The 139,920-nt window shown below is 55.2% G+C and overlaps 2 protein-coding genes and 1 long non-coding RNA gene across 18 annotated transcripts; 1 reads left to right on the top strand and 2 right to left on the bottom strand.

Annotated features, from left to right (window-relative positions):
• Positions 1-34,587: 34,587 nt before the first annotated feature.
• On the bottom strand, positions 34,588-41,597 carry LOC138923537 (uncharacterized). The gene is made up of 3 exons (XR_011437268.1): positions 41,389-41,597; positions 40,755-40,894; positions 34,588-37,873 (listed from the first exon to the last, which is right to left on the bottom strand). It is a non-coding gene; the product is annotated as an uncharacterized lncRNA (long non-coding RNA).
• Positions 41,598-43,833: 2,236 nt separating this feature from the next.
• Positions 43,834-72,652, bottom strand: TRMT44 (tRNA methyltransferase 44 homolog). 4 transcript variants are annotated; one of them, XM_023638446.2, is made up of 11 exons: positions 72,073-72,651; positions 70,308-70,422; positions 67,329-67,548; positions 65,791-65,859; positions 64,857-64,964; positions 63,494-63,565; positions 57,745-57,851; positions 55,892-56,075; positions 53,218-53,620; positions 50,797-50,921; positions 43,834-44,588 (listed from the first exon to the last, which is right to left on the bottom strand). In XM_023638446.2, exons 1-11 carry the CDS (start codon positions 72,593-72,595, stop codon positions 44,385-44,387), a joined length of 2,130 nt encoding a protein of 709 aa, XP_023494214.2. In that variant the 5' UTR covers positions 72,596-72,651; the 3' UTR covers positions 43,834-44,384. The 4 variants fall into 4 exon arrangements, with proteins under 4 accessions (XP_023494214.2, XP_003364742.3, XP_023494216.2 ...); XM_003364694.5 differs by having other exon boundaries at positions 50,805-50,921; positions 72,073-72,650; XM_023638448.2 differs by having other exon boundaries at positions 50,805-50,921; positions 67,329-67,519; positions 72,073-72,212.
• A 3,785-nt stretch (positions 72,653-76,437) lies between these two features.
• On the top strand, positions 76,438-133,798 carry ACOX3 (acyl-CoA oxidase 3, pristanoyl). 13 transcript variants are annotated; one of them, XM_023638439.2, is made up of 19 exons: positions 76,751-76,916; positions 83,175-83,332; positions 83,738-83,971; positions 85,088-85,162; positions 85,648-85,737; positions 88,550-88,693; positions 91,509-91,597; positions 97,931-98,027; positions 99,958-100,140; positions 102,008-102,130; positions 103,690-103,810; positions 105,883-106,005; positions 106,233-106,346; positions 112,825-112,940; positions 119,082-119,256; positions 120,576-120,643; positions 122,650-122,736; positions 129,615-129,711; positions 130,425-133,798. In XM_023638439.2, the coding sequence occupies exons 2-18, from the start codon at positions 83,189-83,191 to the stop codon at positions 129,669-129,671; spliced, it is 2,040 nt and encodes a 679-aa protein (XP_023494207.2). In that variant the 5' UTR covers positions 76,751-76,916; positions 83,175-83,188; the 3' UTR covers positions 129,672-129,711; positions 130,425-133,798. The 13 variants fall into 13 exon arrangements, with proteins under 13 accessions (XP_023494202.2, XP_023494201.2, XP_023494207.2 ...); XM_070262814.1 differs by having other exon boundaries at positions 76,762-76,959; positions 130,425-133,498; XM_023638434.2 differs by lacking the exons at positions 129,615-129,711; positions 130,425-133,798 and adding an exon at positions 125,590-127,352 and having other exon boundaries at positions 76,438-76,959.
• Positions 133,799-139,920: the final 6,122 nt, after the last annotated feature.

The raw sequence follows: 139,920 nt of genomic DNA, 5'->3' as shown, positions 1-139,920 counted from the left end.
TCCATGAGCTCAGCCTGGGAAGGGGGGAGGCGAGGGGGGAGGGGGGAGGTGCAGGACGTCCTGGGTCATTCTGTCCTGTTGGATTCCGGGTGGGGGAGGGGCCTGAGGACCGCTGGGCAACCTGACAAGGCAGGACCCGGGAGGATGGGCGAATACCCTGCCGAGGGCGTCCTCACCTCTCCTCCTCTCTGGAACGTTCAAGAAAGACCCCCCTCACACACCCCCAAAGTAATTTTTTACTTCAATAATTATTTATTGAGTGCCCCCGATACCCCACGCATGGGTCTCGGGGAGAGAAGCCAGATGCAGCGCCCGCCTCAGGGCTCACAGTCCTGCTGGGGGTGGGGTGGGCTCCAGCAGACACTCCCACAGCCACACGGAAACTGCCCCCCTGACGAGGGCGCCCATGGGGCCGCCAGGAGCGCATCCCACACGGAGAGGCGAGGCTGCGCTGAGCACAGGCAGGCGAAGCAGGTGAGGGGGGCAGGCGGGAGCATTGAGGCCCCACGTCCCCAAGGACAGAGCAGAAACGGAACCCAGGTCTGTGTGACTGCAACCCACAGGGTTCTGTCTCTGAATGAATCTCTCTCCGGGCTCCCCTGGTGGGTCAAGGACAGTGTGAGCCATTGATAACTGCATCCAATTGATTCTTAAACAAGAAAGGAAGGGCAGGTGGAGGGAGGGAGAGAGGAAGAAGCCACCCCCTTCTGCAGACACCTTGCATCAGCAGGAAGCCGTCTTCCCGTTTCTGCCCCACTACGATCTAGGGAGCCGCAGCCTGGCCTGAGAGGAGGAAGCAGCAGGAGGGGTGCAGGGGAGACAGTGACTTCTCTGGAGGTCTGTAGTGGAAAGAGCAAGGAAGGCAGAGTCTGACAGATGGGGCTTGTAGGCCCAGCTCTGCCCATGATGAGCTGTGCAACCTTGGGTAACTTTCTCAGCCTCTCTGGACCTTGGTTTTCTAAGGTTTCTTCCCTTAAAGACTGCAGACTCAAGGGGAGATGGGCATAAAGAAAAACCGGGCTGTGTGTGAGGTGTGGCCATGGCCTGAGTGGGTTGACATGGGGGGCCACATGGCGGGAGGGAACGGGGAGTGAAGGAGGGGAGAGGTTGGAAGGGGAAAAAGGGGAAGGAGGGAAGGAGTAGACAGAGTGGGGGAGCAGGGACTCTCTCTGCCTCTGAAAGAGTCGGGGCGAAGGCCCTGTGGTGGAGCTGAGGCTCAGCCAGTTTCAGAAGCATCTGCCGGCGGCCTGGTGGACAAGATGAAGCCCATGGGTGGGGGGACTTTCGGTGGGGACGGGGGTAGCTCCTGTGGGTGGCACCCGGATGAGGGTGGCTAAGGGAGAAAGCAGCGACTGCACCTGGGGACAGAGCGCAGGGTGTGCAGCCTCCGCCCGTGCTGGCAGGTGGGCTGCGTCCAGAGTCCTCTCAGACCACAGGGGCGGTGCGCTAACCACCACGGCAGCGGGAGCTCACGGGTGCCCAAACCTTCCTCTCCAATCAGAGGAGCTGAAGCCCTGAGGCGAGGACAAGCCCCCTTGCTCTTGTTTCCTGTCCTCTCACTGCTTGGCCCTCGACTCAGGCGTGGTCCCAGGAAATGTGCAGCAAATCAGGATTCTGAAGCCCTAGGCTTTCAGCCAAAAGACTTGAGAGGGGATCCCCGAGAACCGGAAAGTCCCAGAGACATCACACAGAGGAAGGAGCTTGCAACCCAACACCACAACCCCAAGGCTTGCCCCAGGCTGGATGCACTTGCGTGGATCTGATTGTGAATAGCACGCCAAGACACTGAGAAGTCAGCTGAGTGTAGACCACCTCTCAGGCACTGGATCGGCCACTGGGTGGTGCACACACAGGACAAATCTAAATGTTACTGCAAAGACTTTAAAAATGCTACTGACGTTAAAACCACCACCCACAGCAGGCTGGGGGAAACGCGTGAGCTGGACCCAGCTGGATCCATTTCCTGCTACAAGGGAAATACCAACATTTTCCATAGGATTTAAATAAAACCCAGTCTCAAAACATAATATTCTAAATGTCCAGGATACAATCCAGAATTACTTGGCATACAAAGAACCAGGAAAAGCTCAACTTGCATGAGAAAAGACCACCGATGGACTCCAACGCCAAGATGACTCAGACGTCGGAATTATCTGATGAAAACTTTAAAGCAGGTATGATAAAAATAATCCCAGAAGAAAGAGTGAACAAAGGGCGAACACTACTGCAATGAAAGGAAAGACAGAAAGCCTCAGCAAAGAAACACAAGACATAAAGAACCAAAGGAGAAGTTCAGAACTGAACAACACAGTGATCAAAATTACAAACTCACCGTGTGGGCTCGAGAGTAGAATGGAAATGACAGAACAGGGGAGTGAACCTGAGGATGGAGCACTGGAAAGTACCCAATGTGAACAAAGGAGAAAAAAGAGGTTAAAACACGGTCACAAAATCCAACATCCTACCGTGATAAAAACAGTCAATAAACTAGGAGCAGAAGGAGCTTCCTCCCCATGGTGAAGGGCGTCCTCGAAGCACCTGCAGCCCCCATCACTCAGCGGTGAAAGACGTAGGGGTGTCTCCCCTATGACTAGGAACACGGCGAGACGTCTGCTCTCACCACTTCTACTCAGCACTGGCCTAGAGGTTCCAGCCAGGGTGATTAGGCAGGAAAAAGAAATAAAAGGCATCCCAAAAAAGACATGGTGTGTGTATACACACAACGGAAAAATACTACTCAGCCATGAAAAAGGCTAACTCTTGCCATTTGTGACAACATGGATGGACCTTGAGGGTATTGTGCTAAGTGAAATAAGTCAGACAGAGAAAGCCAATTACTGTACGACTTCACTCATATGCGGAGGATAAACAAATAAACACGTAGATAAGGAGAACGGATTGGTGGTTACCAGAAGGGAAGGGGTGGGTAAAGGGCCACATGGGTACGTTGATGGATGGAAACTAGACCATTGGTGGTAAACACAATGCAATCTATGCAGAAGTCAAAATATAAAGATGTACACTTGAAATTTATATAATGTTATAAACCAATGTGACCTCAATAAAATAATAAAAAGTAAAAAAAGAAAGAAAAGTCATCTAGATTGTAAAGGAAGAAGTCAAACTATCTCAATTTGTGTATGACACCATCTTATATACAGAAAACCCCAAGAATCCACAAAAAAACCTATCAGAGCTAATCAACAAGCTGAGCCACGTTGTAGGATACAAGACCAACACACAAAAATGAGTGTATTCTTGTTCACCAGCCGTGGACCATCCAAGAAGATAATTCCACCAACAGCATCAAAAAGAATAACATCCTTAAGAATGAAGGTAACCAAAGAAGTGCAAGACTTGTACACTGAAAACCACAAAACAGAGTTGAAAGAAATTAAAGACGACCAAAGCAAACAGGAAGACATCTTGTGCCCCTGGATGGGAAGGCTGACTATTTCGTTAGGATGGCTACACGCCCCGAACAGATCTACAGCTTCAGTGCAATCCTGATCAAAACTCCAATGCCCTGTTTTGCAGAAATGGATACATTCTCCTAAAACTCATTGAAAGGAGCCCAAACAGCTAAAACAACCTTGAAAAATAACCAAGTTGGAGGATGCACACTTTCTGATTTCGAAACTTCCTACGAAGCTACTGTCATTATGGCACTGTGGGCCTGGCAGAAGGATAAACACATAGATCAATGGACTAGAGCGGAGAGTCCAGAAGTAAACCCACAGAGCTGTGGTCGGCTGATTTTCCCCAAGGGGCTGACCATTCAATGGGGAAAGAAAAGTCTTTGTAACAAATGGTGGTGGAACAATTGGATAGCCACATGCAAAGACAATGAATTGGGACTCCTACCTCACACCATATACAAAAATTAACTCAAAGACCTCAATGTAAGAGCTAAGACTAGAACACTCTTAGAAGGAAACACAGATATAAGACTGTGTGACCTTGGATTTGGCGATAGTTTCTTGATATGAAACCAAAGGCACAAGCAATAAAAGAAACAATAGCTAGATTGGACTTCACCAAAGTTAAAACCTTTTGCTACAAATAACATTCTCAAGAAAGTGAAAAGACAACACACAGAATAGGATGAAATATTTGCAAATCATATATCTGATAAAGATCTAGTGTCTAGAATATAACAATTAAAAGACAAATAATCCAATTTAAAAAATGAGCAGAGTACCTGAATACGTTAGCAGTCGAGCTCCCCCAGCCGGGCAGAGACCCGAGGAAGGGGCTCTGGCTCTTCCTCTTGGGGTGCTTCCTCTGTTCCGTGCCACAACTTGGAAACAAGATGGAAGCTGAGCGTTCAGCAGCACAAGCTTTATTCAATGGCCAAAGAATGGAGAAGTGGGAACTACGTTCACAAACCAACTCCTCAGCTCTTAGGACGATTGAGCACCTGTTGTAAGGGGTCAACGTAACGAAGGGAGGAATATTCACAGGTACTCGGGGAACTGGGCAGGCTTTTTAGGGGAACAAGGGTGCCACCTCTTTTGTTTCCTCATGTGGTTATATCGTGCCGTTGCCATGGCAGCTGTAAACTGTCACGGTGTCGATGGGGTTGTTCTATAATATGGTGATGTATTACAACGAGCGTAGAGTGAGCTGAGGGTCTATGTCAGCTCAAGTCAGGCGGCCATGTTTCCCTTCAACCGGTTTTAACTGGTTTTGGTTACATGTCTCAGCCATCTCCTCCTTCCTCTCTGCGGTTTCCTAAAGGCTAAAAAGAACGCGTTAGGCTTGTTCTGAGCATGGTTGTGGTTAATGTCTTATGGTGTCAGTGGGCTGGGTGACAAATAGACATCTCTCCAAGAAGCTATACTAATGGCCAATAGCACATGAAAAGATGCTCAACATCATTAGCCATCAGGGAAACGCAAATCAAAACCACAAGGAGACACCACTTCCCCACCAGGAGGGCGGCTAGAATCAAAACCAGCAATGACAGGTGCTGGCGAGGACAGGAAGACATTGGAGCCCTCGGGAACTGCCGGTGGGAACGTGACACGGTGCAGCCGCGGTGGAAAACAGTTCGGCAGTTTCTCAAAAAGTTAAAAATAGAGTTGCCATGCAATCCAGAAATTCCGTTCAAGAGACTCAGAAACATATGTTGTTCACACAAAACTTGTACACAAACGTTCAAAGCAGCATTATTCACGATAGTCCAAAAGCGGGAACAACTCAAACGCCCATCAACTGTTGAATGGACTTTTTAAATGTGGTCCATCCATACAATGGAATATCATCCAGCCATCGAAAGGAGTGACGCACTGACACACCCTACAACACGGACCCATCTTGAAAACCAGGCTGAGTGCAAGAAGCCAGACACAAAAGGCCACATGTTATACTATTTCACTTCTACGAAGTGCCCAGAATAGGCAAACCCATAGAGACAGAAAGCAGACAAGGGGCAGCCTGGGGATGAGCGGGAGGGGGAGCGGGGGGTGACTGCTAACAGGTGTGGGGTTTCCTTCAGGGAGGGTGGGAATGTTATGGAATTGGATAGTGGTGACGGTCGCACAGCATTATGAATATAGTAAAAACCACCGAAGTGTACACTTAAAATGGGAACCTTTTTTTGTTATGTGAATTATATCTCAATAAAAAATGCAATTAAAAAATGGAAAAAAGTGAACAAAGCTTCACAGACCCTGGGGAAATAATAAACGGTCTACGTTCGTGTCGTGGGAGTCCCAGAAGGAGAGGAGGAAGAAGGCAGAGCAGAAAAAACACCTGAAGAAATGATGGCTGAAAACTTCCCAAACTTGGCATAAGACAGAGGCCTGAAACAACCCCAGTGCCCTCCAGGGGGTGAAGAAGGAAGGAGGCTGCCTGCGTAGGGCGGAATGCCACCCCGCCATAAAAAGGGTGGCCCTTGGCCTGGGCAATGACTGGCCTGGGCCCCAAGGGCACCGAGCGAGCTGTGGAGGAGCGGGGCTGCCGGCTCCCTGTCCGCTCGTGTCGCTCTAAAGCCTTCGTCAGCGAAGTCCAATGTCTTGTTCCATTCAGACGACGTTCTGGAAAAGACAGGACGTGGTGATGGCAGCAGGCCGCTGGTCGCCAGGGGCTGGGGGTCAAGGGCAGCAGGAGGGGTTTCCTCAGGGGCTGACTTGCCCTGCCCTGACTGTGCTGTGCTTGCACAACCCGACACCCGCGTTAGAACTCACAACGCTGCACGCCCCAAAGGGCAAGGGGCTTGAACGGCAGTGTTTAAAATAAAATATGTGAATTTGAAAACAAGACTTTTTCAAAACCTGGGCTCAGAGGAAAGACATCTGGGGGCCCCAGACTGAGAGAAGGTGAAGACCACCATTGTTAGTATTTTGTCTGAGTAAAAACCATTTACACACGGGCAGGGCTCTCCGGTTCACAAAGCCCAGTTCGCCATTTCGCCGCCTGCCCTCGTCTCTGCCGGGTCGAGCAGGAGCCAGCACTGGCTCCCGGGCCCAGAGTCCCTGACAGTCGGCGGGCATGCTTGTCCTGCACGCCTCGCCTGCCGGGGCCACCTCGCTTCACAGTGCATCCTGACTGTGGAAGGGCCTCGCACAGGTTGGATGGGAAGGCGCTGGGAGGGAGCATTCCTGTCCCCAAGGAGGCGGGATCTCTCCACACACTTGCTGGGCGCCAAGCAAGGTCCCAGGAGGGAAGTCCTCAGAGGGCACGGGGCAGCCAGCCCTGGATCCACCCCCACAAGCCACGGGCTCTCTCTGTCCTCAGTGTCCTTAGCTATAAAACTGGAAACAGGGGCTGGCCCGGTGGCGCAGCGGTTAAGTTCGCACGTTCGCTTCTCAGAGGCCCGGGGTTCACTGGTGTGGATCCCGGGTGCGGACATGGCACCACTTGGCAAGCTATGCTGTGGTAGGTGTCCCACATACAAAGCAGAGGAAGATGGGCATGGATGTTAGCTCAGGGCCAGTCTTCCTCAGCAAAAAGAGGAGGACTGGCAGTAGTTAGCTCAGGGCTAATCTTCCTCAAAAAAAAAAAAACAAAACTGAAACAGAGCACGAAGATGCAGACATAGGAGGTGTCAGATTCCAGTGCCCAGGGACTGAGATCACCATATTCATTGCAATTCCCCACGGTTGGACGCACCCCACCCTCACACTGGGCCAGCGGCAGGCCTGACACGACTCGTGGCACTGAGTCATGGTTCAGTGCCAGTGAACGTGTCCTCAGCAACATGACGACGTGGCAGGGAGGCCATGTTGGCACTTCACGGCAGCAGTCTTTCTCTTCTCGGCGTGTCGGGGAGGAAGCATCCTGCAGCGACGTGTCTGCAGTCAGCGGGATGTGGAGTTCATCTACTCACACAGCAGACTGCGCAGTGCACCTGCTGGGTGTCACCCATGGCCCGGCCTGGGCCACTGAAGAGTGAAGCCGCATCCCGGGGCCGCCACGCGGACGACGCCGGTCCGCAAGGGCGGGGGTGAGCGAGGGGCAGAGTGTGGCGCCCCCAGTGCTTTCCACTTTGACCTCGGCTCCCCCTGACTCTGGCGCAGACCCTCCCTGACCCCCACCCCACGCACCTCCTCCGTTGCCGACCCCGCCCCGCCCTGGAGCCAGCAGCCTCGCCTGTGAACCCAGAACTCCAGGGCCCCCTGGCCTCCGCCCCAGGAGCACAAACCTTCCTTCCTCTTAAACTGGGAATAGTTGAGATTCCACAGGCGGCCCCATTGAACTTTCCCAGAAATATTTCCTGAGCAGCAAATTCTTGAGCCTCCTTTGAAATGCATCTTCCTTCTGTCCTGCTTTCTCTGTTGCCCGTGGCCTCTCCCTCGGCCCAGAAACGTCTCTGGCTCACAGGGAGGCCTGTGTCCTTTTGAGCTGGGTTCCCTGAGGGGGCCTCAACGAGAGGCTGTGAGTCTTCAACCTCCATCCGTCTCATGGGCCTCCATGGAGGTGGATTCTGAAGCTCATGTCACCCTGGGAAGCGCCTCCCCCAGGAAGCCCTCCTGACCACCGCCCCACCCCGGGGGCAGCATCCAGTCACGCTGTCTGTGGGGAGGCATCAAACCCTCCAGGATGAAACGTGGTCCTACTGTGTGTGACTATGTGCAGCCGGGCCACAGGGGCTCACCCCGTGGACTGGTGCACCTGCATGTTGTGAGATGACGTCAGATGGTGACGTGCTCCAGTGATGCAGCAAAGTCAGGCTGCTGTGCAGTCTCCCCCCAGTGGCACTAACAAACACCCGTGGACAGGCCCCGGGTGTGAACTGCGCTGAATAGCACTGACTGGGGCCTCTCCACTCAGTGTGTCCGGGACCCCAGGTGAGCCCCGAGCCACACAGGCGCCACAGCTCCATTGCCCCGTTGGCCCAGTGCCTGCAGAGGGCCTGGGGCAGAGAGGCCGCGTGGAAGGAACAAATGTCTGGGGGTGTGTGAGGGGGAAAGAGAAGGAGGAGAGCACACGGGGCCGGGAGTCCCTGAGACGTCACCGTTGTTCCGCGGGCCATCTCCAGCAGCGCCCTCTGTGGGGGGCGCGTCACAAACGTCCTCCTGCTTTGAGCCCCTCGCGTCACACGGCATACGCAACTGTCGTCCTCTATGGCTTGGATTTGCATGTCCTGGTGAAGAACCATTCTCTGACCCAAGATCGGAGACGTTCTGCTGTTTGTTCTTCTCAGCATCGCGGAGTTTGCTTTTCACGTCCAGGTCTTCACTCAGAATTTGCTTTTGCGCAGTGTAAAATAGGGCCCTAGCGTTTTCACTATCCATAGAGATAAGCAATTATTCCAGCCCCATCTGTCAATGTGTCTGCTCTTTCCACACTGATCACAGAGGGAGCCAAGGCCACTTATCTGGCCAGGGACCTGCTTGCCCTCCCCCCCTCCACTTGACCAACTCCTATCCATCCCTCAACAGCCAGCTGTGCGCTCACTGCTCCCAGGCAGACTTCTCTGATGCCTGACCTGGCTTTGGTGCCTCCTCTGGGCCCCCACAGCCTCTCTGCCCACCTCTGCCACAGCAGAAAACACACAGAAAGACAATCAGACAAACTCAGGTCAGTCATCACAGGGGATGAAATCCTGCTTCTCTGGCAGCTGTGTGACCTTGGGCAGGTTCCTGAACCTCTCCTAGTTCAGTTCCCTTGTCTATAAAACAAGGGCAGTAATATATGCCTCAGTTCGTCCCAGTTGTTAAATCAGATAATCTTTATAAGCTTTAGGCATGTTAGAGGACTCCATAGTGATCGTGGATGTTGTAACCATCTCTCTCGGTGTCTGCTTCCCCAGGAGACTGAGCGCTCCCCGGGGAGCAGGAACTGAGTCGGCCCGTGGGGGTGCCTGTGTTTGCTGAGTGGAATGTAGCTTCGCAGCCAAGAACAATGAGAGGACATGACGATGGCCGTCATTCAGGGAGGAGGACTGTTCAAGGGCAGGGCAGCTGGGCTTGGCGGGGAAGCGGGGCTCCAGTCCACGTGGCCACCCAGCCCTTCCAGAGCGTTTCTTTTCACAGTGGAAAATCGGCCCTGGCAGCCGCCCTGCTGGAGGCACAAACGCTGGCGCGCTCTGCGAGGACTTCTCCAGATGGCCCCGGGAGCGTCCCGGCTGCATTCCGGGTGAGAACGCTCTCCAGGCCGCCGTGGCAGCCCTGAGCCCGGCGCAGATGCTGGGATTGCCCAGTGCAGGTTGTGGGGACGCAAGGCCTGTCACCCCACAAGGGACACAGCCGAGCAGGTTTGGCATGGGCATCCAGGCCTTCGACTTCCTCTCCTGCGCGAAAAGTCAAATCGGGAAAGTTGAAATGCTCAACACCCACATTTCTTTCGACAAGACTTCTTTGGCCCTGTCTGCGTCCAGCCCTGTGACAGAAGCAGGGGGCAGGAGAGGATGGAGACCTGGCCTCTGCCCTCCACGCTGCAATGCCACTCACGTCCCGGGCCACCACCCCAGCGCTGAGAGGAGCTGAGGGACCCGGGGGGGCCATACCCAGCCAGCCACAGCAACAGGGCACAGGGCAGTCACTGTCCAGCCCCCAGAGGGTCTGTCCTCACCACTCAGTGTGTCCAGAACCAAGCCAGCCACAGCCCCATCCACCTCTCTTTGGCCAAACCCAGCTCTTCATGTCTAAGGCAGGGTAGTTAGGGGCAAAGCCCAGGCTTTGGAGGGAAATTGTCCTTTCATCCATTCATTCATTCATCTCCCTGGGCCTCAGTTATCCGGCTGCAGAATGAGGATAATAAGAGTACCCACCCCATAGGGATGTTGCGTGGGTTACCTCCACAGTGAAGAAGTACTCATTAACGGCATGGGAGCCAAGAGGGACACAGGGAAATCAGGCAGATGAGAATGGAAATAAAGTATCAGCTTTGTTACTTAAAACAAACAAACAAGGCTGGCTTCAGAGGAATGGGCTCCGATGTGCGGCAATAATGGCTTCCTAATGCTGACCACCAGGGTCAAACAGAACTGACCACCGCCGGCCTCCCCAAGGGGTGGCCCCGAAACCTGGACCAGGGAGGAGCTGACCACACTGTGCACTTGGAGCGGACAGCGAGTGGAGAAGCTACACATGTGTGCACGCACAGCACGCTCCTCCAGCGGGTGACCGATGCCCTCCTCCTGGAGGGCATGGAGTGAGGGGTGAGGCCGGAGCCCAGGAGGGTTTAGGGGAGATCCCTCTGTAAGGGCAGCAGGCGAGGGAAGATGCATTTTACCACGCCCACGCCATGCAAACAGGGCTGATGTAGAAAGTGCTCACACAGAGCCAGCACGGGAAAGCACACAGTGACTGTCAGCTACCAGGATTCTGATAAACTGTTGTTTATCAAGCCTCTGCGAGGTGCCAGGCAGGGATGCCCGAAGCTGAGGATGCAGAACTGAGCAGAGCGGGCACGGTCCTGCCCACCTGAGCCTCTGGCACTCCCACTCACTGCTGTGGGATACCGGCCAAGGCAGTTTCTTCATCTGTAAAATCGCAACCCCTCCCAGGGTCACTGAGAGGACGCCAGGCGACAACACACGCTGTGTGGGCCTCCCTTCTTCCAGTGGTGGGAATGCTGTGACTTTGTTCTTTGTCAACTTGCTTTGGATACATTAGGTCCTTTGCACTTCTGTTCAAACTTCAGAATCGGTTTGTCAACGCTACAAAAAAGCCCGCCGAGACACGCCTGGGATGGCGTGGAATCTATAGACGCACTCGGGGAGAAGAGGCGGCCCGCCCTCTTTCGGCGGCTTCAGCTCTTTCGTTTCTTTCCGCGACGTTTTGCAGTTTTAGTGCACCCGTCTCACATCCTTTTGTCAGATGTATTCCTAAGTATTTCATAGTTTTGATGTTATTGTAAATGGTCATTGTAAACTTCAATTTCCAATTGTTCATTGCTAGTATATCAAAGAATTGATCTGCATATATTGATCTTGTATCCTGCAACCTCGCTAAACTCCATTGTTAGTTCCAGTAGCTTTTTTGTAGATTCCATCAGATTTTCTGCAGAGGTGACCATGTTGTAAGTGAATAAAGAGTTTTTCTTCATTTCCAATGTGCATGCCATTTATCTCTTTTTATTGCCTTATTGCTCTGGCCACAAGCTCCAGGATAATGCTGAACAGAAGTGGGACGAGCATATGTCCTTGTCTGCCCCTGTTCTTAGAGGCCTCAGTCTTTCTCCACTAAGTATGACATGAACGGTGGGCCTCGCAGGTGTCCTTGATCAGGCGGAGAGAGTTCCGTTCTATTCCTAGTGGGCTGAGAGTTTTCATCAAGAATAGATGTTGGGGTCGGCCCTGTGGCCTAGGGGTTAAGTTCAGTGTGCTCTTCTCTGGTGGACCAGGTTCTGTTCCCACGCACAGACCTACACACTTGTCGGCAGCCAAGCTGAGGCGACAATCCACATACAAAATAGAGGAAGACTGGCACAAGCATTAACTCAGGGTGAATCTTCCTCAGAAAAAAAAAAGCGAAAAAAATAGATGTTGGATTTTGTCAAAGCTGTTTTTGCCTCTCTTGAGACAATCATGCGTTTTTTCATTTTTAGCTTGTTAATGTGGTCAATTACACTGATTTCTTTTTAAATGTTAAACCAACCTTGCATTCCTGGGATAAATCTGCCTTGGTCATAATATGTTATCCTATTTACATTTACATTTAATATGTTATCCTAATATGTTATCCTATTGTTGGATTCAATTTGCTAAAATTTTGTTTAAAATTTTTGCACCTATGTCTGTAAGAGAGGTTAGTTTGTAGTTTTCTTTTCTTTCAACGTCTTTGTCTGGTTTTGGTATCAGGGTGATGCTGGCCTCATAGAATGAGTTGAGAAATATTCCTTCCTCTTCTATTTTCCAGAGGAATTTGGAATCAATTGGTGTTATTTCTTCCTTAGATTTTTGGTAGAATTTTCCAGTGAAACCACCTGGGCCTGCATTTTCTTTATGGGGAGGTTTTCAACTATGAATTCAACTTCTCCATCAGATGAAGGGCTGTTCAGGTTGTCTTTTACTTCTTGAGTGAGCTTTGGTATTTGGGATCTTTCAAGGAATTTGTCCATTATCGCTAAGGTCTTGAACTTATTGGCATGAAGTTGTCCATACCATTCCCCTATTTTCCTTTTAATCAGTGGAATCCATACGGCGTCATCTCTCTCATTCCTGATGTTGGTAATATTGTCAGGCTTTGCCCAAACAGGATCTCCTACAAAACAGCAAGACCTTTCCATCAGACGTGCTGAGTCAGCTTCTCCGGTAGTTACCTCACACGCTTTCCAGAACCCCCTCACACCCTCCCTTCCTTCCCTCCCCAGCACCATCGGGTCCTGCACCCAGTCGGGCCCCGGGATGGCCGAGCGAGGTGGGACCAGGACGGCTGCACACGGCAGGAAGCAGAATAGGGTGGCTTAAACAGACGGCGGCTTACTCTCTCAGATAAAAGGTGTTGGGAGGGCTGAGGTCAGCAGGGACCCCAGAGCCTTCTCTCTTTCTGCTCCAACATGCTTGGTGTGTGGGGCCTATCTTCCAGGTACAAGCTGGCTGTTGGAGCTCCAAGAAGCACATCTGCATTCCAGCCAAGAAGAAGGAAAGAGCAGGGGCCAAAAGGGGTGAGCACCTGCTGTCTGTGCCCCTTGAAGGAACACTGCTGAGGTCCCACTCAGACACTTCCAGTTCCACGTCACTGGCCCATGCCAGCCGCTCTTTCCTTGACCTGTCTCCTGGGGTCTCGCCAAGCCCACTCCATCACTAGCACAGCTCCACACCAGACTTCTGTACCCACCTCCTTCCACCAGAGGAAGCTGAGCCCCTTTCCCACCAAGGCTCAGAGGCTGGTCCTCAACACCTCTCACTCTACAGATGGGGAAACTGAGACCTGGAGAGGAGGGGCCCACCCAGGGTCACTCACAAAGTTGCTGACCCAGCGGGGTGACCACGTCAGCTTCTATTCCCAGCCAGAGCTCTTGCTGGCACATTCCATCTGGTTCTCTGAAGACGATGCTCAGAGAGGTTGACTGGAGCATCCAGGACCACCCAGGAAGCAGCTGCATGAGTCATCTCACAGCACGTATGGCAGGCCCCCCGGAGGCCCCCAGAAACGTGGCTGCTGCCCTCCGTATCCCGAGTAATCTCCCAGTCACTCTTCACATGCTCACTCAGCCCTGACACAGGCCAGTGGTGGTGCCGAGCCCAGGCTCAGTGAAGGTTCCCTCCACCTTCCTAGAACAGGGCTTCAGCACCTGACGCTACTCGCTCGCCTTCCCATCTCCCAGGGTGAGAGCACAGCTGACCCCAGGGAGGGCAGCCAGGCTGCCAGCATCCTCGGCTGGGCGACATAGGGACAGAAAATGGGATTCAGGGGCAAATGACACGAGAGCCTGGGCAGGGTCCCGCCCTATACTCAGGTCATCAGGGTTGGAAAGAACTGGAGAAAACGTGAGTTAAATCTACAGCAGCCCCCGGCTCCTGCCACCCCCTGCCCATCTGCCGGGCGGGCAGTCTGAGGTTCCCAGAAACCCTTGTCCAGGCTGGTGCAGCCATAAGAGTCAGAACCTGGCCACGAGGGGGCTGCATCGTGAGGGTCCCTTTCTCATTTTGCAGTTAAATGGCCTAAAGTCACTTCAGACCCTGCGCCAGGCCGTACTGCTCCATGCCCTCACTGCCCGACCCCGTGCCTTCCCCACCTCCCATCCTGGGTCAGGAGGACCCCGATGGCAGCCTGCCCCTGCTGCCCTAACACCCCGCTGAAGCCAGGCGGGCAGAGTCGGTGCCCTTTTCGAGTCCAGCACAGAGAAAGGGTGCTTTCAAGGCAAAAAGATTCCTGAATGCAGCTCAGTTCTTGGAAGTCAGTTTTTCCTTCTCTGCCCAAGGAGAGGAAGGCAGCTCCCAGGCCTCCACCCGTCCTGCATCCTGCCAGAAATCTATGCCTCGTGGAAACCCTCAGAGGATGGGGCCGCCTCCCAGCCATGGGCCTGCTGCTGACGTGGCCTCAAGCCTGGGCTACCACGGGGAGGACGAGGACGCCCCTGCAGGGAAGAAGCCATTAATGCCAAGTTGTCTAGGCCCCTCCCCGGCCGGAGGGTCTCGCCCCCAGCAGGCATGTCTTCGGGGGGCTCTCTGGGCAAGGGGGCTGGAGAGGAAGCAGAGAGGACCCCCTCAGCAGGGGCTGGGCTCCCTCCAGCTGTCATGTGGCCCCAGGGGTACAGACCCTGAGGGCCTCCACCCCCAGCAGCCCCGCCATACCCTGCCTCCTTCCCTGCAAAGCCAGGACGTGCCGCCCAGGGCCCCACCCTGTGCAGGTGAGGGCGGAAGAGTCCAAAGTCCCTCAGAGTGCAGGGCAAGGCCAGGGCTATCTGAGCCCAGAGCCTGTGCTCTCTCACTGCTTGCCTCTCCCTTCCGGGCCCTGGCCTCATGAGGCTGAAGACAGACTTCTTGAAGGGGACACAACCCCAGCAGATTGCCAACATCAGGGGACCAGAGCAGCTGAGCTGAAAGGACCCTAGAGCCACGTGGGCTGTGTGCAGTTCTCAGAGGAGGACTCGGAAGCCCAGAGAGGATGGGGCCTCCTCAACCTCACACAGCAGCTTGGTGACAGGGCTGGGACATGCCTGCCACCGCCTCTTAAACCCAGGACCCCCCCACTTCCCTTCCAAAGGGCCTACCCTGTCCTCCAGCTCCCTCCCTCTCTTCTGCTCCCTGGCACTGGAGGCGGTGAGAGAACCTCCCCAGGGTCTGGTCTGCCCTGGTCACCACTGGATAGAAATGAATTTTAAAATAAATTTCCGGGTGAATCATCACACCAGGAATCCTCGAAAACTGCCTGTGTCTGCTGGAGGCCTCTGTCCTCTGTCCCAGCCATCACACTGCTTCCTGCAGTCTCCCTTTCTAAAACTTGTAAATAGTTCATTGGAAACAGGCGTTTGGCACCAGTGCTGTGCCTGCCACAACGCTGGGCCGCAGGACTGCAGCCTGCAGACCCTGCAGGCTGCCTGTGACCGGGCCCACCCAGTGCTCAGCACCATCTGCACCTGCTTTTCCTTTGAAATTCATTCTCTTCCAGATGGTCAGGAAGTGGGTGATACAGCACAGCATCAAGAAGCGGCTCCATCTGCACACTGATCCCTCGTTCAATGTATAAGATTAGCTCGGAGACGGGACCAGCCCCATGGCCGAGTGGTTAAGTTTGCGCGCTCTGCTTTGGCAGCCTGGGGTTTTGCTGGTTCAGATCCTGGGAGTGGCCATGGCACCGCTCATCAGGTCATGCTGAGGCAGTGTCCCACATGCCACAACTAGAAGGATCCACAAGTAAAATATACAACTATGCACTGGGGGGATTTGGCGGGGGGGAAGCAGACAAAAAAGATCAGCTCAGAGAGATGCAGGGCTTCTCAAGAAATCGTCAGCTGGATAGAGCAGGTGACACTGTTATAAGGTTACGGTGCTGCAAAAGTCCCTAGGGACCCCCACCCAGGATAACACAGTGCCTAGCACACTGGATGTCTCTGGTTCAGTAACCTCAAAGAAGGGAGGGAGGGAGAATGACTGAATGGGTGAGTGTGTGGATGACAGATGGATAAAAGGGTGGGTGGATGGATGATGTATGGATGAATAACAGGGAGGATAGACAATATCTCCCACAGGTGCAGTCATTCATTCACTCCACAAACATTTATTGAGCACTTGCTATGCAGCAAACCCATCCCAGACATGGGGGATTCAGTGGTAAGCAAGAAAGACACAGTCTCTCTCTCCTGGAGTCCACAGCCAGGAGCTGGGAGGGAAACAAAAAGTCAGGCTCCCTTCCAAAGCAGGAATGCAGAAGGCAGTTTTCCTGTTGCACACACAATTCAACCTTGGCCACATTGGCATTTGTGTCATGAACTCAGTTGTCATAAAGGTAGGGCAGTGCAGTAGTAGGAGCCTGCGCTCTGGAGTCTGATGGACCAGGTCAAAGCAACACTTTGATGCTTACCTGCCATGGAACATGGACAGGTCAGCTCACTTCTCTTGGTCTGTTTCTTCATCTGTACAATGAAGGTGCTGTCATGAGCACTGAATGAGAGAATGTAATACTCCCAATAAGTGGTAGCCACTATGAATGTGCCTCAAGTGTCGGCTTTGCCCTCCCCCTTGAGTATTGCAAACATAAGGGGGTTACTGATAGGATCCATCCTTCCCTTTGAACCTCTGCTCCCTTCCTGAAGTTGGGGGTCTCTCTCCAGTGCCTCCACGACCCTGTGAATCTCCCCAGGCAGCCCACAGACATTCCATTCAAGGCTGGGGGACCCCAAGTGGCCATCCAACCCCTGCCTCAATTTCCTGTTGATGCTACCAGGCTGCCCTGGGCTATCAGAGGGGCAAGGGGCAAACCCCAGCCCCCTTTACCTCCCCACCCCTCCTTCAGCCCTCCTGCCAAAGTTGTAAAGAATCAGGAAACTTCCTCAGAAGGTTCAGAAACTAAAAGACATGAAAGTGCAAAAGGGAGAGGATTTAAACCTGTCTGCTTGGTCTGACTTTCTACACGGCCCAGTGGAAACACCCTCCCCCACCCCAAGATAAGCCTTCCTTCCCAGGGACCCCCAACTCCCAATCATTCTCCTTGTCTTCAGAGGCAGCACGTCCTCCCGCAAACCTCTGCCCGCATTGCCCACCATCTCTCAGGGCTCCCACTGGCCTCAGCACCAACTGCCCCCCAGGCACTGTGTGAGAGGCCCGAGCTGGACCTGCAGCTCCAGCGGGATCCCAGCCCCAGGGCACTCCGGCCCTCTCAGCTCCTGGCAACTCCCCTTCCCCAGCCAGGGACAAACCTTCCTGAGGTTGAGCCAGAGGGGCCAGTGGGACCCCAGGGGTGGCCACAGCCCAGAGCCATCTGCAGACCACTGTTACTGGTCAGGGAAAAGATAGGTGCAGAAATCGAGAGTAAACAGCAACTTTTATGGCAATCTGACAGAGTAATTTATATCTGTTGTTAAATCTTACAATAATTTTTAAATGGGCCTGTCTTTTGAATGAATATCTTTTTATTCCCTTTTCTAACAGTTTATTTTTATGATATTTTACAAAAGTATTGGTCTGCCACAGTTTGGAAATTTTAAAAAATGATCCTCGTCCCGGCCTGGTGGCATGGTAGTTAAGTTTGCATGCTTCACCTTGGCGGCCTGGGGTTCACAGGTTCGGCTCCTGGGTCCAGGCCTACATGCTGCTTGTCAAGCCACACTGTGGCAGCACCCCACATAAAATGTAGAGGAAGATGGGCATGGATGTTAGCTCAGGGCCAGTCTTCCTCAGCAAAAAAAAACAAAATGCAACAAAATGGTCCTTGCCCATCGATCATTTGAGAAGAACAGCTCTGAACGTGAAGGAAGAGCGTCGCTTTCCCCGAGGGTCCTGCCATTGGGGGCCCTCCCCGGACGTGGGAACTCAGGGGCTCTCCTTGCAGAGCCAGGTTCCTTCCACTGAGCCCGAACCTCCAAACCTCCCTGGCTCGGGGACCTACTGGGAATAAACCCAGCTTATTGGAGAGCCCCTCTGAACAGCTGCTCCCTTGGCCTCGGGACCCCCAGCGAACCTCACAAGGCCCCAGTGAAGTCAGAGGAGTGGGAGACCAACCAGTGGGGACAGAGGCCGGGAGGGGGTCTGTCGTACCTGCAGAGAGAGACTGGGCTGAGCGCCACCAGCTAAGTTTCTCGCCGCGGTCTCTTGCCGTCAGCAGAAGGAAAGCAGACAGTTCGTTCACAGAGAGAAGGAAGAAGACAGCAGTGCAGCTGCTGGAGCGAGCGGGGGCACAGACAGCAGGGGCCGTGTTCCTGGTCAGAGATCGTCCACGCAAAGGGTCGCGCAGGCTGCGAGGTCAGCGTATCACTCCAGACGCACTCGTTCGCTGGCAGCAGGGGCCGCGGCCTTGACCCACTTGTCTCTGAGACATGGCCAGTCCCTGTCCTGCCAGTAACATCACCTTGCACAGAATGGTAATGATCGCTGCGCCTCCTGAGCGCCTGCTGCATGTGGGCCCTGACCAGAGGCGGGGAGCAGGACACAGGAGGGAAACTGAGGCTCAGAGGGGAGGCATGTTTTGACCAAGGTCACAGAGCACTTAAGGGTGAATGCCGAGATAGAGACCTAGGAGTGCCGACCTAAAATCTCAGGTATTTGGAGCCAAAGCCTGATCCCACGAGTCCGGTAAAGCGGACCCAGAGCGTGGGGGCCTGCCGCTGCGTCAGCCAGCCAATCAAGTGTCAGCTGGACCACAGTGTCCTGCCGGGACAGGACGCCCCAGGCCCCAGGCTGGACTCCTGTGGTACAGCCGGGCAGAACACAGGTCCCTGCTTCCAGAGGCAAGAGTGGGCGCAGCCCTGCACAGCCCTAGACCACCCTGCGCAGGGGAGGGGACATTCGACCCAAGGCTGAGGCAGCACGCCCTGAGCAGCGGGAGCACCTTGGGAAAAGATATTGCAGGCAGAGGGACACCTGCTCCCTGGGCCGGAGCAACTCCAACCCCCAGCCCATCCCCAGCCTCCTGCACGTTCTTTAGACTCATCCTAGAGGTCACCTCCCCAGGAAGCCTTCCCTGATTCAGCCCTCCCCAGGCCGGGTCAGACACTCCTCTGGGCTCCCACAGCCCTGGTTCTGCCCCTGGTGACATCTGTGTCATCGTCTCTCCATGTCCCCACAGGACTGGGGCAGCATGCGGGAAGGGGCTGGATCATAGCAGGTGCTGCAAGTGCACACATCGGGTCAGAGGCCTGGGGTGGAGGGAGGACCCAGCAGCCAGGCGCCCTTCGCTGGACGGCGAGCTCCCGTGATCAGCCTGGATTCTGCACGGTCATTGCTTCTGGGGCTAGAACAGCACCCAGCCCGAAGCCAGCATCCCTGAGCACTCGTTACATAAAGGAGCTGCGAGTCTCAGTGCACGCGGGCCCGGCTCAGCACTCACCCACTATCTCCCTCCAACCTATTCTCCTCCCACCAACTACATACTGGGGGTGCTTATTCTTATTCCTACTGCACAGGCCCAAGTTTGGGGGCATTTGGGGTAAATTTGTTAAGGATGGAGAAAATACCAAAACCGGACAGCTGGATGAACATTCGTAAAGCAGACATGCCACGTAGGTCAGAGATGTAGACCGTCCCCTGCTCTGAGGCCGCCCCACCTCCCAGCACAGCGCCCCGGGAGTCACGGCCGTCCTCCCTCCCCGCAGACCCCGCCCGTGGGAACTTCACAGGGGAGGCGGCCTCGGGCGGGCGGGTCTTCTCCTGTGGTTCTGCTTGGCCCCACGTGCAGGACACGCCCAGCACCATGCGCGGTGGGGGCAGCCGCGCTCACTGGGGGATTGCCTTCAGAGCGTGTCAGCCGCGCTTTACTCATCCGTCCGCTGTTGGCGGCACGTAAGTGGTCTCCCGTGGGCTGTTCCTGTGCTTTGGGGCACGTACGTGTGCGTTTCTGTCGCGTGTCCACCCAGGGGTAGAACTGCTGAGTCATGTGCAGCAGACGCTGCCCCACAGTGTGGGTCAGACCTCGGTCCAAAGTGCCTGGACCAACGTCCACCCCACCAGCGCCGACGAGTGCCCCGCTGCGCGGCACTTGCGACGTCTGCGGCACATTGCTGCGTCCTGGTGGGTGTTCAGTGAAGTTGCGCTGTGGTTCAGTTTGCATTTCCTCGAGGACCGACAAAGCTGAGCGCCCTCACGGTCGGGGTCCAGAGGGGCAGAATTTCATCCTGCTCAGGTGGGCGGGGCGAAGGGCAAAGGTTTCAGAGAGGGGTAGATGCTGACTGAGCATCTGAAGGGAGGCCGGGCCTGGGGCAGGAAGAGTGGAACAGTGTTTTAAGAGGAGGGACTGGCATATCCAGAGGTCGGGGGGTGGGGAGAAATCGCAGTCTACTCCGAGGCCCACAGGTGCCCAGAGCGTGGGAGAGGGGCAGAAATAAGCCTGTCCAAGAACTCTGGCGGTGGCCCAGGGGGCCGGTGGGACCCCACGGGGAGGAGACAGGCCTGAGCGCCATCCTGTGCCCACACTTACCTGCCCCCAGCAAGGTCCACCCCTGTGTCTCCTCTCAGGACAGGCCTGTCCCTCTGTCCAAGGCCCACGGTGCCTCGGGCCATCTGGAGCTGTGTGCTGGCTTTGTGAGGTGTCAGCCAACCAGGCTGGACGACATTTCTGAGTCCCTTTCCCACAGAGGGGCCCTCGTGGGAGACTTGGAGGGTGGGAGGGAGGCAGTGGATGCTCTGTGGCTCGCCTTCTTGGGTGAGGCAGTGGCCGCTGCAACTGCTGGACCCTTGTCCCTGGGTCCTTCTCTGCTTCTCCCCGCAGCGGGCAGGTGAGAGGGGGCCCGGCTCCTGCAGGACACCCTCGTCACCCCCACGGTGGAGGCAACAGGACCTGAGCTGACACGGGTCTCAGTGGTCCTCCTGAGGTTCCAGCTCCTGCTGTGGCTTCCAGATTGTCTGGCTCCCCTTCCACACTCATCTTCCCTTCCCCACTGCTGCCCTGACCTCAAGCTCCAGCATCAGATGAGAGCCTGACAGAGACCACTTAACCCACCGGCTACTGCGTGGGGCTGGTAACCTATCCCTTTACAGACAGACAGACAGACACATAGATGCGTATGTGGGATGGTATATATCATCCTGCATTCAAACATACAAATTTACATACGTATGTAGGTACACACATTTACATATTTAAATGTATTGATGTAATTTAATAAAATTATTTTAAAATTTTATGATAATTCAAATCATATTGAAAATAAAAATATATTCATTATTTACTTCTAAAGGAATGTGATCATATACAGTCCTTTACCTAAGTCTATAACCTTATTATAGACTTACATACGTGTGCGCGCACGCCCACAGGCCCGCTGGGAGACACAGCCGTTCTCTAGAGCCCAGCACTTCTGGCTCCCTGACGGAACCCTGGCCAGGGGCCACTCTGTGAATAAGTGTTTTTTAATCTTTATCTATAAAATAAAAGATAACAGTAAGTGATGCCGAATCCCCTGTAATTCACGCAGCAGCTCACGCACCATACACAAAGCAAGTGAGAAACGCCGTGCTCAGCTGTTTCCAACAAGATGTAAGTGTCTGTGTGATAATTATTATCAAAACTAATTGTCAATATGCTTACATTGTTTTGATCAATTGGGTTCTGACAACAAATGTAGGGATAACTAAATCCAGAAGAAAATTTAAAGTCTTAGAATGTGAATAGTGATCACAGAAATATTTAAAAATCTCTTTCAGCTTGTATGATTGTGTTTGTAAGGGATAGGAGGGATTTGGAAGACCGTAGGGCACAAAGGAGGTGCACTGTCCGGTCCAGCAGCTGGAACCTGAACACCGTGCGAGCTGATGTCCACCATCTTAGGAGGCATCATTTCCTGCATTTTAAAATTTAATTTAATTAATTTATTTTTTGTGAGGAAGATTGTCACTGAGCTAACATCTGTGCCAGTCCTCCTCTAGTTTTATGTGGGATGCTGCCACAGCATGGCTTGATGAACGGTGTGTAGGTCCGTGCCTGGGATCCACACCTGCAAACCTCGGGCTGCCGAAGTTGAGTGCATGAACTTAACCGCTGTGCCATGGGGCTAGCCCCCCCTGCATTTTTTTAAATGCCAACATTTTAACATAAAACTATTACATCGCCTTTTGTCACCATTTAAACTTCAGATGAAAAGTTTAGAGATGAACCATAAGAGGGGTGAGGCCGCATGCTCTCCTCAAAGTTCCTGTGGGGATATAAAGAGAGTTTGGGGACCCTGCCCTGGACCCAGGCTGGGCGACCCTTTGGGCTGCCCCAGCCCTGTCGCTTTCCTGTGGGTGCACCCACATTCCAAAGTGTCCAGCACTGTGTGGTCTCGTTCTGGAGGGAATACAGAGAGGAGAGGGGGCCGTCCCCCTAGGACCTCCCACAGGCCCCAAATCTGGCCTTGCGAGCCTGCTCAGTCCTGGGACATGAAGCTGGGAGCATTGGAGGTGGCTGGCCTGCTCGCTCCAGGCACACAGAGTTTGTGCTCAGGGGATGGAGGGGGTGCCCAAGGCTCTAAAAGCCCCCTTTTGGAGCTGAAGGAGCCCAGAGCCTTCGCACTGTCATCTGTCTGGCTGTAGGATGACCTTCTCTCTGAATGGCAGGGAAGGGTGTCCGGAAAGTGGAACCACAAGGCAGCCCCTTCAGAGCCGGCCCTCGAGGGAGCCCACCTGGATGTAGATCCCAGCCTTCCAGTAAGATCTGCCAGCAAGCCCCAGCCCATGGCCCGCACAGCATCCACATTAACTGCCCTTCTCACCAACCTGAGCCCCGAGCTGTGGTGTTACCTTGGAGCTTCTGTCCCATAAGAGTGCTTCTCTTTCTGTCTCATCGTTGATGGCTTAGTCATTTCCCTCACAGTGACGACAGGACTGCCATTGCCCAGCATCTTCGGGCCAGAGGCAGGTGCCTGGACATGCATGTGTGCATGTGTGCCCACACGCGCACCTTTCTGGGCCCAGCTCCAAGCGTTCCCTACATTCCAAGAGGGGCCTTGGCTGCAGACCCTCTTCAAAGGCCCTGCAGGCAGACACTCCCGCATTATCAGATGCAGAAAGGTTTCTAGGGCCAATTTCCTCTCCGTTCGCTGGTGTCTGGCTCCTGCCCACAAAATATTCTATCGGGTCAAGTCATCAGCGTGACCCCTCGGGGGCAGACGGAAGGTCTGCTGAGCAGGCTCCTTAGGGTGCAGTCAGGGGGACAGCCTGAGAGCGAGGGGCCCATAGACACACACTCAGCGTGGGCAGACATCCCAGGAAGGACTCTCTCACACGCACATGCGTTCAGCAAAGGCAGCAGGTTGGGGTCCATTTGCACTGCCCCGGCCGGGTCCTCCTCACCCCTGTCCAAGATGAGAGCTCCACGGCATGAGCATCCCCATGCCCGTGCTCCAGGCACTGCTGTTGCTGTTCCACTTGTCCGTCAATTCCAGCCTGACAGGCTCTGTCCAAAGGAAGTGGGGCCTCCCCAGGGACACCTTGGCATTCTGCTCATGCCTCTTTCCAGCAGGGTTAGCTGCACCCCATAAAATCGTTGGATAGACCTAGTGTGTGCCAGGCACATAATAAGTCCTCAGTAAAGTGAACTACCATCATCATTACTGTTTCTTCCCCACGAGAACAAGTGAGCTTCTTGAGGACAAAGAACCATGCCGTATGCGTCTTATATCTCCTTTACCCAACATAACACTTGGAACACAAAGTGGGCATTCAGGAAACAGTGGCTGGATGAATAAACAGAAGGATGGATGAACAGATGGACGGGTGGGTGAGTGGATGGATGGACAGATGGATGGATGGGAGATGGATGGGGGAAGGATTCTTGGGGGATGGGAAGACGGATGGAGGCGTGGGTGGGTGGGTGGATGGAAGGAAGAGTAGATGGATGGATAGAGGATGCATGAATGGAAGGAAGAAAGGATGGATGGTTGGATGGATGGATGAACAACCAAACAAACCAACCAGCTGTGGAGGTAGACACATAGCAGGAAGGATGGAGAAGCTGGAGCAGGGTAACGAATATGATGGTGCATGCATTATCTTTATACGAAACAAACCGATCACTGAGAGGCACACGCTGCATTTCCTAACTGGTGGAAAACAGCTATAGCCATAACAGGGAAACAGGTTTGACAGTGGAGTCGTCCCCATGGGATGGGGACTTGTTTGGAGCCCACTACACAGAAACAAGGATCTGGAAGAGTCTGAACGTGGGACGTTATGAAGACCACAGAGTCTCTGGGAAACACTAAATCCACATGGCATGGTAACCATCTCCATCAGCTCTCAGGAAGGGGTTCTGAGAGCTACTGTGGGTCCACCATTTGAGGGGACGCTCTTGTCCCACCAGGCCCAGCCTGGTGGCTCCCCTGTTCTGATCGTTGTCCACGGGGATCTTCAAACCACCCACATGGCACCCTCTGCCTCCTGCTCCTGCTCCTGGTCTGTGAATAGGCCTTTCCACCTGCTTTTCCAGCAAGGGTCAACGGGCATCCCACCTCGACCTGGCCATGAGGAACTCTCCATTCTCCCCCCGTGCCCCAATCTCCCCCTGTGTCTCTATATCCACAAATGACACCAGAGACTCAGGGGCTCCAGGCCAAAACCTCGCAGGGCCCTAGGGGGCTTCCTCCAAGACCTACCCCATGTCCCCCTCCACCACCACCACCACAGACCTGCACAGGATCTGCAGACATCCCTGGTGGGCTGGAGCGAGTGGGAAGCCAGAGGGCCAGGTTCTCGTCCTGGCTCTGCTGCTGATCTCCTCTGAGGCCCTGAACGTGGCACTGCTCGTCCTGGGGCTCAGTCCCTCCACCTGTAGAATTGGGACACTGAGGCCTGTATCAGAGGGTTGCTGTGACAACCAGATGAGGTGGTGTGTGAGGGCCTCACAGGAGGCAGGGAAAATAAGACACATGCACCAGAGCAATGGCACTCCTTCCAGAAGCTCAGAGCTCCTCACAAGCTGTGAGCCTCCCTCCCCACTGAACCAGGAGCAGCCTGACTTCCAGAGTGGGGAGACTTTCTCAGATCCCCCACTGGCCAGTGGTTGGTGGCAGGCCAAGGCAGGCAGCCATCTCTGGACCCCGGGCCCCCGGGTCTTCCTACTAACCCGGCCAGCCCTCCGGGGCCTGCCTGCTGGACCTGCCCAGTTTCTGGGACTGCAGCTGACCCAGCTGAGAGAAGAAGGGGTTCTCTGGGCAGGGCCAAGTGCCCTCCAGGGAGGCCCGGCCCCTCATCCAGCGCCAGCCCCAGGGAGGGGACGCCGTGGCTATGCTTCCTCCTCCACAGCCCCTCACAGGTTACACTGAGTGTTATCTGGGCCATGAGAGCGGCTTCTAGCAGTGGCTCAGGGCACACGGGCTCACCAGGGTACCTGGGGTCGACGGGCTGTTCTTCCAACTTGAGCAATTCCCTGCATCAAAGCCAGGTGCACACCTTCTCGTGTGGCCGGATCCTTGAGTGAAATGATGACACCATGCGAAGGCTGATAAGTCCCAGTCTCCCAGAAGAGGAATTTGTCTCCTCCTGTTGGGAGCTCAGATGTTGGGCAAGCATGCACCCCAAGTGCATCCAGAATATGCACGTTTAGCCGTCAGGCACTGGGATCCACTGTCCTCTCACCCTATCCTTCTGAAATCCCATGGGGAAGGGCTGGTGGCCCTCCCTACAGATGAGGAGACTGAGGCTCGGGCAGTTGAGTAAGCTGCCCAAAATCACACTCAGTAAGTGGCCCAGCTGAGACCCCAGGCGGGTCCGCCTGGCTTCTCGTCTGCCCTCCCAAATGTGAGCGGTCCGCCCCCCCAGTCCGGGTCCCAACAGGTGTCTTCTGGGCAGGAGTCAGGAGATATGTCACTGGGGGTAGCAAGGCATTATGGAGCTAGAGAAGGAGGCTCGAGCCAGATGCCTGGATCCAGCTCTGTCCTTGCCAAGGGACCATCCTAGGAAGCTTCCCGAGCTTTCTGAGCATCCTCGTCCTCGTCTGTCATGGGAAGAACACGACAGCCTCCCCCAGAGGGCCTGCCCCTGGAATGCACCCAGCACTGGCCCCTCAGTGACTGCCCACCCAAGCCCCAGTGCAGCTCCTTCCCTCGACGGCAGCCTGGAGCAGGGGCCAGGACACAAGACAGCATGGTCCAGGGTGGAGATGGAGAAACACACAGCCTCTGGCCAGACGGAGGCCTGTCAGCAACTGTGAGCACAGTAGAGGGTACCCCGAGGATGCAGCCCACCCCGGACACCCCTGTCCTCCAGTGCTCTTAGCACTTTCACCTCGGATGTCCCTGGGCCAACTCACATGGTCACTCACCAGGGTCGGTCTCTCCATCGGAAGCAGAGTGCAGTGCCGCCTGGCTCATCCACACAACTGAGCTCTCCAGGGGGGACACCCCCACCAAGGTCAGGGATGGTCAGGTGAAGAGGGCAGCTGGCTTCCGTGTCGACATAAGGCGGGACATCTTTGAGGGGGGTTATTCTGACTACCACAGTCCATGAAACTGCAAATACAGACCAGCATGAAGGGGAAACCAGCGGCCCTGATCAATACCTGCTTTTGACATTTTCCTGCCCATCCTCAGGACTCTTCTGAGTGTGAGCACTTTCAGGGATGGATCCGTGCTCGTCTGCAACTCGCTGTGACCAGAGCCTCATGCAGTCGGGGCACTTGCCGCGTCGCTCAGCACAGACCCCACGTGGCTGCCTGGGGTTCCAGCGGGCAGATGAAGCAATGAGCTGTGACCAGTCTCCCATGTGGGACATGCAGGCTGTTCCCGATTTTTGCCATTTATACAACGACAGGGACACATCCTTTCAGTTTTATCTCCACCCTCACCCTTGTAAGCGAGATCCTGGGCTCGAGCTCATTCCCCGGGCGTCTCAGGCCAAGGCCACCTTCTTTCTGCTCTCTCCAGGTAACCAATGGTCACTGGTGGGGGGGGGGGGGGCGGGCAGAGGAAGAAGGCTGGGGAGCAGCACGGACTCTGAGGCAGACCTACACCTGTAGGGCTGGCCTGCAGGTGGAAGAAGGGCCCAGGAGCTGAGGGACACGGGCCCCTCTAGAAGCCAGAGAAGGCCAGGAGTGGCTCCTACCTAAAGCCTCCGGAGGGAGGTGGCCCTGATGATGCCCTGACTCCAGCCCAGCGAGACCCCATAACAAGCCTAGGCTGTGGAAGCCGCTGAACCGGTGATAACGTGTGACAGGGGCAAGAGAAAACCAACACACCGTCTCTACCTGGACAGCTCCCAGTGCCGTCTCCAGCCAGGGCCTGCCCCCAGGTCCAGACACGTGACCCATCGCCTCTGTGCTACACGGTCAGCTCAAACCCAGCACGTCCACAGCTCGAGTCCCCACCCCACCCCACCCCACCGTGCCACCCTCTCACATCCCAACTAAGTGACAGGTGGCCACCTGCAGGCCTGGGTTAAACCGCTGTGTGGCCAGCAGCCATGCCAGCTAGGCTTTGACATCGGGGCACATCTCAAAGCTGCTCTGGTTCCCCGGTGAGACCTTCCTCGTGGGGCCCAAGGGCCTGGCTGCCATCTCTGCACCGTAACATGGAGACAGTCCGACCAGCCTCTGAGGCGCATGGCTGGGGCTCAGTGAACGACAGCCTCCTCCTCACAGGGACAGTGGTGTGAGGTGGCCAGGCCCGGGCTCGGCCTCATCGGGGTTGGAATGGGACCTGGGCCAGCTCTGGATCTCTCTGAGCCTCAGTTTCCTCACCTGTGAAATGGGCACAGGCACCCCATTGCAGAGGAACCCCCTGGCGTCCTGACCTGACTTCCCTCACCGGCCACTACAGCCTCCGCCCGAGCTGGCTCACAAGTGCCCCTACAGGGGAAACTGCCTTCCGTCAGGGCCTCCCCAACCCAGGGCACACGGAGGCATGAGGGAGCCACTGCCCCAGGTTGGCCTCCCCAGGCGGTCCAGTGCACCCTGCAGAGCTCCTGGGGTCAGGCTGCAGCATGACTCCAGCCGAGACCACTTTTCTGCCTAATTCCTTGCCCTGCCCCATCCTGAGAGCACACTCAATGAATCGCATGACCAGAATCCCTGTCTCAGGCTCTGCTTCTAGGGTCCCTAGACTGTCTGCCACACACAGGCTGGTATAGAAATAGCCAACGCCTGTCCAGTGTTTCCCATGTGTCACACGTCCAGCACGGCCCAGTGGGCAGCGGGGGCAGCCCTCAGCTGTCCTGCCTGTCGGGAAATGAGCAGGCTCAGACTCCTTCCCCGCCACCTCGGGCTCCCCTTTCACAGGGGGTACGGGTCCTCAGGACTGTGGGGAAAACCCAACTCCTACTGGCTGGAGTTAGATGTACGATTTCATTGTGTTTCTTTGGTTACTCAAGATTGGATTACAAAGTCTCAGATTCACCTGTGTTCTGGTTTCCAATTTCCATGGAAACCAGACATTATCTGTCCTCTGCCTGAGAGAGAAGCGGCTGGCTGGGCCCCCTCTGGGTCCTGCCAGCTGCCAGCCCTTCAGGGCAGTGCGGGATGGGGCCTGGGGCTGGGAAGAGAAAGAGGCCCTAAAGGACAGTCAGCCCAAGGACAAGGAAACGTCACTGGCTTGGAGAGGGGCTGCTCCCCCACTTTACAGGTGAGCACACCGAGGCTCAGGGAGGGAAAGGCGTGTCCCAAACCCGACAGACCAGTCTCAGGGCCTGCGGCAAGCAGGGTTATTGTGGGCACATCGTCAAAGGTGCCCAGCCGGCCCGCCCTTTAGAGCCGCGGTCCACGTCCCTACAACCGCACGGCCACAGTCGGGGTCCGCAGGACGCCATGGCCATGTGGGTTAGAGGGACAGGCTTCCCTTCCGTCCAGTCCCACCGGGGCTTCCTGAGCATCTGCCCTGCACTCAGACGTGACTCGAGCGGGCTTCAGGTTTGTGAAAGGCTTCACCTCTGAGGCTGGACCTCTCGGGAGGGAGTTCCACGGCGCAACAACAACCCACAGCCAAGGACGGCCAGTGGCTCCTGCCCACCCTCACGGCCCCCAGCCCCCTGCCTGGAACGTCACCTCCCTGCCTCTCACAGCCCAGAATACCCTCCAGGGACCGCCGCAGGCCCCAGGTAGCTGCAGGGGCAGACGTGGAGGAGACCCAAGAGGTGTGCGTCCCCATCCCCAACGTCCGAGGGGGTGCTGGGGCCCAGCATTTCTCGGGCTGAGGGCTCTGCCAGGCTGAGGGCGGGTCCATAACTGGGGGACGGCAGGGGGTGCGGTGAAGGAGCCCGCGCAAACTGTGGACACTCAAGCTTGATCTTGGCCCTCAGAGCCAGGATCCTCCTTTAAACGGATGACGGCCTTGCCCCCAGGTTCCGGGCAGAGCAGAGGGACCTGAGACCCGGGGCAGGGGGACTCACACAGCCCCAGGCTGGACTCTTTTTGGAAGCAAGTAACAGAACCAACTCTAGCTTCAGCCAAAAAATAAAGGGAGACGGGGGGAGGTGGGGGAAGGGATGGAGGGAGGGAGGGCGGCAGGGCTGTCACAGAGCTGCAGGCGGGTGCTCAGGGCTCAGGAGCCGAGAACCGGGCACCATGGGAACCCCAGACTGGCCAGTGCCCACGCTCCTCTCGGGTCTCCGCCTTGTGCTGTGGATGGAGCGTTTCACGGCAGAATAAACGGCTGCCACGTGATCCTGGATTTCTGAACAACCAGCCCAGTCACAAGCAGAGACTCATCCTTCGTTCAAACTCCCGGTGAGGACACCGTGCCACCTGGCCCGGGTCAGGAGCTCACAGGGCATGAAGACATCACTCTGCTGTGACCATGTGCGCAAGGCATGCGGTGGAGGGAGACCTCCGCTGGGTCCCCTGAGCCTGGAAAAGCACAGCTCCAGGCCTGCTCCATGGGGGCTTCTGAGGGGAATCCGGCCCCCGAAGGCTCAGGCCAGGCCGGGGAAGCTGGCGTGGTCACAGGCCTTCCAGTCCTCAGGCTGCGGGCCGCCCCCTCGACCCGTGGCCAGGCAGGCTCCGCCGGCCAGTCTAATGAGAAGGCCCAGCCCCGAAGGCGCAGAGGCTCCCGCAAGCCCCTCGGCCGGTCAGCGGGCCGCCCCGCGGACCAGGCAGCTCTTCCCACTTGGAGCTCAAGCTGTGGTTTCTCTTTACGCCAAGAAAAGTCTCCCAGGCTCCCTGCCGGAGCCTCCGCAGGCGCACGGGGAGGGGAGGAAGTGCACACGCAGCACTTGGCTGCCTCCCGGTGCAGAGTCACCGCTTCCCGGCCTGAGCAGGCCCCAGCCGAGGGAGGGACCTGCCTGGCTCGCAGGGACCCCAGAACAGAGGTTAATTCAGGTGAAGGCGGCACAAGCGTGGAGCCGCGCCCTGGCCGAGCCTCGCTGGCTGGCCCTGCAGGACCGTCGCGGCTCTGCAGCCTGGCCTGAAGGCTCTGGGTGCTGCTCTGTTTTCAGCAGTCAAGGCCCGATGATTCAACAGTTAAGAAACAGTGGATTCCCGTCCAAGTCGTTTTCTGGGGCACGGAGGGGTTAGGAGAAATTCCTTCTGCTTCACCCCCTGCTGCTGAAAACATCTCTGGACTCCGAGCGCTCTGGGCAGTATCGGTCAGGGGACGGCATCGGGAGCTCAATGACACCCCTGTGGATCTCAGTCTCAGGGAGGCCCCTGACTTCGCTCCAGCCTCATCCCCTTGTAAAGTTCCTGAAAGGGCTGCGAAAGCACCTCCTCCCTCCGTGTCCCATGTGCACTCAGCCAGGCAGACCTGGGTTCCAGCTCCAGGCCGCCGTATACTGTGAGGCCTTGGGCGAGTGGCTCAGCCTCTCTGTGTCAGACTTCTCGTCAGCACAAAGAGGGTGACATTGAGGGGACCCACCTGCGGGGACTGTGAGGAGAAAAGGTGACACAGCCTGCTCCCCTCCTGGTAGGGGTGTGAACCGGCTCTGTCTGACCCTGTGACCTCAGCCGTCCACCACCAGCTGTCTCTCCAGGGCCACTAAGAAAGCCTTGGGGGGGTCTCCATCCACCCCGAGTCTTACAGGCAAGGAAGCCGAGGGGGCAGGCACCACAGAGACCCCTGAGACCCCATCTCAGAAAAACTGGAAATCTGATTCCACATGTGTTTGGGAGTTGCTTGGGTTTGGGGGTTAAGGGTGACAGGGGACAGCTCTGGAATAAAGGAGAGGTGGTCCTCAGCGTTGTCCTGCACACTGGCCCCTGTGCAGCGAAGACCGCGTGCTTGTGGGGGTAGGGGGTGGGGCCTGCTGATCGTTCTGCTCTTCTGGCCAAGAGCTTTTCTGTCAATTTTTATGAAATGCAAAAGGAGTTTTTGTTTTATTCTGTTTTTTTTGTAAAGCTTAAAAACACATCTACATCTTATACTTGAGCTTCCATACTTTAAAAAAAAGGAAAAAAAAGAACAAAAATAAATAAATAAAAAGAAACCCATCTCAGGCTCGGTCAGCAGAGCTACAATGGAACTCGCCCGGCCTCCCCCGGGGTGAGGCTCCCCCCGCACAGTCACAGCAGCCCCAGCGTGACCACTGCTCGCCAGCTTCCGTACACAGCAGCAGACTTCCACATCTCACTGGGCACCGACTCGGCGCCAGGCCCTCCGAGGTGTGCGGCCTGGTCACCCCACTCAGTCCTCTACCTGGGAGGGCCACCCATCACCTACAGTTTAAGGTCAGGAGACTGCCCCAGAGGTCACATCTGGGCCAGCATGCTCTGCCCCTCGCCACTGGGCACACAGCCCCGTATGGCCTTGCTGCTAGGACCCTCTGTCTGACCAGACTCCACACCCCTTGGTTCAGGTTCCACTGAGCAAGCACCTGTCGCTCTGGGCAGTTCCTTTGGGCCAGCTCCTCAGGCTTGGATCCATCAGCTGGGGCTGGGGGCTGGCGGAATGGAAGGCCCCCTGCCAGGGGCTGTGGGGAGGTGGCAGGTGTGATAAGGTAAGTAAACCATTTTTGTGAGTTTGTGAGCCACTCTAGCAAATGATGGAACCCGAGGAGGGGGTCATGGGAACCTCTGATGTTCAGCCAGGAGGTCCAAAGCACAAGTGACAACCTGGACTTGTGACCGGCATCTGAAGGGGGGGAGGGGAGGGAGTCTTGTGGGACAGAGCCCTTAACCTGTGGGGTCTGACGCTATGCCAGGTAGACAGTGTCAGACCTGGGTTAACTTTGTGGAGGGCCCAGTCAGTGTCCTTGGAGAACAGGAGGGTTTGTGAGGGAGAGCAGCCCCCCAAATGTGGCACCTGCAGCCGGGGGCAGGGGGCAGATATCCTCAGCAGAGAATGGGCTGGGACCCCTCAAGGTCACCCCCTCCTCACTTTACGGATGAGGGAGCAGCCCCCACGGGAGGTGGCCCACCCATGGTTACACAGCCCGTGATGCCAACCCAGCTCTTCCACCTTCCATGTGCCAGTGTGAGGCGCACAGGGCATGCCCGCGTCTCACTCTGATGGGATTCCAGCCCCTGCCCATGCTGCAGGGTGTGCTCGTCTGAAGGGTGGATAAAATGGCGTGGGCTGGTCCAGACAACAGCACCAGCTCTGAGTGGCCCCATGGCCCACCTCCTGTGTTCGCGAGTAACCTCCAGAGTGTGGGCAGGGCCTGCAACTGGCTTCTAACCAACAGGACCCTGCAAGGGTGATGGGCCGTCACTTCAGCAGTAACCAAACGAGAGGGTGTCAGCAGTCTTGCCAGGGGGCGCTCTCCCTTGCCAGCTCTGAAGAAGCTGCCACGCGGTGAACGGGCCTCAGGACAGGGCCACATGGCAGCGAGCTGAGGCCAGCCTCTGGCCGACAGCCAGCAAGGCACCTAATGCTGCCAACAACCACGTGAGCTCAGCAGCAGGCCCTTCACCAGTGAGGCTTGAGCTGAGAGCACAGCCCCAGCCAAGAGCACAGCAGCAGCCTGATGAGGCCCTGAGCAGAGGACCCGGCTAAGCCGCGCTCAGAGCCCAGGCCCACAGCAACTGTGAGAGGACAGTGTTCCTTTGGCCGTGAAGTTCATTGCAATTCATTACACAGCAGCAGACAACAAATACACAGAGGGTCCCTCGCCACGGCCCTGACGACCACTCTGCCGGAAGCATCCAGATGTGGCCAACCAAGGCCAACAGGGAGAAGGCAGGACAGCGTTTCCACTTCAGGGCGCCTGCCCACCATGAAAACGACTCCATGGACTACGGAGGAGGATTTCTGAAGTCATGACCAGGGGAGTGCTCTAGAAACACACCACTAGCCACCGTCGCCGATTAACAGGAGTTCGCAGACCCATTTTGGAGAATGCCCCGTGATGAGTCATCAAAATCAACTTATCTTCTCTCCTTGAAAAAGACAATCACAGCCCTTCTGTTGGCAAATGCAGCTGCTACCTAAAGGACCAGTGATGTGTTTCCTCCCGGGAAGTAGGGAGTTCCCTCCCCAAGGATCCAGGAAGAGGCAGGACCCCCGCTGTCCCGCGGTGGCATCAACCCCATCGGTGCACAAACCCAAGCAGGTGTCAGCACCGAGAGCAGCCTCAGGAGCCACTCGAGCAGCCCTCTGGTTTTACTGATGGAGGGACTGGAGCCCAGGAAGGGTGAGGGGCTTGCCTGAGATCACACAGCAGACTGGAAGCATGACGAGGAGATTCTGGGTCCCGACGGCCAGGCTCCACAGCGCCCACAGTTCCACCATGATGTCCACTCCCAGAAACAAACTGTCTAAATTAACAGGGATCTGCAAATGATCAAGTTCACGCCCCCACCCCCAAATATCAACAGGGAAGATATCCCCCAGAATTCCTGCCAGATAGTCGTGCAGCCTCCACTTGCACACCCTTGATGACAGGGTGCTCACTCCCCGGAGGCAGTGTGTCCCACCTCTTGTCAGCTCTGCTGATCCAAACATTTTTTCTTTCGTGGGCTGAGCAGAAATCTGCCCTCGGTCTGGCTTCCGTGTTGGATGTTCCGTGTTCCGTATGGAGGGTGGCATAGAACAAGCTGTTCTGTTCTCCACCCAAGACCCCTGGGACTGTCTCTTCTCTCCCCTGGCTGAAGCCCTACGCCCAGCCCCAGCCACTCCTCCTGGGCACAGCTGCCACCTCCAGCCCCTCCGGGCCCTTGGAGGATGCCCCAGACATGCAGAGCTGCCGTGAACCGTGTGCCCCCAGCACCCTCCCTCAGGTGCCCATCCCCGAGCCTGGTGGGAACCATGGTCACTGCTCTCTGCACCCCATGACCAAGGGGGGCCTAGGGAGAGGGAGGGGCTCAGAAACTGTGGGTGCGCAGTAAGCGTGGGCTGGGTGAGGCAGACCTCCTGCCCTTCGGGACCTGCACCCCTCGCCTTCTGCCGGCATCTCAGACCTAGACCTGGAGTTCTTGCACCTTCCTGGGGTGTCTGCTGCCCAGCTCCACTTTCAAAACATCCCAAATGCATTTTGCTGCCCTTTTTTTTGGGAGCTGAACCATGCCCACAGCAGACCCAGATCCGAGACCTCTCAACAGTCAGTTACTACCTGCTAGGGCTGCCGGAACTTTTTATCCATCCGCCAGGAAAAATCTGTTCCTTACCTAGTGCCACCCACTGGTCCTTCACGCTCATTCCACCTCCCGCTGAGAAGCAGAAAAACATCAACACTTCCTGCCTCACATGACAACCGCATTGTTAAGAGTGTTTCTCACAAAATATCTCATTTAATTCCCCAAACAGTCCTGTGAGCTTGTTTCTCTTGAGCCCATTCTGCAGACGACGTGACAGAGGCTTGGGAAGCCTGAGACTGGCCTGAGCGCACCTGCTGCGGGGCAGAGCTGGCTGCAGTGAGCAGCTGTGGGGCTGCTGGTAACACTTTATACCACTGATGTTTCCATAAAGAACAACTTGCTTCTGAGCTTCCTAGCAGCCCTCGCAAAAAGGGTGATGAGAAAAGTCACCTGCTTCTCACCGTCTGAGGACCTGACAGGCAGTGCCAGTTCTCCAAGCGCCCCACAGAGAGCCGTCTGTCACCTGCATCCTTGCTTATGGGTCACAGAGGGACAGAATGGCCAGTGTCTCCTCTGTAGGAAGAAGCTTCCAGCACAGAGCCCCGTGGACTCCTTGGCCTGGCGTAGGCTGGGGTTGGAGCAGACCCAGGAGGTGGCTTCACGGAGGGCAAGGACCCTGGACATCTCTGGGGTGGGTGTGTGCATGAGGGTGCCTTCTGAGCCCCCCTCCCTTTGCCTGTCCCCCAGACCCCTCCTCGCGGCCATGTCTCCTGGTGCAGCCAAGGGTGTGGGAGAGAAGCAGTGGGGGAACCTTGTCCTCGGGACGGAGTTCTGTGGCCCAGGAGACAGTCTGGTGCCTTCAGAAGGTGTCAGCACCACTCTGCAGCATCAGGAGAGCAAGCCTGCCTTTGGAAGATGCCTCTCTCCAAGGGTTCTGTGAGGTGAACCCTCACTGAGTGACCACAGCACGGGGCCGGGGCCCCAGTGGCTGAGCAGGTAAGGCCCTGACCTCATCGCCAGGCCTGTGAGGAGATGCTACCATGGGCCCCAGAAGTGGGGACTCAGCCTGTCTAGGGCGTCGGCAAGCTGGGGCAGGAGGGCAGGGAGTCCCGGAAGGAAGCAGCAGCAGGTGGCAGGTGTGAGCACCTGTGTGTCCTGCAGCCTGACCCCGTGCCCACCTCACCCACCGCCTGCACCCAGCCGTTTCCTGCCTGTCTCTGTGCCTTGGCCAGTGCTGTTCCCTGCCTGGAACACACCCCGCCCCCCCAACCATGGATCATCATTTGAAACACCCTTATGCGTCTCCTCCTCCCATCTCCCTGCCTCCTCAGCAAGGCCCAGCGCCCCCCGGACCCCCGGAATCTGCCTTCCTCTCTCCCGGCACAGTGCTTAGGCACGGCTGAGGTCCCTGCTGGGCTCGGGGTCCTCAAGATCCAGGCCAGGCGTGAGGCTCCTCCGTGTCCCCAGCAGGAGCCTGGCCCAGAGGGGCAGCAGCGAGTGGGGCTGAGGTCAGCTGACTTCTACCGGCTGAAGGGCTCAAGCGTCTCAGGTGGAGGGAGACTGGGCCTGCCCTCCCACACACCAGGGTCTGCACTGGGTGGACATGCGAGTCTCTCGCCCCATGTGGCAGACGTCACCATTCCCATTTTACAGAGGGGAAACTGAGGCTCCCGTAACTTGCTCAAGGCCATGCAGCTCAAAGAGGCTGAGGCCACATTCACACCCACATCTTTTGGGCTGGTTTTGTTGTTCTCCCAACCCTGAATCGGTTCTCCTGGCACCCCGCTTCTGCCCCGCTGCCTGGTAGCCGGCTTGGTGCAGCAGGCTGCTAATGCCCAGTGTGGCCTATGGGGTGAGTCTCAGAGGCTGGGTTCCGGGACTGAGGAAGGGCCTGCAGCGGGAGCTGGGGCCCTGGGCCCTGAGGACGGAGAACCGAGCCCCCACTGAACTCACGGAGCCAGGGCCCGGGGCAGCCGTGTGGGCTGGAAGCACCCACCCAAGGTGGGATCGGAGGCAACCCCTCTTGCCCAGCGGCCAGGATCCCAGCCCTGACCCCTCCCTCAGGGCCTGCCCCAGGCCCAGCAGCTCCCAGGGAGGGCGTTCGCACAGGCAGGGAGAATGCTGAGTCCAGGCGTCAGGACCTGCGGGGACCGCTCTGACACAGAAGCCCGTGCCCCGCCTCCGCCTGTGTCAGCAGCCGTGGTCCTGGCTGAGGGCCCCCACTTTCAAGACGGATTCAACAAGTTCACCCCTCGGGGAATTATGAACCATCCACAGCAACATCTGCATTTCCTGACTCTTCCAACTAAACGAAAAATCTATACTCTTAAAAAAGGAGCAAAAAAAAAAAATTAGCCCTTGAAAGGAAATTTAAGACTTGAACCCTCCCAATGGCCATAAGGATTTCCAAAGACCAAAACCCTGATTCCAAAGCAAAGTGCCAGGGCAGAAAAGAGGCCACCGGCAGCAGCGCAGACCTCGCCAGGCCGGGGGCTACTCAGCAGGCAGTTCTGAGCATCCGAAATAGCCTGCGCCTGGCTGGACACAGGGAGGACCAGGGTCACTCCCACCCGAGGCGCTCCCGGGGACAGACCGTTCAACGAAAGACGGTGACGCAGCATGACGGCGCCATCCTACCGGTGCGGCAGAGGGGCCAACGGAGAGGGCCTCCCCAAGAGCTGGCTTTACCTGGATTCTGAACAACAGGACTGTGCTAAGCAGAGAAGAGAGAGAAGCATTTCCAGGCCGAGGGAACAGCATGTGAAAAGGCTGAGGTGTGCAGCGCACCGCAGCAGCACCTCCCCAGCCCCAGCACCAGACCCCACCCAGAGAGCGGTAAACACAGGGGGCTGCAGCGGGCTGGGGCCCAGCTCAGAGATTCGGATCAGCAGGCCGGGGCGGGGGGCCCACGATTCTGCATTTCTAGCAAATGCCCAGGCGAGGCTAACCCTGATTGTCAGACGACACTCTGAGCAGCGGCGGTCTAGAGCTCTCTCTGTCCAATGTGTTAGCCACCAGCCACATGTGGCTATTTGAATTTCAATCATAATTACATAAAATTACACACTCAGTTCCTCAGTCTCAGCAGCCACATCTCAAGTGGCCAGTGCAGTGTCTATCACATTGGACAGCGCAGATCTGGAACACTCCCACCGTTGCAGAAGGTTCCACGGGGCTGCGCAGGTCTGGAGGGTTCAGGAACAAGCAGCGGTCCAAGCTGAAGTCTTGAGGGGTCAGAGCAAGTGCGGGGAGATGAGCTTGAGCTAGCCGGCCGCTAAGGGAAGCAGCTGGGATTCGTCCATGGAGCTGAGGATGATTTTCAGGTTTTGAGAAGTGGAGGTTGGCCATCAGGATGGGAGAACAGATGTGGTGGTCGTCTCCTTCGAATCTCACGGCACAGGGTTCTGGCTCCCAGTGCTCACGGAGCAGCTCGTCTAGGACAAGCTCTTCTGTTAGTAACAACTGTCACCCTGGACGAAAAGAAGAAAGGCTGAAGGCACTGGAGAGTGATCAAACACAGGTACGACCCGGAGGGGAGTGTGGCCCTGAGAGAAGCGGGCACACAGGTACTATCTGTATTGGTACGGCTCTCCCTAAAGGATACTGCCGACTGCGCAGGGCACGGAGGACGGAGGTCAACCAGAAAGCTGCTGGCTCATCACCTGAGGAGTGGTGGACAGAGCTCAGTGCTGCCAAAACAACCGGAAATTGAGGGGAAAATCCTGGAGAGGAGGGACACACAGAGGGGGCACTCCAAAATCTGCATATAAACTGCTCTGAAATCCTTGGCTGACTCCTAAATCGCACAGGAGTGACTGACAGTCCAAAGGGCCAAGGACAAGAGCCAGAAGTACAGCTGAGCAGAGCGTGCAGTGCTGCATGCCACAGGGAAGACAGAATTTGGAACTCAAGTTCTGCCAAGTTAGAGGCACCAGGAAAAACCTTGGCTTCCCATGAAACCCCAGAAAGACCCACTGTAGAAGGACGGACCTGTCCAGGACTACAGGGACATGGAATAAGAAATCAGAATAGGGCCCGGCCTGGTGGTGCAGTGGTTAAGTTCATATGTTCCGCTTCGGCAGCCCGAGGTTTGCTGTTTCAGATCCCAGGTGTGGACCCATGCACCGCTTGTCAAGCCATGTTGTGGTAGGCATCCCACATATAAAATAGAGAAAGATGGGCATGGATGTTAGCTCAGGGCCAGTCTTCTTCAGCAAAAAGAGGAGGATTGGTGGCAGATGTTAGCTCAGGGCTAATCTTCCTCAAAAAAAAGAAAAAGAAATCAGAATAAAGGCAAAACAGAGATACATCTGCCTTAACAAAGCCTAATGCCAAGCCTCTGCCAACCCAAAGTGATTCCCTGATAATTAAACGAGCAATAAAACAGAACTCAGCCATCTTCTAGGAAGACAACTGAATTTAGAATCTCTACAACATCTGGAAAGCATCCACAACATCCAGTATACAACAACAACAAAATCTAATCATAGGAAGAAACAGGAAAATGTGACTCATAGTCAAGAGAAAAACCAGCCCAAAGGAACAGACCCATAGATGACCCAAATGCTGGAACTGGCAGAAAAGGACTTTAAACTTGATGGATAATGACTGAAGAGATGGAAAATTTCAGGAGAAATTACCTGCAAAAAGATCACCAAATGAAAATCCTAGAAAGGAAAACTACAATATCTGAAATTATTACAAAATCTATCACTGAGTAGGGTTAACAGTACGTTGAATGAAACATAAGAAAGGACCAATGAACTCAGAGACAAGTCAAAACCGAAGTCATCCAAAGTGAGGCACACAGGCTAAGAGATTAAAATAAACGGAGCCTAGCGGTCTGTGGAATGGCACCAAGCGCCCTAGCACAGGGATGAGTGGAGTCCTATGAGGAGAGGGGAGAATGGAGCAGAAAAAGATATTTATAGAATATTGGCTGATTTTTTTTCAAATTTGATCAAAAACAGTAACCCAGGGATTTACAAAGTTCACCAAACTTTGGGATAAATAAAAAGGAAATTACATCTTATGAAGAACGTTATATAAAACTGCTGAAAACTAAAGATGAAAACAATTCTTAAAATCAGCCAGAGAACAAGCATCCACTCCACAGAGGATGCAGCAATAAACCCATGATTCACTTATCAGAAACCATGGAGTCCAGAAGACAATGGAATGACAACTTTAAAGAGCTAAAAGAAAAATACTGCCAGGCCAGAATGTTATACACAACTAAAACATCTTCGAAGAATGAAGACAAAATAAAGACATTTTCCAGAGGGACAGCATACTATAAGACATGCTAACGGAGAGCTCAGGCTGAAAGGAAATGAGGCCAGGTGGAAATTCGTATGCGCAGGAAGCAGCAGAGTGTACAGGAAACAGTAAATACGTGGGTAAACACGAAATGTTTTCCTTTGCACATTTAGAAGTCAACAGGCTGTTTCAAGCAACAGCAACAGCAGCGTGCTCTTAGGTTGCTTTTGCGTTCTCCGTGAAGTCGTCTTAACACTGATCCACAGCAGATGCTGACACACGAGGGACACGCATCGCAAACCCTGAGCAACCACGAGAGACCCCAGCACAGGGACGCAGACCCCCACGAGGGATGGCGCTCATGCAACTTGGGACTGTCTGTGTGTCACCCTCTCTTCCTCTCCACAGCCCCAGCCACCCAGGACGCCCTGTCCCCCTACTCCAGCCTGGCACAGCTGAGCCCCGGGCCCTGCCAGCACTACCACTCGTCCATCCTGACGTGCTGGTGCCTGCTGGGCATTCTGGAGAGCACCAAGCAGGGTCCCAGCCACACAGCGCTCAGCCCTCTCCAGGGGCTGAGTAAGTATGTGCTGAACACGTGAACCAAGGTGGTGCTTTTAGCTCCAACCGAGGGTGCAGTTCCTCCGCCCCGTGAGTCCCCGCCCTCCACCCTGGCCACAGAGCTCCCATTCTCCGCGCTGCGCAGACGGCTTGCAGGGGGAAACAGCAGAAAAAACTCACGTGGGCAAACGCTTGGCCACCCCACCCCAGGACAAATCATCTGACGAGACGGGGCTGGAGCCCTACACAAAGGCCCACTGCGGCCTCTCTGGATTAAAAATCACTGGACCCCCAACTACCCAGGCCATGGAAATTTCCCAGCTACCCCGGAGGCCACATCCTCAAGGCACAAGAGGCCGGGGGATTACTACGTGGTTTGATGCGCCTCCCCTCCTAACACACGGAGCCGCCTGGGAGGAGCAGCCCAACGGTCCTCTCTGGAGCCAGCCGCACTGCAGCAATCGACACCGGTCACCTGCACAGCTGAGCCCCTGCCGGGGCCTGGCTGGGGAGCCCCCAACACCCACTCACCCTTTCCTCTTTGTCGCATCCTCAAGGTCTGACAAACAAGGAAACTGAGGCGCAGCCCCTGCAGCCCCCAGCGGAGGGCGAACAAGGGCGGGGTTTCTGTGATCAACACGGTGAGACGTGGATGCTGTCTGACCTTCATTCTGGAAGAAGTTAGAGGGCAGTGACGTCCAAACTGGGATCATTCAGGTACCATCTTTGTGACGTTGGCCCCCTGCACGCACCAACTAAACAATCACCTGTTTAATATTTTGTACTAAACTGACTTGTTTTATTGAAACGGATTCATTTTGAAAGCACACTTCACTCATCACCAACAACTGGAGGGCAGGACTCTCTACCCTCACTGGAAGGTGAGAAATAAATGCACGCCCAAATTAACTCCCACATGTCCCCTCTGGTCAAGGGCCTTGCCAGGAAAGAGCCTCCTGGGAGGTGGCAGTGCCAGGTTTGAATCCTGACTCTGGAAGTTGCTAACTGTGCAACTTTGGGCAAGTCACTCAACCCCTCTGAGCCTTGGTTTGCTTCCTGTGGCACCAGATCACAGACACCCCACAAGGTGGTGAGGCTTAAATGTAACAATGCAGATATACTGTCCAAGGCAACAGGACTTGAGGGAGTGGCAGGCAGCACTCACCTCCTGTCCAGATGGGAGCAATCTTTGCAGGCCAACCCAGCCTCTCCTGGTCCAGGGCCTCCCAAAAGTTCTGTCTCCCGCACTAGACTGAGCTAGGGTAAAAAAGCCCACAGTGATGAGAGGGGAGCCAGGAGCTGGGAAACTCCGCGGCTCGCCCACTCGTAATGCACTTCCTTGCGAGCAGCCTCTTCCCCTAATGACAGAACCTGCAAGAAACACCAGAAATGAGCTGGATGCATTAAGGCACACTCACCCAGACGGGGCCTTCCTGCAGGGACCACGTTTGTTCGCACTGTGGCAGTAGCGGCCCTGCATGGTGACCCTCGGTGGGCAGCCACCCCAGGAGCAGGTCAATGGGAAGGAGAAGCACAGCCCCAGCTCCTGGTCCCCTCTGAGGTGACGGGGTCTTTCATGAGGAGAGATGGGGGGAGGGGGTCACCTCTGAGGTGGGAGTGGATCCCCTCAGCCAGAGCCACGGAGGGTGGAGGACAGAGAGACGCTGGAGGGCAAGTGGAAGATGTACCACGCACGTGACCTGAGGTCACTCCCTTGCCCATCCCCCAGAACCCTCTCCTCTGGGTGCCTCCCTACTCCTAGCACCAGACAATGACTCAGCCCGTGGCCTCTAAATGTACCTCCCACCAGCCACTGGGTGAAAGTCCACCTAGCCCTTAGGACACAGCGGTCACCTCCTATCTTGCCAACCCTGACCAACTCCAGCTGGTGTCAGACCGGTCCCTACAGTAACCACTCTGCTCCCCAAGTATTTCGTCTGCAGCAGACGGGGTGACAGGGCTCTGGGAAAGGGCAGGGGCTGCCTGGGCAGTACACATATGAGCCCGCGGGGCTCCCCGGGTCTCTGGAGGAAACGCAACTTAGGCAGGGCTGCCCGGGCACAGAGGCCATCTGCTGCAAGCCCTGCTGCCCGCCTGGCTCGGTGAGGCACTCACGAGGTCCCACTTTCCACATCAGATGCTCCAAGCTCAGAGCCGTCCCCCGGCAAGTTCCCCGGGCAGGCCACAGCCAGGCTGCCATGGTGAGCACTCACTTGGCCGTGTACATGCACAGACACGTGGTGCACGGCTACAATGCTACAGGGCGCGTGATGCCCAATGTTACCATGACCTTTGGGCAGGGGGCATGGTGGTGCTAGGGGCCAGTGAGAAGTGGTACCTGGAACTCAGAAGTTGGATCCAGTGACACGGCCTACCAAGGCCATTTCTGCAATCCTGGTGGGGTATAGGCAAGTCCCCTCAGCCTGGCAGGACCCCACCAAGATGGGCAGAGACCATGACCACTGGCTGGGGCAGGTGTCTCCCAGAGGTGTCCAGGAGACCCGAGATCATCTAACACCCCCTGCTGACGCCAACTAGGATGTATCCTTGGGGCTTTTCAGGGCAAACTGTCTGTCCCAAGACTTGGGGAACAGCTCATTTTACCAAGGGCCACCCCGTGTGCCCCAGGACAGGCAGCTCTGGAGCTGGGTTTTAAATCCGGGAGTACTGATCACAGAGCCAGGCGTCCGTGCCCACTGCAGCACGTCTCCGTGAGTCACACTGGAAAAGGAAAGCAGGTGCGCATGGGCGTGGTCCACCAGGCTGCACACCCTGCACATGCAGGGGGCCTAGGCAGGCCTGGGGCTCCCACTCCATCCTTCAGGAGATGCTCCCCTTCCAAGAGGAAGGAGAAGCGGGCGGCCCCAGGTCTGCTCCCAGGATAGGGAGGCCAGAGGGCTTGTCTTGAAGGGATAGTCCCAGATGTGCTAGGCACCAAGTAACAGGAAACCTCGGCCCCCTGGCTCCCCAGGGAAGATGCTTCACCTCTGTGAACGGCAGAGGTCAGAGGTGGGGAGGTGCAGCTCCAGGGCTGGCTAACCCAGTGGCTCAGGACGTCAGGGAACCTGCTCCCTCCATCTTTCTGCTCTGCCACTCACGGCTTCCTACACCAGGCATCCCCTGCAATGGCAGCAGCCAGGGCAAGAGGGGGCTCCACAGCAAAGACATCGCCCCCAGGAACCGCAGCAGTTCCCTCCTGCCTCGCTGGTCAGAACAGCTCCATCTGCAGAGGCAAGCCAACTGTGGCTAGAGTGGCATCTCTGCAGCCTCGTGCAAGGGAGGGGCTGGGCGAGTGGTAAACGCCACAGCCACCACATGGGTGTGGGAGGCCTGGGATCTGGGGGCCCCAGCCGGCAGGGGGCTTCCCGAGGGCAGGGCCTCGAGCCCTGTGGCAGCCCCAGCCCCAGCGCCAGCCGTGCAGCACCGAGCTGGGCGCCTCCCACAGAAAGGAATGAGTTTACTCTCATTACATGGAGTGAACTAAGAATACCCGCACCACAGGAACTACACAACTAAAGGTCGCCAGGACGCCCCCACGGAAAACCAGGGCAACACAGAATCTACGGAGGCGGCATTCTGAATGAAGTGAAAAAATAACTTCACAGAGAAATACATTAGGACTTTTTTTTCCTGGAATGAAAAGAATTAACGTGCCTGTGGGGAGAGCTAGAGCAGGGCAGGAAGAGGGCGGTGAGCACCGGAGCGGCAGGATTCCAGTCGGCCAGTTGCTGGCAGGACGGCTCACCTCTCGGGGTACCCTGTTCTTCTCACACCCCGAACTCGAAGCGTCCAGAAGCCAGAATGGCGCCCAGAAAGGCCAGTCAAGCACTTCCTATGTCTTCCAAACTCCAAGTTGCTGTAAGAACTCTCCCACTCTCTTTCTGATAAGATGCTGCTGAACACAGGATAGAGGGCCTAATCTAAGACACCCCAGCACGCAAAGGGGTGGGGCAAGAGTGGCTCCAGCTGCTCATGTCTGTGTCACATGACCACGATACCATGGTGATGTGGAGGACAGCAGACAGAAGCCGGTGGAGCCCCCACGAGCACAGAAGCCACAGGGCTCCGAGGAGCCGGGACACCTCCGGCATGGCCTCCCAGCACCAGGCCCCTGCTCACAGGGCAGAGCAGCTCACGAGACCCGCTCTTCCGTCCTGGCAGTCAGTGACGGCCGCAGCTCCCCAGGCCCGTGGGCGAACGGGCAGCAGGGTGAAGGCAGAGCACAACCGTCAGGGTGATGCATGAAAAACCAGCAGACACGGGTTTTGAAAGCTTCAGGGACCAGTTTCCGTTTTGCTTCCGGTTGCTTTTTCTTCGGTGGCTTCTGTTCTCTCCAGTCGCGAATGTGAACTCTCCCGTCCAGAACTGTGGTTTGGAACAGACAAAAGACACAGCCAAGAAGTTAACCTGCAAGTCCATTAACTGCCCAGGATCTGTGGGAGGCAGCCGTCCAGGGCCAGGGATGCAGTGACGCGAGACCAGTCGCCTCGGCAAGCCAGCGCCCAGAGGCAGGGAGACAAGGTGCTGAGATCTCAAGCAGTGACCAGCAGCACCCAACCCGCCCTGAGGCCTGCGGTCCCCACCTAAAGGGTGAAGTGACAGAGGCACAGCACCCGCGGGCAGCGAGCAGGCAGGGAGTGGGTGGAGGCGTCCCGGGGTGTGGGAGTGTGGAGGGGCCGGCACCAGCGGGACTGGGAGCCATCAGGAGGTGCGTGCTGGACACTAGGGAGGGGTGAGTAGCCTGGTGCCTGAGGCCGAGGCTCTGGTGATGACAAGATCCAGAGTGTGGCCCCAGGACAGAGTGGCTGGGACAGCCTGGGGGACGGGCTTGTGGGAAACAAGCTGAGGCCTGGAGCCCGGAGTGTAGGAACCATAAACGTGGTCCCTGATTGAGGACACGTCAGAAACCGATCTTCGCATCACACAGGGGAAACAATGCGAGGCGCCAGAGGCCTTCCCCAGGTGGCAAGACGACCGGCAGGCTGCAGGGACACCAGGTGTAGGCACCCCACAACCAAAGCCCCCCAGTGTAGACAGGGTAAGGCGCAGGGCTTCACAGAGGCCCGCCTGGAGCAGAGGGAGGCTGAGAGACGCACTGGGAGGGACCTGGGTGGCTGGGTGACCTCAAAGCTGGGCAGCTGGAGGACCCCAGAGCAGCGGGGGATGGAGGCCGGGGGGAGCACAGTTCCATCAGCCGACTGGGCCCCCACCCAGCTGCCTCCTGAGCCAGTCACCACTACTCGGCTGAGACCCGCCCCAGAGCTTCCACTTGGCCATTCCATCCTGAGGAGCCGACAACTCCACGGGAAATGCAGCCAAAGCAACCAAACCCGTCCTGGTTTTCCCTGGAAGCCAGAAAGCCACCCGGAGCGGGAGAGGCTTGGGCAGAAACAGAGGGAGCTCAGTGAACAAACCTGGTGCTCCGACTTCCAAGGAGAACCTGAGAGTGTGAATTAAGCTTGAATTCCACTTTCAAACCGACCCGTGTCGTGGCCATAATGAGACTGTTTGTCTTCACAGACTGACGTCACGCTCCCTTGAAACCGGAGACAGGGGCTGCAGGGGCGCCTCCCTGTAGGGAGGGATGCGAACGAGGGATTCATCCTCCCGGGGCCGCCAAGAAGCACCTACTCAGGGCCAGGCTCAGTTTGTCCCCTCCACGGAGCCGTCCTGCTGCACTGCTCCAACAACGCTGACGCTCAGCTCACGCAAACCCCGCTGTGTTCCACTGGATGTTCCCACAGCAGCACCTCCTGGCGCCGCAGGGAATGACACGGCCCAGGCCAGTGGGATGGGGAGTCAGACCCCTGAGGTGTGTGCAGAAAGGGCTTTGGGGGCAAGACTCCCACCAGACTCCCGGAGTGCGCGCCCCAGAAAGCTGAGGAGCACTGGCCCAGCCTGATGTCCTGGCCGGGTTCAACAGAAATATGGGGGACAGGGTAGGGGCTCACCGGGCCAAGCCTGGGCAGGGACCTCTGCCCTCCAGAGGTCAGGCCATGTCCCCTCCCCTCAGGCCAGGCTGGCTTACAGCAGGCCCTCCACAGGTGGTTTCACGAAATATGATATCTAGCCACATTTTTGGAGCAATACCTGAAAGGCCAGGGAAAAACGGGCCCAGCTAGTATTTCTAAGGTGAAGGAGTCGGGGCTAATGACACAGGGGTGACCCTGGAGATGGCAGAGGCCGGGGTGCCCTGAGGTTGGCCAGGACAGCTGACGTGTGCCCCCCACCCCCACGCCCAGGACACAGGGCAGCTCTCTGGCATCCCCCTCCTCACAGCCCCAGCTCCCACTCTGGGCAGGCCTGTGCCAGGCAGCCTAGGGCACCAGCATCCAGGGTGCCTGCTCCAGCCCCAGCGCTAGACTCTGCTGATGCAGAAATAGGTCCCAATTTTAAAATGGAACTGGAGGACAACACACACCCTCCCAAAGCTCCCCTCCCATCCAGCGTTCCTGAGGTGTCGGCCCTCACGTGCGCTCCCTCGGACCTGCTGAACACAGCACAGGAAACTGTTTCGTTTCCTCTGTTTCTGACAGCAGACGCTACCTTAACCAGTGTTCTGAGGAACTGGTTCAAGGTTCTCCGGAAAGTCACTATGGACAACGTACCGGGACGAAGCACTGGTTCTGGTCAGATGTGGCCTGGGTTGCCAGCCCAGCCCCTCCACCCAGGGAGACCCTGGGCAAGTCCACACCTTCAAGGCCATGAGCGCAGGGATTAGAGAGACCACCCGTGCAGACCACTCAGCACGGCATGGGCACACACACGCCCCACTGGCCAGAACCTCCTGACCGCCTGCATGCCAGGCTGTGCGACCCTGGGGGCGGGCACGAGAGCGGGCCCCCGGCCTCATGCACCGTGCTCACGGCCTCTGGGTGGCGGCCCAGCGGTGCCTGGCACACAGGGTGCTGGGCACTGGCTCAACTGCAGGCATCGAAAGTCATCTTTACTCTCTCACTCTTGGAAACATCACTAGAGCCTGGCCACGTCATTTAAAACCCCTCAGACAGAATGAGACCCAGCTCCAGTGCATAGTTTTTGCATGACTGGAAGCAGAATGTTTACTCAGAGCTCAGTCCCCAAGCCTCCTACTCAGAAGTGTTTCCAAGAATAAATGTGCCCTCTGATGTGAACAGCAGAGAAAAGCAATCACACACACGCATATTTATAACGGAGAAAAAAGCTACTATTTCATGAAACCAAACAAAAAAACGCGTTGGGACAAACAGAAGGAAGAGCCCCCGTCGGGGTTGCAGTGGGATGCCAATGCCCAAAGCTCTGAGACCGAGGACGCAGGCAGCCGGGCCAGGGCTGAGCCACGGCAGGAAGTTCCAGCTCAGGAAGGCCGCCCGCGTCCCGCCTCCTCCACCCACCAGCGGGGCCTGCCCTCCTGGCCTCAGCTTCTGCATCTCCCCCACCCGCAAATATGGAGACTCCAGCTCTCCTTATAAAGCTGACCGCCATCCTAACAGCAGCACTTATCCAAGGAAATCAAGCTGAAATGAAAACCAAGTGTAGCTACGCAGAGGCAGCTGGCACCCAAAGGCACCACAGGCGTGCACACTCAAGCTCTCACATGTACACGTGGGGAGGAGACAGTGCAGGCGTGCACATCTGAGCTCTCACGTGCACGCATAGTGGGAGAGAGAGTGCAGGCGTGCACACCCAAGCTCTCACATGCATGCACGGAGGGGGACAGTGCAGGTGTGAACACTCAAGCTCTCACATGCACCCATGGTGGGGGAAGACAGTGCAGGCGTGCACACCTGAGCTCTCGTGTGCACGCACAAGGGAGAGTGTGAGGTGTGCCCACGTGGAGGCAGAGAAGAGAAGGCGGCAGCTCTCCACACCCTTGAGGTCTACAGGCTGAGGGAGTGGGCAGACGTGCCTCCTTCCCTACTCCCTGCCCTGCTGAGTCACGTCAGACCACCCCACTTGGCAGCAGCACACTGATGGGTGGGGGGGACTGGCTCAAATCCTGGGGTCCAGAAAGCTGCCTGCGTCCCTAGACAAGGTCTGCGGGCCCAGTATGCGCCCACGCCCCTCCTGTGGGCCCGGCAGGTGTACGGACCCCTCTCATGGGGCCCAGCAGGTGCCGGTAGCCTCAGGTTGGATTTCCATTCTGTGCTGGCATGATGGCTTCCCTCACCCCTGGAAAAGCCCCCACCCAGCAGGGCCAGCTGCTTCCTTCCCACACAGACCCCACTGAGGCACCTGGCCACTGTGCTGGACCCACGACTTGGTGTGCCTGCCTCCTCTGCCAGGTCCTGGGGCAGGAACAGAGAAGCCATCATCTTAGTTTGCAGCCTCCAGCCAGGGCATGGACATGGAGAGCCATGCCCACAGATGGCACCTTGTGGGTCGGGGACCCTGGGACCCAACAATCTTGCCCCTGGTGAGGAGGGGTCCCCTGACTGTACCCTCCTCACTGGGCCACTCATTTCTTCATCCTGTGACACATGCTAGCACCAAAGCAGTGAGCTCTGGGCTGCTTCTCAGGCTGCAGAGTAAGACCTGGGCCCGCCCCAGAGAGTCCAGGGTCTAGTTGGGGCAGTGATGTGACTGGTGCAGAGCCTGGGGACCCAGAGGAGGCAGGACTGGGTGGGGGTGGATGGAAAGCTGTTTAGGAAAGGTTTCCTGGAGGAGACGGCAGCTGAGCTACATCGGAGAGACCAGGGCACCAACCGAGGTGGGGACAGGGAACAGCCTTGTGAGTGAAGGTCCCAGAGAAACACAAGCCAGCAGGCCACACAGGAGGCACTGAGGGATTAAGTCTGGCAGAAGGGGGTGGGTGGGGCAGGGGTGGGTGGAAGGAAGGGGCGGTGTGGGCAGGGCTCCTGAGCCAGACCAGCATGTCACACCCTCACAGGAGCCCATGTTCTCAGCAGGTCAAGGCTGGGCCCCCAGGGCACATCGACAGCCCCTGCAAGCCTGCTCTTCCCTGGAGCCCACGTTCACGGAACATCTGCAGATACCACCACCCTGGACCAGCGCTTCTGTACGTCTAGTGTCTGCCCCCCGCCTCCCGGAAAGAAGAGCTAGTTGGAAGTACACAGCACTAGCCCACCCCCAGCCTTCATGAGACATTTCACAGCAGAAACAGCATCAAACTCGCTTCCCCTTCTTAAGTACTATGGGAACCAGGTGCTGTTCTGTGGGGGGACTTGAACACGGCACTTGACCTTCATGGACCCAACGTGAGAGAGAGCAGGCAGGCCCGGTGACCAATAGGGCTCAGGGCCCTTCGTACGGCAGGTCACACAGACAGTGACACTGCAGCCAGACTGGAAGCCAGCTCTGCTCCTTCCTACTCTCACACCGTCACATCGGTGGCACTACTCCCGTGCTAGTCAGAGGCCCAAGTCCTTCTCACAGCCCTGCCTACCCCCACCCCTCGCTCATCAAGCCTCCAATCCTGCTCCTTTCCAACTCAGCCCCTTCGCGCAGGCTGCTCTCTGCCTCAAATGTCCCGTCCTCGTTCTCGTCACCTAGCTGACTCCTACTCCCAGCCCCAGCGTCACTCCCTCAGCGCGGCCTTCCCGGCCCTCCAGGTTGCCTAGGTCTCCCTGCACCTCACGCCACCAGGGAAACATGCCCGCGACATTATGGTGACGCAAGAGGACACAGCTACTTTTACAGATGCATACGGAAGCATGGAGGGGTGAAACAGCACACTGGCTGGGAGGCACTTTCAACCACTTCCACAAAGAAAAACAGGGAGAAAGCTTCAAGAAGCAAATATGACCAATTATTGCCCATCTGGATGAGGGGCAGACAGGAGCTCCTTTGTGTACGCTTGAAAACTTCAACTAACGGAACAACTTAAACCTCGGGTGCCCGTGTAAACGTCTGTGACACTTTCCCCTCCCGGGCACCGTAAACTCGGGGTGGGGGTGGAGCAGGGCCAGTGCTGCCTTGCTCTGCAGACTGAGTGAGAGCACACAGGCGCCTGGCCCTGCCGCTCCGGCAGTCCTGGAACCAGGGCGTCAGCGCAGGAGGGCAGGGAGCGCCTCACCCCTGAGGGGCAGACTTCCCGAGGCCCCAGCGCAGGTACACAGGGTGCAAGAGCCGGCAGGAATCGGGGCTCCCTCCTCTAAACTGCCCAGGGCCTGGCTGGGAGCTCAGGATGCTTCTAGTGTGCAGGCAGCCAAAGGCCAAAGCAAGGTAAATGAAGAGCCCCCACCCAAGAAGGCTGCCCAGGCCACATGGGGCGCCCAAGCAGCAGCTTTCAGACTCAACTTCCTTCTGAGTGAGGAGCGAGCACATCCTGCAAGGGGCAACTCCAGGCCTGGGGGCGCTGAGCCAGAGAGGTGGGAGCAAATCAAAGGGGGGGGTGTGGCAGTGTCCTCTCCTGATGTGAGAGGCTCACAGGTGGGAACTGGGTGAGGGGCAGAGGGGCACTCTAGTCTACCTTCCCAACTCTTCTGTGAGTTTTAACTAAAATAGAGTTTACCACTAAGAAAAAAGGTGGCGGGGGGAGGGGGCGATGCCAAGATGTGTAGGAAGGAAAATCCTGACCCAGGGGAGGTGGAGCACGGTATCCCGTCAGAAACAGGCACCTGCAAAGGCGTACCGCTTTACCTTCGAACACCTGATGGTTGTTTCTAAGCAGCGTCTGCAAGCCTCCACATTCTCGCTTCAGCCTCTGCAGAGTCTCCCTGTCCAGCTCACTGGCTACCTCAGCCAAGGACAGGCTCTCTGTCGAAAATGGGGTTTCCCCCAAACAACAAGAGGCTATTAGGAACCTGTTAAACTCGAGTTCTCTAAATTCAAACCCCTTACATATGTCAGCAGGAGACCATGAACACTGAACGTTTCATTAATTTAGTCTACAGCTCACGACAGCTGGAGCTCCGCAGGCAGACCATTGGTGCCCGTCACCCCCAAGAGCGTCCACCTGCCAGGCCCTGCACTGCGGGCTCACCATGCCCGCCTGCCCACAGGCGAGCCAATATGGACACCAGGCAGGCAGCTGCTCCTGCAGCGGCGTGATCCCACCTATCAAAGCACAGCCCACCCTCAGGGCACCTCTCCGCTGCCTCAAACTTACCCCAAGAGGAAGCGGGGAGTCCAAGGAAAAAGTTAAATATTGGCCCAGAAAGCCTTCCCTGCCCCTCCCAGTCCAGTGCGTTAATAGGAACTACAAGAAGGTGGGAGGTGGCCCCCCGACTCCTGGATGCTGACTCACGCACTGGCCACCTCCCACCTGCTCATCCTTTGATACGGCATGTCCTGACCCCCCTCGAGGGCAGGGGCTACCTCCTCTCACCCTGCGTCTCCCAGCCAGGCCTCGCAGAGGGGAGACCCGGGTCTGAGATCAGTCAGGTCATGAGGACAGACCCACTCATCCGTCACGCAGAACTCGGAAACACGGACGGTCCTGTGCCCAGGGCGGGCTGGGGAGAGGATCACGAATTCCAGTGACCGAGGGAGGGGAAGCCCACCTGTGGGTGGAACCTCTGGCTGACAGGCCAAGGGCACAACTCCACCTCACCGGAGCACGCCTCTCACGCACAGGGGGGCAGCCGGAGCACCACAGATGAGCCCCAGATGGAGGGAGACCAACCTGGGGAGGACGGCACCCAGCTCCCAGATGTCTCCCATGGGCGGGCAGGGCTGAGACCTGATAATCAGAGCCACCCCACCATCTACCTGTGAGCCTAGGGAAAGATCCAGCCTTTGCTCACTAAAAGGGCGTTCCATCCCAGGCAGACTAGCAACTCCCATGCGGAATCCTTCCCAAAGGACCCGGCAGAGGAAAGGGCTACCCTGAGGATTAAGGGTCAAACTCCATATTTTAAGATTCATTCAAGTCTCTGGGGCTCTGTGCCCTTCGAGAACCCACTAGGAGCCTCTACCCAGCTTGCCTTCCCCTCTACTCTGGCCCTGCCTTAGCAGGGTGCACTGAGGAAGTGGGGTGTCAGCCCATAGGACACCCCATGGACCTCAGGGCTGGAGGTCCACAGTTACATGGATGGTCAGCCAGCTGAACCAGGGCCACACTGGCCAGGGCTGCGACCGGGTCCCCAGAGAGGCTCCCCTGATCAGACCCTAGCAGGGCAGGATTATTCCTGGAGCAGGGTGATGCTCAATGGCACTGCCACATCGCAAGCATGAGAGACAGGAGGGGTGTGAAAACATGAAGACAGAAACTTGAGCATGACAACTTCAAGGAGGAAGACCAGGCTCGGAGAGGAGGAGAACCAACTGCCATCTCCTCCCTGGCCTGTCCCACCCACAGGACCAGCCAGGCCGCAGTCCCTGACAGGCCGAGGGAGGGGTCCTCGATTTCCTCCAATGACCCAAAATCTCCAGGAGATGAGCCTCTGGCTCTGCCCCCAGCGCCCTCCGGCTGCTGACAGGCATGGGCCCCGACAGGACGCAAAGGAGGAAGAACCAAGCTCCTCATCCAGCAGCCCCGGGGGCTTTCCCCACTCACAGCAACCTCACAAAAGTAACAACGCTGATGCTTTGACCCCTAGCTCTCTTGAGTGCCACTAATTTCAACACATTACTCATCCCATGAGAACAATGAGGCACAAATGTCTCCCTTTTATCTTGTCTGATTTTTGCATTTTGGAGATTTTGAAGAAAATGAAATTACCAAATCACAACATCTTACCAATACTCAAGGGGACAGTGCACTTTTCTGGCATTCAGTAACCTGCTTTCTGTTTAGATAATCTCTATGGACTGAAATGAGCCGCTCTAGACCCTGAAGCCTGAATGCTTCTGGAAAAGTCCATTAAAGGCCCAAACACTACCACTCTGACCTCAACTGCCTCCTCTGAGGAACCAAAGTCCAGTGTGTTAATAGGAACTACAAGGAAAACGCTAAAGAAGGAGATTATAGGTAGCCTAGTTATTACCACGGTTTCCTTAAAGCGAATTTAATTCAAGATGGCCACACCATTTTAAACCGGTCATCAAGGAGAACAGAGTCGCTGCCTGCAACCCAGCAAGTGCTCAGCAGCCCCCGGCGGCGCACGGTTACCTCCTCGATTCCAGGTCTTCAAAGTGCCACTCGGAGAACTTCCTGTTAATTGCGTCCCACCTAACAATAAATGTGCCACTTGCAACACCACTTGGTCAACAAAGTCTCGAGGGAGGGCAGCACAGTTCCTTGTGCGCTGAGCTTTCTCTCTGGGCTGAAATCCAAGCAGCCACAGTTCGGAGGCCCGGGCCTCAGGCGTGTGCCCAGCTGCGCCATGCAGGGCTCCGTGGCCACCGGGGTGATGGGCACTGCTGGCAGCAGCCTGGGGGGAAGCAGGGGCAGGCTCCCGGCCAGGTGGGCCCAAAGGGCAGCCCCGCCTGCTGTTAATGTACCGGGTCCTCTGCTCATCGAGGGACAGCTCTCTGGAGGGGGGGTATGTTCTGGATTTCCCGACGAGACAAACCTGCATTTGAAGAGAGCAGAGCAAGTGTGTTAGCAGGTTCCTAGAGTCTATTTCAGCGTTCTCCATAGAATTCTCTTGTTCTAGAGTACAAACTATAAAAGTTTTGATATTTACCATGAAAGAGATTCTTATTTTAATAACTAATACAACATCAATGATGTAGAAACAAACACCAGCAGCTGGAGCTCTCTGCTGAGACTTGCAGAGTTCTGACAAACATGCACCAGCCAGTCCACCCCTCCAGGAGCACCGTGGGCCTAGCCCTCAGCATGGCCCTTGGTCAGCCCTCCCGCCACCGCTCCGCCCCACGCAGACCCTGATGGACCCCCACGAGCTCTGAGCCGAGGCTATGAAGGAAGGAGGCATCAGTACAGGGACCTTGCCAGAGGGAGGGCATGCTCGTGTGGACCAGGAGAGCGCCTGGTGGAGCACAATGTTTAATTCACACTACTCCCTTCCTCCTTCACACATCCAGACGAAGGCTGCCCTTCCAGAGCCCCTGAGAGAGCGAGGCCCAGGCCAGCCACGCTGCCATGAGCACAGCATCTCAGGACTCTGTTCTTGGGCATTAAGTACAAAGCCAGGTTAGAGGTGAGGAAAGGAAACACTTCTACTTACACCAGAGGCACCCCTTATGGCTCTCTAGCTCTGCCACCTGCTAAATACGTGAGCTCAGGCAGGGACTTGACTTCTCTGTATGGGGACTGAGAGTGCCTGGCACGTGATCAGTCCTCACTAAACAGCTGCTACATGTGGCCATCGCCTTGCATCTGACCCCCAAGCCACCCAGTGATAAGAAAGCTGCGGCTCAGAGAAATCAATCAATAGTCCAAGGATCCTACAACTAGTGAGGGAACGACAAATGCAGAAATCAAAACTGCAGGGCCCTCGTACCCACCTACATGACCCAAACTCTAGCAGTTCCCAAAAATCAATTCCAAGCTCAGAAGACTATGACTTGCCAAAATAGTGGGCACTTAAGAGAATGACACGAAGGCTCTGAAGACAAGTCCGAAAGGACATTTTCAAAATGCTTCTGAGCAGTGATAGGATTGACAGCAATGATGTCCCTGAAGCCCTTGACTGCAGGGCCCAATCACTGCCAGCTGGTGACAAAGATGCTGTTTTATCTGGTCCTCAACATGAGCCATGGAGAGCTGCTCCTCCCCACCTGACTGGCGAGGATGCGGGCCTAGGTGTTGCAATCTGCCCCCGAGTGCACTGCTGGAAAGCGGCAGGGCCAGAGCTGAGCCCAGATCCTGACCCAGGATTTGGTCCTTTTCACCACGCGAAGCGATCAAGCTCTGTGACTTAGACATGAAGGATTTTTGTGTTTTGTTTTTCAAAAGAAGCACACAGCCATAGTCTTGTAAAAGACAGTTGTCAGAGATTAATGTAAACTGATTCCTCTCTTTCAGAGGGTCAAGTCCTTGGAGCAATAAGCAGGAACCCCGCCCAGTGTGCCCTGACCACCGGGCAGGGTCACAGAGAGGGGCCACTGTTTTCAGACAGCACAAGGACCAATTTCTGCCTGGACAGATTGCATTTCAGGTAAATCTGAAGTAATGAGCCTTTTAATAAGAAAATTTGAAGTCACTTTGAACTTCTAAAACAACTTTTTTTTTTTTTTTAAGATTTTATTTTTTCCTTTTTCTCCCCAAAGCCCCCTGGTACATAGTTGTATATTCTTCGTTGTGGGTCCTTCTAGTTGTGGCATGTGGGATGCTGCCTCAGCGTGGTTTGATGAGCAGTGCCATGTCCGCGCCCAGGATTCGAACCAACGAAACACTGGGCCGCCTGCAGCGGAGCGTGCGAACTTAACCACTCGGCCACGGTGCCGGCCCCTAAAACAACTTTTAATCTCAGCCCATCATTTGGGAATCCAAGGAGGCCAACTCGGAGCACCCAAGCTCAGATGACACTGGGCCACAACCCACACAAGCCAAGCTGACGCCTCCTCTAGGAAGGGCCCCTCGGGCTGCTCACAGTTTCTGCAAAGACAGCAAAGACCTGGGGAGGGTTCCTGCAGAGCCGCTACAGGCCTGCAGAAGGAAGTGCCAAACCCCTCCAGAGGAGGGGACCGTACAGACAGAACGAGCCCTCTGAACCCCAGCAAGGACTGAGATGTTGACACTGGCACAGGCACCTTCTGGAACATTCACACTTTCAAACATCACACTGTCGTTTTTGGTTCTGTGACACGGCCCTGAGCTTTCCATCTAAACAGCAACACAGCATGGAGAACACCCACGGCGGTCAGGACGTACGCACTCTCTTGGTAGAAGGAATCCTAAGGCAGTCCTCCTCCACGTGAAATCCACAGGTCGAGCCCACTTCCGTAATGAAATCCAGGTATTCCCGGTACTGGGTCTTCCCGCTCTGCCTCCGCTGGTACTTCCCAACAAAGTCAAAGAAGCAGCAGGGAAGGACAAAGAAGCGGCAGTTGTAGGAAGACCTTCAAAAACAACCAACAGACAGAAACCAAAAGTCCTGAATAGATTCATAAAAGAAAATTCAGCAGAAAGCCCATGGTAATGGTGTACTAAGGTAAAACATAAACCTTTGCTCCTGGCTAATTTTGTTCTTTATGTAAAAAAGGAATTACAGGGGCCGGCCTGGTGGTGGTTAAGGTTGCACGTTCCTCTTCAGCGGCCCAGGGTTCGCCAGTTGGGATCCCGGGTGCAGACATGGCACCACTTGGCAGCCATGCTGTGGCAGGCGTCCCATGTATAAAGTAGAGGAAGATGGGCATGGATGTTAGCTCAGGGCCAGCCTTCCTCAGCAAAAAGAGGAGGATTGGCAGCAGATGTTAGCTCAGGGCTAATCTTCCTCAAAAGAAAAAAAAGGAATTATATGGGGGCCATCCCCATGGCCGAGTGGTTAAGTTCCCGAGCTCCGCTGCAGGCAGCCCAGTGTTTCGTTGGTTCGAATCCTGGGTGCGGACATGGCACCGCTCATCAAGCCACGCTGAGGCGGCGTCCCACATGCCACAACTAGAAGGACCCACAACTAACAATATACAACTATGTACCGGAGGGCTTTGGGGAGAAAAAGGAAAAAAATAAATTTTTTTTAAAAAAAAGGAATTATAGTCTTCCCCAATTTATTTTCTAGAAACAATGCAGCACAGTACTTTTCAATAAAATATGATTCTAATAACTTTTATAAAAAATATTTTTCCATTGCAGTTATTCTTCTCAACTGGAATCTAAAACTTTCTGAAGTGCTTTGAGATTTCAGCTGTCATAAGAAATTTCAGAGGTAGGCACAACAAAGGTTAAGATTTTCTTTGCGCTATCCCTTGAGAGCTAAAATAGCTCAAAAGAATCCTGGATGAAGGAGACATGGGGATGGCAGCATAACCAGCATCTTTTATTTATTTATTTATTCATTCATTTATTTATTTATTTTTGAGGAAGATCAGCCCTGAGCTAACATCTGCCGCCAATCCTCCTCTTTTTGCTGAGGAAGACTGGCCCTGAGCTAACATTCGTACCCATCTTTCTCTACTTTATATGTGGGACGCCTACCACAGCATGGCGTGCCAAGCGGTGCCCTGTCCACACCCGGGATCCAAACTAGCGAACCCCAGCCCACCGAAGCGGAACGTGCGCACTTAACCGCTGCGCCACCAGGCCGGCCCCATAACCAGCATCTTGATGACATCTCCTTCTGATACAGAAGCATAAGCCACCTCTGACAGACACCTGGAGTTCCTACTTTGAAGAGACAAACATTGCTGGAAATCATCTTTATACTGACAGATTTTCTCCTCTGAAGACAAACCCTCCTGTTATGAGAAAAATACTTCCAAAAAATGGCACATCTTTCAAGACTGGATACAAATATTGTAGAAGTAGCACGGTTTTGATCAGCATTGTCCAATAGAAATATAACATGAAAAGGAACCTTCATTTTACATTTTCCCGTAGCCATATTTTAAATAGTGAAATGGGGAATTTATTTTAAATTTAACCCAATATATTCAACCTACCATCACTTCAACACTTTGAAGCAGCTATATTTGAAGTGCTTAATAACCACAAGCAGCTAGTGGCTCCTGTTCTAGACAGTAAGGTTGAGGCAACAAACATCCCCAGCCGCTCACTTCTCCACTTACTCACCTGGCCGCAATGACAGGTATCCACGGGGTTAGTTCATCCGAATGGTTACCAATTAGCCAATCAACGTCAGGGAAAAGGGTCTTATCATTTGGTGTGATTGCACCTTCCTAAAAGAAAAACACAAAACAAGACTAAATGTTTAGCAAATAAATGCAGAGCTAGTGAGGCAGCAGGACACAGCGGGAGGGCCAAGGCCCCACGGAAGCACAGCTGCTCTGGGCATGACCTCAGCCCCTCTGGGCATCCTGCGCAAAATACCAGGACTAGGAGTGAGAAAGTGAACACCCCTGGGCCCATGTATGCCCCAGAGTGCCGAGAGTACTGGCGACTTTTGGCGGTGTCACAACCAGAGAAACGAACACTTGTCTGACTGCTAATCTCTGTTTGATAATTAAAAATGTGCTTCTTTACAAAAACAAAAAAGGAACTATAGGAGAGATGGGACACGGAAATTGCTTCATCTTTGGCAGAATATGGGAGGACGAAATGGCCCTAAGAGTGGGCAAGTGGCGAGCAGCTAGGTCTGAAGTTGATTTAGGTGCATAATATAATGCACTGATACAACCTGAAAGTCTGAACTTCCTTCTGCAAAATGAAGCACGTCTATGAAAAGATCAGAGGTAGGAAGAACTGACATATAAAGTATGCATTAGTTCTTTGCTACTATCCTATTATCTTTTGTAAACTCTCAGACGGCAAGGAAAAACCCACGGAACAGGCATGTTAACCATTCTGATAATTTCTCTAGTTAAGCTGGAAACAGCTTGCTTTATGACTTAAGAACTTTAAATAAAAGCTCTATCCTTTCTGCTAAATAGCAGGCCATCGTTAATTATTGAAATCAACAGCCTCAATTGTGAATCTGTCAGTAAAAACTGGAAAGAGAGAGAAAAGACACTACACTACCACTCAAAATCCTCTTAATTTTAAAACTGAGGAATCTATCCCCAAGGGAAGTAAGCAGAGTGTCATTCCCTGATGAAAACAAACGGAAGGGGCTGGACGGGCCAAGTGGTCAAGTTCGGGTAGTTCGCCTCGGCGGCCCAGGGTTCACTGGTTGGGATCCTGGGGACGGACATGGCACCACTCATCAGGCCATGCTGAGACGGCGTCCCACATAGCACAACCAGAAGGACCTACAATTGTGTACTGGGGGTCTTTGGGGAGGAAAAAAAAAAGAGGAAGACTGGCAACAGATGTTGGCTCAGAGCCAATCTTTCTCGCCAAAAAAACAAAATGGGGAAGACTTTACAACAACACTCACTTTTCAAGGCCATTTCTCACAATAAAACACAAGAGTCTTGTAGATATAATGTATACAAAAATAGAATTTAAATTCTACAGTCTTTCCAGGTCTTAAATAAGCATATGTGCTTCTATTTATATGTATATTAAAATATTGGAAATAGCATTGCTCACCTGGTATATGCATAATCTAAAAACAAACCAAATCTTTATTCCCACCCACTCTAGATTTAAATTTGCCTATTTGTCTCTTTAAATGGCTTGTATTAACAAAACCATAATTTACACTTAGTGATTACCACAGCAACATTTACAGTTACCTTGCCAACAGCACACTAGACAACCAAGCCCCACATGTTTTACGAAAACTTTTAACTGACATTTTGAATACAGCAAATTGCAACATTCCTATTTCATATACAGCTTCACAAGCAAAATTAAGACACTTTGTGATCACCACAATGCTTTTTTAGAAACAGGCTTTTTTCTTACCATCTCTTGCTTATAAGCAAAAGAGGTTTTTGAAAGAATGAAAAGAAGCTGGATCCCATGCTTGGCCTTTGAATGTCCAGATCGTTCATGGAAATGACTCATTTACTAGGCACTATGCACTTGCCAACAAAACACGCTCATTTCTGGCAAGTTCTTCTAGAGCAGAAGGCCTAACAGAAACGTGTTCAGCTTCTACCCTCATATTTAACACCAGAATAAGCAAGACTATTCTAGCACTGAGGCTGAAGGTCCAGGTGCAATGAGAAAAAAATTCACAAGAGATCAGAACACAACTCTATCAGCAGGCCTTGACGACGGGGTGGGTAGGGTCTCCCCCACTCCACAGAAAGTCTGAGGCAGGTTGCTAGGGAACCTCAGATACAGCACTAGAACCTTCTACCCGTTCTCTAAGAGGCTCCTCATGCCAGCCAGCTCTTCCTTAGGGTCACAACTTAAACAGAGGGCTTATTCAACTGCTGTTTGAACTTCTTACCCAAAGAAATTATTTTGCTTTTTCACAAAACATAGGGACACAGAAAATTCTAAAATCAACATGTTATTCCTTTTGCCTAAATCATCACCCTCATACCTAAATTTAGAGCCTGATTTTAACCGTGTAATAACACCTGGTCTGCACACACGACGGAAGAGCCTCCCAGCACATCATCTGGCTCACCAACACACTCTTCAACCCTGAGATCTCTAAAGTATGTTTTAATTTATTACAATCTATGAAGATATAAACAAATGCAAACCTTTGTAGCTGTAGCCGCCCCTGACACAGGAAGGGTTAATAATCACTGGAAAAAGCTTGCCAACAAACTGTGACCCGGAGGTGAGAAGGCCGGTTAGCCAATGGTGGATAAGACCCCCTGGGGGGCAACCTAAGCCAGGCAGCGGCCGCCCGGGGGCACAGATGGAGAAACGATATCAATATCGGGAGCAAGAGGGACCGTTGCCTAAGAGACCTTGCCTGCTCTGAGATAAAAATATAGGAGCACAGCAACAACATGATAATATCAAAACAGAGGCCAAGGGAGGGCTCCTTGAGAAATCACTAAGAATTCTTGGCATTCGCTAATTACTTCATCCAGAACACCTGTGTATGTTTAACAGCTGTAAGCTATGTGTATATTGAAACGCTGGTTATAATAAACTCAGAGTGGCCATCAGCCCTCTCCGCATCTATCCTGATGTGTACATTGGATTGCGACACCGACAGTAGCATAAAGCAAAGCATAAACATATAATGAAAAACAGCAGATAAAGAGCTGTTGGGCAGCTCCAATGAATTTCCCTTCCTCCGATCTTTTATTTTTTGCAATATCATTCTTAACTTTAAAAGAAAGTGAGGTAGATAGAAAATACAAAAATAGTCTCAAAAACTGTATTTTCTATTTACAGATGAAATGATATCCCTGAGAATTGTTTCAAAGTAACAGCAGGACTAATGTGTGGGGGGGGGAGGGGGAGATAAAAGAATGAGCGTTGAAGCTGGTTGATAAGTTTCTGGGGTTCATTACACTCTTCTCTCTGCTTCTATATGTTCTTGACATTCTCCATAAAGAAAAATAAACACTGGTGTCATTTCCCAAGCCGGCCTTCTGCCCTCTGGTGGATGAGAAGCTGTGTCCCAGTCACACCCCCGCATTCTAACTCCAGGACTAAGGTCTTGAGGCGAGCAGGGAGCCGCTCAGCAGAAGCTGCATCGCAGGAGGGCAGCCACAACCCCGGGGTCCCAAAGCCAAGTACTGGGCCCCACTGCCGAGCGCTCCCCTGGCTACTGGGAGGCCTCCCCTAGAGACCAACAGCCACAAACACTTGACAGGGGCCCCGCTGTAGGGTCACTGCTGAGGAGGAACCCATCATGTCCCTCCCTTAGGGGACACTCAGGATGAGCGAGAGGCTCTGGACCAAAGGTGGAGTGACCTGGGTCACTGAGCCCCACGGTCATGGGCTGAGACCAGGCTACTGGCCGGCTCAGAGCAAACCTGCGGTCTGTCTCCGCAGCTCCGTGGGCGTGTGCATGTCTGCGGCCAGGCCGCTTCCCCTCACTCTCCTCCCCGACTCCTCACACCGCGCCCCCGTGCTGGGAAGCAGTCCCTCTACTTACAGCAAGGGACCTGCCAGCTCCCAGCGGCGGCATCCCTGCCTCCCTAGGTTTCCGCCTCTTCTTAGCTGTTACCACCACCTGAGGCACCACGCGCCCACTCATCTATCCCTGGGCTGTCTGTCCCCACCTCCCCACACAACGAAGGCAGGAACCTTTCATCACCGCTGAATGTCGGCACCTAAAAGAATGCCTGGCAGGCAGCAGGCACTCAAATATTTGGTAAACATGTGAATCCCTTACTTTTTCTCCTGTTTTTTTGGATACATCTCTTACAGCATTCAAGATTCTTCCTGAAATGAAAGTGTATTTCAAGTAAACCTTTCTGAAAAGCATCATGGCAATATTATCAAAAATCTTTTAAAATCCAGCCCTATGAAAAAGATTCCTTTTAAAGTGGACTAAGATTTACACGGTGTAACCTGTAATCTGACAGCAGGTGGTCAAGAAAAGGAGAAGAGTCGAGGCAGCAACCACGCCTCCGTGGCGTGCTGTGCGTGTGGCCTAGCCTCCCTGCGGCACGGGCTCCTCACCTGTGAGAGGGGCATAAAACGGACAGCCGACCGCCCGGGCCGCACGAGGGCGCCAGCGCATCCAGACACACAGAGTTCTGGGGAACAGCACACAGCACTCAGAGGGTCGGCAGTGGGGACAAGACTCGGTGCCTGGCTGTTCCGTGCAATTGGACGGAAGAGAATTCACCCATTTAAAAACAATGCTTACTGGCTGGCCCCATGGCCAACTGGGCCCTGCTTCAGAATGCTCTGCTTCGGCACCCACAGTTTCACCGATTAGGATCCTGGGCGTGGACATGGCATCGCTCGTCAGGCCATGCCGAGGCAGTGTCCCACACAGCACAACCAGAGACAGTCACAACTAGAATATACAACTATCTACCAGGGGACTTTGGGGAGAAGAAGGAGGGAAAAAAAAGAAGATTGCCAGCAGATGTTAGCTCAGGTGCCTATCTTTAAAAACAATAAAAACAATGTTTACAAGTAATTGTTGAAGGCTTTGGAAAACGCCAAGGATGAGATGTTACCAAACAAAAGCTAGAGCTAAAATTCTACATACAATACGGTCACAGATGTCATTTTTAAAAGTATGTGTATTTATGTCCATAAAGAAAAAATAGTGATTATCTCTGGGTAGGGGTATTAAGAAAAAGAGAATGTCCCATTTCAAGGAAATGTGAAGGGTGAAAAAATATATATGGCACAGATATGTGAGAAAGCGTCTGGGACACACGGTCCGCTCTACCCCTCATGTCCTGCATATCCGAGAGCCAGGAGGCCATCTGGTCAGGGGTGCATCTCAACTCTGTGCTGGATACCTCGCCACCCCCCACTTGCCCCTGAGGAGGATGCTCCAGGATGGCTCTCCAGGAAGCATTCTTGAAAATCCCAGGCGGGGCTGAGTCCCTCCTGCGAGTCCCTGGCCCCTAAACCTCCTTTGTACCAGCCCTGACATGGCACTCTAGTTCACCGCTCATCTGTGTGGGCCCCACGATGTGTACTCCTTAAAAGCACATGAGCACAAAGACCCATGCTAAGTGATTGTCTGAACAAATGGCCTGTCACGGGCACCGGAGAAGATGCAGAGAAGATCGAGGGTCCATCCTCTGCCCCCAAGGTAGCAAGGGCACCCACACAAGATGCAAACTGCCTGCGGCAGACCTAGGGGAGGAAAGAGCACCTCCAGCTCCGGAGGTCAGCATCAATTTAACCAGAAGGTTTTGGAAAGTCTGAAGGCTCACCCTTCTTTAAATCTCAGAGCACCTAGATTAATATGAATTGTTATGCCTGGCATTTCTGATTGGCCGACACACAGAAACATACCCACTGAGACAACGGCCACCAGGGAAAACCACGCTGAGGTCAAACAAATGCAGAAAGCCAGTACCTCCAAGCGAGTCTGTGGTCCATACATGTCCCAGATTTTTCTTCTTCGGATATCAATCCCTCGGCCTGGATGCTAAAATAATAAATTTCAGAAATCAAAGGTTAAGCTCAGCACATCATAATAAACTAGCAAAATAAACTACACTCTGCAGGGGCTGCCACCAGCGCGAAGTGCAACAGAGCCTCAGCATTCACAGACGGCACAGCAGTTTCTCAGCTCTCCAGACACTCTGGCTCCTGCAAGACGCGGATGAGGCCCTGTACTCCATTAGCCGTCACGAGCCTTTACAAAGGGGAAGCAGAGCCGAGAGGCCGAAACACCTCCAGGGCTGGAACCCCAGGAAACAGGCCTGGAAAGGGAGCAGCTCTCTCGGCTCTCAGTCTAGTTCAGATGTCGGGCACGGCTGCTCTTCCAGCTTGCCAACCAAGACGACAGACAGCCATCCTGTGAGGCGAGTCCTTACCAAGTACACTGTGGCCACGCCCGTTAGCTCACAGGCAACCCCACCCCCCAGCGTCTCCACCTACCAGCCTCCAGGTCACCAAGTGATGCGCTAACACCCTACATACAACCTGTTTACAGGTATTACAATTACAAACCCATTCTTTTACAAAGCAATTCAGAAAGTACATTTTAACAACTCCATTCCAAGTTCCCACAGTTGAGGACAAATATATCTATCCCGTAAGGCAGAATGCTACGGTCAGAAGAAAATCAGCCATGGGGTCATCACAACTGGGCTTCACGCCTCGAGCGTGAAGGTGCTGAGCTCCAGCTCTCTGAGCCGGGTGATGGGGGAACAGCACCTGAGGCACTGGATTCACCAGGAAGGCTGAGACGACAGCAGAAACTCCAGGAATGGGGCGCTACGGCTTACGTTTGCTGACCTGCTCTGACCGCCTTTACTTCTCTGACGCAGAAAACAGATGCAAACTAGCACCACAATTTACACTGTGGTATATGTGTCCGGGACTGTCCTCTGAGCTGAATTTAAGCTTCTCAAGGGCAGAAACCCACCTTGCCCTTTATTCCCCTTGCAGTGCCTTGAAATGGTGGGTTTTCTAAACAAAATTATTTGACAGCAAAAACACATGTGCTGTTGAAAGTCTGTGGTTTTATAGGTACGCCTCACATGTTCCTTAGAACCGCTCTTCTAGTCTAATGAGGTGGCTGTCTTTCCCTCCTGTTTTACAAGCTGCCCGTTCTACAGAGCAACAAAGTTTATAATCAGACACTATGCCAGTAGCCAGGATGACTCTGAATCCAGGTCGTACCAGGAGAAAAAGATCTCAATGAACCTTGGGCTGGACTTGAAGACACTCTCTAGAGAAGATACTAGAAACGGCCATGAACCGTGCTTTACCCCCTCACTGCTCAGGATGTGGACCAGAAGACCATTTCCGCATCCTAAGTCAACAAAGGACTGCTTAGCTGTCACTCCCCGCTCAGCTCTTTCTTCTTCCCATAGAATCTAGTCAACAGAAAAAAAAAAACAAAGTCAGTTTGTAATTCACTCTATCCCAGAATAATTCAGACACAAACCCCACGTGAGACTACAAATCGCACTCCCACACAGGTGGAGAGGCCTCATCAGAGGCCCTGGGCTTTCACTCAGGTGACACATAGTTAGGCAGAGTGTGGCACATCGGCCCACTGCTCTCGAGTGATGCCGCCTGGAGCATCAGAGCTTTCTTCTTCCATCGAGAGTCCAAAGTAAAGTGGCCATGTCTGGGTAAGAGCTTTACAGGTTATTGTTAGTTTCTTCACGCTTTCTCTATATTCTTTAAGTTTTGTATACTTTGATAATCAAAATAAAATATGCTATGTCTAAAAAGACTAAGAGAATTGCAATTGAAAGGAACTTGGAAATTATCTAGTCTAAATATTTTATAGATAAGAAAAATCCAGACTATTAAGTTAAAGAGCATGTCCAAATTTAGGTGGCTAGCAAGCTGGCTAAGGAAAGATCTAGAACTAGAAACACCAAATGCTAGGAATGGAAGGGATGTGCTAATCACATGAGCTCCCATATGCCAGCCAGCATCTCCATGTTGACCATTAATTATGAAAGAATTATTTAGCTGAATGCCTGCAGTTACGTTTCACAATTCAAACTTGTTGTACACTCATGCAAAAGCACCATGCAAAGTTAAAAAACTATTATTGTGTAAGCAACCTTGGCAAAGAGAACTACAAACAGCCTAGGTTACGAATTTGACCAATGTCGCCCACTCCTGTAGCATCTGCCCATGGCAGGCTTCCCCCACCCACCCCACTCAGATTACATACATTCTTACCAGCAGGTAGGTGGCAATAGCCACATCTTCATACACAAACTTCTCAGGATCAGTTACTTCAGGCCACACCTAAAACATTTTCAAGAGCATATGTAAATTGTTCTCCATCTCCCCACCATTTCACAATGTTGAATATTCCCTTAAGGTGTAAGTCAATCTGGACTAACCACGCAATAAAATAACAAAAATGAGCTTGTTCCAAAGACAGAAACTCACCGTCGGTCTCTCATAGTAAGAGACGTGCATAAAGACACACAACCCTCTACCAAGTCTACGTGGCAGGACACACCAAGGGCAACGCGGTCCACGCAACACCTTGCAATAGACAAGGTACGTCAGATATTCAGACAGGCAACTAGACATCAGAGGAAATGCTCAGCTCTTTCTCCCTATCTTCAGCTCTTCCATCTTCATTGTTTACCCAGAGGAAGATAACGAACAAGGACACAAAGAGGAGGCGGGTGGGGAGGCCGACAGGGGTCAAGAGGCCAGTACTCTAGCCCCGTGTTCTGTCAGTGACTAGCTGTCATTCGTCAGGAGTGTCACTCAGCTGTTGTGTCCGCATCTCCCTGTGTGTAAAGCAGGGACGAAGCCTTAACCACCACGCAGGATGACCATCAAGGTGCTCTGAGAACTGTAAAACACTAGCTATGCAAGTGCAAGTCCTCGTTATTGAAATTAGTTACGTGCAGAAGAGGAAAAACCGATGGCCAATGTCAAATGTTCAATTTCTGTTTCCCGTCACGGTGGAATAGACAGTTCAGACGAGCTATTTCACTAAGGACAATTTTAAAAGCTGGAAGAATATAAAAGTCCCTTCTTGAAGATGCTGAATGGTTACTAAGATGATGAAGGAACACAAGGCCAGGATCTGAGAGAGAAGGGGAGCCAGCCTAGGTCAGCAGATCCAGGACCTACACACGCTTCAGCAAGAACGAATGGTACTGCCTCAAGCCTGTGAGTCTGGGGTGCTTTGCTACAGAGCAATAGATGACTAATAAGAGAAACATGGAAATGACAAAGCGTGCTTGCTTCCAGGAGGAGGAGGGAGGGGTAAACTAGGAAGAGGACAAAGGAGGCTCGACTGAGCTGGGTGCGCACCCACAGAGGCCTGCTGTTACCTTCTTTGTACATCTTAGATATAAAGTTCACGTTATGAAATTTATCTCCTTTCTGGAAGTTTCTTTTGTACTTTAATTTCTCATATATTTTCTTAAAATATCTTTTAAGTTTATACCAAAGAATTACGGTAATTTAGTAATTTAATGTTCAATTATCTTAAATTTAAATATTTCCCTTTTGTTCTTTTGGAAAAAAAAAAACCAACAATCCTTTTCCATAACACTTGCCAACGCTGCTGTGGTGTGCATCCCTAAGAATGTCAGAGCAACGCAGGACTTACGTGGGTATACTAAGACTTAAGTCTGCGTCTGTACAGAACTAGATGGTGCACAGGAAAAGCAATTTTACCCAGCGTAGTCTGGTCACACTTCCTCCTGTAAGCGAGGGGCGTCCCGGACGCTGTTCCCCAGAATTACCTTGACCATGTCCTTGTATTTCTCCTTAAGCGCCCAGTAGGCCCTGCTGTACTTCAGCACGGAGATGAGGGACAGGGTGCTTTTAAACCCACTCTTCCCGCTCTCCACAGACCACCTGGCCAGCTTGGTCAGCAACTCCTCCCCAAGCCAGGTGAGTTTGGGATAAGCAATTCCATCTGGATGCCATCTTTCTGGACAGAAAATTAAAACGGATATGAACCTTTGAAAATAAGAGAAATGTGAATAAGTAGAGCTAGCTTCAATCTTATTTTAAAATTATACGTTTATTTGCTGAAAGAAGAAATAAGACAGCTACGACCACAAAACGTTTTATCGAAAACACAAACTAATCTGGAACTAGTCACAGAATTTTCATCTAACAGAGAAAAACATTTAACAAGCAGAAAGAATGCCTCTCCTCTTGCAAACATTGCTGCAAATGCATTTACACGTCCCATGAGACCCATCAGGACGGACAAACAACGAATCCCTGTCACCTTCTGCTTCACGGGCTAACGAGCCAGGTTCTACAGGGTCTGTGGACTTGCCTAACATTTCTATTTTTTATACATTTTCACTTGTGCGGCTTAAATGTGAGGATACCGGTTCACCAACTATTCACCAGCCAGAAAGCAGAGTGCTCACACACGCAGCCCCCCGCAGTGTACAGGTTCATTTTGTCTACTGCGTGTCTCCTGCCCTCAGAATGCGGGGAGGCCGCGGCTCTTGTCTATTGTGTTCACGCGCTGCTCTACCCGAGCCCTAACAGTGCCTGATCCACGGCAGGCGCTCGCTGTCTGTGTGCCGAGTAAGTAGACGAAAGCTCACAACCCGTGGGCCCAGATCACGACCACACACTCTCCGAGGCTGCGATTCGGGCGGCACGATGAAAGGGAAAGAGCATCAAGTTTGCCAGGCCGCAAAAAAGGAGGTGGCGTTCGATGGGGCCCCCAGAACAAGCAGCAGCACAGGCGGTTGGATGAGAGGGGTAGAGCGGGAGACAGGCGGGTGACAAGGGTGAGTTGGTCAGTCTGCTGAGAGCTATGACTATGAGGCTTTTTGCCACCACATGCATCAGAGGGACACAACTCACTCCCACAAGTAACAGACACCTCTCCTCTCCGGAAGCCTCCTCTGGGCTGAGGCCCCTCGGCAGCCACCCCTGCTCTTCCCGGGCCTCGCACTCTTTCACCACGTGTCCCCAGCAGTCACATGACCTATGCCCTCATCTGCTCAGGCCTCTCTTTGGGTGCCCCCACCCACCCTACTGGACACAGCCCCACCTTTGCTAAGGAGGGACATGGGAACAGAGAGCCATTTCCTCTTTTCCTTCTTCTCACAGTGCACAGCACCCCCTGGTATCAGTACGCAGAGGTACCTACCTGCCCCATGAGAGCCGCTCACCACCACACACCCAGCACGAGCACATGGCGGGCCCAGAGACACTACGGAAACCAGCGCCCAGGAGCACCGTGCCCCCCAGCAGCCGCCCCTCTAACGGCCATTTAACGTGTGCTCCACTTAGAGGACAACACATCTGGCCCCCAAAGTCTGACCAGTGCCAAAAGGAATGTGAGGGACAGCTGCCAGTGGGGCAAGGACAGGAAATGCCAATGTGGAAAGATGGGGAGCAGCCAGCTGAGCCCTCTGTAACTCGTCAAAGAACAGGGAATGTGATGCCAACGAATCGCAGGTGCTGGGAGCTTCCCAACATACTGAGCAGACAGACGCCACCTCCAGTCTCACCAGCAGCCCCCGCACCAGCCCCCACGAGGAGACCACCACAGACAAAGCTCGGCCCGCGGGGTGTGCCTCACTCTCCACACACCAAGGGGAAAGGGCCACACACAAGGCCCCTCTTGGCCGCTCACCCAGGGTGGCCCTAAGTATGCCCACCAAGCTTCTAAGCCTTTGACAGGTCCCCAGGAAGCCCAGCCCAGCGCCCTCCCCACTTCACAGGTGAGAAGACAGAGCCACGAAGGTGACGCACCCAAGATCACACAGCCAGTGAGGAGACCCAGGTCTGACTCCAAAACTAAGCTCTTCCCACTGGACCCTCCACTTTCTACGAAACACTGTGCAAAGCCCACACCGGTTAAACACACACGATCCCCAAGGTCCTTCTAGAAAGTGCAGACCGGATGTGGCTCTCAGGATAACATCACCACAAGAATAATGAGTGAATTTACCCTTCCTCTGACTTTTTTTTAAAAAAATATACCAAGTGGGGGCCAGCCCGGTGGTGCAGTGGTTAAGTGCACATGTTCCACTTCGGCGGCCCAGGGTTCACCCGCTCGGTTCCCGGGTGCAGATATGGCACTGCTTGACACGCCATGCTGTGGTAGGCGTCCCACATATAAAGTAGAGGAAGATGGGCACGGATCTTACCTCAGAGCCAGTCTTCCTCAGCAAAAAGATGAGGACTGGCAGCAGATGTTAGCTCAGGGCTAATCTTCCTCAAAAAAAATAAAAAACAAAAAAATAAAAAATACCAAGTGGAAGTAAACCAAATTCCAGATTTTCCATTGAGGCCCAAACACCATATGGAACTAAGGGAGCATACTGAACAGCTCCTTTTCTAAGAAGCATCACTGAACACCCACTGTACCTAAGACCATCTGCACCACAAGGAAACAAAAAAGGAAGCATCACTCACTCCCTTAACTGAGCTGTAAGAAACAACAAAAAATAAAGAGAGTTCAGTTTATTTGAATTTGATGCTAAAACTAGGTGCTAATAGCCATCAAGGCCACGTGGAATATGGAGACTACAGACCCCAGGCAGGCTGTGACCACCCAGGCTCCACAGGAACACAGACGTAGCATGGAAACACCAACAGAAAGCACCTTTCCACTAACCCTAACTGCCCGAGGGACGGTCCCCTGGCTCTTCAGTGACCCAGAATCCTGCAGCTACCTAAAAAAGTAATCAACTGAAACCACAGAACACTGAAAGAGGAATCCGTTTTCTAGTTCTTACCATTCTTCTCTGCAACGACTGAGCTGAATTTGATACACATTGCTCATCTTGACCTTTAAATTCCCTTCATCATCATCTTCCAAAGGTAAAAAAGTTACAGTTCCATTGAGGACATCTGAGGAAAAAGAAGATACGGATGATAAACTAAAACTGCTTAGTTCAGTGTCTTATCAGAAGCCGTCATAACTTGTAATGAACCAGTTCCGGAGCCATCCATCTCCCAGGGCTCCCCACCTACTGACAGCAGTGCCAGGGGTCGGACAGGCTTTGATCTCCTATTCCCTGCCGCATCCCCGCCCTACACGGGGCAGGGCACGCGGGAGACAGTTTGCCAGGGGCTGAGTGTAAGAAGCAGCCCTAAAACCAGCATCCCCGAGGAGAGGAGCACTGCTCCCAGAGAGAGGCAAAGAGGCCTGTGAGAGCGCCACGTCTCCACCCACAGGAGCAGGGGCACCGCAGCACAGGTCCTCTCAGTCCAAGGGAGGGGAAAGGTAAAAGGTGACCACGACACGGTGCATAAAGGCTGCAGAGCTCCCAGTCTGGGCACCGCAGGGTCAGAGAGAGCCTCCTGGAGGAAGGACCCCTGGGAAGTCTTGCAGGAGCTCAGAGGCAGACAGTACGGGGCGGGGGGCATGCACCCACCAGCAACTCTGCATTGCTGCTTGTGGCAGACAGAACAGCCTCTCCAAGATGCCCACGCCCTAATCCCCAGACTCTGTGACTATGCTGTGTTACAGGGCAATGAGGGACTTTGCAGATGTGCTTAAGGAACAGACGTGAGAAGGGGGAGAGTACACTGGATTACGCAGCTGGGCTCAATCTAGTCACATGAGCCCTGAGACCATTCTCCAGCTGGGGGCAGAAGAGGTGCAGCTTGCGAGCAGGAGAATTTGATGCGCGGCGGGCTCCGAGACGCAGGGAGCCGTGTTCAAGAACTGGAGCGAGGCCTTGAGAGCCTTTCCACTCACCTCCTTACCTGCTACACCAGCATTTTGTCACTCAACATCCGGCACTTCTTCACCGTCTCCCTGAAGCCGTCCAGACACTGCCCCAATGAACGAACCCATCCTCTACGTGCCCCTCGAAAAAACAATCAAACATCTACAACCTCCCCAGGACACCGCAATGGAACGGGCACAGTGGTCCCTTTAGCGCCTTTTCAATGACATGAGGTTGAGCGCGTGCTTTTTAATCTATCCGCATTCTCTGCCAACGATTCACTTCTTGACCCAACTCTCGCCAGGCTCCTCTGAGCCCTGTCCCAACTAGGCTTCAACCCCGGCCCATAAAAACCTGAACAAATACTAACACAGCTCCTAAGGGCACAAGGCTGCACCCCTAGGATGCCCCTAGGCCCCCTTAAAGTGCCTGCTCCGGAAAACTCAAGGCTGACAGAGAACTGACTGTTGGAGCCCACACCTGAGGATAGCCCTGTCCCCCGGCCTCTGGGAGGGGAGGAGCCCAACTCCATAAGCACCAGGTGGCCACCCAAACGGGTGTCACATGGACCGACCCCCTCCCCCTGCCTTTCCTGCTTTTTGTTAACTTTTCGCTGCCCTGACTCTAAGTTCACCCCCTCCCTAATCCCTCCCTCTACCTTGAAAACACCGGGGCGCCTCTGCACAAACCAAAGTGGAGTTCAGTTCACACTGGACTCTCCTCCCCACAGCAACAGCGAAGTACTAATTGAAACCCACCCTCGCCGCTTTCACTGGGGTCCGGCTTTGTTTGCCTCTGACACCTCTACTAAGAGAGATGCTCATACCTTGCACGACCATTTCCCTCGTCGGAGCGAGAAGCGGGCGATGCGGGCTCGATTTCAGGATGACGGTTCTGAGAACCACGTCCAGCTCGTGCTGCGCCTCCGGCCGCGACCCCGCCCGGGAGCCGGCGAGGAAGGCCAGCATCTCCCGATTGCCGCAGAGGCTTCGGGAAAAATCGCTCCAGAGAGAGTCCAGCTCCGAGGCGGGCACGTCGCCCTCCTCGACGCCAGCCTTGCCGGGCTGCCCGGGGGCCCCTGCGAGCAGAGGCGCCGTGGCTGCTGCCCTCCGGCCCCGGGACTCCTCGGGGACGCGCCCCGCCGTGCCCAGCTGGGGGCCTGCGCTCGTCCGGGGGCCTCCGGCCTCGGCCCGGGGCAGGACGGCGCTCCGCCGGGCTTCCAGGCGGGCGCCACACAGCCGCTTGTTGGCCACCTGCGGCCTCTCCAGCCACACGCCCACCGCCTCCCAGAAGCCCCCCGGGAGCAGAGCCCCGGGGTCGCACACCGCCGTTCGGCCAACCTCCGCCATCGTCTGCCTGACTGAAGAGCCAAGCGGCGGCGCGCCGAGATGACGCAACCCGACGGCGCGGCGTGTTAGCGTCATGGGGGCGGGGCGCCGGGGCCGGAAGTGAAAGGGCGAGGATGCGCCGGCGACTTTCGTGCTTCCCTGTCCGTGGGGCGGGCTGCCTGCGGGTGTTCTCACTGAGACTTTAGCCGTTGCTTCATTCACCGGGAATCCAGCCAAGGCGTGTGGGTGCCTGATAGAAACACGATTATATATATATTAATATATAATACATAATATTATAATACATAATATTATTATATTGACAAATAAAAATGGCAAGTAATAGGATATATTGGAATATATGAGGAAGCCATTTGGTATAAACCTAATTCGGCCTGACCTTGTCTTTCCAAAAGGGCCTGACGGAGGCGGTTGAGCATGCATTGTATATCTGCTTTAGAGATTCCCTCTGGCAAGAGCAAAGGCCCTTGAGATAAAGGTGCAACTTCCCTCCCCCTCCAAACGTTGGCATCTCCTTAAAGATTAAGCATCTTTCTTTAGGCTGGGAACCGATTGCAGCACTCATCTGTGACCGCCCAGCTCGAGGCAACACACTTGCCACCCCATGGCGTTCACTGAGACAGCAGACCTATCTGGCGTTTCCATCAATCGCTGTGCTGACAGAGCAGCCTTGTGACTATTGTAAAGGGGACATTTCAATCATATGAGAAACATACTCTTTGAGGATATATAACCACCCTATATACCCCCACTTCTTTGGAGTGCTCTGTTCCTTTGTTGAAAGACTCTCCCGGGTTATAATCCTAAGATTTAAGCTCAGAATAAACTTACCCAAATTTTCATTTATAGATTGGTTATGGATTATTTTCGTTGACAATATTATAATAATACATAATATTGTATATATGTTTTTTTGTGTGTGTGTGTGAGGAAGATTGTCCCTGAGCTAACATCAGTCCCAATCTTCCTCTACTTTCTATGAGGGACACCACCACAGCGTGGCTTGATGAGCGGTATGTAGGTCCTTGCCTGGGATCTGAACCTATGAACCCTGGGCTGCTGAAGTGGAGCGTGTGAACTTAATCATTATGCTACCGGGCCAGCCCCCAAACTAAATTTATGTTGCAAACCTCTTTCCCAATACCATTCTCATCTGCCTCCTACTTGGTGTAATTTTACTGGGGGAAGGAGGTTGTGCTGGGTGCTGGTGGCCACAGCAGAGCTGTGACAGGAGCGTGCTTAGCACTGATCATCATGGCCCATCCCACAGTAACCTGGTGACTCCTTTCTGGCCACTTTTGTGTGAATTCTGAACCAGTGAGGGAGGCGGTGGTGGTGGTGAGAGGGAAAGGAGGAGGGAGATAGGCGAGGCAAATGGCCAGAGTTTGGGAGGAAACTTCAGTGTTAACAATGTATTCAAATAATTGCAGTTAACAATGATGGCCAATAGAGCAAATGACTAAACATGAGCAGGAATGTGTGTGCCAAACGAGGTGGAGTGGGACAGATGTCAAAATGAACAAGAGCACATGGGTGGGGACTGATGGCAGAGCTCTAGTAGGGGACTGCCAAGTCATTGTCAGCTGAGTTACTGAAAGAGTGCTCACCCTCCCACTCTGTTCCCACCAGCTCCGCTGCAGTTCCCAGTAGCTTCACCAGGAAGTAGCTAACGAAACATGTACAAAACCAAATTCCCTTTCTTTTCCCCAAAGTTGCTCCCCCTATGCTTGTCTCAGTGGCATTTCCATCCACCCAGGTCCCAGCAAAACAACCCACAGAGTAGTGTGTGACCTCTTCCTCTGTCCCTATCTCACCACCATCCAATAGTTGCAGTGTCCACCAGTTTTACCTAGAGATGCCAGAGCACACTCCTTTTCAGACACAGGCCAAGCAGGGTCCTAAGGCCAGAGAGGGGACCGAGTATGGGGGAATGGAGGACTGGCAAGCAAAGACCAGAAGGTGAGTCCTGAAGTAAAGCCATGGTGGGCTTTACTGGGTGCTGGAAACAACAGTCTTAAACCCAGTTACCAGTTCAGGAAGCTAAATGGAGAGAGTGAAGTAACATGGCCCAAACTTGGAGGGTGGAGGTAGACATTGTGAGAAGAGAAGGGAGGAGAGAGAGGCAGAGAAGGGAGGGGGACCTGATGACACGTGCAAGCCTGCGAACATCCGCTCTGTATGTGGGCTCCATGTGCATTTTGTGACAACACCCATCTTTCATAGAACCAACAGCAAAATGTCCGTCAACTCCTCCCCCGCTCCAGCTGCTCTGCCGAGGGCTCGTCTCAGGCCTTCGCCTCAGCTGTGCTAGATCCCCAGTTGTTCCTGTTCCGTCCTCTTCACCTTTAGCCTGCCCTCCATTGTCTGCTTAGAAACACCTACTCTCTCCCTCTCACTCCTGCAATGGGCTCAGATGAGTTCCAAGTGGAAAGATGTTTTTCTAATGTCAATAAAACATAGGAACCTGACTCACTTTTTAGTAGTTATAATTTTGGCAGAAACTGTGACCTAAACGGGGTGTGAATTCTGTAATGAAGGAGTATTTTATTACTGTCGAAAGTATCTCCAAACATTTGAAAAACAGCAGCACGTATTTTTATTAGACCACTGTTATTTGATCTGCAAGCAATCCTGGGTGCTCCTATGGACTCAGGGACCCCTTGGACCAATGCCACAGACCTCTGGCTGGAAACACTGGCCTAGATGAAAGATCAATTCTCACAGCTTAGCATGGCATGTACAGGGCCTGATAAATAAATGAAAAGCAACAGTGTATATCGGAGTATATGAGGAAGCCATTTGGTTTAAAACTAATTTGGCCTGACCTTGTTTTTCCAAAAGAGCCTGACGTGGCCTGTTGAGCATACATTGTGCATCTGCTTTAAATATTTAGTATGTCCCAAAGACAAGAACGAGGCCCTTAAAGATAGGAATGTAGCTTCCCCCAAATCAGCAATTGTTTAAGTTTAAGCATCTCTTCCTGGGAACTAAGGATTTATTCTCGACTTGCTGTGCTCACCTTGTCACCACAGACCTACTGACCACGGACCTGCTGTGCTAGCTAAGCATCTTGTGACAACTGTAGAAGGGACATTTCTATCATATGCGATGTATGCTCTTTGTTCCGAGACGGTATAGAACCACTCTGTACACCCCACTTCTTTGGTGCCCTTCCTTCTTTGGGGAAGGAAGGCCCTGGGCTAGTCCTCAGATCTGGCACATAATAACCTCACCTCAATTGTGATTTGTAGATTGATTACAGATCATTTGCGTCGACAGGCCCTAGTTTGTTGATCAGTCCCTTCCTCCTGCTTTTGCACCAGAAGGTCCCCCTGATTATATCTCTGTTTTGAATAAGGGTCACAGCTGTGAGAGCAAGTGTTGCCATGGAATGAAGGAGAAGAAATTTCATAGCAGAATAGGAGTAGAAAGGGGATTTCCAAATATCAGCTGAGCATCTCCGTCCAGACGTCCTATCAACTTCTAAACTCGACGCCTCTCTAAAACTGAACGTGCCATCTTTTCTCTTCCCCGTGACTGCACTGCCCACCTTTCAGTTCCCTTTAAGTGGAAACCTTCTGACTCCTTCTTTCTTCCTCTTTACATGGTAAATCGCCAAGTCTAGTTGATTCTATTTCTGTAAATTCCATTCGAGGCGCGTGTCTTACTTTGGATTACCCGCCCCCCCCCCCCCAAACAGAGCCGGAGACAAGGATCGGGGCGCAGGCGTTTAAGTATGGAGCTGCCCCAAGATGCAGGGAGGAGGAAGAGGGAAGTAGGAGACGAAAGAAAGAACGCCAGTAAAGGGTGGGTTTCGAGTTGGTTACTGCTTCCGGCACCCCGGCGCAATTCCCCCGCACCCTCTGAGGAACCGGGCGCGACCACGGTTCTCAGACTTGGCTGAGCTCCTGGGCGGCTCGGTAACTTGAGAACGCCAGGCCCCAGCCTGCGGGCTCCGACTCGCCGCCCGGGACTGGCCGCAGGAGCCCGCGTGCTGAACGATCGCCGGGCACCTCAGCGCGAGGCCCACGGGGCGCCCGGGCGCGGCCAGGGACTGGCCTCCCGCGCGCACGGCCTCGGCGCTCCCGGCGCGCGACGCGTCCTGCGTTTCCCGGGCAACGGGGGCGGCCTGCGCGGCGCGATGACGTCAAGGGCGGACGGAGGCCGAGAGGCGGCGGGGGCGGTGGCCTGGACGCGGCTGCGCGCGCACTCCGCTCGCCCTTGACTTTGTTTGCGCTCAGCTAGACGCCCACTGAGCGCCTGCTGTGTGCACTGGGCGGTGCGGAGAGACAGCGAGCCGGAGGGACCGCGCTTTTCTGAGGTCTAGCCTGCGTCAGCCCCGGGGCGAGGGGGCAAGGGGACGAGTGAGTGCCTGGTGGGAGCGGGGAGACAGCGTGTGCAAAGGGCCGGGGGCGCCCTGGGCGTCGGTGCACGCCCTTCCAGGTGCGGAATTGCCTGGAGCAGAAGTGGCAAGGGCCGGCGGGCGGGTAAACGCCTGAGACATTTTGAGGAGTTCGAACGTTGTTCTTTGGGGTCACTGGACACCTGTCACCTAAAGGAGAATGATGAGATCTACATTTTAGAGTCACCTCTTTCACTGCAGAGAGGAAAATTGAGGTGGCTGTCGCTGTCATAATGATATCAAGGCCGCAATCCCATGCTGGGAGGTGTTCCAGGTACTACTGTGAGTTTCAACAGCCTGGAAACTAGGCTAGCGTTACCCTGTCGCCGTAACCACTGAGGCACAGACAGGCGAAGCGACTTGTCAAGTTCACTCAACTCGTAAGCTTTAACGTTGGGGTCTGATGCCAGACACTCTGGCTTCAGAATCCTTGCTCCCAGCAGCTGTGCTTCCTGCAGTAATGTTGGTGACCTCAGGTGGCGGGGGGCTCCAGGGACTTACTGGCTGGTTAGGATCATGGGCTTTGGGGTCAGGTGTGCCTGATAAGAGCTGTGTGACCTTGGGCAACGTTCTTCACTCTGACAGCTCAGTTTCCTCACCTGGAAAATGCGAGCAACGTTGAGATTATGTAGCTGCTTAACACATGCACCTGCACTCAGCGATCGCTCAGTGATCGGAGGTTATGATGATAGATTTAATAGGAGCGGGGAGAAGTGAGAGCATTGAGTAGGCATTAGGGAGGCGCGGGAAGGACCCGGTAACTAACTGGGTCACAGGGCGTGATGGAGAAGGGAATTCCAGGATGACAACCCTTGGGCCACCGGCTGTCGAACTGGGCCTGTGGCAGGACAGGCTGGGTCAGGGGGCTCAGGGTGAGCCCAGTGTTGAACATTCAGAGTTTGAGGGCCTCGGGAACGTGACAGGGAGGGGTGTCCAGGAAACTGCCAAGTGGGTGTGGAGGTCTCCACGCACGAAGGAAAATGTACACGGATGCCCTGATGCAGAGCGGGAGTGGCTAAGGCCAGGTCTGCGAGGAGATGGAAGAGGAGCAGCCGAGGAGGAGGGGAGTGGTGTTCTGGACCCCACGGGGGCGGAGCTCGAGGAGTCACAGGGATGGGGCCACGTGCGGGAAAGTCCAGAAGGTACTGTTCCCCTTGGACTTTATCACTTGCATTTGGGCACCTGGTTTCTGCCAAGAGCTGAGCCTTACTTTTTTTTTTTAAGAAAAATTGCTTTATTGAGATCGAATTCATATACCCTGCAATTCAACTGTCTAAAGTGTGCAGTTCAGTGTTTTTCATATAGTCCCAGAGTTGCAACCATCACCACTGTTCAATTCTGTAAAATATTTTCATCACCCCGAAAGAAACTTTGGACCCATTAGAAGTCATGCCTGTGCACCCCCTCCCCAGCTGCTGGCAGCTGCTCATCTCCTTTCTATCTCTGTGTGTTTACCCATTCTGAGCGCTTCATGTAAATGGAATCATGTGATACGCGATCTTTTGTGTCTGACTCCTCACTTAGCCTGATGCCATAGCGTGTGTCAGTACTTCATTCCTTTTTGTGGCAAATAATATTTCGTTGTATGGACAGACTGCGTTTTGTTTATCCGTTCATCAGTTGATGGACATATGTGTTGTTTCCACTTTTTGGCTCTTACAGATAATGCTGCTGTGAACTGCCTCGTGCAAGTTTTTGTGTGGATATCTATTGTCGTCTCTCTTAGGTGTGTGCTTGGGAGTGGAGTAGCTGGGTCGTATGGTGACTGTATATTTCACGTGTTGAAGAGCTGCCAGACTTTTCCAAAATGACTGTAGGGACCATTTACGTTCCCACCGGCCACGTGTGACGGTTGCTGGTGTACGACTGCTCCTCATCCTCATCAACACTTGTTATTTTCTGTCTTTTTGGTCGTGGCCATCCTGGGGGGTGTGAAGTGGTATCTTTTTGTGGTTTCGATCTGCATTTCCCTGATGGCTAATGGTGTTGAGCATCTTTCCATGTGCTTGTTGGCCATTTTTATATCTTCAGAGACATGTCTATTCAAACCCTTAAAATTGAGTTATTTGGCTTTATTATTAAGATTTAAGATTCTTCATATAGTCTGGGTACAAGTCTCTTATCAATATGTGATTTGCAAATATCTTCTCCCATTCTCTGAGTTGTCTTTTTGCTTTTGTTTTTTTTAAAGATTGGCACCTGAGCTAACAACTGTTGCCAATCTTGTTGTTGTTGTTTCCTTTTCTACTTTTGCTCCCCAAATCCCCCAAGTACATAGCTGTATATCTTAGTTGTGGGTCCTTCTAGTTGTGGCATGTGGGACGCTCCCTCAACGTGGCCTGATGAGGGATGCCATGTCTGCACCCAGGATCCGAACCAGTGAAACCCTGGGCCACTAAAGCGGAGCGCGTGAACTTAACCACTCGGCCATAGGCTGGCCCCTCTTTTTGCTTGCTTTCCTTTTTTTTTTTTTTGAGGAAGATTAGCCCTGAGCTAACTACTGCCGGTCCTCCTCTTTTTGCTGAGGAAGAATGGCCCTCAGCTCACATCCATGTCCATCTTCCTCTACTTTCTATGTGGGATGCCTGCCACAGCATGGCTTGCCAAGCGGTGCCATGTCTGTACCCGGGATCCAAACCAGTGAACCCAGGGCCGCCAAAGTGGAACTTGTACACTTAATCGCTGTGGCACTGGGCCGGCCCCTCTTTTTGCTTTCTTAGTGGTGCTCTTTGCAGCAAAGTTTTTAATTTTGATGAATTCTAATTTTCTAATTTTTTTTTATTTTATTGCTTGTACTTTTGGTGTCATATCAAAGAAGGCTTTGCCTAACTTGAGATTATAAAGGTTTACTCCTGTATTTTCTTGTAAGAGTTTTACAGTTTTAGCTCTTACATTTGGGTCTGTGATTCGTTCTGAGTTCGTTTTTGTGTGTGTGTGGACAGAGTTCAACTTCATTGCTTTACGTGTGGCTATCCAGTTGCCCAGCACCGTTTGAGAAAAGACTGCCCCTTCTCCTTGAGTCATCTTGGCACCCTTGTCGAAAAGTAGTTAACCCTGCATGGACGGGTTTGTTGCTGGACTCCAGGTTCTAGTCCATTCATCCAAATGTGTCCGTCTTAAGGCCAGCACCATAATGTCTTCGTTACTGTCACTTTGCAGTGAGTTTTGAAATCAGGAAGTGTGACTCCTTCAACTTTGTTCCTTTTTCAAGGTGGTTTTGTCTCTTCTAGGTTCCTTAAATTTCCATATGAATTTTAGGATTCGCTTTCTAATTCTTGCAAAGAAAGCCAGCTGAGGTTTTGTTTGCGATCACACGAAATCTGTAGATCAGTTGAGGAGTGTCGCTATTGTAACACTGAGTCTTCTGTTCCCTGAAGACGAGATGTGCTTACATTTATTTAGGTCTTAGATTTCTTTCGAGAATGTTTTGGGGCCGGCCCCGCGGCCGAGTGGTTAAGTTCGCGCGCTCTGCTTCAGCAGCCCAGGGTTTCGCTGGTTCGGATCCTGGGCGCGGACGTGGCGCCGCTTGTCGGCCATGCTGAGGTGGCATCCCACATGCCACAACTAGAAGTACCCACAGCTAAAAATACACAACTATGTACCGGGGGGCTTTGAGGTGAAAAAGGAAAAAATAAAATCTTTAAAAAAAAAAAGAGACTGTGTTGTAGTTTTCAGACTATAAGTTTTGCACTTCTCTTGTTGAATTTATTTCTACGTATTTATTAATTTTGATGCTGTTGTAAATGGAATTGTTTCCTTAACTTCATTTTTGAATTGTTCATTGGTGGTGTATAGAAATACAATGGCGTTTTGCATATTGGTCTTGTACCCTGCAAACTGGGTGAACTAATTTTTAGTTCTGATAGTTTTTTAGTGAATTCCTTAGGATTTTCTATATACAAAATCATGTCACCTGCAAATAGAGATTCCAGCCTGGGTCATTTTCTTGCCTAATTGCACTGGCTGGAACCTCTAGTACGGCATTGAATAACGAAGGTAGAGCTGACATCTTGCCTTGTTCCTGATCTTAGGGGAGAGGCATTCAGTCTTTCATATTTGAATATGATGATAGCTATGGGTTTTTTGTAGATGCCCTTCATCAGGGTGTGGAAGTTCCCTTCTACTCCTAGTTTGTTGAGAGTTTTTGTCATGAAAGGGTGTTGGCTTCTGTCAAATGCTTTTTATGCATCAGTTGACGTGGTCATGTATTCTCCGGTGTGTTACATTAATTGATTTTTCAAATGTTGAACCAGCCTGCTTTCCCGGGATAAATCGCACATGGTCGTGATGTATAGTCTCTTTCATATGTGGCTGGATTCAGTTTGCAAGATTTCCTGGAGGATCTTTGCGTCTATGTTCGTGAGGGACATTGGGGTTTTGTTTGGGATCACGTTGAGTCTGTAGGTCAGTTGGGGAGCAGTTGGTTTGTGGTTTCCTTTTCTTGTGATGTCCTTGGTTTGGGTGTCACGGTAACACCAGCCTTATGGAATGAGTTGGGGAGTGTTCCCTCCTCTTCCATTTCTTGGCAGGGTTTGTGGATAACTGGCATCTTTCTTTAGGTGTTCGGTAGAATTCACAATTAAAGCCATCTGGCTTCTCTTTGTGGGTAGTTTATGGATTCCTCATTCAATCTCTTTCCTCGTTGGAGGTCTGTTCAGATTTTCCGTTTCTTCATGAGTCAGTTTTGGGTAGATTGTGTCTTTCTAGGAATTTGTCCATTTCATCTAAGTTGTCTAATTTGGTGGCATGTCGTGTTCATAATTTCCCCTTGGAATCCTTTTTATTTCTTTATGGTCAGTACTAGTTCCCCACTTTGATTCCTGATTTTAATAATTTGTGTTTTCTCTCCTTCGCTGGGTCAGTCTAGCTACAAGTTTGTCAATTTTCTTAGTCTTTTCGAAGAACCAACTTTTGTTTTTGTTGATTTTCTCTGTTGTTTTCTCTTCTCCATTCCATCCGTTTTTGCTCTAATCTCTCTTCTGCCTTCTGCTTGCTTCACGTTTAGTTTGTGCTTCTTTTTCCAGTGTCTCACACGGTGCTTGAGGAGCGTGACCCGAGGTCAGACATGGCTGGGTTCAAACCCCTTCTGTGCCGCTTCTCAGCTGTGGGAGCTCTGGAAAGACAGCCCCTCTGAGCTTCAGTTTTTCCATCTTCCAGTAGGGACAAGAGTACTTGGCTCACAGTTTGGGGGAAGGTTGAAGAAATCCCGTCTGTAGCGGGCACCGTCCCTGGCACCCAAGCAGGGCCTCCGACATGCTCCTCCCACCCTTACCCCTTTCCCTTAGAAAACACAGGGCCTTTTTCCAGTGAAAGAGATCGCTCTCCCACTGCTTATGGGCAGTATTGACCCGTCGTACTCAGAGTCCAACATCCTAGACGATTTCAGCTTCAGCTAAAAGGATGTGAAGGTTCCCGTGGGCCTCAAACAGCTAAGCTGGGGGTCCACACACAGGACTCAGCTCTCCCGGTATTCCTCTAAGTCTGGGTTCATGAGCCACCCCCATCCAACGCCTTGGTTAGCCAAGGCTCTGTGGAAAAGGAAGCAGTCTACTTAGAAAATTCCAGAACCATTCAGTTGAGAGCTGGTTGTGGGGTGCTTGCTCTGTTAGTGGGAAGCCAGATGCCCGTGTGTCAATTAGTGTCCAGGACAAAAGCCTGTGTTCAAAGGCTCTGTGGCTGATATCCACGTCCAGGAGAGCTGGAAGGGGTCCTTTGGTGAGATCGTGTGTGGCCAGTGGACCGGCGAGCATTGGCTGGATTCCAGAGGAGAGCTTCCTGGCCGCAGGGTCTGACTGCGCCTTCGGGGAGGGGTCTGGGTGGCTTGAGTGCCCCCCGGGAGGGCCAGGTGTTCTCAGGCCAGGCTGTAGCACATACAACCTCTGGACTCTACGCCCGGCTCCCCCACAGCCTGTGATCGTGGCGCTTCCCAGCATCGGCCCCGGGGCTGCCCTTGGCTGTCGCCGGTCTCCTTGGTCTCCTTGTTCAGGAGGGAAGTGAGGGGATCTCGCCTCACCGTCCGTTTGGGAAAATGGCTCTTCACGAGGTCATTCTCTTTAGCCTCCCTGTGGACTCAGAGTTCTTCTCTTCTTTATAGCGCGTTACACGTCTGGGGTTGCTCATGGACAGCGTGAATAGATAAACTGAAACACGTGGGCTCAGGTTGTATCTCTTGTGCAGGTTGATGCTGAGCGATGGCGTCCTCTTCGGAAGGAAGTGGCGATGCCCTGCTGCCAGATTTCCCCAGGGGGCCCCTGCAGGCCTACCGTGCCCGCGCCTCCTTCAGCTGGAAGGAGCTGGCGCTGTTCCTGGAAGGCGAGGACATGCTGCGCCTTAAGGTGAGGCCGGCGGCTGTGCGCGAGAGGCCGTGCTGACCCGCAGTGCGGCCCGGGAGGCATCGCCGTTCATCGGCAGGATGGGGCTTCACGCTCTTGAAGCCACGTGGCCTCCCTGGGCCTCGGCTCCGCCTCGGTAAGGTGCGGCTAGTCCTGGGCCCAGCACAGGCCAGGACCCTGGAGCCCCGGGGCTGTGGAGGAGTCAGGAATGAGCACAGGTGGTCTAAGCTCTCTAAGCCTCAGTCCTTCTGCTTCCCGCTGGCAAGGGCTTTCGTCTGCCCCTGCGTTTCTGGGTTAGACAGTGTCCCAGGTAGCCGGCGGCCTTGAGCAAAACCGTGTGAGTAAGAGTGTAGCGAGCTTCCATCCTTTGACTCCAAATCGGCCATTCCCCATCTGCTGTGTTTCCAGAAAACCATCTTCTCGGCTCTGGAGGACGACCCCCTCTTCGCACGTCCCGGTGGAGGTGACCTCCCGATGGAGAAGTACCGGGAGCTGAACTTCCTGCGCTGCAGACGGGTCTTCGAGCACGACTTGCTCCGCGTGGAAGACATGCTCCAGAGCCCCCTGAAAGTCTGGGCGCTGGTCAACTGCCTGGGCATGTACGACTGGTCCCTGGCTGCCAAGTTTTTCCTGAACGTGCTGGTAAGTAGTCAGGTGGGAGAGGGAAGGACATGAGGCTGTCACAGTCCACTCTCCAGCCTTGGGATGGCCCTGCCCCAGGGCCAGGTGGGAGGAAAAGACACTAAAACTACAGGTACTTGTTTCCTTGGAAGACACACAGCGCATAGCATTTGCACAGTTGGGCCCAGCCCAGTGGCCTGGTGGTTAAGTTCAGTGTGCTCTGCTTTGGAGGCCTGGGTTTCCGCGTTTAGATCCCAGGCACGGACTACCCTGCTCATCAGCCATGCTGTGGTGGCGAATCTTCCTCACCAAAAAAAAGAGAGAGAAGAGATTTAGACAGTTGCCGTTGTAGATTGGTAAATGTGTGCTTTTAGAGTTTTGTGGTGATTTATGTGTTTGGGAAATGTTTGTTTAAAGAGATTTCTAAGAAATAATACAGGAAACAAAAGCAGAGATTAGAATGTGTGAGCAGATCTTGTGATTATGTCTGCAAAGTCCCATTTTTTCAGCTATCTATGCAAATTTACACACGTAAGTCCTTGAGTAAAATCCAGTGCCGTGAAAGTTAAAGCCCCTTAGAAGAGGAGCTTTGGGACGTCTTTTGCTCTATTCCAAAAGAACACAAAGGAAAGGGAAAGTAGTTCGAAGGAGAGGCCTGTGTCCCTTCCTCTCCAGCTCCCAGGCAGAGATGCGCTCGGAGGCGGTGGCTGGGCCTCGCCCTGGCTCGCGGTCGGTCCATGTGTTGTCAGGTGGAAAGCCGGGCTCGATCTGCCCGTCAGGCCCCCTCACTCCCTGCCTTCCCCACCCTCCTCTCCTGGCTCCCTGCTGCCCACAGACCCTCGGGATTTCTTTCAGTCTTCGAAGTTCAAAGTGATCCTGTTTAACTCACATGAACTGCTTGGGGCAGGGACCCAGGTCCTGCCACTCCCATGAGCTCAAGGACTGGGTGGCTGGGTCTCAGGGGACCCTGGGCCCCGGTGCTGGTGCTGTCACTTAACTCTCGGAGCTTCCTTCTCGTCTGAAGTGTGGTGGGGAGGGACCGTCGTGGGGCGGGCGGTGACGTGCTGGTCGGGCAGGGTGTCCTGGGATGGCAGTACTCATTAACTTCCACCTGTTTCTGTGACATTATATCTTCAGGTTTTTGGATCAGCCATTTACAACTCTGGTTCTGAAAGACATTTCAAATATATTCCGAAGATCTTCAGCATGGAGGTAAGTTCCGGTTTGCAGTGAGTTGTGAGCCTCTGTTCTCTTCTGTCTTCTCCTTAGAGGCGTGTGACGGGCAGATGGCAGACAAGGGTCCCCGGGGGTCTTATTTCCCAGTGTCCTTAGGCTTCTTGCCAGATAGCTAACACTCTTGTTTACCAGATGGGGGTATGCTAAATTCCTTGCACTGTATGAATTTAGCTTTTTCTTATCAAAGCTGAAGCTTCCATTTCCTTCTGCCGCCGGGGAGCGGTTCCTGCCGCAGTGCTCACTCAGCGAGGCCGCTGGCAGCTCCTCCGACCCGCTGTTCCGCAGGCTGGGGGTGGGTCCATCTCGCAGAATGACTGTGAGGTCCCTGGGCAGGTAGATGGGTAGATGGAGATTTGGGGCTTTGACCCATGGCTTAGTCCTTAAAGGGAAGAGGGTGGCAGGTGACCCCAGGAACGCACAGACAGAGGCTTTGTAGCTCATCGTTTTGTGCTTCCGTGTAGATTTTTGGATGTTTTGCTTTAACTGAACTGAGTCACGGGACTAACACCAAGGCCATCCGGACTACCGCTCACTACGACCCCACCACCGAGGTAGGCATGACCTTCCCTCCGTCCCTGGGCTTCGGGCACGAGGAACCGGGCAGTATTGTGGTGAAAAAGTCGTCAGATGGAGAGACTGTCCTTGTCCCCCATGCTTGCACAGCGCACGCCGACATCCAGCCGCCACAGGGAGGGAGCTCTCGAGACACGGAGTCTGAGCCACAGAACCCGCTCCCCGTGAGCTGTGTCTCGGTTTGGACCTGTGTCGTCGGAGGCCGGTGGAGAAGCTGGCCATCCGTTAAGCGTGTTTCTGTTTCTCGGGCAGCCAGTGGCAGTTGGTTTTGTGACAGTTCAGATCACTCACGCTTTATGAAATGGCAGTGTGCGAGGCTCCTCCGTGACCCTCGTCCCTTTCCAGCTGCCCGTCTGCGTTCCCTGCCTGCGGCCGAGCTCTTTCGGCCAGCGGCCTCCCTTCTCCGTCCCTCCCTGCCCACCGCAGTCTGGCCCCCTGGACCCTCGCCATCTTCCTGCATGCAGGCCTCGTCCCGTGGCTGTCCTGTGGCGTTTGCCCCGTCGGCCCTGCCTCACACCTTCATCAGCATATCTGTCGAGTGCTGCCCTGTGCTGCGCGGTTCTCGGTGCTGTGCGTCGCAGGCTGTGTCCTTGCTCTGAGCGAGCGGACAGTCTGCTGGAGGGAGACAGACCGTGAACAGATGGATTCATGTCTATTGCCCAATAGTCGGTGCTGGGGGGGAAGTGAGGGCAGGGAGAGGACGGGGCGTGCGGGCCGGTGGGGGGCTCCTCGCTCCGGGACCCCTGTGCCTCCCCCGTTCTGCTGCCCTCCCCCAGTCCTGGCAGCCGCCCCCTTCGCCTCCGTTCTCACTGTGGCCTGTGTCCTTGCCCTCCTTTGCTCCCCTGGCTGGTGTCTGGGGAGCCTTTCACCTTCCCCCATTGTAGTGTGGTTTGGAAGAGTCTGTGCAGCAGGAAGTGAAGCCCTGTGCCTGTGTATTTGCTCGTCATCCGTTCATTCAACAGAGAGCACCGAGCATGGGCTGTGTGCCTGGGGCGCTTCAGGCCAGGAGCCGAGGGCCAAGCCCGAGAGGAGCTGGAGCGGGGATGAGGGAGGGTGGTCCCCGTGCCGCACCGTGTGGGCTGCTGTCTCGGGCTTAGAGCCGAGGGCCTCCCTCCACCGCCCGCCGCTCAGCCAAGGCCTCTTGGGGTTTTCTGTTTTTAAGCCACGGGATGCCGCTGTCTGCACCGAGTTCTCTCTGGCTCCGTGGCCCCTGCCCCTGCCCCTGCACTCTGTGCCTGTGGGCTCTGTGTGAGGCGGGGAGGCCTGTTCAACTCTGGCAGAGAGAGGGCAGCACCACGTGGCCTCGGGCTGGGGCCTCGTGGGCCGGTCTGTTTCTAACCACTTCTTCCTGGCAGTTGGTGCTTCAGTGAAGGTGGGGGCACGACGTCCGGGCAGTGAGGTCAGGAGCCCGGAGCCCCTCACGGGCTCTGGTTATGCGTTCGTCTGGACAGCAGTATTCATTGGGTACCTGCCATGGGCTGGACGCTGCTCGTAGAGACTGTATACAGAGCGGCGAGCAAACAGATAAATCTCTGCTCTGGGGCGACTCTCGTGCCAGAGGGGAGACACGGACACCAGGAAGAGAAGCCGGTTGTGCCAGGGGCTATGGAGCCTCGAAGGGATGGGGGTGGAGCGTGACGAGGCACAGGGAGGGCATCTGCAGAGGTGACAGGCTGAGACCGATTGGCACGAAGGAGACAGTTGGGTGAAGCCCCGCGTGGGGAGGCAGCGATGCTGAGGCCCCGAGGGAGCTGGCCAGCGGGTGACTCCTGCAGGGCACAGCAGCCGCGGCAGCTGAAGTGTGGGCAGCGGAGAAGCAGAGGTCGCCCTGAGAGTGGAAAGGAAGGCCAGCTGGCAGTCTGCTCTCCCGCCAGCTCCCACTTTCCTTTAGTGAGGACTCGACTCTGCAAGATGCTGCGTAGCACGCTGTAGTTTATAAAACCGTGCACGCTGCCTGATTCCGGAAGGAATTCTCCCGGCACATCCTTCCCGCTTCCCACCCTGCAGGAAGAGGGAGAGCTGAGAATGTCCCGACGCTGGCCTCCGTCAGTCACCGGGCCACCGTCCCCTCCCCTCCCCACCCGACTCATAGGCCCTCCCGGTGGGGCCCTCCCCAGGGGCAGCCCCAGCCCCCGGCGACCACCCCGGCTCCCTCTTCTCTTCTGCCAGCTGCATCCTCTTCTGTCCATGCCTCTCAGCTCGGTTGAGAAAAAGAAGGGGAAAAAAAAAAGATTAGCAACAGATGCTAGCTCAGGTGCCAATCTTTTTTTTTTTTGCTTTTTCTCCCCAAATTGCCCCAGTACATAATTGTATATTTTAGTTGTGGGTCCTTCTAGTTGTGGCATGTGGAGTGCCGCCTCAGCATGGCCTTATGAGCGGTGCCATGTCTGCGCCCAGGATCCGAACCAGCGAAACCCTGGGCCGCCAAAGCAGAGTGTGCGAACTTAACCATTCAGCCACGGGGCCGGCCCCCTCAGGTGCAAATCTTAAAAAAATTTAAAAAAAAAGGCTGCGGTCAGGGAGGCCCCCCAGCTCCCTGAATATTTTGCGTATATCTTACTGTTTGGCATGTTAGTTATCATTTAAAGTTCTTCTTTAAGTCGTAAGACCCAGGACTATGCTCTTTAGAAATAGATCTACTTGTGCCTTACAGGCAATAAGACGTTCAGTCAGTTCTTCCTCTTGCCTCAAAGGTTTTGAACAGAGAAAATCAAATGTATCAAAAAGGAAAAGGAAGCCTGTCTGTGTTTCATGTCCTAATCATAACTTTTGCTTTTTTTCCTCGTGCAGGAATTCATCATACATTCCCCCGATTTCGAAGCTGCCAAATTTTGGGTCGGCAACATGGGCAAGACTGCTACGCATGCGGTGGTGTTCGCACAGCTGCATACGCCGGGGGGCGGCTGCCACGGCCTGCATGCCTTCGTGGTACAGGTGGGCTGCCTGTGGTGGGGGTACTGGGGTTCTCAGCAGGGCTGGCCCTCATTTTCTTTTTTGATAACCACTCTAGTGGGTGTGGAGTAGTATTTGTTGTGGTTTTGATTTGCATTTTCTTAGTGACCAGTAATGTTGAACATCTTTTCATTTGCCAGTTAGCTGATTGTCTGTCTTCTTTGGAGAAATATCTGTTTAGATCCTTTGCCCTGTGGAAGGAAGTGGAGATGCCTATGGGAAAGGCAGGGGCCGTGTCCTTGGTGCTGCTGGAGCAGGGGCTCGGCCACCATCACCTGTGTTTGGCAGAGACTCAGAGGCAGGCAGAGGAGTGGGTGTGCTTCACAGAGGAGAAAAGGGGCTCAGGGGGGCCCTGAGGGTCTGGGAGCCTGGGGAAGAGGATGCCTCACTAGGAGGGGGCGTCCCAGGTGACTGTGAGGGGGCATGTCTGGCTCTGTCGGTTTGGTCCTGAGGTGGCCATGGGGACAGAAATTAGGGACGCTGTTGGTTACTGCTGGAGTCCTGGCTGGTTGGTACAGGTTGTCGTTTGGCCTGGCAGGCTGCTGCAGGCCGTGGGTGAGAGCTCATGATATGGTCTGGCCATTGTCTGCCTGTACGTTCAGCCCCTCCGTCCATTTCTAAATTGGGTTGTCTGTCTTGTTATTGTTGAGTTACAAGGGTTTTTTATATGTTCTGGATACTAAACCCGTATCAGATAGATGATTTGCATGTATTTTCTCCCATTCTGTAGGTTGTCTTTTCATTTTCTTGATAGTGTTCTTTATGCATACAGGTTTTTAACTTTGATGATGTCCAGTTGATCCATGTTTATTTTTTGCTCACGTCCGTATTTCTCACTTTACATTTGAGCTACTGCAGACGAGGTGTATTTTTCAGGTCCGAGGCCACCATCCGTCACTCCTGTGAGTGCAGATGTGTACCTGAAGTGAGCTTCTGATGGAACTTGTCTGGACTGGAATCCATGTCGTTCAGTGTTCAGTGTCTCTGGTTCTCAGACTAGAGAGCTGCGGTGTTTCAGACTCTTTACCAGTTAAGCTTAAATCCGCAGTGGGGTTTAGCCGTCCCTCCATCCAGCAGCTGGCTCCTGTGCCCCTGGTGTGGTTCCCACAGGCTCGGGGGCAGCGTGGCCCCCTGTCCCCGGGGCTCAGCGCCTGCTGAGGAGGACTGGGCCGGGGAGCCCCGGGGTGGTTAGGTTGCAGTTGTGATGCGCGCTGCTCACGGCCAGCTGGGAAGGTGGAGGGCGGTAATTCGTGCAGGTTCTTGTGTCAGGTTGGCAGTGTCCAAATGTTGTGGGGAATGTATATGTCAGCTGACACAATTATCTGTTTTTGAGATAAGCAGACCATTAACCAGCTCTGCCTTTGACCCTGGTCAGCGTCTTTCCTGGCCTGGAGAGGTCCACGCATTGTGTTTGTAAGGACAGCAGTGCCATCTACTCCCAGAGGAACCGACCCCTTGCACTCACTGTATTGTTCTGTTTGGTTACCTGCAAATCACCGGATTCCTTTTGTATCTGTTCTCCTCTCCATCTCCACTTTTGAAACCATTTTCTAATTTCAAAACGCTTTTAAAAGTTTGTATCTGAATCTTTACTGAGCCTTATTGAAAGATTTTAGAGAAAGGGAAAAGATGGTTGACTTTTGGGTTCCAGCCTTCTATTTTATTTTAAATATCATGATTATAAAGTTCAATTAAGTTAGATCCTTGTGGTACTGAAGTAAACAAAATCCAGCAATTCGTACAAATAGCTCAATCCCAAATAGCACAAATTCAGTAATTCTGTAAAGCGGAGTTTCTCAGCCTCAGTGCTGTTGCCATTTCGGGGCGGCAGTTCCATGCTGTGGGGCTGCCACGTGCAGTAGGGTGTGGGGCAGCTCCCCTGGCCTCCAGCCACGAGGTGCCTGTGGTTCCCCTGGTTGTGACAACCAGAACTGTCCCAGACATTGACGAGTGTCCCCGGTGGGGTGGGTGGGTGGTGGCAGACTCAGGCCTGGGTGGGAATCGCTGCTTTAAAGGTATTCTAGAAGGAAACTCCTGTCCTGAGTGCAGAGCTCACACAGTGAGGAATGTCAGCGAGCAATGTCTGTCTTGTTAGGGAAATGCATTTCTTGGAAACTCGTTTTGAGGAGCAGAGGTTTACAAAAATAATCTTAGGCTTTTTCACCCACAGCACACGTGTGCACAGCCATTTTGTCATTTTATTAAAATCCAGCAGGAAGTCCTGTGTCTGGAACATGCATGTGACGTTCGTAAACGTCAGATGCCAAGTTCCTGAGGCAGCAGGGACGATCCGTTCCTGCCTGAGTTTCCTGAGGCTGTTGTGACGAAAGAAAACACCCCCAGCTGGGAGGCTTCAAACAACTCAAGTTTCTTTCCCTCTCAGTCTTGAGGCCAGAAGTGCAAGATCAAGGTGTGGGCGGGGCTGTGCCCCTCCGGGGGCTCCAGGGGAGGCCCCTTTCTGCCTCTCCTGGCATCTGGGGGCCACCAGAGTCCCGGGCTTGTGGGCGCATCCCTCCGGTCTCTGCCTGTCTTCTCTGCATTCTCTCCTCTCCTGACTCTCAGAGGACACTGGTTGTTGGGCCTGGGCCGCCCGGTGGTCGGCAAGGACCTCCTCTGAGATCTTTAGCGTAACTACCTGTGCAGGGACCCTGACTCCACATCAGGGCGGGGCACACGGTTGCACCCCCCGCGCCTGCCTGGAGGGAGCCCAGGGCTCAGTCACTGGCGTTTTTGACGATGCTCGCTTGATTCTGTGTGGCCGTAACAGTTGCTGTCTGTTGCTCTCTGTACTTTGTAGATTCGGGACCCAAAGACCCTCCTCCCCATGCCGGGGGTGATGGTTGGTGACATCGGGAAGAAGCTGGGGCAGAACGGTCTGGACAATGGGTGAGTGTGCTCCCACGCTCCTCGCGGGGTCGTTACAAAAGGCTGCTTACTCAGGACCTGGATTCCTGCCGAGTCCAAGGCCACGTGGCCGCTCGCACTGTGACCTCCCTGCGTCCCTCAGTGCTGTCCCCTCACCCTCCTGGACTCCTGTGGGCCAGGTAAAACGTGGCGGGGACACATGCCTCACCTGCGTACCTGAGAGCGTGTCCTGAGGGCCTGCGCGTCTCCCTGGGGGATTCCAGGGTCAGCGACGCGGGAGCCGTGGAAGCTGACAGATTTGGATTCAGGTTCTGGGTCCACCTCTGACTCTCTTATGTTGACCAGCTCTCGGCCTGTTTCCTCACCCGTGAAGTGTGCACGAGGACAGAGTCCTTCTGAGCGGGCCGAGGCAGGTCGTCCTGCCCGTTTGCTCTGGCTCAGTGCCCCGAACCTGCACATGGGGGACTCCGTGCCCTGTCTCTGGAAGCCTGGCTGAGGGGCTTTCCGCTCCTCTGCTCCTGTGAGGTGGTCTACAGCTGGGGAGGAAGCCAAAGCAGGGCCGTGCCTTAGTCGTGTGTCCTGCGTCGTGTCTCTGGAGTGTTTATAGACTTGCTGCTTCGTAACAGGGAGCCGCCTCTCCATAGTTTGACTCACCGGCTATCATAACCCTGGTCATTTGGGTATGAAGCAGGAGGCGGGTCATCGCCAGAAAGAGAAGCTGGACCAGGTGGCTTCCAAGGACCCCGAGTGTGGAGAGACCTCCTTGCATCTGTCCCTTCCGGGAAGTCGGGGTGCTGGGGATGTGGGGAGAGTCTCAAATCTCTGCTTGGACCCTCAAAACACGGGGGGCCCAGACTGTACCAAAGAGGGCTGGGCAGCCTTGATTTTACTCAGTGCCAGCTTGAGGAGAAAACAGAAGGATGTGGTTAACGAGCAAAACGAAGCACGCGTGCACAAAACCCTTCTAACCGATACCTGTCTCCCGGAATTCTGGCGCCTCTCGCTGACTAAAAGAGCCTGTTTGACACTGGGGCCAGGCGGGGAGGAGGGCGTCCCCAGTGGGGCCGTAAATGCCTTTGATCACTACTTTGTGCAGTGGGGGGGGCCCTGGCGGCCCACGCTGAGGCTCGCCATCCTGTCCTTGTTCTCGGGGCGGTGGGGAGGCACGGCCGCACTCTGGTCTGTCCGAGAAGGTTGCACTGGCCGTGGTGAGGAGACATCAAGGAAGGCCGTGCAGGAGGTCCTGTGGAAGGGACTGCCTCGTTCTGGACTTTGAGCACTAGCATCCTTTTGTTAGATCCACGTGTCCAGTTTGGGGCCCAGAAAACACGTGATTCGTGACTCCGTCTGTGGAGGGGTCTGCACGTACATGTAAGGCCAGGCGGTGCATCCCCAGGTGCGTACTGTGGTAAATCACCCTCCAGCTGCGGATAAAGGCGACCAGGTCACATCCGGTGGGCGGCACCAGGTGTGGGCCTGGGTCTCTATTCTCTGTCCATTTGGTTTTTACTATTTAGAGTCTTTAACATTGTTTTGGAACATCACCAAAACCCCTGCACTTGTTTCCCCTGAATAAACTCAGACTCCTAGAGACTGAGCACCTGTCTCTTGTTCTCATGGTCCCCAGGAGCATTGAGTAGAGCCACGTACAGTGAATGTGTCACAGAACATGGCCCAGGCTCTCCTGAATCAGTATGTCACGTTGCTGGGGCAAAACCTCTTCTGAGACCCAGAAATGCCGGGCACCGCCAGCGTGGTCCTGGGCAGTGTAAGGGCCACCCGGTGGCGCAGCTGCGGGGCGGCTCCCCCACACCCGTGCCACCTTGCCTGGGAGCTGCTCAGTGGCAGGCTGGTGAGACGCTGCAAGCAGCCACAGGGGTCTCTGAGCCTCTGAAGGTTCAGTGACTTGCTCTGGTCCGCGGCTCACAGGGCTGGTGCTGGGCTGTGAGCTGTCACGTGATTTCGCCAGACCCCCCCCCCCCCCCACCCGCTCCTGCTCCCCAGAGATGCTGGCTCCGTCCTGGCCTTGGGCTTGCGCCCAGCAGAGGGCGCACGGGGTCCGAAGCTCCTCGCTGGCTCCTGAGGCCGCGCCAGGATCCTGCTGGCTTCTCTGCCTGGGAGCTGTGCAAGTTCTCCATCCAATTTGAATGTCAGGGTTCTAATTTAGTGATTTTTTTTTCCCCAGATCATTTATTTTGGAAAAAAAGCCAAGAATTTGTAAGTTAGATTTTGTCACTTCCCAAGAATTCCCAAGTATGTGGGATGGCCGTCTAGAACTCAGAGGCAAACATGAATTGTGTGGATTAATTTTGGCCAAATAACTCTGGAAGTCAAATAATGAAGACCCTGTCAAGTGAGGTTTTCAGCCAGACCTTTGATGTGGGCTGCAGCTACATTTGTTTGTTTGTTTGTTTTTGAAGGGAGATCCCAAATTGGGACCCTCAGTTCCGGTGATCGCTTCAAGAGGCACGTGTCTCGCCACAGCGCCCTCTGTCAGCTTTGTCCGTCCCACTTTATTTTTACTACGCGGTTTGTCTATTTCTTTCTTGCGTTTATTATTTGTTTATTTATATGTACTGCAGCAACATTGGTTTATATCATCATATAAATTTCAGGTGTACATCGTTATATTTCATTTCCTGTGTAGACTACGTCATGTTCACCGCCCGAAGACTAGTTACCACCCATCGCCACACACATGTGCCCTGTCACCCCTTTTGTCCTCCTCCCCCCTCCCCCTCTGGTAGCTATCACTCTAATCTCCGTCTCTGTGTGTTTATTTATTGTTGTTGTTATCTTGTGTTTATGAGTGAGATCATACAGCATTTGACTTTCTCCCTCTGACTGACTTCACTTAGCATAATACCCTCAGGGTCCATCCATGTTGTTGCAAATGGCAAGATTTCATGTTTTTTGTGGCTAAGTAGTATTCCACTGTGTATATACCACACCTTCTTTATCCATTCGTCCCTTGATGGGCACCTAGGTTGCTTCCAAGTCTTGGCTATTGTGAATAATGCCGCGATGAACATAGGGGTGCGTGTGCCTTTATGCATTCGTGTTCTCATGTTCTTTGGATAAATACCCAGCAGTGGGATAGCTGGATCGTATGGTAGATCTATTCTTAATTTTTTGAGGAATCTCCATACTGTTTTCCAAAGTGGCTGCACCAGTTTGCACTGCCACCAGCAGTGTGTGAGGGCTCCCTCTTCTCCACACCCTCTCCAACATTTGCTATTTCCTGTCTTGTTAACTATACCTATTCTGACCGGAGTGAGGTGATATCTCATTATAGTTTTGATTTGCATTTCCCTGATAGCTAATGATGTCAAACATCCTTTTATGTGCCTATTGGCCATCTGTATATCTTCCTCGGACAAATGTCTGGTCAGATCTTTTGCCCATTTTTTAATTGGGTTGTTGTTTTTTTGTTGTTGTTGAGATATATGAGTTCTTTATATAGTTTTGAGATTAACCCTTATCAGATACATGGTTTGCAAATATCTTCTCCCAATGTCAGGTTGTCTTCATTTTGTTGATGGTTTCCTTGGCTGTGCAGAAGCTTTTTAGTTTGATGTAGTCCCATTTGTTCATTTTTTCTATTGTTTCCCTTGCCCGGTCAGACATGGTATTTGAAAATATGCTGGTGAGACTGATGTCAAAGAGTGTACTGCCGATGTTTTCTTCTAGAAGTTTTATGGTTTCAGGTCTTACATTCAAGTCTTTGATCCATTTGAGTTGATTTTTGTGCATGGTATAAGGTAATGGTCTACTTTCATTCTTTTGCCTGTGGCTGTCCAGTTTTCCCAGCATCGTTTATTGAAGAGAGACTCCTTTCTCCATTTATGCTCTTGGCTCCCTTGTCGAAGATTAGCCATCCATAGATGGCGCAGCTATGTTTTTGTGCGATTGCTCTCAGATGAGGCAGGGCCTTTCGGCCTTGGGAATCCATCTCAAAAGTGGCTGGGCAGAAGTCCCAAAAGGTGCTAGATGTGTGGGTCACAGGTGGGGCTGGGGTGATGGTGATGGTGGGAGGCCCAAAGGAGGAAGAACATTGCTAGAACTTGGAGCAGAAAGCCCAGGGCAGAGGGTGTGCAGTGCCTGGGAGCAGGGTCTGCGGCTGCAAGCGTCCAGCACAGCCCCGCCCCCCGCCGGGGTCACACTCTCCCTGTGCCACGTACGCCCCCGTGCCACACACACCCTGTGCCACACCTGTGTCATAGCCCGGGGTCACACACTCACCCTGTGTCACATACCTGTGTCACACGCACACACTTGTCTCACACTCTTGTTTCACACACATCCCATGTTGCACACCCCTCTTGTTCAGATACACCCAGTGCCTCCCACACCCTATGCCCTCTGGGACACTGGGAGTTCTGGCTTGCAGGCTGGCGCCCCAGTCTGGCCATCGTCTGACTGTTTGGGACCAGCTTTTGTGAGGTAGAAGTGCTCAAAGAGAGTACGGGAAATTTTTGCTTTCCGTTAAACCCAGCGAATACTTGTGCAAATATAAATATATTCGGCCTTGTTCCACCTCTGGGTGGCACGGAAGGGCGAAGATTTTCCACTCCTTACAAAGGGCTCTTCGAGTTTACCGGGTTGTTCTTGCAGCAGCATTCCTTGGCTTTCGAGGAAAGCCGGTGTACACAGGGGCGTTGGCATCAACTCTGGGGTTCTGGAAAAGTGGGCGTCTGAGTGTGCAGCCACACTCACAGCTGTCATGTGGTGGCCCCCTTGGCTGGGCCTGCCAGTGCCCCAGGCTGGCCGTGAGGAGGGGCTGCAGCCGGCCATCCTTCCCCACGTGGCTGGAGGAGTGTAGGAGGGCCTCCGAGCCACCCATGCCCGCTGGGCTCTGCTCCCCCCAGGTGTGCTGGAGGGCACGCTGTCCTTACCCCAGGCCCTCCTGGGACCTGGGTTCTCTGGAGATGGCACCAGCGCCCCGCAGATTTCTCACCCACAGTAGGTTCACTCCACAGCACTTACTAAGTGTCTGGTAGGTTCCAGGCACTGCAGCCCCATTGTAACAGAGTGAACAAGACACGCCGCCAACTGCCTGTGCACAGCAGGTGGCTCAGCAACGAACGTGGACATGGGCAGTCACTGCAGAACGGGGCCGCCCTCTACTGGCGCTGTGGGACCACCTGGTGCTCAAGGGGAATCGTGGCAGGCTTCCTGGAGGAGAAGGCAACACTGAGGGCCACCTGCCTGGAGGTCAGGAGAGAGCCTGGCCAGTTTGAAGGTCACAGGCAAACACAAGCCAGCTACAGGCTGTGAGGGGACAGTGCCATTGGAGCAGTGGGCAGGTCCTGTCTGAGGACTTACCCTGTGTTTCTAGGGGGTTAGATTCTGTAGGGCCCAGGGATCTGATGGTCTCGTGAGGGTGTAACCATTCTGAGCCAGAGTTGGGAGAGGCTGCTGCTCCCCTGTGCGGGACAGGCTGACGAGGCGGGGTCTGGAAAGAGCCACGGGGGCGTTGATGCAGTAAATCAGACAAGAAGAGGTGGGAGCTGAATGGAGACGGGGCTGGAGGGGAGCAGATGGTCAGACACAGCCCAGGGCAGAGGGGACGGCAGAGGCGGGGCCAGGGTGCTGACTCAGGATGGCGTCCTGGGTACCGCCCGCAGGCTGGAGCCAGAGGAGCTGTCTGTGTGGTTTAGTGAGAGAATATTCCCTGTGATGCTGAGGGTGCTCTTAGCCATCACACAGGTTGCTATAGGAACTACTGATATTTTTAAGATGGTTCAGGTTTTTTTGCACAGTTTATGTCACACCCATTACTTTACATAACCCCGTTCCCTAGACAATTGTGAAATAGGTTTTCCTGACCTGACAACCATAGCAAGTACCTTTGATCACTGTCACGTGGCTGACCCGTGACGACATGTGTGTCCGCCTGCTCTTCACGAGGAGCCAAGTGGCAGCCTTTGGGGCAGGGCTGTAGTGGCGCGGCTCTTGAGTTGGCCTCCAGAGTTTAAGCCCCACTGTGCTGATTTTTCCGCACCGCACGGTGCAGCCTGGGCTGAGGTTGCAGTGTGGGAGCCAGAGACCCTGGCCCTTCGGTTCACAGTTCCCGTCCTTTCTGGCGAGTAGCGGCGTCCTCAGTGGATGCAGGGCCGAAGACTCGCCCTGCAGCCGGCCCCCTCTTCCCTTGTGCCCGGGGAGCTCCCTGTGCAGCCCCAGGACTGAAATTCCCTGTCTACTGGTGTCTTCTCTCCCATTTTCTTTGTCTTTTGGGGATTATGTCACCTTTTAAGTGGTCCTTCGCTTTCATTTGGCTGGGTTTCAGGAGACAGAGCAGGTAAGCGCCAGGCCAGACCCCTGTTCACCTGCCGTCCTGCCGTGTCTCCGCAGGTTCGCCATGTTCCACCAGGTGAGAATCCCTCGCCAGGACCTCCTGAACCGGGCTGGAGACGTCACCCCTGAGGGCACCTATGTCACCCCCTTTAAGGTACAGGTATCTCCAGGCAGGGGGGTTTGTGGGTGGCAAGGCCTCCCCTCTTGCCACGGCCCCCCCTCCATGCTCAGCAGGGGATGGAGCCCAGCTTGGAAGGTGGGCTCACCTCTCTAAGTTCAGGTTCCGGTGCCACCAACAAGGAAGGGGGCACTTGGGTGTGATGGGGCCCAGGCATGATGACAGATGTTGGCCGACAGCTGCCCATGGGCGTCCACTCCCCTGCACCACGCCACCAGCCCCCCGGGGTTACGTCAGGGATGCTGCCTCTGCCAGCGTGGTTTCCCAGGAAGGGTTAAAAGGTGAAGGGCCACCTGGCGGGGCGTCCACACGTGGGGGTGACAAACCGCGTCCACTGGCGTCGGGGGTTCCCCACGCCCCCAAATTCATTGTGTAGTAGACACAGTGGTGTGGCCTTGAGACCTTGGCAGATGGGGCCTGAGTTGGAGTGGCCGATCACCCTCCTAAGTCCTGACCTCACAGCCAGGATGGCCGTGTCCCGAGGAGCTTATGTGCCACGAGGGCTCTGCCCGGACAACATGCGTCACTGACAGGAGCCGAAAGGGCAGGGCTTAGAACGAGTGTGGCAAGTTCACTTAGAGACAAGGAGAGCACTTAGCACCGTGCAACTGGAAGTCATTTAAGATGGAAATGGTAATATGAAAAGTTAATTAAAAGTGAATATGGAAAAAAAATAATCGAAAGAAAGCACGTAACAGATGGGACAAATAAGGTGGGAGAATGACTTAGAGATTGGAGAGTCGGTCAGGGAGCCTCCCAGAGGCCCAGGAGAGGATGCGAGAAAACAAAGAAAGTTTGGAGGAATGATGACGGCAGATGTCTCTAAATTAAAGAAAGGAAAACAGCTTTGACCGAAGGACCCCGTGGCACCCACAGAGGAGACGTCAGCGAAGCTCGCACCCCAGGCACACCGGAGAGAAGTTTAAGAATCTCCAAGAGCAAATTCTGAACTCTTCAGAGAGAGGCTACCGATCTGGCTCTGAGAGTAAACCCGCTTCCCCCTCCGACTTCTCAGGCGCAGCCCTGCAGGCGGAGAAATGCGCGATCCTGCCCAGGGCACACGTGTGCCGTTCCATCCTGCTTCCCTGTCATTCGGGCGCGAGGACGGGAGAGGGCTTCCCCCACATGCGGAGTTTCGGAAGGTTGCCACGCAAATTCCTACAGGGCTCATAATTTTGGAAGAAAAACCCAAATAATGAAGTGACCCAGGAGAAGCAGCAGGTGGTCAGGGAGGTCAGGGCGATGGGACAAGCCCGTAAGGCTGTGGGTCAGGCGGACCCACCGCACCACTGACAGGCCTCGAAAACAAGCCAGGCGCTTCGGAGACGGTGGCGCGTGCCCTGAGATCTGTAACAGAAGATCAAAAGTAGAAGCGCGCAAGATGGCTGCCCATTTTCAAGGAACACAATAGCCGATGACGTCACACCCCTGGGGACGGTTGTCTTTGATGGGGAGAGAGGAATTCTGGGGGAAAGTGGGTCCATGGGACTCATTTTGTGAACAAAGCGTTGGCACCAGCCATGGAGCGCGGGTCCGCGGTTCCCCCCTGGGCTCTGGGCACAGGCACGCTTGCATCTCTGGGTTAGAGCCAGCTGCCGTGCCTGCAGGTGGGCAGGGACCGGTCCCTGGGAGGGTGCGTTCCTGCACAGTGCTCTTCCCTCTGCCTGGAGCACCCTCCCCTGGTGCCTCCCCACTCCATCCCATGAGGGTTCAGTAATGGCAGCCACTCGACCTGCCCGCACTGTCCTGCACCCGGAGGCCTGTGTGTCTGGGCGCCCTGGGGGCAGGACCCAGCCGGCCCTTGTCGGCCTGAGTGGCTGAACGGACACACCTTCCTCTTGGTGACCTTCTCCCTGGGGAGGCCTCGGAGGTCTTGCTGCACTCCTCACCAGCTTTTCTTCCCCAGGACGACAGGCAGCGCTTCGGAATGTCCCTGGCTAGCTTGTCCTCCAGCCGCGTCTCCATCGTGGGCATGTCCGTTGTCAATCTGAAGCTGGCCGTGTCCATAGCCATTCGCTTCTCTGCCACTCGGCGTCAGTTTGGGCCGACAGACAAGGAGGAAATACCGGTTCTCGAGTATCAAATGCAGGTGCAGTTGGCAAATGCAGGTTCTTTTTCTTTCTGTTCCGTGTGCAAGTGGACTTCTGTCAGGGAGCCATGCTTTGGTTCCGAGAGTCGACCAGACCTCCTCAGGCCGTTAAGAGAGCCATTGCCAGGGCGCTTCGGGAGGTTGAGCGGCATCCAGGGCCGGGCTTTTAGGAAATGGTCGTAGTTAAGGCGGGGCACGCAGGACTGTCCCCTGAGGAGAGTGGAGGAAGTGTATTCCGGCGAGGCTCTGGGAGACAGGTGCACATGCCGTTCCCACGTGAGGTCACTGCAGGCTTCGGCAGGTGGCCTTGCACGTCCACGACCTTTGACTCATTCATCCCGTCCCTGAGAATCGATCCCAAGGAACTGACCGTTAAGCTGCGGAGTGTGCCCCGTTGTTCCTTGTGACGTCGTTTAGCAGAAGGGACGCTCCTCCTCCGGGTCCTCGGAGATGAGGCAGCTGTTGACGGCAGAGATGCGGCCCAGACCACAGTGCAGGAAAGCCCACGTCACTGCCTGGGAGGGGTTGCATTTTATCACAGCGAGTACCCGGACAGCACTTAGGGTTACCAGCCCATTTGTCCACACCAGGTGTCTAGTCGTCACACACGCGGGTCGGGTCATTATTCCCAGTTTGCAGGTGGGGGACTGAGGATCGAATGGGTGACACCTGTCAGAGTGCAGTGGCTGAATCTGGTCCTGGTCCACATTCTGTGTAAGCAAAGGTGTATTTGAGGGAAAGTTTGAGGTAATTGTCACAGAATCATTTCTTTTACTGTGAGCCTGTTTTAATAATAAATAATGAAGAGCAGAATGTCCTGGTTCATGCCTGTGTGGCACACATCTCCCACCCCCTGCTAATCCCATGGCTGTCGTGAGGTCACAGGGCATCTGACCGCCTGGGCATCCAGCGTGGCTCGGTGGTTACGAGAGCCCCCTCACGCACAGTGCTGCTTCTCCTAACCCCAGCTCCACCCCTAGTGGCTGTGTGCCCTTGGGCAGGGCACTGACCCTCTCTGTGCTCTGATTTTCTTATTTGTAAATTGGAAGTGATAGTACTAGCTCTTCACTGGTGGCTGTAAGGGTGAAGCGCGTTAGGACATGAGAAACAGGCGCAGCGTCCACCCTCAGTAACGATCAACGGTGGGGACTGTTTCCCGGGTCCCTTTTCTCCCCTTCCCACTTCCCATCCCTGCAGCAGTGTATGTGCACAGGTAAATAAGACACTCTCCTTTCCTCCGAGGAACTTCTGGCTCTTCATGAGCCTCAGTTTCCCCATCTGGCTTAGGTTGGTTGCTTCATCCCTCAGGGCTCACAAAGCACAGGATATCAGCCAGTCAGCGGCCTACTCTGGCACAGCAGGCTGGCTTCCGTAGTTCCCAGATGGACCCACTCTCACTCTGTTCCAGGGGTCACCTCGATGGGCCAGCGGGCAGTGGGGGCATGGACCCACACTCGCTCTGTTCCAGGGGTCACCTCGATGGGCCAGCGGGCAGTGGGGGCATGGATCCACACTCGCTCCATTCCAGGGGTCACCTCGATGGGACAGGAGGCAGTGGGGGCGTGGACCCGTGCTCGCTCCGTTCCAGGGGTCACCTCGATGGGACAGGAGGCAGCGGGGGCGTGCAGGGAGATGCACAGGGAACAGTTGCACCTTTGAGCGTGGTTGTCGGGGTGATGGGCGGGAGAATGGGCTGAGCTGAGAGCGTCAGGGGCACGGTTTCCTGGAGGGACCAGGAGACATTAAGTGGGAAAGTGAGCAGTGAAGTCCTGTCGCCCACGCTCCCGCATCTGGTGCTCACGGCATGCAGGGTGGGCTGGTCCCGAGGCCCTGGGGTGTATTTACGCGAGTGTCTTATTTACTGCAGCAATGGCGCCTCCTCCCGTATCTGGCAGCTGCGTACGCCTTAGACCACTTTTCCAAATCGCTCTTCCTGGACATGGTGGAGCTTCAGCAAGGCCGGCTGGGGAAGGACGCAAGTGCCGGGCAGGTGAGAGCTCGCTGTCTCTTCTCCGCGGCATTTATGTGGCTATTCACACTCGCTGGGGCTGGACGGCTCGAGGCAGCCTTTCTTTCAAAACAGCTGAGGCTGCTGGTGTCCAGGATGCGGCTCTGACGTACTCCCTCGCTGCGTCCACCCCCTCGGGCCCCTGGGAGCTCGCTTTGATGATGTGAGCAGTGTGGGCGCGTGTCCATACCCCTGTTTCTCAAGGATGTGCTGACAGGACTCCTAATTCCAGGCTGTGAGTTCAGCTGTTGCTCTCCTTTTGAGAACATGATGGTTTTGCAAAAGCCTCGTTCCTGGCCCCTCAGTAGATTTCATGGTTCGATCCTTTTGTAAACAACCCTTCAAAGATCTGAACCCAGCTGACGGGATTCGAGTTGACAGCTAAGGATTAGTGCCAGGAATGAGCGTGCAGATCCACTGAGATCAGCGACTACGTAAAAAGAAGTCCTTTGCTCATTTCTGTATTGATGGCTTACAAATTGATTTTCCATAGCCCCTCACGCTGCCTCCTGGGCAGGAGTGAGATGTGAATCACGAGAAATGCATTTGAAAACAGATTAAAAATGCTGCAGATTGGGTTGTACAACACTCTAAAGAGCCTGGATCAAATTAGCACATTTTGACTGTTCTGCATAAACAGGAGTCAAGAGGCTCGGACAACATGGGGGGAATGGCCAGCAGGGCGTGCTGCTGAGCAAAACGGGTCTGCCCGGGTCTGCTAGGGACCCCTCTCCGGAACAAAGGGGTTAAAGGTGTTTTTCCCCGTAGTGTGAGTCATTGAAACTTCTGCCAGCTGACATTGGACTTATTCTCCTGTTAATAATGTTACAAAGTGTAATCATGCTTTATTTTTGCTGAAACTCAGTGGTTTAACCCAGGCGCAGTAGGACCCAAAAGTAGCCCTATTTGAAGTTGAAAACCCTGGTAAAATGCACTATCTTATTTAGCAGGTGTGAGTGCGTTTCTTTCTCCTAAACGTCAAGCAGAAGCAGAAAGACATTTGTAAGATGTGGACGGCCCAGGACGCTGGCTGGAGAGCACCCTCGAGGAGTCGACTGGGAAGGGCCCCCCTTTACGGTCTCCTGGGACCCGTCCCCACGTCCCTCCTCAAGGGGCAGCGTCTCAGCACTGTGTCGTCTCTTGCTTCTCTGTGTGGTCTAACCACAGACGGTGGGAACCTTAGACATCACGTTGCTCGTTTTCACGTTCGTGAACTTCGTGTAAACTGAGTCCTAATGTATGTTCCTGTGAGGTTTGCTTCTGCGACCAGCCCAATGCCCCTGGCTGGGGGTTATCTGCTGTACAAGCTGTGGTCCACTTATTTTCGTTGCTGTGAAATTGTCTGAGTGTACCACAATGTGTCCATTCTTAGGTGAATCCTGTTTTTAGACTAAAATAGGGTAGGGTTTCTTTGTTCTGCAGCTGTCAAGTGTCCCAGATTCGACTGGAGGACAGGCCTCTGTCGCTAGGGTTGAACTGGCCCCTGACCTCTGGTGTCAGAGCCTCTTTTCACTTGCTTTTGTTGGATTCCCTCTCTCAAGGCAGAGCTCGGACGTGAGATCCACGCCTTGGCGTCGGCCAGCAAGCCCCTGGCCTCGTGGACCGCCCAGCGGGGCATTCAGGAATGCCGAGAGGCGTGTGGAGGACACGGCTACCTGGCCAGTAGGTTTTGGAGAACATGTGACGCTTTCCTGTCCTTACTCCTGGTGGCTCAAGACCAGGGGTCAGCACACTGTGACTGCCCCCAGCTTTTGGGAATCAAGTTTTACTGGAACGCGGCCATGTCATCCGTTTACGTGTTTTCCGTGGCTGTGTTTGTGCTGCAGTCAGAGCTGAGGGGTCGTGACGGAGCCTAAGATGTTTGCTCTCCGGCCTTTTCAAGGACGTGTGTGCCAGCCCCGGCCCCACGCAGCTCCCTCCGCTTCTGACGCCCCACGTTCCTCAGTCGAGATCTGGGGGTAACGACACAGTGAGGAGAAACCGTGCGAAGGAGCCTCCTGCAAACCAGAGCAAAAAGCAGATTATCTGTTCGTTTGAATCGTGACATTTTGGTTAATGACGTGGCAGTAGACTGGCACCAAGTTTTGTTCTGATGAAAAATTCTTAAACTTAGAAAAAGAGAGCTGGTTTTCATTGGCATTGGCTGTCGTTTGGGCAGCTGGTGTACGGGTAAGGGAGCAGGCAACCCGTGGCCCAGGGCCAAATCCTGGCTCTGCCGCTCACTAACGGCACAGCCGTGGGCAGGCTACCCAAGCCCGCTGTGCCTCAGTTTCTCTGTCTATGAAATGGGGATGGTTATAGGATACGACAGCACGTTCTTGCCCTGATTCAGTGAATACACACGCAGGAAGTGCTCAGCACGGTGCCGGGCACATGGCTTACCTGCAGAACTCCTTGTGCTAATCTCCGTAACCGACTGGTAGAACCTGGTTACGCACGGAGGGCCACTCACGCCTTCGAAACAGCAGCACGGGCAGGAACCTTATTGGCAGCTCATACCAACAGAAGCATCTCGGGCTCTTGCCGAGTTTGAGGGTTCCGGTGATGGGCTGTAGACACAGCATCCTGTCAGTGAGGGTCCACCCCAGTTTCTGCTCAAGCAGGGGCAGTGCCGCCCCCCCCCCCATCCCGACCCCGACCCCGGCTCCTCCATTCTCCGCCTCTCTCCGTCACTGGTGTGTGGGTGACCATGGCTCTGCATCAGTCACTCAGTTACCGGTTTTGTCCTCCACACGACGCTCTTTGTAGTTTCTGTTTGTTGTTATAACTCATAGAGACGCTATAAATAGTTCAGAATAAGGAAATTGAGTCATGCAGCACTGCAGACAACAACATGACTGAACCAAGAGTCATTACATATAAAACACTAAACATAAGGCCTTTATCTAGGTTTAAATGTCAATTGCAAGTGACTTCCCTAAAGTTGCTCCCAGCTCCTCACGCTCAGTAGTCTAAGTATGGCATGGGCAGCAAGTCGCGAAAACAATAAGGATGTCATAGGTGACCACAAGCCTCGTGGCTGCTACAGAACATCTCACACCCTCCGGGGCTCTGTTCCTGGCAGTGTGTGAGCGGGAGAAGTCAGAGTCCCAGCCCTTTCCCATCCCAGCCTCACGTTGGGAGAACCTTCTCCATCAGAGGATGGAGACCCAGAGGTGGAGGGTCTGGGAAGCATCCCTTATAAAATATGCAAAGGAAGTGGGTTATTTAACTGGCAGGAGAGACCACAAGAGGGAAAGGAGCTTTGTCTTTGGATATTTGAAATTTTCTGCATGAAAAGAAGGGTCACTTCAGTTGTAGAAGGACGAAGGGCAGCCCCCTGACAGTGAGCCCCTAGAACATTCCAGGTCTCAGCGACGCCCCCCTCCCCCGCCCCACCCCCGGGGAGCTTCTGCGGGGGGCCCATGCGGAGCTCATGATAACAGTGGGGATGCTACTGACAGTGACTCTGTCTCGAGTGCTCACTGTGCACCAGCACCACCCAAGTGTTTACGGGGACCCGCCCGTTGACCTCCCTGACAGCCTTACTGGGCAGCTGCCCCCATATCCGGAAGGATGGAGCGGGGCCTTTACAGAGGTGGGGGGCGCACAGGCCCCTGGGAGGTGGAGCTGGGCCTCAGCGGGGTGGGAGTGCCTCATCGGGTCAGGCAGGGCCGGGGACTTTGAGATCCCAGATGGGCGGGGGGTTCTCCCCGTGCACCCCACCTGATGGGAACGCTGTGGTTTCACTGCAGTGAACCGGCTGGGCCACCTCCGAGATGACAATGATCCGAACTGCACGTACGAAGGTGACAACAACGTCCTGCTGCAGCAGACCAGCAACTACCTGCTCAGCCTGCTGACCCGCCGGGCCCAAGGTGAGCCCGCCGCTCTCTCGGCAGCCCCTGGACTCAGACGGGGAGCTGCCCTCGGGCCCCGTGGCGTTAGCCCTCCTGTCGAGATGTACTATGTGTTTGCAGGAAGTAAAGGTGTTCTTAAGTGGTGATTGGCCAGCTCGTGAAATGGGGCGGGAGGGTCTCCCCTCCGGGACGGCTCTGTGCGTGGGGCCCCCTGGCTCCCCCCAGCTCACAGGGTATGCTCCTAGGTGGTGCTCACTGCAAGAGCCGTCTGAAGACTGTGGACTTTCTGGAAGCCTACCCCGACATCCTTGGCCAGAGGTTCGAGGTGGCCATCCCTGAGGACTGCCTGGACTCCTCAGGTGAGTGTGCCCCTTGCTGTCCCTGCTTCTGTCACGACCCCGGGAGGTGCCCTGTGCCCTGGGCGGGCTTTGGTGGTTCCCGTTGTGGCGGCAGTGGCCTTGGAGACCCCTGGAGGCAGCGTGTGGGTTTGTCCCTCATTCATTCATTGATTCATCCGTCGAGCATCTGCCTGTGCCTGACACTGAGCTAGGCACTGACTCCAAAGGTGAAACGGCGGGAGCCCACTTCCTTCCCTGACTCTCTCCTCTCCTAAGGATAAAGACGGGGAGGCCTCTGGGGTCCCGCCTTGGCCTCGCTGGGCCCCGAAGCTCCCACCCGCCGCCCTGGGACTGGGCTCTCGTCATAGGAAGCTGGGGCTGTCCTGCTCATGGTCCACAATGCCGGCTGTCTCTGGGCCTTTGCACGGGCCAGGCTTTTCATTCTGGTTGTGGCCTCACCTGTCGTCCCCGCCCACCAGCAGCCCTCCGCCAGCTCTCTTCACACTTCAGCTGCTCCAGCCCCTGTGCCTCTCCTACCCTGGTAGCCCTCCAGCCCTTGCCCCCAGGCACCTCGTTCCCCGCTTCCTGCAGTCCCTGTCGCAGTCTTGCCCGTCGTCAGCATCCTTGTCTCCATGCTCCCCTCCTTTTGGTGTGATTGTCTCCTGGCCGAGCGCAGAGTTAACCCTGCAAGCCTGCTGTGCACGCAGGGAGCAGCTGCAGGCCCTGCCCCCACAAGGACCTGGGAACGAGAGCTGGCCCGGGAAGCGGCAGCTTATTGCAGAGCATGCGTGGTCCTGGCCCTTGGCTTCCCGGGCAGAGTCCTGCTCCTATGCCGCTCCCGCGTTAGTTGCAGACAGGCACTAGGCGTGTCTCTGTGCAGCTCTTGCCAGGCTGTGAGGGTGACTGAGACCTGGGTCACTGCTCTCACGGGGCTGTACAGTCTGGATGGGGATACTATGTGTTTGCAGGAAGTAAAGGTGTTCTTAAGTGGTGATTGGCCAGCTCGTGAAATGGGGCGGGAGGGTCTCCCCTCCGGGACGGCTCTGTGCGTGGGGTCCCCTGGCTCCCCCCAGCTCACAGGGTATGCTCCTAGGTGGTGCTCACTGCAAGAGCCGTCTGAAGACTGTGGACTTTCTGGAAGCCTACCCCGACATCCTTGGCCAGAGGTTCGAGGTGGCCATCCCTGAGGTGGAGTGGCTGCTGCATCCCTGTCTGCGTCCCTGTCTCCGTCTCTGGGGGCCGTGTTCAGGGGCATCCACCCTTCTAAGTGCACGCACGGTGGGGGCACATGAAATGCCCCTTGGGCTCTGGCTGCTCGGGCTCCAGTGGGTCCAGTGGCTTGTCCGAGCTGGAGACAGAGAGCCCGGGTCTGCCCCCACGCCTGTTGCATTCCAAAGCTTGGGATCCTCCTTGACAGCTCCCAGAGCCTCCTAACAAGCCATCAGATGAGATTTTGCAGGAGAAACAGGGTCGGACCTTCTGCCCCGCAGTTCGGGCGGCTTCTGAAGGAAGTGCCTTCCTCCCACGTGGTCTCACTCTCATTTTATCGAATCGCATGTCAAAAATAACAGCTTTGGGGCCGAGGGCTTGGGTTCACACTCCGCTTCAGTGGCCCAGAGTTCACTGGCCTGGATCCTGCGCATGGACATGGCACCGCTCGTCAGGTAATGCCAAGGTGGCATCCCACATGCCACAACCAGAAGGACCTACAGCTAGAATATACAGCTATGTACTGGGGGACTCTGGGGAGAAGAAAAAGAAAGAAAAAAAGAAGATTGGCAACAGGTGTTAGCGTGCCTGTCTTAAAAAATAAATAAGTAACAGCTTTAAGCCACAGCAGAAATACCACTAGTTTTGTCGTCACTGTATCCGTTAGTAATTGCTGAACATGCTTCACTTTGCCACCTGAAACACCTGTTTCAGGTCATCTCAGGGACTTACTCTGTGGCCTAGGGACGAATCATGGAGTGTGTGGGGCAGAAGCTGACCCTTCTGGTCAGACACTCAAGACTCAAGCCCACCTGCCGGGAGAGCGAGGCATTAGGCTCCCCTTGGCTGCCGACCCTGTGCCCGGTCCCTCCACCCGCCAGCCCTGGGATTCAGGCCCGTGTCTCGCCCCTCCTGCCTCAGCGTCCTCATTTGCCCTCAGGGTGCTGACAGGACCTGCTGCACCAGCTTTCATGGTGAGCTGGTGCGTGTGAAGCGCTTGCACGGGGCTGGGCACCACATGAGCACCCGGTCACTGTCGACAGCTGTCTGACACACAAGCGCGTGTGCTTCTAGCTTCAGTCACAGAAATCTCCGTCAGATGCCATACATTCCACTGACCACTGTGAGCAGAGGGCCCTTGGTGGGGGCGACCTGAGTGTGAGCGTCCCCTGGGGACTGGGGGCTGCTGGGCCCTCTGGGTGAAGGTGCCGCCATCCTCCCTCCAGGAAGGACAGAGGACACGTGGCACATGGGAACATTGGCAGCTGCAAGCACTCAGGGCTGCGTCGGCTGCTCACGTCTTCCGGAGAGCAGACCGAGGCAGAGAGCACGTGGCGGGGACCAGCCCACCCCAGCCCATGCCAGAGCTGGCATGCAACCCAGGGTGGGTTGACTTCCCAGCCCAACTTTCCTCCGTGATCATTGTCATCATCGTCGTCGTCGTCATCATCGTCTTTATCAGCCAGAAAACATTTCTGGTGGTAATTTTTTGTTTCTCATCGGTCACCACGGTTTGGTACAATTTTTCTGGCGACGGCTAAACTTCTCACGGCTCTTCCCCTGCCTTCTCACGGTGCTGACAGGGAACAGGGACGCCCTTGAAGCTGTTTCTGATGGTGGCGGAGCTCCCCACGTGTTGCTACAGAAAGCACTAGAAAATGAGCTATTCGTTCTAAGAACACCAACCCAACCAGAACTTGTTCTCTAAAACCACAGCCTGTTGTGAAATCAGAAAGTATACAAGTGGGGCGCCAGCTTCTTGACGTACAGCCCGTGCTGCTGGTGTCCCCCACTCGCTGACACCATGACGGCAAAGTCCACCTCTATACCGGTATCGGAACAACGCCAGGCGGGGCGGCATCTGTTTTTCCTGTGAGTGGCCTAACTTTTGCAAGATCCAGCAAAGTGAAAACATTGTCTAGGGCAAAGAATGCAACTGAAACTCATTTCGTGAAAGCAGCTCGGCGTTGAAGGCTAACATTACTTTCTGTGCACACACAGGCCCAGCCTCGTCCCAGGTGTTTGACCCTCCGCCCCAGTCCTGGGCTCGCTCCACAGCCCATCTCAGCTGCGTCTTTGGTAGAAGTTGCCTGAGTGACTTACAGCCTTCGGGCTCGGTGGGACTGTGACGTGTGACCTTTCCAGCATGGAGCACCACTGTTTGCAGGGTCAGGGTAGGGGGGCAGGCATGCTCTCTGTCCTGGTCCCAGGCTGTGCCCAGCGTGCACCCCGAGGATGGTGTGACAGATGGCCCCGTGTGCTTGAGGACCGCACCGTCGCTGAGTGTGGGAGACCTGTCTCTTTTCTCTCGTCGGCTCATTTGCAAGAACGTCAGACGACCTCAGCTCCATGTGGTTGCTGCTCTGACAGCCTTGTGGACACAGGGGCTGGGGTCATGTCACAGCATGTGTCCCGTGGCTTCCATGGTACTGTTGGTGCACCGAGGTCTGGGAGCTCAGGCTGAGGCCACACTGCCCCCAGCGGTGTGACTTGGGCTAGGTCCTTAACCTCTCTGAGCCTCAGTTTCCCTTGTGACATACGGGGAGGGCGCGAGGTCGTCCCTGTGCTGTCCCTGGCAGTGGCGTGGCCTGTGGTGGAGCGCCCTCACTGGGGGCTGGCTGCCGTGGTGGGGTCACCATTCTGGGCACGTCAGATGCGGAGTGAGCAGTGTGCGTGTGTCCTCGGGCCCCTAACAGCCCCTCAACAGCCCCCCCACCCCGAGGAGGCGCGTTGCTGCTGGAAGCTGCCAGCTTCCCACCCGACTTCATCCACCGAAGATTCCTCAGCTCCCGCTGAGCTCCAGGAACTTCCCACGCAGCCTCCTGTGCTGTGTGCTTTTCTCCGCTCGCTGGGGACTCCTCCCTTCCGTGCGAACCCCGCGAGGCAGCGTGACATACTTTTTGGTAAAAATTAAGAGCTAGATGTTGGGTTTCTAAAGGAAAAACATCCAACAACTCCCGTGTCAAGCTTGCTTTCTGTTTGAAGTGCAAAGCACACTGTGAACTGGTCACTGACATTGAGCCACGCGGTCACCTCTGCTGTGGACACTGCTTGGAGAGTCCAGGTGACTGCCGCAGTGGCGCGTCCCCCACAGAGGGATGCCTCCTAGGGCAGCGTGTGGGGACGTCCGGCAGGCCTTGGGGGACAGCGGGGTCGGACGGCGGGAGCCTCTGGTGTGGGTGGGGAGTCAGCACGAGCCGTTCCTGGCCCTGGCTGCGTCCTCGGGTTTGTTGCTGTGTAAATAAATCATGGAAAATGTGAGTCTGCAACCCCCTCCTCCTGCTGCCGTTGGTGACAGCCCGTCCTACTGGGAAGAGCTGGGGAAGTGGCAAAGTCTCAAAGACCCCCGAACAGGCGTCCTCAAAACGGGCTCTGGGATGTCAGCCTTGCTTTCCAGGGACCGCCTGGAGGGCAGCATCTGAGGCTCAGGAGAGCCCGCTGGGCTCGCTGGTGTGTCAGCGTCCTGGGAAGCACACTGGATGCTGAAAACAGCAGAGACGTACTCGCACATGGTTCTGGACAGAAGCCCAAAATCCAGGGCTGGCAGGGCTGCCTCCCTTGGTGCCTCTGGGGAGGGTCCTCCCTGCCTCTTCCGGCTCCTTGTGGCCCCAGGCGTCCCTGGGCTTTTGGCCACCTTACCCGAGCCTCTGCCTCCATTGTCACACAGCTTCCTGCCTGTGTCTCTGTCTTCTTTCTGTCTCTCATAAGGACACTCTCCTTGGATTCCGGGCACACCCTCCTCCAGGATGATCTCATCTTGAGATCCTTAACTAATTACATCTTCCCGAGTAAGGGCGCGTTCATGGGTTCAAGGGGGCAGGAGGTGGTCATGTCTTTTTGGGGCTCCTATTCAAGCTACACCTGGCAGGAGGCTGGGAGGGGTACCTCACCCCAGTTCCCTCTCCACCTGCCTCACTGGGCTCCCTGGGAACAGCTGTGTGGAGGGTACCTCAGGCCTCCCCCACCCAGGGCGGCGGAGAAACCAGCACCTCCCCCCAGGCTCTCCCTCTTGGTGGCTGTGTGAGCTTGGGCAGGCTGCTGCAGTCTCTGAGCCTTGGTTTCCTTTGCCCTGTGAGACAGTTTGCTTGCTCTTTAATGGACGTCTCAGTTGTGCTGAGGATTAACTCATGGAGTAGCCGTGAAACAGTCGAGTGTCTGCAGCAGGACCCCACCCATCGCTCCGTGTCCTTTTCCCAGGGGCCGGGCTATGTGACAGAAGGAAATCCCAGGACCCATTTGCCCAGGCTTCGGGCCCTGACCAACGCAGCCAGGTCCCTCGTCCCCCTGGGAGCTCTGAGCCAAGAGCAGCTGCCAAGTGGAGGGGCTCCTGCACCCTGTGTGCCCTCTGTGCCTGGGCCGGGGGAAAGCGTGGCCTCAGAGCCCCATGGCCTCAGAGCCCCGTGGCCAGGCCAGGCCAGGTCCCTCCCACTCGCTCACCGTGTGCCCCAGGTGCCTCCTTGCACCCTGTGCCCTCGTCGGAAGGGGTGGTAACAACCCACTTGGCAGGGTGTTGTGAGCACTGCCAAGTTCTCGGAACCACCCGAGAGGTGACGAGGGCCCACAGCTATGGGCGCAGCGCCTGGGCGGGGAGGGGGTTGGGGGGCCGTGCGCCCTCCAGTCTCTCCCGGGGGGGGTCTTCCTTCCAACCTGTCCCCATTTACATCCTGTCATAGCACGTCCCTGTCTGTCCTTCCTCTTGTCCCTGTATTGCGTCTGAGCTCCTTGGGAGGGATGGGCATGCAGCGAGGCCGCGGGAGAGAGGCGTGAGAGGGAGTGAGGGGCGCCCCGCTCAGCAGCCCCCTGCAGTAGTGAGGTCGGGGCTGGGCCGGCCAGGGGGATGGGCGCCCCCTCTTCTCGCCACTTGTCTGCCATCCACCAGCAGGTTGTCCTGATGTTTGTGCAAATCCCTGGTGACTGGGGGATGCGCCCCCATTTCATCCAGACTAAGCACGTGAGCACCAGCAGAACGTGTGGCCGTCGTAAGCGAGGTGCTTGCCGGAAGGTGGCTCCGTGAACCTGCAGCCCCCGTGGTCGCTAGAATGGCATGGAGCTTGGACGGCCTCGCCTGTGCCTGTGCCTGTGCCGGCCTGGCCACCGCCCGGTGGGGGGTCTTGGGCAGCCCCCTCCCTGTGCCTCGGTTTCCACGTCTATAAACTGGCCCCGCCTCACACGCTCATCATGGAGATTTCTCTATACACGCCTGGCGCTCGCGATGCGTCCATCCCCGCTTAGTACAACTGTTAGATGCTCTGTAGTTACTTTGTTTTGTGTGTTTTCTCTCGTTCTGAAGTCCCCCTGGCAGCGTATGAGTGGTTGGTCTGTTACCTGCTCCGAGAGAGTGACCAAAAGTTAAATCAGGAGAAAAGATCAGGAAGCAACGACTTTGAAGCAAGAAACAACTGTCAGGTATGGGTTTGTCTTAAAAATTGTTTTTGTCTTATTTGCTCCTGATTCCTGTGTTGCCGTGTCCTCAGGAAGGTGACTGTCCCGGCAGTGGCGGCCCTGTGACCGCGGGCACGTTGCCCCAACTCTGTACACCTGTGTTTGCTGGCGGGCTGGCGGGGCCTCCGCTGGGGCATCACGTTCAGGTGCCCATCTGCAGAGCTGTGACGAACGGAGTTGGGACTTTGGGTTGTGGGAGCCTCAGACCCAGTGTGGGTGGAGACACCAGCCCAGGGCCCTCCCAACCAGAGCCATGGCTCCGTGACTCACGTGAGGTCACACCAACCCTACGTCTGGTTTTCAGAGTCACTGCCGCCCTCCCCGGGGAGCCTCGTGGGACTGGTCCTCACCCTGGGACAGGGCTGTCTCTTGTGTTCCGGGAATCCTCAGCCCAAACGCCTGCCCTAGGACCCCTCGTTTTGCCGGCTCTGCTCCGCTGTGTCCATCTGTCCCGTGTGTCTGTAGTGATGGGTGTCCTTTGGGAGGCCATGGATGAAGGAAGCACAGAAAGCATGTAAAACTGGTGCCATTTAACGAGGCTCTGTGTCCCCTGAGGCCCGGCATCCACATCTGTCGTCCCCTTCGGAGGCCCTGGCCCCACCCCTTGTGCTGCGAGGGGCAGCTCACCCCCCGGGCGGACGCAGCCAGAGGCAGAAATGGCGGTGCCTCGGGGGACCTGCTGGATGCACCTGCCCAGGCCGGAGACGAGGAGCAAGGGGCAACTGGAGCAGCTCCCGCTGAGGCTGAGCAACCAGGACCAAACCTGGGGCTTAAAAGAAGTGAGCACGACCAGAAGGACCTACAACTAGATATACTCCTGTGTACTGGGGGGCTTTGGGGAGAAGAAGAGAAAAAGGAAGAACATGGGCAACAGATGTTGGCTCAGTTGCCATGTTGAAAAAAAAGCAGATGGCCAAGGTCAGTAACCTTCAGGTTCGGTGCCACTGTGACCAAAAGTAGGAGGTGTGACAGTGACCCTTCTGGAATGGGCTGCAGTCACCGCAGGCTGGGCCACTCGGACACTGATGGCCGCGGGTTAGCTCGTCCCGCCTCACTGCTTTCTCAGTTTGTCAGGTCGTCATTCTTGAAATGGAAGTAGGGTTACTCCCCTGAGTTACAGCCCAGGACCGTGAAGAGAAGGAGGGCGCAGAGGACCCCCACTCCCACCACGTCTGAATCCCGGGAGCTGCCCCAGAGGTCATTGCAGACCTTGTCCGAGCTCTCCGTCAGCACCCCCATGCCAGCCGGCTGCACCTGCGCCTGGCACGTGCAGTCAGACAGTGGAACCCGAGGGGTGACAGAGAAATAATTCACCTGTAAACCTTTGTTAAAGAGTCTCATGATGGCATTTCAGCGAGTCTTGTGGCAGAGAAGGATGGCGGGCAGCGGGCCCGGCCTAGCTTCTGGGTCTGGCTGACCCCAGTGTCCCTGGGGAGAGCCACAGAGCTGACCGGCACGCGTCAGCAGAGGTGCAGCCACACGCAGCGGCATGACGGTGGACAGGAAGGCGGCTGTGAGGCCTGAAAGGGGAGGGCACAACTCGAGAGGGGTCCTCATTTTCCAGAGCCGTCTGGATCACGGAGCGTCTTGAGTGCGCGCTGGGTCGTCCTGACAGCCGGGAGCTCTCAAAGCTCTCCCTGAGGAAGGCCAGTCCCTTCCCAGATGGCGACTGGAGCAGCCACAGAGCGTGAGAAGAGGGCTTCAGAGGATGTTTGTGTAACCTCAGCGTGGGACGAGCCTTCTTGAGTCAGACAGGAAACTCAGAAGCTGTAAAAGAAGAGGGACCGTCAGCTGTGGCTGCATAACGTTCACTTCTCTGAATAACAAAAGACGCTGTGAACAGAGCCAGAAGATGGCGCAGCCTGGGCAGACGTGGAACGTTTACCCGCCGGGGCGTCCCCAGGAGGAAACGAGTTCCTGCAGACTGAGCGTCAGCCGGCCCGGAACCAGCCTCTGGCCCCAGGCAGCGGCCGCAGTGGCCGCCAACCGTGAACCAGGAGCCAGGGACGTGCGGTTAAGGGACTGTGTGTGATGGACAGCGGCCACTCCAGACACCTGGCAGAGAGTGTGAACTGCTATGTCCTTCGGGGAGGTTGTCTGCTTGCTCCTGCTGATGACAGCTGCCATTCACTCTTTACCTACTGCTAGTCAGCTGCACACAGTAGGTTCTTAAAAAAAAAGATGCGTTTATTGCATTTCTTGGCTGGGTAACACCCTCACGTGTTCAAAGTGAGAAAATATAACAAGGTAGGTGGTGGAGTCTCCCCCACCCCCATCTTCCAGCCTCGCCGCTCCCACCCCTGGAGCCAACCCATCCGAGGTCCCCAGGACCCTGTACAGAGATCCGTGCGGCAGAAGTGAGATGAGAATGATTTTTCTCCCTTCAGCGGCACTAGGCTCTTTCCCTGTGCCATTTCATGCCGTCATCTCTGACGGATAAGGCAATGGAGGCCATGAGGGGTGCCCAGCTGGCTCGGCCCCCTTAGGGCAGCATTGGACCCATGCACTGACCCCAGGGCCCAGCACTTTGCCCCGTCCCACACAGCTGATGTCTGAACTTGGACAATTCAGGGTTTCTCTTTTGCCCAAAGTGTCTGTTCCTTGTTAAAATGCAAGTATCCTCTGAAATTAGAGCACACTAGAAGTTAATACCTGGATCCGAATTCCCTTTCTGGAGCCGGAGCAGGGTTCATGAGAGAAGGGAGTCTGGCATGGGGACCAGTGTGGAGAGGGGAGCCGGCAGGGGGCGGGGAGGTGGCTGGCCGGTCCTGGCTCTGTGTGTGCTCTCCCTTCAGCCGTTAATTCCAAGGTTTACTGCTGTAAGGTGACATGTGATGCTCAGCTGCCTTGAGTCCAAGAGGTTCCTGGTGAGCCTCCTGATGGGGGACAGTTAAGCAGCACACTCCGAGGGTCAGCTGAGACCGCCCGGAGACTGAGCAGCGGGCTGCAGCCTCCCCGCCCCATCCCTGCCCCGTGGGCCTGGCAGGAGCGGCGGGTGCCAGACCTGCCTGCAGATGCGTGAGCACTCGCGGCTGGAGCTTTTTGTGACTAGAGACCAGCCGTTTGAAACGTTAACTGTGGAGAAGTCTTTGTAGGGAGTGCGGACCACATTTGAGGCGTTTCTGACCCCTCCACGGCCCCAGAATGGGCACCATGCAGGACACTTCGGGGCCACCAGCCACATTTGTTAATGCCTTGCTCACGTTTGTTGATCGCGAGGACAGGCCATCCAAGACTCAAGGAGGAGCCTGAGGGTGCGGGAAATGGGCTGGATGAGCTCGGGGACCTGTCCTGCGTGGTGCAGGATGCTCAGCAGCACCCCGAGTTATGCCGACCACAAATGTCTCCTGACAGTGCCAGGTGCCCTGGGGTCAGGCTTAGCCCAATTGAGAACCCCTGAGGTCAAGTGTGGCAGGCCTCTTGTCTGGAGCCGGGACGCCGATGGGAAGGGGAACCATTCTCTCTGGCTCTTGGCATCTCAGAGGCCACAGGGCCTTTTCTGCTGTGCCACGTTTCTTCTCAGACAAGCTTCCTCCTGCCCGCAGCCCAGCGTGGCTGCTCCCTGGGGCCCACATGACGGCCCAGGCCCAGCACAGACTGCCCTCACCCTGTGGGCTCTATGGCCATTATTTCAGATTCGCACACGATGGTTGGGTGGCCTGACAATCGCCCGGGAAAGCCGTCCACCCAGCCTTTCTAGTCCCGTTAGCCTGGGTCAGGTGTTGACGTGGGCCCTTGTGCCTGCTGCAGCCTCAGACACCGGGTCAGGAAGGCTGCAGGGGTGCCCCAGAGCCTGTGCCCCAGGTGACTGATGGTCTCATCAAACCTTGCCCAGAAGAGCACGTGGCAGCTTCGTGCACGTCCGGTTCCCAGGACTGAGCTGGCAGGAGGGTAGCGGCCACGACCGAGGAGCCCCTCCACGTGAGAGTCCGTCTCAGCCTCCTCCCAGCACCCTGGGAGGTTGGCGCCATCACCTTCCCTCTTCCCAGACCCAGAAGCTCAGCCCAGGACATAAGTCACTTGCCCATCCTTGCACACTCATGAAGCTGCGTGGCTTTGGAGGCGGGCTCTCCAAGGCCCGGGCCGAGAGCTGCTGTGTCAGCTCAGGGGGACTCAGGATGCATTTTTTTTTTTTTAAGGAAGATTAGCCTTGAGCTAACATCTGCCAATCCTCCCCTTTTTGCTGAGGAAGACTGGCCCTGAGCTAACATCCGTGACCATCTTCCTCTATGTGTGGGACACCTACCACAGCATGGCATGCCAAGTGGTGCCATGTCCGCACCCAGGATCTGAACCGGCGAATCCCGGGCCGCCGAAGCGGAATGTGCAAACTTAACCACTGTGCCACCGGGCTGGCCCCAGGGTGCATTCTTGATGGTGGCAAGGTCACAGGTGGGACTGCCTTTCCGGGCCTGTCACTGGCCTGTGTCATCACTGAAATTGAAGCATGCCCCTTCCACCAGAAAATAAGATTAAAACACTGTGCTTTTAAAACCAGAAAACCTATGTGGCGAGGAAGAGAGTACAGTGGAGAGATCCCAGGGCTGGGATTCAGTTCTGAGCCTGGCCCCTGTGCTGGGATCAGCCTGGCCTCAGGTTCATGAGGGTACCCACGAGAAGGGGCGCCCTCATTGTGTGAGCAGGTTTGGGGGTGTTGGTGAGATCTAATGTGCTACCATCCTAGGGAAGTGGTTAAGGGGCAGGCGCTGGGGCCAGGTGAGTCTCTGCCCTTGCTATTGTTCCAGGAGGATCAGGGGCTTCGCTGGGACCTCTTAGCTCGTGCCTGGCCCTGGAGCGCTCACTGCCCACTTGCACCGTCAACTTCGTCAGCTTCCTCCCTGTGAGGTCCCAAGGGCCTTGGGTGGGTGCCTGAGGGCCTGAAACCAGCAGAGCCCCCACCTCCCAGCCCTCATTCACCAAAGCCACGGGCACGCACGCCGTAGTGCATGCCAGAGCAGAAGAGGGCAGGGCCACTCTGCAGGCAAGACAGCAGGATGAGCGCCCTCTCGCAGGCGGTGGTCCAGCAGGGTCTTGGGATGGACCAGCCTGGCCCGAGGCAGGGGAAGGAAGCCCCCTCTCCTGAGCTCTCTCCCGAGGGCTTGCGGTCTTGGGTGGGGCCCTGGGAGACCCCGGGCCTCGGGTGTCTGCTCTGCGAGTCCCCAGCAGGCCTTGAAGACGGAGCCTGGCCCTCTCAGTCTCGCCTCTCCGTGCACGTTCCACCCCGCAGCCGCGCTCTGGCTAACGTTTGGGGCAGCGTCACGCCAGGCACTCGACTAAGGGCTTCCGTGTCGGGTTTTCTCCCCCTTGCCCCGCTCGTCACTTTGCTGGATTATTTCTTCAATTTCAAAAGTAACTCATGCTCATTAGAACAAATCAGGCAATACCTGTGTTACTTTTCTAATTGAAAATTCTGGTAAAGTAATAAATTGGAGATGGGGAAAGAAAAGCTAGGAAGTGAAGCTAATGATTATCAGCAGGTGTTTTGGATATTGGTTTAAAGAGTTGGGACCAGAAGATGTGTGTGACCTCCTGCCTCCACCCGCAAAGCCCGCATCAGAGCTCCTTCTGCACGTGCAGCTCAGCCGGGCCGGCCTCATGTTGTGGCCTCTAGTTAGCCATCGGACATAATATGTGAGCGGGTCAGAAACGCTGTTTAAGAAACTTGGGAGGAGAGGAGCGTGGCCCTACCCTTGGAGAAGCCGGAATCACCGCCAGCTGAGTCCACCTTCTCTGTGGCCCCAGGTGCAAAAGAGACTACTGGATCTCGTGCCTGAGGGAGCCGGCTCCTGGGGGGCGCCCCGCACTGCAGGGCCGGCCGGCGCTGGGCAAGCACAGGTGTCCTTGCATGTAGGATGCTGGGGCCACCCTGTGTTCCAGGCGGGGATTGAGCCAGGAGCGGTCACAGGGTGTCCCGAGGTCCAGGTCTGTCCGTGTGCAGCCTTTTCCACAGAAGTGTTTGTCTGCCCTGCCCTGTCCCCCCCGCTCCACTTGGTGTCCTGTCCTCTGGGACGCGGGCCTGGCTCTCTGCTCCCGATGATTCCCCATGAACGGTGGCTGTGCAGGGGCCGCAGCTGCCCGCTCACTGGTGGCCGTGTGTCCTTTCAGGTGTATTACTGCCGCTCCTTGGCACTGGCGTTCCTGGAGCTCACTGTGGTGCGGAGGTTCCACGAGCACACGCACCAGCCCAGCGTGCCGCCCCCGCTGCGGGCCGTGCTCCGGCGGCTCAGCGCGCTCTACGGCCTGTGGTCCCTGAGCCAGCACACCGCCCTGCTCTACCGAGGTGAGCCTCCTGGGGCACCTGCTGCCCCACCCTTCCCACCCCAACCCCCCAGGGATCAGGCACCCTCTGCGTTATCCAGGACTCTGCTTTCCTGGGAGGCGTGACTTCCCCGAGGATTTACTGAGCACACCCGCCGCCGGTGCACAGATAAGGAGCCCAGACACCAGGATGGGAAAAGTGTGAGGGGTGGAACTGTCAGGAAGGCACCCACAGGGCCAAGCAGACACGAGCCCAGGCTGCTGGGGAGGCCCCAGGAATGCCCGTATGGGGGGCCCAGGAGGGCTTCCTGGAGGAGGTGATGCCTGGGCTGATTCCTGGAAGACTGGTGAGGAGGTGGTTAGCCTGAGTTTCTCCACCTTTTTCTCATTCTTGTCACCTAAGGAGCCTTTTTAGACACGTTTTCCTGATCGCCCCCTGGCGTGTTAATAATACAGATGCTCTGTGTATCCGTTCACCTCCTGTACTCTATCTGGGCTTCATGAAGAGTGAGGGGTTTGCCCCTCCCCCTCCCAAGAACCCACGTTTCCCCTGGGGGCTGGTGTTGGCCCAGGAGGCCATGAGAGTGCACAGTTAACAAAGGAGTGAGGGGTGTGCCAGCGGCAGGCGTGGCGGGGGGTGGGGGTGAGCAGGAGATGGCCCTCTCTGAGAAACGACCACTCTCAGCGACTGACGAAAATCAACCAAAGCCGGCTGTGCAGCAAACACATCCTCCCTGTGCAGGGTCGGGGCCTCGGGCCTGGTAGACGCCACAGCAGAGCCCCAGTGGGCCAGCGGAGGGAGAACCCCAGGAGGTAGCCCCGTGGCCCGCCCACGTAGCCGGCCCCTAGCCCCAGGCGCCCACCGCAGTCTTCCTGGGCATCCCGAGCCACCATCCATGCTTCCTTCTGCCTAAAATCCCCATTTCCTCCTTTGGACAGAACCCAGCCTGCTGTGCCCCCGGCCCCACCTGCCTCCCCGGCCCCTCCTCGTGGGTCCCCATGGCCCACCTGCCTCCCCGGTCCCTCCTTCTGGGCCCCCTGCAGCCCGCCCACCTCCCCCAAGCCCTCAGATCTTTGCCCTCCTCACACCCGGGCCCTCTGCCTCAGCTTCTGGCTGTGACCTCCTGGTTCATGCTCAGAGAGCCGGTGGGAAAAGGGACATCAGAGCCCTGGCTGCCAGTGCATTCCTGCGCAGGGGTGCAGCCGGACTCGGGCAGTGGCTGTGAGCCGTTTTCACACAAAGTAGGCTAATGTGGAGAGCTGTTCCGGGGTGACTGCGCTTCCTGGGTGATTTGGGACCTAGGGTACCCAACAGCAGGGTAACCAACGCTCTGCTTCCAGGTGGCTACTTTTCTGGGGAGCAAGCGGGTAAAATGATTGAGACGGCCATCTTGGACCTGTGTTCCCAGGTGAGTGGTGACCACCGTGTGTTACCATCTGACATACGCATTACAGGAACCCCCGCGTGGTGGCCTTCCCTGACCTTGGCTGCCCACGCATGCGTGTGCCGTCAACGTGTAGCAAAATCAGGAAAATTAGAAGAAAATGTGGTTATGTCAGAAATGTCAGGAGACGAGTAGCTTTTGGGGAGTATCTTAGCATCTGGCCACATTCGGCTCCCTTTGATCCACTTATCGTAGCAACACCAATTCTTCTCTGGAGCATTTCGAGTTACTCCGCCTCCAGTTTAAGTTCATTTCGTGGTGTTCACTTACCTCTGTCACCCAGAAAAGTCCCATGGCCCACGCCTCTGTTCTGGTGGCGCTCTGTCCAGGCGGACTTCCTACAGGGATGGTATGTTCTGAGTTTCTCCACCTTTTTCTCATTCTTGTCGCCTAAGGAGCCTGCCCCACACAGTCACCACTGGCCACGTGGGGCCGTTGGCAGTGGCAATGTAGCTGATATGATCCAGGATTTTTAATTTTCTTTGATTTTAATTAATTTAAAGAGTCACTCTTGCTAGTGGCCACCATATTGGGCAGTACAATGCTGTTAATCGGGTTGCTACTCTCTTGATGGTGGGAAGTGACCCAGAGCCCGCCGGCGTTTTGTCAGATGTCTGCAGTGACACCTGGCCTGCCACTTGCCCCTCCCGTGCTCTCAGAGCCAAGGGAGCAGCAGCAGCGTCTTTGTGCTGGTGCCAGCCACTTCCCGGGCTTCCTTCCAAGGCTGCTGAGGAGGGTGTGTTGGTACCTGCAGTGCAGGCACACGGCACATCACTTTTCTTAAAGTAGAACCATTGACAGGAAGGCCTTCCCTTGTGCGCTCCGTGGTGGTGAGCTGCTGTGTATAGAAAGGCACAGTGGTCTCCCTGGCTCTCACATGTGCTGCGGGGCTGGCGGCCATGGTGGAGGCGGCCCACGCCTCGTCTGCACCCGCCACCTCAAGGATCCAGGATGTCTTCTCCCTTGGGGAGGCCTGAGGCAGCTGGTGGAGGGGCGCCCACTCATCCACTAGGCCCTAGTCGGCAAGCCGTGCGCTTGTGCATCGTCTGTGGGTGTGTCCAAGCCGCCACGGCAGAGGTGAGCTGGGAGACAGGCCCAATGGCCCACAAAGCCGGACTGTTCCCCTTTACTTTAAAGGTTGCTGACCCCTCGTCCCGACGGCTGCTCTGCTAATGATTTCCCTCTGAAGTGGGTGGGCTCGCTCATCCGCAACCTCGGCACAGAGAGGGTGGGGCGCTGTGGCACAAGTGAACGTGTGTGCTAGGGAGCAGCACCCAGACCGTGAAACCTGCCCATTTCCTGTGCTTGTGGTTGTCGCTCTGCCCAGCGATGGCTCTGAATCTGCGTCACTGGAGTCGCCCCGTTCCAGTGTTCTATTCGGCAAAGCCACGGAGCTTCACAATTGTTTTAAGAAATAATTTTTTTTTTTGCATTCCAAGAAAATTCTTGGGAGTCTGTTCATATAAATTCCAGTTGTCATATTGAAGAATAATTTGTCTAATGGAACAGGAGGGTAATAAAACCACTGTGAGCCAAAGGGCATTTGTGTCAGGACCTTCCCAGGTGCTCATAAATGCCTTCTCCCTCACATTTCTTCTGGATGCATTTTCCTGCATTAGAACAGCAACTGCCCAGATAGGTCAGGGTTCAGAGACGAGTCTCTGAAGACGGTCGCCAGTAAATGAGCCACAGAGTCGTCACTTTTACGAGCAGTCCCCACCTTGTTGAAAAACAGTAAAACATTGGAAGTCATGAGTGAATAGCAGCATGGTGAAAATATTCAAACTCACACTCAGGGAATCTGTGATCCAGGCCAGGAAAAGATAACACGTTAGTAATGGAGCCTTGCGCGCCTGCTGGGGTTACCGTTGCTAGTGGGCCCAACAACAAACGGCCGCAGCTCTGTTCTGCAGTGGTCGCCATGGCGATCTCTGGGCGTTGCCAAGTGTATGGACTGTGTTTTCCGACAGCTGAAAGATGATGCGGTTGCCCTGGTGGACGTGATCGCCCCTCCTGACTTTGTCCTGGACTCACCGATTGGCAGAGCCGACGGCGAGGTAAGGCGCAGCCCCCTCCCATGGCTGGGCAGGAGTGGGAGACGCCGTGCACTCAGGCACCAGCGGGGGCTGTTCTGGCAGCTGATGGCCGTGATTGCAGACCTGCGGGGGTGACATGGGTCAGGGGTCCCCTGGCGCCTTCCTCAAGGGAAGTTGTCACGCTCTGAGCAGCAGTGGAGGGAGTGGCCCGAAGAAGTTGGGGTGGTTGTGGGCGAGTTAGCCGTCCCCCGGCCTGCCTTCCTCCAAGAAACGGGGTGGTGATGCCACCCTCAGGGGCTGCGAAGCCAAGGTCAGCACAAGCCTGTGCGAAGCGCGGCCCCGCAGCCGTCTCCCTCTTCTCACACTGCCCCAGGCCCTTTCCAGTCCTGGGTCTTGGTGCCGTCGTACAGTCTGGTTCCCACCCCATCAACCAGGCCACTCACCCCTGTCCCTGCGCTTCCTGGCGGGTTCTCGATCTCCTCTCTTGCCCCTGGTGCTCCAGAAAGATTTCTTAAAAAGCAGATCTTGTCAAGCTCCTCCTCTGACTGAGCTCTCCACCAACATCCCCCACACCTGAAATAGCACCCACATCCCCTCCTGTGCCCCCAGTGTACGGCCTGCCCTCTGCCTGGTTCTCCAAGGTCATTTTATGCCATGCTCCTCCTGTCCTCTGGACTCCAGCCTCCAGCCTCACAGTCTTCTTCTCTGTTCTTCTATCATGCTGGGCTTGTTCCCACCCCAGGGCCTTTGTACCTGCTGTTCCTGCTACCTGGAGTGCTTCCGTTCGGTTGGGTCTAAGGAGAATACATCCTCTTCAGAGAGGTCTTCTCTGGCCTCCACTAAAGTGCCCCCACTTTGTCCTGCTGTGTGATCTCACAGCACTGGTTACTGAGCCCACAGGCACCCCTAGGCGACTTTCACCACCACGTGGAGATGCCAGTGCTGGACGATGCTCACGGGTCTGCTGTGTGCCTCCCAGCACCTCACCACCCACAGGTTATTGTCCTTGTGTTACCATGGGGAGGTGGCATTTCAGACTTCTGCAGTCACGTGCCTGAGGTCTCGCGGCTGTGAGCAGCATAACAGGAGATACCCCCCCCCCCCGCAAACTCTGACCCCCAAGGTCATGTTCTTTCTGCCAAGGCACCGCTGCCAACCCAGGCTCTGCTTCAATGGAGACTGGACGTAAGGGGACAGGAGCCCTCCCTCTGTCCTCAGGGTAACCATCGTGAACTTGCCCAGAGAGGGGGCAGGCACCCTGGCCTCCCACAGCCCGGACACACCTGGGGTTGGACAGGGGTCCCAGGTGCTGGAGGGCAGGATGGAAGCGTTCCCTGTCGAATTGTTCAGGAGTAGGGACAGTGACATCTGTGCGGAGCCTGCTGTCTTCTGCCTGCACAGCTGAGCATTTGGCATCCTCACTGAGTCCCACAGGGTGGATGTGTCCATGCCCACTTTGCTGGGGCAAAATGCAGCGTCTGGAGGCTGGGTGGGTGCCCGTGGTTGCCCAGCCAGGGAGCGGCAGAGCCGGGATCTGGGCAGGCATCCGCCATGTGGAGAGAAGACAGGAGGGCGAACCTTGGTCCCCTGCTGTGGCCAGGGCCCCCTGGGAGCACGGAGAACATGCCAAGCCCACGGGAGAGGGCCTAGCCTCTGCTGACATGGGTTCAGCAGGCAGCCGGGCAGGTGGGCATTCCAGGAAGAAGCAGCACGCGCCCATCCCGGAGGGCCTGGCAGTGGTGTCGATCGAGGACCTCGGAGCACGAGCGAGGCTCTGCCTGTGCAGAGGGAGCCGGGGCGGCGAATGCTGGACCCACCTGCTCCGCAGAGGCAGCCCTGTGTGGCGCACGGCCGGGGAGTGACCTGGAGGGAAGAAGGCCATCCTCAGATGGGGCCCCTGCTGGCACTAGATTCACGGAGCTGGGAGGCCTCGCCTGATGCGATGTTTATACAGCCCACGTTTCTCCCAGTTTTAAGGAGTGATGTCTTTACCAGGTGCTACTCAGTAAGAGATTCATTTTAGGTGAACAAACACAGCTGGAGGAGGTTATTTGAGACAGTCATGAGACATCACGCTCCCAGTTGAGAAATGTAACCTCAGGTTTATGACCCGTGGGGGAGAAGCCTGGGTCCATGTCTCTTTGGGGCCAAGAGCAGATGTTGGAGGAGGAATTGCTCAGTGCACTTAGCAGGTGCAGGGAGAGCGGCCTTAAAGGTAAAAATCGGTCCACAGCAGCCGGATACAACCCAGGCCCCTCCGCGGCCCGGGGGACTGTCACCGCCTCCCAGCCTGGCACCCACTGTCGAGAGTGGTGAAGATGGGTCATCAGCCCGCAGGGTTTTCGCGGCCTTCCTCCATGACAGCTGCTCTCCCCGGTTCTCCAGCGAGGCCGCCTGGGTGAAGATTCGCTTTGACAGGCCTGGAGGAGGCGGACGGGGAGGGACAGTGTGTGCCGGGTGTGGTGGCCCAGGGGACCACACGGCAAGGCCAGCCCACGAGCCGTCATTCTGCTGCCCGGCTGTGCCTCCCCTGTGCCAGCCAGAGCCTCGTGGGTGCAAGAGGACAGAGTCCAGGAGAAAGAGCGCACGGAGGCTTGGAGGGTCCCACGGCGGCCATGCTTCAGAAGCAGAAAAGGACGAGTAGGGTGTTCCATCATGAATGTGCTTTATGGTGCTTTATAATTGCATTTTCCTAATTGTTTTCTACTGAAAAAAGCTTTATATAAATTAAATTTAAATCATCTTAAAACTTCTCTAAAAAGCGACACAAGAGAATTTCCTGTTTTTAACAAAAGCTCACGAGGGGAGTTGCATTTGCACGCTCAGCCATCTGAGGAATCTGTTTTATTATTTATGTGTCTGTGTCTTTTGTAGCTCTATAAAAACCTCTGGGGCACCGTCCTTCAGGAAGGCAAAGCGCTGGAGAGGGCCTCGTGGTGGCCGCAATTCTCTGCCAACAAGCCCGTCATAGGAAGTTCGAAATCAAAGCTGTAGTCACGAGGCTCAATCTCATTAATCTAATCATGCTAATCAAGACATTGACCTCACCTTCTGGTTCCAGGAGACGCTGGACATTGCTGCCGCTTTCTGAACATGCACCGCTGCCTCCAACCAGCCCTTGTCCTGTCGGGACTAGCCGTCCTGGGCTGGGCTCTCTCCAGTCACCCCAGGAGGCGTCGGGGCGGAAGTGCGGGGCTCGCTGGGGGCCGTGGTGACTTGCTGTGCAAAGAGGGAACCTAGATAATCATATCTTCCTGATGGCTGCCCACTGTGGCGATGAGGACTGGGCACGTCCTGTTTCACTCACCGAATATAAAGCTGACTGCTCCTCATCAGGGACTTTGTTTCTAACATCATCCGAGATTTTTTACAAAGCTCTTCTTCACTGAGACTTAATGGCGCCGGTGTGAGTCTGTGGACTCTAGCCTGCCTTTACTGTGTAATTAAATTCGTTATAATCTTCCTCGTCACACCAAAGACCATCTGAGTGACATAGTTTAAGATTTTTAAGGAGGAGAAAATCAGTTTTATTACTTTCTTGTGTGGAACTAGAAGTTTCCATCAAGGAGATGTTTCCAAATTTAAAAGTGCATCACGACTTGAACGTCTAGACAACTTAACACCCTGACCCCCAGCGTGTGGCTTGTTGAGTTGGTAGAATGGGGTGGTTTTGCCGTCAGTAAATACCCAGGGCTGCACGGCCCCACGGGGTGTTTGCCTGGCAAACTCCCCACATGTGTGTGTGCATGTGTGTGCACGTGTGTGCGTGTGCGCCCAGCGCGGCCCAGGTCTGTGAGCATATGTCCAATCCGTGGAGACCAGACTGAGGAGCTCAAAGAGCCTCCCCGGCCACGCGGGTTTCCGAGCCCAGGACGCCAGCTGGCAGGTGGTTCTGACTCTTGGCACTGTCTCTGTTTCCCCTCCGCTGTCCCGTTGTGCTCCTTGGCCTCTCTGATCAGTCCTGGAAGGCACGAGACTTTTGCCCTCAGCGGCCCCCGTGCCTCCCGACCTCTGTGGCCTTGGAGCCCACTAGTGCAAACTGGTCCTGGACAAACGAGGACCTTTATTTTTCAAAATAACCCAGGGAATTTCTGAGCACATGGAAGGCGTGGGCAAGAACCTGTTTGTGGAGGCTGGATTTCCAGCTCTGGAAATTACGTGGGTGGTTCCTTCTCAAGCCTCAGTTTTCATGCCTGGAAAAGGGACACATCTCCCACCCCACCTCCCACCCCTGCAGAGCTGCCAGGAGCATCAGAGCAGGTAGGAGGGGCGATTTGTCATGAGCACGCACTACGTGCTGGAACTTTCTATCCATCATTGGCCCCTCAGACAACTGTGTGGGGCTGGGGGGAACTGTGTCATCAGGCCCATTTTACAGATGGGGAAACTGACCCCAGAGGGCTGATTCACTGCCCTGGGCTGGATAGCCAGGAAGTGGCAGAGCTGGACCGGGCTCTCAGGTCTGACCCAAAGCCCCAGCCTGTCCTTGGCCCCACACGTTCTCAGAGCCGGGCACAGACGGGCCTTTGCTGATGTCAGTGTCACGGCTTTACCTAGGGCACAGTCCTTCCTCATTTAAGGTCTGTCTGGTTGGGGGGGTTTCCTTGTGTCTTAAATAAACCCTTCACATTTTTTAAGAGTGTTTTGTCCATTATACTCTTCTCTGCCTGCTTTCAGAGAGAATGGGAACAACAGAAAATTTTCCAGACCCTTAGAAATTGAGATGGGCTGGTTCTGAGCACAGATTCCAATAGTGGAGTGGAGGAGCCTGTCGATGCCAGAAGGAGGGGTTCACTCCCCACAGGTCTCAGGGGTCCCCAGGCCCAGCCACTCTGCCTGGGGTTCCAGCCCAAGAGCCTGCTGGCCGCGGTCACCAATTTCTGTCGTGTATCCCCGGGAGGCCACTCGGGCTGCGTGTTCGTGGACACTGCTTCACCCGCACCCCGTGGCTCTTCTCAACAGGGAGGAGCTGGCTCTCTGGTCCTCTGACCCTCCTGCCGCTGGTGTCCGGCTGCACCCTCCGCCTCGGGCCCCATTTCAGGAGTGACAGCCTCACCTGGGCATCTCGCGTTTTCGTATTTTGCCTTTTGTCGTTTGGGATCTTGGTTTATTGTCCAGTTTTGGGTCTGAAACCACCAGCTCTTCCAACAGGTCATAGAAGTCCGAGGTTGAGAGTGTGTTCATCCAGGAAGATAAACACAGTCGTCTGTAAGTGTCAGGCGTGCTGGGCTCTGTGATCAGGGAGCTGTGTGAGGTGTGCCCGCGGCTGCCACTGCTCCGTGTGCACTCCCGCGCCCACCCACTAGGGACGTCTTCACTCCCGAGGTTCTGCAGGCGGGACGTGCTCCTCGACTTGCAGGGCCAGGAGGGTCATCAGTGAGCCACACAGCCTGGGCGCCACCCCCCAGGCCCGGCCTGGCCACCTGCCACCGTTCATCCACCACCAGGCTCCTCCCCCCCGCCACCGGCTGCCTGGTGCAGGGCTGTCCCGACGGCAGGAGCGGAGGAGGTTAAGGAGTGGACGGTCATTAAAGGCCATTTTAAAAATAAAGCATTTGAAAACACTGTGCAGTAAAAACTTGAATAATTTGAATAGATTTTAAAAATTTAATCTCATTGCTTTCTACCAGTTTTTTTTTTTTTTGGTTATAAAACCAACAGGCGTTTGGTACTATTGCAGTAACATAGGAAGGTTCAAAGAAGAAAACGTCACTCATAATCCACTTGGGAACAACCACTGGTTGCATGGTATTTACTTTAGGGCCACGGGGCAGAGATCTGGGTCCACCGTAATCCTGGCTCTTGCTGGGTTTGCCCGGTTGTGACAGTGACTTGTGCCCTTCCCTCGGCAGCCCTGTGGCCTGTCCCATCCCACCTGCTGGTAACAGTGTAGCACACCCCATTCGAATGCCTTCCTCCTCCGTGTGTGGGGGGTTTTTGTAACAGGAAGGGGGTCATCCTCTTGTCAGCCTTTTTGTCCCCGCTTAAAGGCATGTCACGGGCACCTCCGTTCAGGCAGCGTGGGGTACAGGGTTAACAAACCTCCCCTTGAGGGCTGTGGAGAGGGAGGGCCTGTGCTCCAGGTGGCTCTGGGCCGTCCGTCCTCGCACGTGGGCCTGAGCGTCAGTTCCTGGAGGCCGAATTGCTGAGGGCCGGGATTTCACGTGGGGGCTGCTGATAAGGCCGGAGGCCCTGGGGCGGGTGTGGACCCACCAGCGTGTTGGATGAGAGCCCAGAGTGGGCCACGTTGCCTGGGCGGGTCCCCCGCTGATGAAGTGGGATGAAGGGGAGAATCTGGCAGCTGTGAGCCTTAACATGGGCTCATCCGGAAAGCACGCAGCGCAGAGCCTGGACGTGGCGGGCGCGAGCTCCTGGCACCTGGTCATCAGTCTCCTCCACGGGCTTTGTTCCCACGCCCCTTTGTCCTCACTGTTCCCTTCCCGTCCCAGGGGTTAAATAAACCAGCATCTCCTGGTCGGTTTGCTTTTCTTTGCTCCCTTCTGAGAGCTGATGGTGTCTTCCCCTGTATTCATAGCGATTTCTATTGTTCCCCTGTGATAACTGCCTGCTCTTGTTCTTTGTCTAATGGAGCATTTAGTTTTTAAGATATTTTCATTTAAAAAATATTTTTGTGTACTAAGCATCATAAACCTTTGACATGCATTGAAAATTATTTTTCCTCATTTATTATTTGCCTTTTAATTAATTTTTTTGATTTAGTGTAAACTTTTAAAATTTAAAATTGTATGTATGTATAAATCAAAAAACTAAGGATCGTTTCTGCTTCAGCCTTTGAGGTCAGGCTGGGAGAGTCCTCTCCCGAACCCAGATGATTCACGTTTGCCTATGTTTTCCTTGAGGACGTTACAGTATTCAGTGGGCTGGGGGTTTATTTCCAGGTGGGCGTGAGGCCAGGATCTAAAATGGTGAGCCCATTGACTGACACACTGACCTGAAGTCCCACCTGTATCAGACGCCACAGTCGCGTGTTCTCAGGTCTGTCTCTGCCTTTTTCGCTTTTATTGGCTTTTCTCACATCAGCTTCTGTTGATTTCATTATTGAGGCTTTCACACTTTTAATATCTTTTGGAGTGAGGAGATATAGCCTTATCTCTCATCTTTTCAAAAAACTTCTCAGGGCTGGCCTGGTGACGGACGTAGCGGTTAAGTTCACACGTTCTGCTTTGGCAGCCCGGCGATCGCTGGTTTGGATCCCAGGTGCAGACATGGCACTGCTTGTCAAGCCATGCTGTGGCAGGCGTCCCATGTATACAGTAGAGGAAGATAGACAGAGATGTTAGCTCAGGGCCAGTCTTCCTCAGCAAAAAGAGGAGGATTGGCTGCAGATGTTAGCTCAGGGCTAATCTTCCTCAAAAAAAAAAAAAAGCCACTTCTCAGATGTATGAGCTTTGGTATTATTCTTGTCAAGTCTGGGCACTCTCCCATCCCCAGATTAAAGAAAGATTCTTTGGAAACTGGAATTTTGTCTAATTGATAGATTAATATCAGGAGAATTTATATCTTTAAGTAGTTTTCCCATTTAAGACCATGTTTTCAAGTTTTTAATAAAAAGCTCATTTTTGTATATTTTGTAACTGGTCACCTTTTAAAAACCTTATTATAACAGTCTTTTGTTGATTCTCTTTGGTTTTCCTTATATGTCAGATATAGTGATGCTTTTGCCCTTATCTTTCCAAAACTTTGACCAGTCCTGTAACTTTCCTGACTGGTGGCATCTGTGGGACAGACCCCGTACATGTGATGGCGGCACCACCGTCTGGGCCCGGTGCTCAGGAAAGGCCCTCAGGGGTTCTCGTTAGCCTGATGCCTCGTGAAGGACAGATGGGCAGACAGACTCAAGGCGGAAGACAAATGTGCACCGATGGCTGGACCCTCTGACCCACTGAGGACAATGCCTGCAGAGCGGGGAGCCGCCTGACCCTGGAATAAGAGAGCAACGAGCATCCCCTCGCCCTGGGGCTGCTTCACACGGACACAAATGCAAACCACGCGGACAAAGAAAAGGAAAATCAGCCACCCCATCGCTGTCTTCAGGAGCCCGCACATATCTCGGGATTGAGGCCTTCGACATCACCTCCAAGGATCCTGGTGGCAGTGGAGGTGTGGGCACTTTCCTCATGGGTGTATTGTTGACGCAGGGCAGACATTTGGGGACTGTCCCTTTTCTTGGGCTTCTAATAGCTCTGCCCAACCCTATTCACTTTTCTGCTATTTTTTATTCCCCCCGAGAGATTTAAGGGGGTCCTACCCTTGGGCTGCCCCCAGCAGGGATTTTTTACGCAGTCAGTGTCTACGCAGCGGTCACCCCTCCTGCTGTGCAAGGACAACGGCTCACATCCTCATCACAAGGCTCCTTTCTACTTGACTTGGTCCACACGGCCATTCTGGACGTTCCCCAGACTCCGCATGGAATGTGTCCTGCCCGACGGTGGGCCCCATCAGAAGAGCATGGGCCAGGCCCCAGGCACGGGTCCTCCAGAGGTCACATGGTCTTAGACCCCCCTTCATGTGGTGGGCTGTGTGGGTTTCCTGCCCAGCTTCCGAGCCCCTTCGTCCTCTCTAACAGAACCCTAGTTTTGTCCAAGTTCTGCCCCAAGGCTGGGCCCATGGTGGCTGGAGCTCCTCAGCTCATCTGGTCCCTTTGCCCCAGTCACTGGCTCAGGGATGGGACCCAGCTCAAGGATCCTGTTGGGTTGAGTCTAAGGAACCAGCTGGGACGGTGGTCTCTCGCTTTCACTGGACAATGTGCTGGCCGCTGAGGAGCTATGTGCCGCTCCAGCCACATTGCCACCTGAGCCTGAGGCTCAGCCAACCCGTGGGGACGGCCCGGGACACGGTGGCTGCCACACAGAACAAGAAGCCGCAGAGCCTCAGGTGATGGCCTCCAGGTGCATGAGCCACCGGCTTTCTAATCGCTGAGGACAGGTGAGCTAGGCCGAGGGCCCCACACACGGAGCCCCAGTGCCAGGCTTGGCCCGGGCACCTGCGGCAGAGCACAGGGGGCAGCCCCTGGTCCACACAGGGGGGCCACACTCCACAGGTGGCATGGCGGCTCGGTCTTGGGTGCGGGAGCTCTGGCACTGCACTGCCCAGCTGTCCCCCAGCAGCCTCTGCTTTGCTGCCAGCTGCTCTGGCCTCTGGCTGTCACTGAGACCTATGTCAGGGGGTTTGTCTCGGCCCAGGGCTTTGCTCCTGAGTCCGGGGGTCCGGGAGGCTCGGTGAGAGTTGGGTTCCTACTGGCTTCCAGGAAGCCCGCCTGTTCCAACTGAAACACGGGCCTGACCTCAGCTGGGCTCCCAGTGCCTGAGACTGCTGGCTGCCCCGGGGGTGGCTCAGCTTGCTCCATGACACCCGGAGGGAGGCGGATCTGGTCCCACGGTGGCCTGTCACTGAGCTCAGGCGGAGTTCCACTAGCCTTTCCTCGGGCTCCCACGTCTCGTTCGAGCTCTCAGGCAGGGAGGCCCACGCTGTGCTGCGCTGTTTGCTTTGTGAGAGAAAATGCGCGTTTCGTCTTACACAAGCCGAATGCTGGGGCGCAGAGCAGACCCGAGAGTGGTCCCCGGGGTCTGCTCCAGGTGTGTGAGTTCCGTGTGCAAAACTTCCTGACATCTCTCGAAGTTTTCCATCTTTGCTCCAGAGCAAAGCTTGTGAAAACAAAATGCATTTTTAGGAAGCTTTTCCTACGTCATCGTCCTTAAAAGCCCCGGGCCAGATGTCTGTGCTGGCAGCCTCAGGAGGTTGGTAGCGGCATCCACAGAGGACGGCTCTGGAGCTGGGCCCAGGTTCCAGGCCTCTCGGTCACTGGCTGTGAGGCCTTGGGCACATTTCTTCACCTTCCCAAAGTTGTTTCCTACTTTATAAAGGCCTGACGCTTGCCTTCAGGGTCAGAGGCGCTGACGTCATGCAGTCCGGGCACTGGGAGGGGCCCCTGGCCCACTGACCTGGCCCCTGGGGCTGCACGTCCTCCAGCACCGAGGGAAGTTCTGAGCATGCGGAGCCTGGGGACCACCGCCTCTGTCATGGGCCTGGATTCTGGGAAGAATGTGGGGTGGTCAGTGGCCCTCGTGAAGATGCTGAGACGGAGAATGACCATGTGCAGTCCCAGCGCCTGCCTGCCTGTGCCCTGGGGTGGCTCTGCTCTTGGCCTCCAGCGCTCCCACCTCTGCAGAAGGTCCTTTCAGGGACCAGAGTGGCCACAGGAGGAGCTTCATGTGGCTCCAGGCTGGCCCTTCTCTGCCAATCCTGGGCCCGCACAGAAAGCCTGCCCCCGGGGGAGCCCTGGTCATGCAGTCTTCGTCCTTGTGTGAGCACTCCTCGACACCCGGCCACCAAGGGCCTGGGGCCCCGTGGACAGTTCACTCCATCTTGGGACACTGCCCACTGCTGGCTGCTCACATGGCTTCCCAACCCCAGAATAGCCGCTGGGACGCTGTACCTGAGCCAGCTCCCTCTGTGTCCTTCCTTGGTGCTTCCCCACTTCCCTGACAATGGCCTCTGTGTGGACGTGAATGCAGTGTTGGCAGCAGACGTGCTTCCCACCCGGCATCCAAGCCAGCGTGGCCCACCACTTGCCCTGCCCAGCTGTCATCTGTGTGACAGAAGGAATTGCGTGACATTCCTCCTTCACCACGTTGGCTGCAGTAGCCCCACGACCCTGGACAGCACTTCCCACCGGTCGAGAAGCTCACTGAGGTCAGGGACGAGGTCTGAATCATCTGTGTGTCTCCAGTTCCCAGCACAAGGCCACAGAGAGGAGTCCTAGGCAAGCACTGGAGGGAGGCATGGGTGGATGGATGGATGGAGGGTGGATGGATGGGTGGATGGATAGGATGGGTGGATAGGGTGGGTGGATGGGTGGATGTGTGCATGGATAGAAGGATGGTTGGGTGGGTGGATGAATGGATGGATGTGTGCATGGATAGGTAGATGGATGGGTGGATAGGGTGGGTGGGTGGGTGGATGGGTGAGAAGATGAGTGGGTATATGGATGGATGAACAAATGAATGAATGAATGACTTCAATTAAAAATTGAATAAATGAATAAAATGAATGAATGAAAAAATGAATTAATGAATGAGTAAAGGACTGAGGCCAGCAGGGAAGGAGTGCCCTCGGCTGCCTCCAAAGGAGAGATCAGCAAGAGGGACTTCGAAGTCCCAGGACTCCCTTTGCGGCCACAGTGCTACCACACCTCGCCTTTTGTGTCCATCCCTGAAGTAATGACCACACAGGGTGTTACGGCTGAATTGTGTCTCCCAAATCCATATGCTGAAGCCCTAACCCCCAGGACATCAGGATGAGTGTACTTGGAGAGGGGACGTTAAAGAGGCGATTTAGGTAAAATGAGGTCGTATGAGTGGGTCCTGATCCAGTCTGACTGGTGTCCTTGTAAGGAGAGGGGATTAGGACACAGACACGCACAGAGGGACGACCATGTGAGGACTCAGGGAGGGGACGGCTGTCTACACACCAAGGAGAGAGGCCTCAGGAGGAACCAACCCGCCCACACCTGGATCTCGGACTTCCAGCCTCCAGGGCTGGGAGAGGATAAACGTCTGTTCTCTGAGCCCCAGGCTGTGGGTGTGGCAGTCCCCACGGGCTGATGCACAAGGATTCGTTCCTTGAGTGATCTCTGTGAGCCCAGCCAGGGGACAGATGATTCCACCCATTTCAGATAAGGAAACTGAGGCAGAGAGTGGCTTGGTGACTGGCCCCAGGTCCCTCTGACAGTGGGGCACAGGCACCCAGCTAGTGCAGATTTCAACTTCTGGTTCCGCCAGGGAGTAAGGGAGGCGTGTGTGTCCAGGGAGCTCCCGGGGTGTTGTCGCCAGATGACAAGGGATGTGTATGGGAAGTCTGGAGGAGGCGTGTGTGAGGCTGGTCTGAGAATCAGTGTCCAATTGGTGCTGGACACAGCCAGCGTCCCGCTGTGTCCCTTTGTCTGGCAGTGGCCAGAGCAAGGAAGGGGCTCTGAGAGGCCAGGCAGGAGCCCCCAGTCAGGGCCAGGACGCAGCTCAGGTTCCCCCGCTGCAGGCTGCACTGGGCTGCACTGGAGAGGCTGCAGGCGACTGACAGCTCAGGGGCTCTCTGATCCTGTCATCAGGTGCGTCCCCTAAGTGAGCACTGTCCCCCTTTTCCAGGTGAGCACAGAGAGCCCCGGGGGTAAGCCTGCAGCCTGAAGTGCTTCCAGAGCCCCGGGGGAGGAGCTCCCATGGGGGATGGAAACAAGACTCACCAGCTTGCGTTCTGTCTGGGTGTTCTGCAGTCGGCTCTTCCTTCTAGAAGGTTCCTTCCCTCCACCCTCTCCTCAGACCTTTCCAGCCTCATTTCTGAGGCTGGGCTGAAGTCCACGGAGATTCCCAGGCACACCAGGGCTCAGAACACGGCGCGGCGGGTCTGTCTGGGGTGTTCAGGCGGCGGGGGAGTTGAAGAGGTACACGGATGACTGTTCTGGAAGCTCCAGGACCGTGGGGTGTCATCCTCACCAGGACCCTCGAAGAAACGTGGGCGTCCAGTTGGCAGCCTCCAGGGCGTGATCGCCAGTCTGTGGGCACAGGGACATGTGAGGTTTCCACGGGGCAAGCACGGCCCCAGGGAGGGCACGGGGGTGGGGGGCCTGTGGTCCTGGTCTCCCCTCTGCAGGACCCTCACCTCTTCGCCACTCCTCAGCTTCCAGGGAGGAAACCGTCTGCAGCCACCAGGGCGATGATACAGCTCTGTCCACGATGCCCACCCCCCAGTCCTGCCTGGCCGGCCCACGGGGGCCACAGGCAGCTGAGACGACGCTGTACCAGAAAGCTGCGACACCGGCCCAGCCAGGGGGACACAAGAGCCCTTTGTGGGGACAGGAGGGAAGCAGGCGTGGGCGCCTGCCCAGCTGTTGGCATCAGACGGGTGTCTGGTTTGTGTTTGCTCGCTGTCTTCCCGCAGCCAGGCTGGTGGAGCACCCCTGCAGACAGGCCTGCCAGGAAGTGATTTCCTTCCCTGCTGCGCCCTGGGACCACAGTGTCCTAGGCCTCGCACTCTGAGACCCCGCTTCCTGAAGGCGCCTTGAAAACTCCAGGATGGTGAGCTCCCAGAGACATGAGAAGGCTGGCCACCAACAGCCATCAGCGCGTCCATCCACCCGGCCCCTTCCCCACGCCACCCAGTCCCTCCCCCACACCACAGGCCCCTCCCCCACACCACAGGCCCCTCCCCCACACCACCCAGCCCCTCCTCCACACCACAGGCCCCTCCCCCACACCACAGGCCCCTCCCCCATACCACCCAGCCCCTCCCCCACACCACCCAGCCCCTCCTCCACACCACCCAGCCCCTCCCCCACACCACCGGCCCCTCCCCCACACCACAGGCCCCTCCCCCACACCACCCAGCCCCTCCCCCACACCACAGGCCCCTCCCCCACACCACCCAGCCCCTCCCCCACACCACCCAGCCCCCTCCCCCACACCACAGGCCCCTCCCCCACACCACCTGCTCTCTCCTCTTGCACAACCAACGGTTTATTCAACAAATACCAAATAAGCATTTGCCCTGGGCTGGTCTCTGAGCAACTGAGTCATTAAGGGTGCGATGTGGGGCCCTTTTGAGACCACCCAGCAGAGGGCTGGCTCCCGTGGGTGCTCACTGCTGCAGCTCCTCACCTCTCTCTGACTGGCTCAGGTGCTATGGGGACAGAAGCCTGGGACACCAAGCGTGAACCCAGGGTGGCACCCATAGAGCAGTAGGCAACACGCTTGTCACCACTGTGATTGCCTGGCACTTCCAATGGAGCAGACCACAGCACTTGAACCAGGACGGCCGAAGGAGGCTGTTCCTGAGCACACAGCTCCCCTGGATTGTGCAGTGCCCGTCCTGCACAGCTGCACCGTGGCTCTAGCCCTCCAGCCCAGGCGGTCTCTGTAACAGCCCGTGAGAAAGACAAATATATGGCTGACCTCGGGTGAGAAGCCAGGCCTGCTGCTGCCTCAGGACCCCCCCACCCCCAGCCTTGAGGGGCACAGAGAGCACTTCTCATGCCAAAGCTCAGGGGGCCCCTTTCCTAAACTCTCCTCCTGGTGGTCCTGGGGCTCCAGGAATGTGGGCTGTCATTCTCCTCCTGTCGATAGAGCCAGCCCTCGGACCTGTAGCCTCAGGGGATGCATGGCCTGCGGCCTGTCCAAGGCAGCTGATGCTCCCCAGGCACAGGACTCTCCATCCCTGACCACCGAGATCCAGGTGAGTGGAGCCGCCCCATGAGGTCACGGCTGTCCCGTTTATCAGCCGGACTGAGAGTCAGGCCCAACCCCCAAGGCACGCAGGGGAGTTGGCAGGGCCAGCCTCTGAGAATGCCAGGCCGCCAGGGTGAGTGTCTGGGGCAGAGGCCTCCTGGCCAACTCTAACAACATGCTCCGTTGGCAGATTCTCTGCCTCCCGCCAGGTGGCCCATTAACCACCTCAGATGCCACTAGAGCTGTGTCCAGAGCTGGGCTGCGCCAGGCGGGTCTGCCACTTGTTGAGCACTGACTGTATGCTGACACAGTGCCAGGCCCCTCATCAAAGTGACCTGTTGAATGTCCTCACTCCCCGAATTTCAGTGAGACACCTCAGCAAGGTCACGAGATTCATCCCAGGTCGCGTGACAACAAGGCCGGGCCCACCTGTCCTAGAGGCAACAGCGCACAGATCTGCTGCCTCGGGTCCCCTCATCTGCCACCTGGGCAGACATGCCGGGTCTGCAGCCCCCAGCCCAGGGCCTGCCCAGGAAGGAGCCAAGGATGGAGGGGAGGAAGCCGGGCTGAGCAGGGACCAGAGAGACAGAGGCCCAGTGCAGGGCGCCTTGGGTCTCGCCTTCCTCCCTGGCGCGGAGGACCGGTGCTGAGCAGGCAGGTGCGGTCCACTCCCAGGGAGCCTGGAGAGGCAGACGGCCGCACTCGGCAGGACGGGGAACTGTGGGGAGCATCACTTCCAAGCTAGGCTAGCCTTCGGGTCCTCTTAACAAGGCAATTTTGTAAAAACTTGATTAAGCAGCAATGACGACGGCATGTCCACTCAGACCAGGTGTCCGGGCGTCTCCTCCCGACCTCCCTTCTCCCTCCAGCTGCTCACGTTCTTACCGAGCATCCCTCTGCTCCGCTCCCCACAGCCCCTCTGTTCAGACCTCCTCCTTCCTGCCCAGACTCTCAGGGGTTCCGGTCCAACACAAACCTGAGCCCATCTCCCCTGCAAAGTCTTCCCAAGGCCCCCGCTGCCCTCAGGTGGAAGCCTAAACCCATGGCCTCCCCCCACGGTGCCAGCGGCCCCTCTGCAGACAGCGAGGCCTCTGTACAGCTGTTCCCTCTGCCTGGAATGCCCTTCCTGCCACCCCCCGGAGGACCCGCCCTCATCGCCCTGGATCCTCGAGGAAGCAGCTCTCTGACTCCCCTCCTCTGCCCGTCTGGTGCCAGGCGCTGTGCGAGGCCCATGCAGGTGCTCCATGAACGCCAGCAGGCGGGGTTTCAGGAGCTCTGGCAGGCTCGGGGCCCCTGGTGAGGGACTCAACTGGAATTTCACAACTTGTTAACTTTTGCGTAAACTTCCCGCCGGCGCAGGGCAGATGGCTGTGTTTCCCAGCTGAAACCAGGACACTGTGGCAGTCTTAGTTTCAACAAGCACATAATAAGCCTCAAGAACGCAGGATCACACAGATGTGCCGGGCAGGTGCTCCCCTTTCTCCTCCATGGAGCATCTCACCAGCCGCAGGGCTGGTCCGCAGACCTGTGCGCATGGCTCTCAGCTGCCTTCGCCATGCGCCAGGCGCTGAACGCCCATTTCCCAGCCTCCCTCTCCACTGGGATGGCCATGTGTTATGGGCTGAGTTGAGTCCCCCAAAATCCATACGCTGAAGCCCTAATTCCAGCAGCTCAGAATGTGACTCTATTTGGAGATACAGTCTTTAAAGAGGTAAAATGAGGTCTCTAGGGCGGCCCTCATCCAGTCTGACCGGGGTCCTTATGAGAAGAGGGGATCAGGACACAGACACACAGAGGGACGGCCAGGTGAGGACACAGGGAGGAGACAGACATGAACAAGCCAAGGGGAGAGGCCTCAGAAGGAACCGATGCTGCCCACACCTGGATCTTGGATGTCCAGCCTCCAGGGCAGGGAGCATAGATTCCAGGCTGGCTCCTGGCTTCCGCGGCCCCAGCAAATTTGTGCTCTGTGCAGCCGAGGTCTGGGCAGCGAGGTGTAAACTGAAGTTTGGGGATGGGGTTTCTGGGAAGGTGTTAGGAAAGCGACAGCCTCTGCTGGGAGCCCCTTTGCCCTCCCTCGCTGCCTGCCTGGAAAGACAACACCCATTCTGAGACCGTGGGGAAGCCGGGGATGGTGATGAGAAAAACATGGAGGCAGCAGGGTCCTTGAAGGGCTGGCTGGGCTCCGGCTCCTCATTGGTGGGATGCACCCCCACCTGCTTCAGCCACTGCCCAGCGGGTTTCCTGCTCCTCACAGCATCCTTGGGGGACCAGCGCCTGCTCTCGTTCTGTGCACTCTTCCCCCAGCCCCTCCATCCCTCCCCCGTAAGGGGCCGGCTGCTTCTCCACGCTCACATCAAACCACCCGTCCATCTGTCTCACCCACACTGCAGACCCACAGCCACAAAAGCAGCCGGTCCCGGTCCGAAGACGCTGCGAGCAGACCCTCCTCCTTCTCGCACATTGTTGGCAAGCGCTTCTGCCGAGCTGACGTGTTTGTGCTAACTGTTTAGAGAGGGCAGTATCGACAGCGTGTCTGGGCCATGACATTCCTTCATCCTGCCTCGCGCCTGACTGCCCCGTTCTTGGCTCTGGGCACGTGGCCTCGAATGCTTGTCATTGGAACCCCAGTTCCTTTCTATGTGGTCAGAGGCGAGTCTCTGGCCCTCTCTGGGCCTCAGTCTCTCCATATACAAAATCGTGGGAGAGCCAGACTTCCAAAGGCCCATGCAGCTCCGACACTCAGGGCGTGCGTGAGTGGGCGCGGTGGGCTGAGCAGCTCCTGGGCGCAGTCTGAGCAGGGCGTTATTTGTCTCGTGCCTGCTTTCCAAGGCCTTGGAGGAGCCCCCCTTCCCCAGCCTCTGGCATCATGGGTGGATTTGTGACTGTCACTTTCAGCCGTTGGAATTCATCCCAGGTTCATTTTTAATCTCGAGCTTGTTTTCAGCTTCATCGCCTCCCCTGTGCTCCG

Source organism: Equus caballus, chromosome 3, assembly GCF_041296265.1.
Source record: "Equus caballus isolate H_3958 breed thoroughbred chromosome 3, TB-T2T, whole genome shotgun sequence".
Taxonomy (NCBI): Eukaryota; Metazoa; Chordata; class Mammalia; order Perissodactyla; family Equidae; genus Equus; species Equus caballus.
The sequence above is the reverse complement of the archived record's forward strand: the minus strand, read 5'-3'. Positions and strand labels throughout refer to the sequence as shown.

What these genes read in the sequence shown, in the direction of transcription:
- ACOX3 (XM_023638435.2), top strand. Translation starts at nt 83,189, where the DNA reads ATGGCGTCCTCTTCGGAAGGAAGTGGCGATGCCCTGCTGCCAGATTTC. An exon ending in CCTATGTCACCCCCTTTAAG is followed by an intron (nt 98,028 to 99,957) that starts GTACAGGTATCT and finishes TTTCTTCCCCAG; the next exon opens with GACGACAGGCAGCGCTTCGG. An exon ending in AAGCAAGAAACAACTGTCAG is followed by an intron (nt 112,941 to 119,081) that starts GTATGGGTTTGT and finishes GTGTCCTTTCAG; the next exon opens with GTGTATTACTGCCGCTCCTT.
- TRMT44 (XM_003364694.5), bottom strand. Translation starts at nt 72,595, where the DNA reads ATGGCGGAGGTTGGCCGAACGGCGGTGTGCGACCCCGGGGCTCTGCTC. An exon ending in CTATTGCCACCTACCTGCTG is followed by an intron (nt 64,965 to 65,790) that starts GTAAGAATGTAT and finishes TCTGTTGACTAG; the next exon opens with ATTCTATGGGAAGAAGAAAG. An exon ending in GGATTCCTTCTACCAAGAGA is followed by an intron (nt 53,621 to 55,891) that starts GTGCGTACGTCC and finishes CTTCAAATGCAG; the next exon opens with GTTTGTCTCGTCGGGAAATC.